The sequence below is a fragment of the Python bivittatus genome, unplaced genomic scaffold (assembly GCF_059951505.1).
Source record: "Python bivittatus isolate LINGU-HERP-01145 unplaced genomic scaffold, Pbiv_v1 ctg000410_np1212, whole genome shotgun sequence".
Classification (NCBI taxonomy): domain Eukaryota; kingdom Metazoa; phylum Chordata; class Lepidosauria; order Squamata; family Pythonidae; genus Python; species Python bivittatus.
Genome location: NW_028277067.1, coordinates 16460758 through 16604936, shown reverse-complemented (window position 1 = coordinate 16604936; position 144179 = coordinate 16460758). Strand labels below are relative to the sequence as shown.

Sequence of the window (144179 nt, the reverse complement as noted above, 5' to 3'; positions counted from 1 at the left end):
GAAAAAAAGTATGTTTTTTTCCAGTTTGTGTGGGCTGCTTTGGAAGATAATATCAGTGCTCCCATGGGGCATGGAAATCCTTCTTCGATAATCTAGAGACCACATTGAAAACAAATAGCAAAATACACCTTCCAGCCTCCCTCTGAAGACACATACAAGAAAGAGTTTTCCTTTGCTTCTGAGTTTGATAAACTCCTGGGAATGAAGCCTCTGAAGGCCTTTATGAATTATGTATCCCTTATGCATAATGTTCTAAAAATGATAGAGAGAGCAGAAAGGCAAAGCTACACAAAGGTGGGAACAGTGAAGGATACAGCCAGACATCTCAATCATGTCCCCTCTCGCTCACCTCCTTTCGAGATGAAAAAGCCCCAAATGTTGCAGCCCTTCCTTATAGGCCAGCTGCTCCAGCCCAATGTTCATGTTAGGTCATAGGACCTGCTTCAAGGCTAGAGTCCATCTTGGAGTGAATCTCAGGTACTTTATCCAACAGATGCCTCGCTTGTTCCTCACAGTGGCCTTCCAAGTGCACCTAATAGCCCTCATCAACGACTGAGGATGTCAGAGAGAAAAATGTCAACCCCTGCTTGAATTAGGAATTAGGATTCATAATGGTTTCAAAGCACTTTGAGGATTGGAAAGGACATTGACACATACACAAAAGCTTTCTTTTAACCAAAATGCCAAACCAAATTGCATTTCTTTCAAAAATCTTTTGAAGCTGGAGCTGATCTACACACTCATAATAGAGAGTTCACTAGGTGTCCATTAAGAAGCCACATGTATGCTTTGGACTTCTCAAAGAGCAGCAAACACCAGTTTGTTATGAATGATGTGGATCTAGGCTCAGTAATACCTAAAATTTGAAACCTATCATATTTGACTTAATCATGGCAAGCTTAAATCTCATTAATTTTGATAGTCCTTTGTGTGTCTGTGTGTCTGTGTGTGTGTGTGTGTGTGTGTGTGTGTGCCTTCAAGTAAGTGTTTGACTCCTGGTGACTGCCTGGACAAGTCCCTGCAGTTTTCTCGGTAATGTTTTTCAGAAGTGGTTTGCCATTGCCTCCTTTAAGGGCTGAGAGAGAGTGACTGGCCCAGGGTTACCCAGCTGGCTTTGTGCCTAAGGTGTGGCTAGAACTCATGGTCTCCTGCTTCCTAGCCCAATGCTTTAACCATTACACCAAACAGGCTCTCTTTGATGCTCCTACACATGGTTTAATCTAAATCCTACCCAGTGTTTTAATCCATACTGTGGAACTAATTCCAAAAATAAACCGAGTTAGAGATTATCACCATCAAACCAATACCTCCTGTTTTCTAATAGTTAGTTACAATCTTAATGAAGATGAGAGGTAGATGACCTCCACTAAACTCCATATTTGTGAAGGTGTCTCTGTATGTTTCTCTGTGTGTTTGATGAACAGCAAGGGGAGGAATTTAACACTTTTTCTTCTCAGGTAATTGCTTTGTTGATTCAACTATTTGAATTTCAGACAAAGACTCCAATGGCGTAGATGTTTTGGTGAAATATAAGGAGTTTCATAGTTATCTTTGAGAACTGGAATCATTCCCTCTTCACAATCTATTTAGTTTGACCCTTGAGTACTACCATAATTTATAATTCCTCCCATAGGTAGTGTTTCACAAAGTGAAGCCTGTAGGTTGTATGTACATGTGGCCTGCTAGTAACTCCTTTGCAGTCCTAGAGATCCTAGAAAGAGATTGGCAAATCTTCAATCCTATTTGTTTTGTTGTTTGGATTTGGGGGGGATTAAGGGACAAAAGGAATCCCTAAGCGTTACAGATGCTCATCAGATACAAGCTGCAAAAGCCTGATGCCCATTAGATAGTAAGGGAGAGATACAGACAGTTAGCTGTTTACTGCCATCCAGACTTTTGCAGTCCAAGAGCATTAGCTCTACGCTTAACACTTGGGCGATTTTCCCTATTTTGCGATTCTAAGGGGCAAAATGCAAACACTGCAGGGATTTCTCGATCAGTAGAGGAAGCCGCAATACCAAAAGGAATTTCACTGTCAGTGCCCTCTGCTGCAGAAGCAAGTAGCCTATTATTATTTTGGGTGGGGGAAGGGTGAATTACAATTACTAAAGCTGTCTAAAAAAGTAGAAAATAAACTTTAAAATAAAAATAATATGTGGAAATAAAAGCATAGTAATGGTAAAAAAACAAATACATACTTTTGCTGTCCTTCAGAAAGCAGCCTTAGGTATGTCATGTGAGGTCCAATTAGCCCCAAGCTAGTAGAGGTAGTGGACTATTGCCCCCAAGGAATTGTCAAAACCAGTTTATGTTGTTGTGATGGCTACCCCTATATATTAGAAATCAGAAGGATACAGAGAAAGCGAGAGAGAAATGTAACTTCAGAAGAAATCAAGTGTAATGAACCAAGCTGGACAAAACATGAAAAACAAATTCTGACACTTTAGGGATGAATATAGGACCTTACTTGTTATGTGTCTATTACTATGAGAAATGAAGATCAGAAACTATGATTTACCAGTTATTTATCGATACTTAGAGCTGGATCTTGTAGGATAATATGGAGTCAACCAAAAACAGTATTAGACCAAACTGAAAAGGCAGAATTTTCTACTGAAATGTTAGGCCTGCCTAGGTTAGCAGAGCAAGTGGCGAAGAAACCCCTGAAAACTGATGATCTAGGGCAAAGTCTTGCAGTTGAAAGAAGTGGTGAGGAAACCTGAAAACTGATGACTTAACAGCTTGCTGTTACACAAGGAAACCTATCTTTATGGGAAGTGCATGTTCTCAAAAAACTAGATCTAATTTGCAAAATACAGACAACCCCAAGGAAAGCAAGTACAGAAAACTCATATTGACCACTATAAGATCTAGTGGTCAACCCAATTTCTGCAGCCCTAATCTGTTTGCCTTAATATCTTCAGAAACACATTTTTCTTTCTTACACAACATTCATTGCTGTGTGGTTAAGGCAGTGAGTCTCATTTTCCCCCCATTCTCACTTCAGCAAAATCCTATGCTATTTTATGTGAGCGTTCATCTGATTTAAACTGAAGCTCAAAATGCATGCGTAGTTGCTATATAATCCATAAAGCACTGGTAATTCCAGTGATGGAGGCAACACTAAATGATCCTTTTTGCACAAAGAACAACTATCATCAGTAAGAAATATATATGAATGGCAGCCAGTGTAGTGTTATGGTTACGGTGCTGGACTAGGAGAGTGGGGACGCAGGTTTTAGTCCTCCCTCCGGCATGGAAACCACTGGGTGACTTTGGCCCAGCCACACTTTTTCAGTGGCTGTTGGTGCAAGTGATTTTCCTGGATTAAATTACATGTTATATATTGTTATACCCTGTTTCCTAAATTAGGAACTTGAAAACCATCTATCTACCAACCTGCAAGATTGATTAGGGATGATGATGGTAGTAATAATAATAAGAGACACACACACACACACACAGAGTGCTGGACTAGGAGCAGAAGATGCAGGTTCTATTCCTTCTTTATGCACACAAGGCAGCTGGATGACTTTGGACCAGGCGAACCAGGCGTCTTCTCTCAGCCCGAGACTGAGGAAAGTTAAAAAACATTTCTCTACCAACCGGTATTGGACCAGCTTGGTAGGTAATGGTACATAAAGATCAATGAAGAAGTTACACAGACACACACAGGCACACACACACACAAATAGATGGATAGATATAGATATAGGTACAGATACACACACACACACACTTATACATCTACATATAGACAGATGTGCATGGCCTAGTGATGATTGTCATTCTATCATTCTACTAGTTACCTGATTCTACCCCAGATTTTCAGATTCAGTTGCAAAAGGTCAAATGTTTGCTCAAATGTATAGCCTTGAAAATTTACATCACAGACCTTTGCTCTGAACCTGACAAAGAACCACTAGGCCACTCACATCATCTTTGGACAAAATGTCAAGGGGCCGAGGGTTATAGGGCAACAAAGAAAATTGTTTACTTGACTTCTTTGAAGTATGCTAAGCCTAAAGTCTATTTATCCATGATCTGAAAAAAAAAGGGCAGACATTTCTTGAGGGAAGAGATCTCTTTAACAAACAAAATGGGCAAATATTTTATCACAGTAATTATTAACAAGAGTCTTTCTTTTCTCCTTCCCATGGGTATAGTGTAAGGTGGGTGGTGATTACCCCAGGATCCAGGGCAACAGAGTATAAAAGTTCCACCTGTCCATTTGCTCTTCCTACTTTGTCCATTCTAGCCCCTAAACAGTTTGGAACCATGAAGTGGGTAATATTCATTTCTTTCCTTTGCTTGGTGAGCTTTGCTGAATTGAAAAACCTGCCCAGAAGATATAGGCATCTTGGTATGATGTTTTCTTTTTCTCACTTTCTTTTCAAAAAGATCACTTTTTCACTTCTTCATGTCATTCCTCAGATTTGTATTGAGTTTGTAGTGTTATTGTGGAAACAAAGAGTAAACGCTCATTCGCCAGGGAATTGTGTGTTCCTGCAACAGAATTTTCCAGGGTATATCCTAATTTCTCTTCCAAATGTATAAATCCATTGCATTTTAACTGGATTTTTATCCAAGAATTTCCCAGTGAAGTGTGTTTGTTTTAGCATTATAGTTGTCTACAAGTCATCTCAACCCAACCAGGGTCTGCTGGTTATGGCTTAGCAATATTTGGAGGGTGAAAAATTCCCTACAATAAATTCAAAATGGTATTTATGTGCCTAATTCTCTTGAATATATAAATATTTTACATGCCCCAAATCATGGCATTCTCTATTGCAGGCCCTGACATTTCCTGCAATCAAGATAATTATTGTAAACATTTACTAGATGTTTAGGAGAAAATACTAAGAAGTTTCTTCTTCTGCAGAATCTTGCTGACTTGGGTGATTTCAAAATTATAAGCAGGGTCATACTGAGTTAGTACTAATATAGTGGACCTTTGAGAAATACCAGAGACAATGGAGGTTACACTGAGGCATCAGACCAACTTCTGAGGAGAAGGAAATGGTAAAACCATTTTGCCTTGTTGCCAAGAAGACCACATGAGACGTTTGCAAGTAGTTCCTGGAAGTTGAGCATGAGGATAAGAAAACATTACATATATTACATTGCATTACATGTATTGTCATCTTTTTTTCTTTTAATTACAAGAGAAATGAATATAGTATCACACCATCATATTTAATTATGTTTTTCAAGGGCACAATATTTAACAATTCTTGCCTGGAACAGTGAGAAAAAAATTGTTTACTCTCTTCTTTACAGATGATCATATTAGGACCATCAAAGTTGCCTCTATAGTTTCATCTGAAGAGTTTGCAGGCGCGTAAGTCTTCCAGAAAATTGTGCTATAAATTGTTCATTAGATTCTTCTTTTTGCCTTCAGAAAGGGGAATTTCTCTCCTGCTATAGTCCCTTTTTTCCAAAGGTTTGACAACCATGACCTTGAAGCTCCCAGGGTCAGAACAAGAGGAAATTAGAATCCAAGCACCTCTCAGTGCTCTTCTATGTCCTCCACATGGTTGTTCAATACGTCCCCAGTAGAAGAGAATATATGTAGCTCAGAATTTGAGCAGTGGAATCCTTGGGGCTGATTCTCTTACTGACCTGGGTAATGCAATGTCTGAAAGCAAACAGCCAAGTTCAGAGTGCACCAAGGACTTCACTGTTGCATGTGTTGCTATTTGCAAAACTATTTTCTTAATCACCTGTGCTTTTTTCCAGTCTCATAGCCTTGTACGCTCAAAGTGTACAGCTTGCCACACTTGAGGAGGTGAAAAAACTGGTAGAAGCTACTATAGCACTTCAACAGAAATGTGCTGCTGATGAACATTCAGACCCAGAATGTACAAAGCCTTTGGTAAGCCTTTGGAAGCTACATTTGGGGTACATATAGGCATATTAATTGAGTACCAGATACCTGTTCAGCTACAGTTTTTTGGCATATATTTAAAGGTAAATGGTCCATTAACTCTACACCCAAGGACCCAATTTCATTCCAATTCAAAAGCCTTAACATTTCTCTCCTTCAAAATCCCAACCAGCCTGAGATATCTGGCCTGTACGTGCTGATCATATCCCCCAACATTGCTTACTTCTGCACTAAGTTACATTTTTATTAACGTGGGTTGTTGAACAAGTTGCAGTTGGCAAGATCATACACTAATCCAAAATCAAACAAGCCTAGCACAGTGTGTGAGCCCAGTTATCAATTCTGTCGCCCACCAGGATCCTCTCTTTGCTGGAAGTCTAAGGCAAACTTACTCAGCAAGGCGTCAGAGCCTCCTACTTCTGAGTAAGTGTTGTCTACCCTTTCACTCACTGTTTTCCCACTTGGCAACTCTGAGACGCATCAACTTCAGCTCCCAGAATTCCCCAGAGTGTTGGTCCCCATATTTGGAAATTGCCAAAGATGGAAAGCACTGCTTTATTGAAAGAAAACAGCTGTAAAAAGATAGACTTTCAGGTCATATGGAACCCATTAATCTGATTTTTAATATAGCTTGGTAGATTCTTTAACATTTTTGAGATACAAAGATACTGAAGAAAAACGTTTTGTGTGATATTGAGCCCAATATACCTTCCTTATTTCCTTCCTGCCTTCCTTCCTTCCTTCCTTCCTTCCTTCCTTCCTTCCTTATTTCCTTCCTGCCTTCCAGCCCCAACTCCCCATATGGAAAAGAGAACTATAATTTATATATTAGCTCATAATCCCGTACTGACAAACAGTCTAGCAAAATTGTTTAAAAGTGAAAGGTATACATGAACAGGAAGTGGTTTAAAATGGCAAATTTTGCCACCTGAAGAACTGTATTATATGTTTGTGTGTGTGTGCATACACACACACACACACACACACATACACCCTGTAAAAACAAAAACACATAAACCTTGGTATCTAAATCCATGAACCCTGGTCGGTGAACCACTGTATCCTATACACCGTGTGGAGCAATAGAAAGATGGGCAGAAACACATGGGTTAGCAACCTTTTTTTCTCATTTCTTGTTTTTCATGATGTCTTTTTGGGGAAAAAAATGTATACAGATAGGCAAGGAGAAAATGTTTGAACTCCCGTATATGGACCTGGATCCCAATCTCATATCATCTAGGGTAAACAAGGGTTAATGGAATATGGATTTATCTTTCCCCCAAAACCCATGTCACTTGAAATGGAAATTATTTATATAAATCACTGCTAAGGAATGCTTATTTAAGAACCACTTTGCTTCTGTTTTCTAGGATACAGTTTTCCTGGATACACTCTGTCATGATGAAGAGTTTTCGAAGAAATATGAATTTCATGAATGTTGTGCTAAGGCTGATCCTGAAAGAAATGAATGTATTTTGTCCCATAAAAATTCAACTAAAGGATTTATTCCTCCCTTGGTTCATCCAACTGTAGAGGAGGGTTGCAATGAATATCACAATAACAGACATGATATTCTGACCAAGTAAGTCAATTGACCGACTTTTGTAGCTTAGAATACTTAAATCTTGTTTAAGTGAATGATGCTAATGTAAAATTGCATATACTGCTACTCAGTTTCACTTTCTCTGATCAAAATCCAGTGAGGTGTGGATAAAAAAATATACGTTGTTTAAATTTGAATACAAAGATTGGTAAATTAAAGTGGAGGAAATTTTGGAAATAATTAATTTTTAAAGTCCTATGTTGAGGAAGTCAACATTAAACATAATTAAGGAAGGCTGTATTAACAATTCTGTAATTTAAGGGGCAGTAGGGATGAAGACGCCATATGCAAGGGGAGATTGGGAATTGAAAATATTACATTTTTGTAATATTTTATCAATTGAAAAAACATATATTACAATAAGCATGGTTCCTCCACATTCACACTACCTAACACTTGAGTTTAGTACTAGACAAAGTGATAGGTTACATCTACAGATACTGGCCAATATATTACATTAAAACCAATGAAACTTTTAAAAAGATACTGTGTGTATTTTTGGTCTCTTATATATGGATTTAATGCTTTTTTCCCCCCTTTCTTGTCCTTTACAGTAATTCTGGCTTGTTTTGCCTTTCCTTTCCATTGAAATAAATTTTAGATTAAGGAAAAAAGGAAACAGTTCTTTTGCTCTGAAAAACTGCACCCCATCTCTCTCTGTGTCTCTCTCATAAGTTTTATATACATATATACATATACATATATATAATTTTTTGTTTGTTTTTAACAGATATATGTATGAGGTGGGGAGAAGATATCCTAAAGCGCTAATTGCCTTAACTCTTCACACAGCTAAAGCCTATGATAAAATATTTCCAGCTTGTTGTGAAGTAGAAAATAAAGATACCTGTTTCCAGGAAAAGGTATTTCACTATGCATCTTGAAACTTTGTAGAAATAAGTTGCAGCACCAACCTCTTCAGGACTCATCAGAATCTGTTTTATATGGAGTGAGACCACTGTAACTCCAATAATTCTTTCTAAATATAAAACCTATTTAAATTAGGTATCAGTACTGTATCAAACATGATATAAGTGTTGTAGAAGTTATAATATTATTGTTGCATAGTCAGCCAGATGTTTAGACTGGATCTTGGATTTTTATCTACTTCTCAAGACCTGGGATAGGCAGATGTTCTTTGAAGGTGTTCAAGGTATCATTGCAGGATATCAGCTGTTCCAAGTAAAGCTGCCTTTTGAAATTGACTGAGGGCGATTGTAATGGTGTTCAAGGGGTGCTCAAGATGTTTTGGGATTGCACCAAAGGTGCCAATAACTATTGGTACTATTTTTGCTTTCTTTTGCAATAGTCATCCTACTTCTATTTGTAGGTCTTGATATTGTTCTTGCTGTTGTTGTTGTTGCTTGAACTGTGCTGATTTCCTGTGACTGCCCCCATGTTTCCTGCAGACAGCACTTTCACTTTTCGGACATCTGGCTAAGAATCTATCTATCTATCTATCTATCTATCTATCTATCTATCTATCTATCTATCGTATTGGACAATGTTTTCTTCATCTTTTCTCTTTTGGTTTTGTAACAGGCAACAGAAGTCACAAGGAAATTTAAGGAAAAAATTCAGAAGCAGAAGGACATTTGTTTCATTCTGAACCACTATGGAAAGGACCCTTTATATGCATTGTATGTCTGGTTGATTTGGGATGGGGTGGTGAATTAACTTCTAGGAATGTCCATCAAATATGGATAAACACTGTATCTGGAATTTGGAGGCTCTCTCGAGGACATGTTCATAGTTTTCATGAGGCAAAATGTGTTTTCTACCAAGCACCCAAAACAGATTGATCAGGGATATTCAGAAGAGACTGTCCTACTGAATGCTGAAAATGAGCAGATAATATGTCTAATAATAGCTATATCAATTCATCCCTTGTCTGTGAAAAATCCCAAAAGGGAAAACAGGATACTAACAAATGAATCAAAATGAAGAAACAGTTTCAAGGATCACCATCTAATAATGCAGGTCATAAGGAGGCTTTTTATAATTCCTCTGGTTTTTATTTCTCCAGAGACTCAAAACATATCAAAGCAGTGTGAATTATGACATAGTTTGGAGGCAACAATTTTGTGTTTTGACCATTTGGGAAAGACCTGTATGGGTTTAGTAAATTAATAGTTTGCTATTGTCAGCCCTTTGAGGGAGCCCAGACCAGAAGCACAAACCTTCAGTACTAATGCTACCTTAATTGTAAGGTTACTGCAACAGAATCTTGCAAATGTGAAAGTGTTTCTCCCCTCCCTTACTTTTAATTTCCAGAAAACTAGGGAGGATCCCTTCTAAACCTTTCCCATGCCCCTTTTGCTTCAGTGGCCTGAGATACCTTTTGCATGACAGTTCTCTAGGCTGCAACTCTCCCTCCTGTCTCCCATGGTCATTCCCACATACCATTACATCTATATATTTTTTGAATGAAATGAACAAAAGACCCGAAATAAGGAATTTAAAATAACGAGGAAGGAAGGAAGGAAGGAAGGAAGGAAGGAAGGAAGGAAGGAAGGAAGGAAGGAAGGAAGGAAGGAAGGAAGGAAGGAAGGAAGGAAGATGGACCATCACTGGGAGTATTTACACATAAATCCATATCTATCATCTTAATGAAATCCATATGCAATAGTTTTACCCCTAGAAAAATATGGATAGCAGGAAGTGATCATTTAGGGAAAAGGTTGTTAATATAGCTATATAGTGGTGGGCAGATCTGGATGCAACCAACTTTACTGTAGGTCTTTCAAAGGTTTGTTATTATTATTATTATTATTATTATTATTATTATTATTATTATTACTATTCTGTCAAATTTTCAGCCAATGAGCTTTTGAATACTATTGATCTCAGTACAGATACTGTTCAATTTTCCAGTTATTTGTAGTAGAACAACTGCCAGTTAACATAGAAAATATTTAATTAATTGAACCAGGTTATAATTGCAGCAACCATTTGCAGTTACGATGGTGATGAAAAAGGAATTTTAATACCATTCCTCACATTTACGGCCTTCACAGGTCTGTAAAGCAAAGGAAAGCTGAATTAAGAGCATAAGCACAGTTCTGGTTTCATTCAGGAAGAGCTTTGTTAACAACCAAGTTGCCAGTCCCAATTGTGGTTGCTAAACAAGGACTACCTGTAGACCAATCTGATCAGTATACAAACAGCAGGATGAACGACCAAAGATTTTGAAGCAGTTTTACCAATTTCTTGAAAATATTGCATCATGATAAAGATATACCTTTCATAAGCAAAATTGGTCTCCCCTGACTCAAGCTAACTCTTGGTGATGAGTACAGGGATATCCCCTTCTTTTGTATTGTAGTCAGCTATTGGTTTTTTCTGAAGATTTAGTTTTCCTTTTACTTCCCATTCTACTTTACAACCCTTATATTTCTTGGTGATCTCCCGCACACATGCTAAGCAAGTTGAACCCTACATAGCTTTCTTGACATCAGGAAGGGTGAGATAGATGCTTGCACTCGCTGTGACATACCAGTGGCAGCCCCTATCTCTCATTTCATTCTGTTTTTTGCTACTTACTGAGAAGATTAGTCAGCTTGAAAGAGGCTAATTTTTGAATATGTGAAATGCCCTTGGGGTAAATTCCAAGCAAGATTGTCTATTCCTGTTAAATACTTATACCTGTGAACATCTGCTCTGTAATCCTCTGTTTTTGTTCTTTAAAAAAACATGCTCATGATGGTTGAGAATGTATTTCAAATTTTCTTTAGTGGTGTCTTTTACCTTACTTTCCTTTTAGTACCGGGGAGGATTCTGCTTAGTTACAGTTACAAGATTCTCTTACAATTCATGCACGTCTTTCCAGATCTCCTTGCTTACTCCTTTTTCCTCATTTGCAACGGTTGCCATGGGCAGAGTTCCCTCAAGACACCTTCACTGAAGGCTGAACTGATGCACAGGGAGCACCTATTGCTATTGAAAGAAAAATAGTTGTATCTGTCCGTGTGTCACACTGCAAGAAAAGAAATGTAAAGCCCCAAATGTGATTGTGAAATAAATTAAAACCGCAACCTTGTGTAATTATAGGGATGATAGGATTTAAAAATGGAGGAGAATGTTGGCTGGTACAAAGTGATGCAGAAATGATATGAAAGAGATATGATTGAATACATGGAATACTGATATTGATCATAGCTATGCTGTCCTTTCTTAATTATATGATATTGCATGTTCTTCTGGAAATAACTTTGAAATAACTCTAATGCTTTTATTTTATTTTCTTTCCAGGAAATTTGTTGAGACGATCGATAAGTTCTCCCATGCTGACCAGGCAACTGTAGCCCATATTGCTAAAGATATTGTACACATCCATGAAGAAACCTGTAAGGGGGATACCCTGGAGTCTTTACTCGACAGAGTAAGCTTTATTTATTTCGTATCTGCTACTTCAAACCATGAAATATATAGATATGAAAGCTCCCAAAAGAGGGCTCCTTTGTCTTTGCCTGTTTGACTGATTTAAGTTGGTGGTGGTGGTAGTGGTGGTGTTTTACTGTTCTTTCAAAGCATTCAACAATGCTTTTGAAAGGATAAGGCATTCACTCAGTTAAATTTTATGGTAGCAGTAGTATAAAATTTACGGCAATAGGAGGAGCAGGAACAGAAGGAGGAGGAGGTAGTTGTGATACCACTTTATACTACTGAAGAGGGCAGCAGCTTCGTTGAGTGGGGTGATGACCTAAAATGGGCAGAGTTTATTTACATTTATATCCTGCCTTTCCTCCAGAGGCTCAAAGTTGTATACATAGCATTGCTTTGTCACATTTTTCCCACAAAAACAACCCTCTCGTTGAGAGTGACCGGATGAAACTCAGCCAATAACCTGAAGATGGACTTGAACATGTGTCTCTCCAGTTTTAATCCTACACCTTAATAAATGCTTGGGGCCAAATTATCTGTTTTTTGGGGTGGGAGAAGAGATTACTATTATCATTATCTTTATTATTATATTCAGATCTAGAAACACTATGTTAACTAGAAGCCACTGGGTGAGGTCATATGTAATCATGGTGTGAGCAGTCATCAGCATATTATATAGCTGTATATCTCTGCCCCTGGTGAAGTAAGCAATGCTGTTGATGTCCTGTTGGGGTTTGGGTGGGGAATCACAGGCTTCTGCTCAATCCTGGCAAAACTGAGTTGACTCAAGACTTCTGGACTCAGGGCTCTGGCTCAATGAACAGGTGGTAGTTGTGGCTAGCAAGGCCTTCAGATTCTAAACCAGTTCTATCCATTCCCCCTCTTCATGGATCACTGCCTTGTCGTGGCAAATGGGCTTGCATAACTCAGTGAAGCCATGAGCTATCCCGTGCAGGGCCACCCAAGACAGACAGGTTATGACAGAGAGTTCTGCCAAATTGTGGTCCCCTGGAGAAGGAAATGGCAACCCTTGTATCCTTGCCAAGAAAACCCCATGGACAATGTTAAATGGCTAAAAGATATGACGCCGGAAGATGAGCCCCTCAGGTTAGAAGGTGTCCAATATGCTACTGGGGAAGAGCAGAGGGCAATTCCAAGTAGCTCCAGAAAGAGTGAAGTGGCTGGGCCAAAGCCGAAAGGACGTTCAGCTGTGGATGTATCTGGAAGTGAAAAGAAGGTCCAATGCTGTAAAGAACAATATTGTATATGTACCTGGAATGTAAGAGATATGAACCAAGGCAAGCTGGATGTGGTCAAACATGAGATGACAAGATTGAACATCAACATCTTGGGAATCAGCAAATTGAAATGGATGGGAATTGGTGAATTTAATTCAGGTGACTATTATATCTACTACTGTGGCCAAGAAACCCTTAGAAGAAATGGAGTTGCACTCATAGTCAATAAGAGAATGGGAAAGGCAGTAATGGGTACAACCTCAAAAACAACAGAATGATCTCAGTGCATATCCAAGGCAAAACATTCAACATCACAGTAATCCAAGTCTATGCCCCAACCACTGATGCCAAAGAAGCTGAAGTTGACCGGTTCTATGAAGACCTACAACACCTTCTAGAACTAGCACCAAAAAAAGATGTCCTTTTCATCATAGGGGATTGGAATGCTAAAGTAGGAAGTCAAGGAGTAATCGGAATAACAGGCAAGTTTGGCTTTGGAGTACAAAATGAAGCAGGGCAAAGGCTAATAGAGTTCTGTCAAGAGAACAAGCTAGTCATAACAAACACTCTTTTCCAACAACACAAGAGATGACTGTACACATGGACATCACCAGATGGTCAATACCGAAAACAGATTGATTACATACTTTGCAGCCAAAGATGGAGAAGCTCTATACAGACAGCAAAAACAAGACCAGGAGCTGACTGTGGCTCAGATCATGAGCTTCTTACTGCAAAATTTAGGCTTAAATTGAAGAATGTAGGGAAAACCACTAGACCACTCAGGTATGACTTAGATCATATTCCTTGTGAGTACACAGTGAAGGTGATGAATAGATTTAGAGGATTAGATTTGGTAGACAGAGTGCCTGAAGAACTGTGGATGGAGGTCTGTAACATTGTACAGGAGGCAGCAACTAAAACCATCCCAAGGAAAAAGAAATGCAAGAAAGCAAAATGGCTGTCTGATGAGGTTTACAAATAGCTGTGGAAAGAAGGAATGTGAAAAGCAAGGGTGAAAGGGAAAGATATAAGCAACTGAATGCAGATTTCCAGAGAATAGCAAGGAGAGATAAGAAGGCCTTCTTAAATGAACAATGCAAAGAAATTGAGGAAAACAATAGAATGGGGAAGACTAGAGATCTCTTCAAGAAAATTGGAGATATCAAAGGAACATTTAGTGCAAAGATGGGCATGATAAAGGACAAAAAAGGCAGGGACCTAACAGAAGCAGAAGAGATTAAGAAGAGGTGGCAAGAATACACAGAAGAACTATACAAGAAAGATCTTAATGTCCCTGATGTCCATGCTGGTGTGGTCACTGACCTTGAGCCAGACATCCTAGAGGGTGAAGTCAAGTGGGCCTTAGGAAGCATTGCTAACAACAAAGCTAGTGGAGATGACAGTATTCCAGCTGAGTTATTTAAAATACTAAAAGATGATGCTCTTAAAGTGCTGCACTGAATATGCCAGCAAGTTTGGAAAACGCAACAGTGGCCACGGGATTGGAAAAGGTCAGTTTACATTCCATTTCCAAAGAAGGGCAATGCCAAAGAATGCTCAAACTATCGCACAATTGCACTCATTTCACATGCTAGCAAGGTTATGATCAAAATCCTACAATCTAGGCTTCAGCAGTACGTGCCTGAGAACTACCGGATATACAAGCTGGGTTTCGAAGAGGCAGAGGAACTAGAGATCAAATCGCCAACATTTGCTGGATCATGGAGAAACCACGAGAGTTCCAGAAAAACATCTACTTCTGCTTCATTGACTATGCAAAAGCCTTTGATTGTGTGGATCACAACAAACTGTGGCAAATTTTTAAAGAGATGGGGGTCCCAGACCATCTTACCTGTCTCCTGAGAAATCTCTATGCAGGCCAAGAAGCAACAGTTAGAACCGATCACGGAACAACCGATTGGTTCAAAATAGGGAAAGGAGTACGACAAGGCTGTACTCTCTGGGTCCTCTCCATGAAGGAATGTCATCTGACAGGACCCAGGAGGAGAACCTTTTTTGCTATAGCACCTCCCTTTGGAATAGCATCCCCCCTGAGGTCAGACTGGCCTACTCTTGCTGGCCTTCTGGAAGAGCCTGAGGCTTTACCTGGGGATCCATGAACGTGGATATGGAGCCTGTAAAGTGGCTATATTACTAGTGTGCTGTCCTGAAGATTATGGTTTTGTTTTTGTTTTAAATGATTTTTCTTGTTATGTTTTTGATGATTTCGTTGGATCGTTTTTCTTTGAACTTTGACTGCCAATCAGAGTCACATATGTGAGATGGACAGCTATGTAAACTTAGCAAACAAACAAACAAATGTAAACTATATTACCACTGACTTCTCCCAACCCTCTACCACTGTCGACCTAATTGTTCTTTCTAGCAACATCTGCACAATACCTCTCTGTTTCAGTCTCCTACAAGGAAGAAAGAGAAAGGGTGTTGATTTTTTGGATTAAGCACTTGCAAAGGAAAATAAATAAATAAAAAAACCCAAACATTGTGCACATATGTAAACCAAAAAAAAAAAAGGCTTCTGTTTTTATGGCATGCTCTGAATATCTGAAATACAGGATATCTGATGTTGTTGTCTGATTACATAGACTTATTACATATTATCAAAGCAAAAACTTTTGAAGGTGCTTGTTCACCATTATTCGTTTTCTTTGGAAAGAAGCCTAGAAAGGGTTTTGTGATACTCCACACTTCCTCCAATTACATCCTGTCTTTAAAGGACCAATCTCTCTCTCTTCTTACAGATAGAACTGACCGAATATGTTTGTAAACACAAAGATACTATATCTTCTAAGCTTGATCATTGCTGTGGGTTGGCTCTGGTGGAAAGACCAACATGCCTTCAAGGTTTAGAAAATGATGAAAAGCCTGCTTCTCCAGACCACCCACCAAAGCAAATCATAAATCAGACAGAAGTATGTCAATCTTATAGGGAACATAAAGATGAACACATGGAAAGGTATGCAAAACAGATTCCACACTCTCCTCCCTCCCATTAACTGGTGGAGCTAGATGGTGCAAAATAATGCAGGTAACATTCTCTGTTGTGCAGAATGAAATGGTCTTACCCTCTCGTCAGATAGAGTGAGATAATGGGTATTCAGAGGACAGCCTTAGAAGTTCCCCCTAAGTGTCACTTCTGAACCTGAAGCAGCTCCTTCCCAAGGAAAATAAAATATTGTGCATCTCATAAACTTTCCCTCACCTCCTCAATTACCTTCTTGGAGGATTCCATTGCATTGCCAGCACTGAAACAAGATTCAGCTGCTAGTCCAATTGGGTTTTGGAGATACAAGGGAGAAGATGTCATTATCCTTTGCTTCAGGTAGCAAAAATGTTCAGGCAGATGTGATTGGGGTTCAAGATGGAGGAAGCATAAGTAGGCTAATCTAGAGATAAACTTCTGGAACTAAACAGCTAAAGAATCTCTCTAATGCAGGAGAGGAATAGGGACAGAAAAAAAAAAAGAAGCAAAATAGTAGTTAAATAGCAAAAAGATCTGGCAAACTAAACCTGGGTAGAGGAGCAACATGGATGGATTCAGAATTGATGTTGGAAAAGATTGACATTTAAGTCATCCAAAGCACTTCAAATGGCTGACCCAGAAGGACTTCTGCAAAGTCTAGAATCTTATAACCATAAGTTTACAAGATTTTTTAAAGATTACTGAAACAAAACATTTCAAGGACATGAAATACATTGTCTCCTTTCTGTTGCTATTAATGTTTGCTGACCCCATTTTTCACTTCTTGTAGCTTTCTCTTTAACTTAACAAAAAGCCACCCTGAGCTTTCTAAACTGCTTGATGTGGAAATTTTCCTAAGATATAAATTCTTGTTGGCTTATTGCTGCAAACGGAATGTTCATGGACAGTGTTTCCATACAAGGGTAAGTTCCTTTGTCTCTCTGCAGGGCATTGTCTGTTCATTCCCTGCCCACCCACACTCCCATTGTGGTACTATTAATAATTATTCAGAAAATAGAAGAGAAATTTTAGATTCAACAAGATGCATTATTAAATGCCATGCCTAGAATGGAAAATGTCACCCTCAGGCTCGGTGTCTGTTGCTCTTTCCCACCACTCTTTGTTAGTTTGTCTTGTCTTGTCTTGTCTTGTCTTGTCTTGTCTTGTCTTGTCTTGTCTTGTCTTGTCTTGTCTTGTCTTGTCTTGTCTTGTCTTGTCTTGTCTTGTCTTGTCTTGTCTTGTGGTGTTTTATTTTGCTTGGAAAGATGGAGGATTTGGGCTCCCAAAGTCAGGGGGGATGGAGTGGAGCTGCCCTTGAAGAGTGTTTGGAAGTGATAACTGGTGCAAAGTGTAGTAGCCAGACACATTTCTGGTATTTGCATTTCTGATAATATTATTCAGGTCTTGTGTGTACCATCTGCACTGCTTTCATTTCCAGGCAAAACTTCAGGTTTTAGTTATTGTAATAACCTAAAAATCACTTCGTCCTCACTAAAAAGACCAGGTCATCTTTATATGCCAGTCATTTGCCTCTAAAATTGGGAGAATCCAAATTTACACATCCAAATTTCATTTAACTTGAAAATCACTTGTCTCCCCCAGGGTAAGAATTGCATATATTTCTCAGAGTTTCTCCCAACATTGTTTCTATTTTTTCTCCCTAGTGTGCTCACTGTTACTGCAGACATTTCACAAAAATCATTTTCTTTCAGGAAGACATACTTGAATCGTTCATTCCTAAGATTGAGGAGGTTGTGAAGAAAAATTGTGAACAGTATAAAAAAATAGGAGGTTACTTCTTCCAAAACGAGTATGTTGTTATTTGAATGATAAATTTGGAAGTAGGGGGAACTGTTCAATAAGCGAAGCCATTTATGGATGCATGCAGTCTACTTGCAGGGGGAGGGGGCAGTGGAGACCCAGAGTGGAAAGGCTGCAATTCCTCAGAAAATAATATTCCACCAAATGCTTAAGATTTCTTCAGGTTCTCCTGAACTTCTGCAGATTTTCAGTCTTTCTGAAGAGTATTCAGGAAAGTCATTTCTAAAGCTTTGCTGCCTGTGAATAGAGTGGAGAATTTAGTTATAAGTTTGAATCGATTTTTGTAGTGTTAAAATATTAAAACAAAATACTTACATTAAAATTTCATAGGTTTAAAAAGATGCTGAGATGCACCAAAGGAATAAAATATCACAATGTCTGTCCCCACATTTTTTGAACAAGTTAAAGAGAATACTTCCTCAGGTCCATCTCTTAAGTCACAAACCGAAGGCAATGGTGGAGGTGTGTTTGTGTAGCCAGGGACGTTCAATTTTGTACAAAGGGAACAAATGTTTGGATTTTACTAAAACCCTGTAATTCAGTCCTCAGCTTTAGGAAAGCAATACTTTTTCCCGAGTGTCCTTTAGTGCTTTTACAAAACTGCCATAATCAAGAGCATCCCACTTTTCTAATGTATACCCTTTGGCCTTGTTTGCAGACTCTTGGTCAAGTATACCAAGACTATGCCCCAGCTGCCATCTTCAAAACTGATTGAGTTCACAAAAGAATTCACACACGCTGCTGAGGAATGCTGCAATTTGGATAATCATCACCAATTGTCCTGTGCTTTAGAGCACGTGAGTATTGCTTCCACCATATATTCTGCTCCTTTGCTTCTCCTCCATTTCTTCCTGTAGCCAGACATTATATTTTTTGTAGAAATCACTCACAATAAAAAGACTATAGATGGTCTCAGTGGAGGGAAGGGCTATATGGGCTTCCAAAGCTACCCCTGGACCAATATCCTCAGCCCCTTACTGCACATGAAGTAGGCCACAAAGCAGAGTCTTCCATGAACATCTCAGCAAGCAAGAAGAGTTCCATTAAGAGCTCTAATGCCAAATAGGGTAGGCTTCAAAGTGTCATGGGAACCATCATGAACTGAGAGTAGAAAATGTATTTAAATCAAATATAAACAACTACGATATTAGTTACACATCTTCTTAGATGCCATGGATGACAGTAATCTAGTCTGTATGTAATCAAAACATATCTGTACCTTTTTCCCTCATTTATACATTTTCTCTACACTTTCCCTTTCTGCACATCGATGTTAATGTTAATCCCTGGAAATCTTATTTGTCAAGTGCACAAGTCTTAAATCTTTTCATTTTCAATGCATATTTCCTTGATGTTATCTCTCTTATAAAATAACACCCCATTGCACACTTGCTTCTGAAGTGTCTTTTTCAGATGTACCTCTTTAAATTAGTTTTTGGAGTAATTCACTGTTGATGTCCGAGACACTGTACAGTCCATTTTCGTGGAACTCAGAAATCCATTCCCAAAATATATTTATATCCTTATTTGAAGCTGTGTATTCTCAGTGGAACAATATTTGAATATTTTTTGAATGTCATAATTCTGATCTTTCCTTGCTAATATTTCATTTTTTAATCAAAACTATAACTTTACAAAATTTAAAGAAATCAGGAATTTGTTACCATGTTGTGCTGAACAACTTTTAAGTATAATGATCCATCTAAGCCACCACCTTCCTGAACATACCACTGGCTTAGGAATTATGCTTTATGAATTTAAGCCTCAAATTATGGCCAGTTTGTAGTAAGGGCCTGATGATCATGAAAAAGTTGAAATACACCCTGAAAATGTTTAACATAGTTCTATAAACAACCATATGCCATCAGGTAGTCCACCACACTACTACCCTTCATTGAGATACAAGTATATATCCCCTATTTATCAACCTTGATTGAAGAATGCATCTTTAGATTTCCTGTTACTAATAGACTTTACTTCATCAGTGTTACCCATGGGCCAATACTGAGGGGTATAGAAAGTATAATCATGTTCACTTATTTTTACCTTAAAATCTCCTGCTACTAAATTTTAATATTTCTGCTGGGCAATTTCCTAAACCAACACAGTAGATCTGATTTTGTTTCTTTTTACTACCAGGGATGGGTGGAGGGAGGGAGGGGATAGATAAGCAGATAGAGAGACAGACAGATAATTGGAAACAGACTGATGTTATCAGCAGTAGTCTACGTTACATCTCAAAGAACTTTGAGTCCTGGGGAGGAAGGTGTGTGATTTTTAATATTCAGAGAAAAAGTTATTAATTTAGTCAGAACTGCTTTTGACTTCCCTTTCATACAATCTTTCAGCATCAGATAAAGGCTAACACTTGACATGTTATGTGTATAGCGTATATCTAATACATATAGTGCTCACATCATGTAACTTAAGAACCTCTCTCTCTCTCTGTCTCTGTCTCTGTCTCTGTCTCTGTCTCTGTCTCTGTCTCTGTCTCTGTCTCTGTCTCTGTCTCTGTCTCTGTCTCTCTCTCTCTCTCTCTCTCTCTCTTCACTCTCAGACAAACGAAGTGATTGGATCTATATGCCAGTATCATAAAGAGCATCACATAAACAACCAGGTTTGCCCATGCTGCCATTACCCCTTCACCGTATATTGGGAATGTTTCAGTAACTTAGAACCAGATCCAAACTATGTCCCTCCTGCTACATTCAAACCTCACGTAATGGACGACCCTGAGGTTTTGTGCTCAACTGATGAACACATTGTGCAGGAAAGTAAGCAAGGGTAAGTAAACAAAGTCCGTTACCCAAATATTTTGGGATAGATGTCACATCAAACCTTTGACATCACATGCATGTCTGCTTCGGTCTACTGTACTTCCACACCTCGTGAGCATCTCCTCCTGTATTTGTACAAACTTTTGTTTAGTCACCTCCCATATCAACCTCCTTTCTTGGGACATTCATGAATCAAGCTCTCTTCTCAAGCCTCTGGCTTGTCCTTCCCTTCTTTATTTCCCCAGGTACCTCCTTCTCCTATCTTTTCTTCTTCCATTCTGTCATTTTCTGTTGAAGGATAAAATCAGATGAGCAACTTAGATCTACAAACTACCCAACACTTCTAAAAATGACTTTGGTAATTTTTCCCCAACCATTTCCACCCAATTTAATGAAAGGTACTTTTTTTTTTTCATGAGAACAATAATTTTGAAATATTCACACAAAATAGACGAGTGTCCAATTTTTAATGTTAGAACCATTCAGTTCTAATGAGTCTTAAGAAAAAAATACAGTTGTGAATAGCCAAGGAGATTGCAGAGTAATAGAAATATGACTTCCAGCATTTGCTTTCATCCTTTTTCCACGTTTTCTTTTGCTAAAATTTCAAGTTTCACAATGGGGAGTTTGTACTAAGAAAGTTTATATTGGGGGGGAAAAAAGAAAGGATTCTGTATATCCCTGAATTTATATATTTTCCTCAGTTCCTGGGATCCCCAAGAGGGTGAAGATGTGGGGGCCCTTTCCTTCAACAGAGGTGTTCACAGCTCTTGTTTGCCTTGCAGCTTGCTTATCGACTTGATCGAATTTTTGCCTCACATCTCAGACAATCAGCTGGCAAATGCAACCATCGGTTTCCATCTCCTCCAGGCAGAGTGCTGTGCAGATGAACACAAAAGGGAATGCTTCGACTCAAAGGTATATCTTTCAAAAGGAGTATGGGTGGGGACAGTTCAGGAAAGAGTTTTGCCTTGCTCTTCCCCCCCAATTTAGATTTGCCTTCATTAAGAAGGCATCAGCTTGGGGTAGTAAGCTTCTACTCCTGCAGTTCCCACTTGGCATGGCCATATGTGAAAGGGATGGGAATAGATACAATGATTCCAACCCTAAACTTCCTCTTTCTACTGTGCAGCACAATATTAGATCTGGTATTCTGCATATGCTCTCTTAGAATTGTATCTCTCATCCATCCATCCATCCATCCATCCATCCATCCATCCATTTTTCATCAAGTACCAAGAGGCATCCATGTCTTGAGAAAGGGAGGCATGTATATTTAAGGGTGATGGGGTTAGGGTTAGGGGGATGAGGCCAACATTAATATTGTTATGGTTATTGTTATTATATAATTTATGGACTGACTCTGCTTTTCCAGGAATCAGGATGGCTTACAGCAGTAAAAAATGTAAAAAAATATAAGATTACTATAGTGAAAACCAGAATTGATAGGTAGAGCTAAAAGCACCAACATTAGGACACATAACTGCAAGTCATACTTGTAATTAGTAAGCCTTTTCTACTGTCATGGCCACTTATATATTAAAGAACCAGAACTGCAATATATTTGTGTCTCTTGAATTAGAGAATTGCAGTGTCCAGTATTTTCCATATTTTTGTTTACAACTGGAATGAAACTGAGAATGGAGGAGTTCAGGTGCACCAACAGGCCAACTGTATTGTTCAGAATAAAGATTGCTAGGAAGAGCACAGTTGAATTATTCAGCAGCTTGGAGATGTGTGTGATCTACTTTGTCCACAAAGTCTCAGAATATATATTTTCAATTTCAGGGTAAGCCACTGATTAAGAGTATCCAGGACGGTCTTAAAGGCATATAACTATCTCAGGTGAGCTAATATGGAGATATCATTTGTCCATCAATGTTTCAGTGATTTTTGTGCTGGTGTTTCCTGAAAAGGAATGGGATAGGAAACCCACTTGCACTGAAGATACCAATGGATGAAATAAATCCAGTCATGGTATTCCTTAGCCTAGTATAAAGTGAATCCTCAGCCTCTTCAAAGAATTCCTCCTTTCTTTTGAAAAATCCAGGGTGGACTATTTTATTTTCTATATTCCTCAAGTCCCTTAATCTAAATTGGTATTTCCATCTGCCTCTGTGTACTGATAGCAGACCATGAGAAATAGGCATGGGGAATTATTCAGCTATCAAGCTGCCACAATTCATGTTGATAATTTCTGCTCTGGAACACAAAGACTCTCATACAGTGTTGCTCTTATTGCCATTGGCATTGTTATTCCCCGCTCCCCACAAAAAAGAGGGATCATATAAAAAGTAGCAATGACACCTTTCTTCCAGAATCTCTCTCTCAAAATTCATAACCTCTCTCCCTCCTCCTGAATTCTTCTCACTCAATTTTTGATAACCGAGGTTTAACTTCTCTGGTTTAAAAAATGAAAAGGGCTAACCTTTATTCCTTTGGTGTTCACAATTCATAACTGTGTGAATTGTTCATTAGATCTTTACCTGCAAAGTATTTTCCTAATACTTTTTGTGGCTGAGCCTATCTAAGTGTACTCTTTGCTGCTGGAAGTAACAGATTGTTCCTACTTTCTTTCAGCTTTCCCAATGGAAGAATGCTGGAGATAAAGTCCAAATATCCCCAGGCACCCTTGGTTGCTGCTTTCTTGTTACGTGTCAACTTTCTAATGCCAAGGACAACTAATTTGATTTCTTGCCTAAAATTTACTTCTCACAATAGTGTTACTGTCGAAAACAAATAAAGTCTTTACAATGAAAGATTGGCTTATTATTTAATGCTATAAAAAGATGGCATCAGCCTGCCTCTGATTGTGTGCCTGTGTGCGTGTGTGTGTGTGTGTGTGTGAGTGTGTGTAACAGACAGCATGAAAAGGAGAAAATAAAATTCTTGGACCATTGGGAAGATTCAATAACCAACATATCAGAATCAGGTAATAGCTGCTGGTCATTGTTTGATATTCTCATTCTGGCCACTTACTATCTCCTTCCTCCTAAAAGAGCCTCACAGCTTGCATATTTTCTTCCTGAATCTCAGAAATTCTTCTTCATGAGGCAGAGACATCAAATAGACTTCTCTCTCATCATTATTTGTCTATGTTTTATATATGAAATCAGGCAAGGGCAGCTTATTCAACAACAGCAGTTGGCAGCAACAGAGATACATGCGTCCCTCGTAAATACAGCATAGAGCAAAAAGTTACTGAAGTGCTTTGCCATAGCCTTTGGCTAATGCAATTATCGGTGGGGTGGAAATCATTTTGAGGGAACAGTTCCAATGCTTGATTTTTACAATGGCAGGTAGCAAATACCTTTTGGGAAAAGTCATCCACTTCCCCAAATAACTCATCTCTCTATCAACTTTAGGCATATCATTCACCGTCAAATGTTGCAGCCCTTCCTTATAGGGCAGGTGCCCCAGCCCCTCGATCATGTTAGGTCCTAGGACCTGCTTCAAGGCCAGAGTCCAACGTGGAGTGAGTCTCAGCTACTTTATCCAACAGATGCCTCGCTGATTGCTCACAGTGACCTTGCAAGTGAACGTAATAGCGCTCATCAACGACTGAAGGGATATCAGAGAGAAGAATGTCAAGACCTCCTTGAATTAGGGGTTAGTAATTAGGAACATGAATAATGGTTTTGAGTTTCAAGGGAAAAAAAGTCAGAATCAATTTAGTGTTTCAGACCGGTCCATCAGAATAACTCATAATGGTTTCAAAGCACGTTGAGGACTGGAAAGGACATTGACAGATACACAAAAGCCTTTCTTTTAACCAAAACGCCAAATCAAATTGAATTTCTTTCCAAAACCTTTTGAAGCTGGAGCTGATGTACACACTCATAATACAGAGTTCACCAGGGGTCCATTAAGAAGCCACATGTATGCTTTGGACTTCTCAAAGAGCAGCAAACACCAGTTTGTTATGAATGATGTGGATCTAGACTCAGTAATACCTATAATTTGAAACCTATCATATTTGACTTAATCCTGGCAAGCTTAAATCTCATCAATTTTGATGGTCCTCTGTGTTTGTCTATGTGTGTATATGTATATATGCCTTCAAGTCAGTGTTTGACTCCTGGTGACTACCTGGACAAGTCCCTGCAATTTTCTTGGCACAGTTTTTCAGAAATGTTTGCCATTGCCTCCTTCGTAGGGCTGAGAGAGAGTGACTGGCCCAAGGTCATCCAGCTGGCTTTACTTTGACAATAGAAATTCTTCCCTCTTCAACATCTATTTAGCTTGACATTTGCATACTACCATATTTTATAATTCCTCCCATAGGTAGTGTTTCACAAAGTGAAGCCAGTAGGTGTATGTACATGTGGCCCGCTAGTAACTCCTTTGCAGTCCTAGAGACCCTAGAAAGAGATGGGCAAATCTTCAAGCCTGTTTGTTTTGTTGTTTGCATTTGGGGGGATTAAGGGACAAAAGGAATCCCTAAGCATTAGAGATGCTCATCAGATACAGGCTGCAAAAGCCTGATGCCCATTAGATAGTAAGGAAGAGAAACAGACAGGTAGCTGTTTACTGCCATCCAGACTTTTGCAGTCCAAGAACATTAGCTGTAGGCTTAAGGCTTGGAGCAATTTTCCCTATTTTGGGATTCTAAGGTGCAAAATGTAAACACTGCAGGGATTTCTCAATCAGTAGAGGAAGCCACAACACCAAAAGGAATTTCACTGTCAGTGCCCTCTGCTGCAGAAGCAAGTAGCCTATTATTATTTTGGGTGGGGGAAGGGTGAATTACAATTACTAAAGCTGTCTAAAATATTAGAAAAATACACTTTAAAATAAAAATAATATGTAGAAATAAAAGCATAGCAATGGTAAAAAAACAAATACATAATTTTGCTGTCCTTCAGAAAGGAGCCCCCAGGTAGCAGAGGTAGTGGACTATTGCCCCCAAGGAATTGTCAAAACCAGTTTATGTTGTCCTGATGGCTACCCCTATATATCAGAAATCAGAAGGACACATAAAAGGCGAGAGAGAAATGTAACTTCAGAAGAAATCAAGTGCAATGAACCAAGCTGGACAAAACATGAGAAACAGAAATGTACAAATTCTTGACACTTTAGGGATGAATATAGGACCTCAGTTGTTTTTTGTCTATTAGTCAAGACTGAAACTATGGTTTAACAGACATTTAACAATAGTTACAGCTGGAACTGGTGAGATAACATGAAATCAACTAAAAACAGTGTTAGACCAAACTGAAAAGGCAGAATTTTCAACTGAAACTTTAGGCCTGCCTAGGTTAGCAGAGTAAGTGGTTAAGGAACCCCTGAAAATTGATGACCTAGGGCAAGGTCTTGCACTTGAAAGAAGTGGTGAGGAAACCTGAAAACTGATAATTTAACAGTGAACTGTTACACAAGGAAACCAATCTTTATGGGAAGTGCATCTTCTCAAGAAACTAGATCTTAATTGCAAAATACAGACAACCACAAGATAAAGCAAATACAGAAAACTGGGCATTCCAGGTGTCGTCTCTCAGCCTGAGACTGAGGAAAGTTAAAAAACATTTCTCTACCAACCGGTATTGGACTAGCTTGTTAGATAATGGTACATAAACATTAATTAAGAGGTTATACAAACACATACTTATACATATACATATAGACACATGTGCATGGTCTAGTGATGATTTTCATTCTATAATTCTAAAGTTACCTATTCTAGCCCATATTTTCAGATTCAGTTGGAAAAGATCAAAGGTTTGCTCAAATGTGTAGCCTTGAAAATTAACATCACGGACATTTGCTCTGAACCTGACAAAGAGCCACTAGGCCACTCACATCGATTCAATTCACCTTTGGACAAAATGTCAAGGGGCCTAGGGTTGTCTATTTATTCATGGTCTGAAAAAAAAAGAGTAGACATTTCTTGAGGGAACAGATCTCTTTAACAAACAAAATGGGCAAATATTTTATCACAGTAATTATTAACAGGAGTCTTTCTTTTGTCCTTCCCATGGGAATAGCGTAAGGTGGGTGGTGATTACCCCACGATTCAGGGCAACATAGTATAAAAGTTCCACCTGTCCATTTGCTCTTCCTACTTTGTCCACTCTAGCCCCTAAACAATCTGGAACCATGAAGTGGGTAACATTCATTTCTTTCCTTTGCTTGGTAAGCTTTGCTGAATTGAAAAACCTGCCCAGAAGATATCGGCATGTTGGTATGGTGTTTTCTTTTTCTCACTTTCTCTTCAAAATGATCGGTTTTTCACTTCTTCATGTCATTGCTAAGATTTGTATTGAGTTTGTAGTGTTATTGTGGAAACAAAGAGTAAACACTTCGTCCACAGGGAATTGTGTGTTCCTTCAATAGAATTTTCCAGAGTATATCCTAATTTCTCTTCCAAATGTATAAATCCATTGCATTTTAACTGGATTTTTATCCAAGAATTTCCCAGTGAAGTGTGTTTGTTTTAGCATTAGAGTTGTCTATAAAAGACATCTCAACCCAGCCAGGCTCTGCTGAATATGGGTTAGCAGTATTTGGAGGGTGAAAAATTCCCTACAATAAATTCAAAATGGTATTTATGTGCCTAATTCTCTTGAATATATATATATTTTACATGCCCCAAATCATGGCATTCTCTATTCCAGACCATGACATTTCTTGCAATTAAGATAATTATTGTAAAGATTTGCTAGCTGTTTAGGAGAAATTACTAAGATGTTTCTTCTGCAGAATCTTGCTGACTTTGTTTATTTCAAAATTATAAGCAGGGTCATAGTTAGCTAGTAGTAATGTAGTAGACCATTAAGAGATACCAGAGACAATGGAGGTTACACTGAGGCATCAGACCAACCTCTGAGGAAAAGGAAATAGTAAAACCATTTTGCCTAGTTGCCAAGAAGACCACATGAGATGTTTTCAAGTAGTTCCTGGAAGTTGAGCATGAGGATAAGGAAACATTATGTATATTACATTGTCTTACATGTATTATAATTTTTTTTAAGTACAAGAGAAATCAATATAGTATCACACCATCATACTTAATTATGTTTTTCAAGGGCACAATATTTAACAATTCTTGCCTGGAATAGTGAGTAAAAACTTGTTTTCTGTCTTCTTTACAGATGATCATATTAGGACCATCAAAGTTGCCTCTATAATTTCATCTGAGGAGTTTGCAGGCGCGTAAGTCTTCCAGAAAATTCTGCTATAAATTATTCGTTAGATTCTTGTTTTTGTCTTCAGAAAGGGGAATTTCTCTCCTGCTATAGTCCCTTTTTTCTAAAGGTTTGACATCTGTGACCTTGAAGTTCTCAAGGTCAGAACAAGAGGAAATTAGAATCCAAGCACCTCTCAGTGCTCTTCTATGTCCTCCGCGTGCTTGTTCAATACGTCCCCAGTAGAAGAGAATATACGTAGCTCAGATTTTGAGCAGTGGAATCCTTTGGGCTGATTCTCTTACTGACCTGGGTAATGTAATGTCTGCAAGCAAACAGCCAAGTTAGGAGTGCACCAAGGACTTCACTGTTGAATGTGTTGCTATTTGCAAAACTATTTTCTTAATCACCTGTGCTTTTTTCCAGTCTCATAGCCTTGTACGCTCAAAGTGTACAGCTTGCCACACTTGAGGAGGTGAAAAAACTGAAAGAAGATACTAAAGCACTTCAGAAGAAATGTGCTGCTGATGAACATTCAGACCCAGAATGTACAAAGCCTTTGGTAAGTCTTTGGAAGCTACATTTGGGGTACATATAGGCATATTGAGTACCTACAGACCTGTTCAGCTACAGTTTTTTGGCATATATTTAAAGGTAAAATGGTGCATTAACTCTACACCCAAGGACCCAATTTCCCTCCAATTCAAAAGCCTTAACATTTCTCTCCTTCAAAATCCCAACCAGCCTGAGATATCTGGCCTGTACACGCTGATGATATCCCCCAACATTGCTTACTTCTGCACTAAGCTACATTTTTAACGTGGGTTCTTGAACAAGTTGCAGTTGGCAAGGTCATACACAAATCCAAAATGAAACAAGCCTAGCAGAATGTGTGAGCTGAGTTATCAATTCTGATGCCCACCAGGATCCTCTCTCTGCTTGAAGTCTAAGGCAAACTTAATCAGCAAGGAGGCAGATCTACCTACTTCTGAGTAAGTGTTGTCTACCCACTTGGCAACTCTGAGACGCATCAACTTCAGCTCCCAGAATTCCCCAGGCAGCATGGCCATGGCTGGCAATTCAGAGTGTTGGTTCCCATATTTGGAAATTGCCAAAGTTGGAAAGCACTGCTTTATTGCAAGGAAACAGCTGTAAAAAGATACAAATATCTTTCAGGTCATATGGAATCCATTAATCTGCTTTTTAATATAGCTTGTTAGATTCTTTAACATTTTTGAGATACAAAGCTACTGAAGGAAAAATTTCTGTGTGATATTGAGCCCAATATTCCTCCCTCCCTCCCTCCCTCCCTCCCTCCCTCCCTCCCTCCCTCCCTTCCTTCCTTCCTTCCTTCCTTCCTTCCTTCCTTCCTTCCTTCCTTCCTTCCTTCCTTCCAGCCCCAACTCCCCATCTGGAAAAGAGAACTATAACTTAGCTCATAATCCTGTACTGACAAACAGTCTAGCAAAATTGTTTATAAGTGAAAGGTATACATGAACAGGAAGTGCTTTTAAATGGCAAATTTTGCCACCTGAAGTACTGTATCATATGTTTGTGTGTGTGTGCATATACACACATACACATACACACACATACACCCTGCAAACACAAAAACACATAAACCTTGGTATCTAAACCCATACACCCTGGTCGGTGAACCACTGTATCCTATACACCGTGTGGAGCAATAGAAAGATAGGCAGAAACACATGGGTTAACAAGCTTTTTTTCTCATTTCTTGTTTTTCATGATGTCTTTTTGGGGAAAAAAATGTATACAGATAGGCAAGGGGAAAATGTTTGAACTCCCGTATATGGACCTGGATCCCAATCTAATATCATCTAGGGTAAACAAGGGTTAATGGAATATGGATTTATATTTTCCCCAAAACCCATGTCACTTGAAATGGAAATTATTTATATAAATCACTGCTAAGGAATGCTTATTTAAGAACCACTTTGCTTCTGTTTTCTAGGGTACAGTTTTCCTGGATACACTCTGTCATGATGAAGAGTTTTCGAAGAAATATGAATTTCATGACTGTTGTGCTAAGGCTGATCCTGAAAGAAATGAATGTATTTTGTCCCATAAAAATTCAACTAAAGGATTTATTCCTCCCTTGGTTCATCCAACTGTAGAGGAGGGTTGCAATGAATACCACAATAACAGACATGATGTTCTGACCAAGTAAGTCAATTGACCGACTTTTGTAGCTTAGAATACTTAAATCTTGTTTAAGTGAATGATGCTAATGTAAAATTACACATACTGTTATTTAATTTCATTTCTATGATCAAAATCCAGTGAGGTATGGATCAAAAAAATATGTGCTGCTGAAATCTGAGTAAAAAGGGCGGTAAATTTAAGAGGAGGAAATTTTGGAAATAATTAATTTTTAAAGTCCTATATTGAGGAAGTCAACATTAAACATAATTAAGGAAAGCTGTATTAACAATTCTGTAATTTAAGGGGCAGTAGGGATGAAGACACCATATGCAAAGGGAGATTGTGAATTGAAAATATTACATTTTTGTAATATTTTATCAATTAAAAAAACATATATTACAATAAGCATGGTTCCTCCACATTCACACTACCTAACACTTGAGTTTAGTACTAGACAAAGTGATAGGTTACATCTACAGATACTGGCCAATATATTACATTAAAACCAATGAAACTTTTTAAAAGATACTGTGTGTATTTTTGGTCTCTTATATATGGATTTAATGCTTTCTTTTCCTTTCCTGTCCTTTACAGTAATTCTGGCTTGCTTTGCCTTGCTTCTCCATTGAAATAAATTTTAGATTAAGGAAAAAAGGAAACAGTTCTTTTACTCTGAAAAACTGCACCCCATCTCTCTCTGTGTCTCTCTCATAAGTTTTATATACATATATACGTATACATATATATAATGTTTTTGTTTGTTTTTAATAGACATCTTTATGAGGTGAGCAGAAGATCTCCTAAAACGTTAATTGCCTCAATTCTTCACACAACTAAAGCCTATGATAAAATATTTCCAGCTTGTTGTGAAGCAGATAATAAAGATGCCTGTTTCCGGGAAAAGGTATTTCACTATGCATCTTGAAACTTTGTAGAAATAAGTTGCAGCACCAACCTCTCCAGGATTCATCAGAATCTGTTTTACATCAACTGAGACCACAGTAACTCTAATAATTCTTTCTAAATATAAACTTATTTAATTTAGGTATCAGTATTGTATCAAATATAATATCAGTGTTGTAGAACTGATATTATTAATGTTGTTCCTTGCATAGTCAGCCAGATGTTAAGACTGGATTTGGGATTTTTATCCACCACTCAGGACCCGGGATAGGCAGATGTTGTTTGAAGGTGTTAAAGGTATCATCACAGGATATAAGCTGTTCCAAGTAAAGCTGCCTTTTGCAATTGATTGAGGGTGATTTTGATGGTGTTGAACTTGTGCTCCAGATGTTTTGCGATTGTACCCAGGGTGCCAATAACTTTTGGTTATTGTTTCCTTCTTTTGCCATAGTCATCCTACTTCTATTTGTAGGTCGTGATATTGTTGTTGTTGCTGTTGTTGCTTGAATCATGCTGATTTACTGTGACTGCCCCCATGATTCCTGCTGACAGCACTTTCACTTTTGGAGCATCTGGCCTAAGAATTTCTCTTCTCTTCTCTTCTCTTCTCTTCTCTTCTCTTCTCTTCTCTTCTCTTCTCTTCTCTTCTCTTCTCTTCTCTTCTCTTCTCTTCTCTTCTCTCTCTTTCCCAATCTATTTATTGTACTGAACAATGTTTTCTTCAGATTTACTCTTTTGGTTTTGTAACAGGCAACAGAAATCAAAAGGAAACTTAAGGAGAACATTCATGAACAGGAGGATACTTGTTTCATTCTGAACAACTATGGAAAGGACACTTTATATCCATGGTAAGTCTGGTTGATTTGGGATGGGGTGGTGAATTAACTTCTAGGAATGTCCATCAAATATGGATAAACTCTGTAACTGGAATTTGGGGGCTCTCTCGAGGACATGTTCATAGTTTTCATGAGGTAAAATGTGTTCTCCACCAAGCACCCAAAACAGATTGATCAGGGATATTCAGAAGAGACTGTGCTACTGAATGCTGAAAATAAGCAGATAATATGTCTGTAATAATAGCTACATCAATTCATCCCTTGTTTATGAAATACCCCAAAAGGGAAAACGGGATACAAACAAATGAATCAAAATGATTCACCAACTGACAAGAGAAAGTTTCAGGGATCACCACTAATAATGCAGGTCATAAGGAGGCTTTTTATAATTCCTCAGGTTTTTATTTCACCAGAGACTCAAAACATATCAAAGCGGTGTGAATTATGATACAGTTTGGAGGCAACAATTTTTTGTTCCCAACATTTGGGAAAGACCTGTATGGGTTTAGTAAATTAATAGTTTGGTATTGTCAGCCCTTTGAGGGAGTCCAGACCAGAAGCACAAACCTTCAGTATTAACACTACCTTTATTGTAAAGTTACTGCAACAGGATCTTGCAAATCTGAAAGTATTTCTCCCCTCCTTTACTTTTACTTTCCAGAAAAGTAGGGAGGATCCCTTCTGAAATCTTTCCCATGCCCCTTTTGCTTCAGTGGGCTGAGATACCTTTTGCATGACAGTTCTCTAGGCTGTAACTCTCCCTCCTGTCTCCCATGGTCATTTCTACATAACATTACATCTATATATTTTTTGAATGAAATGAACAAAAAACCTGAAATAAGGACTTAAAATAATGAGGAAGGAAGGAAGGAAGGAAGGAAGGAAGGAAGGAAGGAAGGAAGGAAGGAAGGAAGGAAGGAAGGAAGGAAGGAAGGGAGGGAGGGAGGGAGGGAGGGAGGAAGGAAGGAAGGAAGGAAGGAAGGAAGGAAGGAAGGAAGGAAGGAAGGAAGGAAGGAAGGAAGGCAGGCAGGCAGGCAGGCCATCATTGGGAGTATTTACACAAAAATTCATATCTATAATCTTAATGAAATCCATATGTAATAGTTTTACCCCCAAGAAAGATATGGATAGAAGGAAGTAATCATTTAGGGGAAAGGTTGTTAATATAACAATCATTTAGGGGAAAGGTTGTTAATATAACTATATAGTGGAGGGCAGATCTGCATGCAACTAACTTTCCTGTAGGTCTTTTAAAGGTTTATTATTATTATTATTATTATTGGGATTCTGTTTACTTTTCAGCCAATGAGCTTTTAAATACTATTGATCTCAGGATAGATACTGTTCAATTTTCCAGTGTTTTCCAATAGAACAACTGCCAATTAACATAGAAAATATTTAATTAATTGAACTAGGTTATAACTGCAGGTAGCTCTCATTTACTGACAGCCTACTTTAGCAACCATTTGCAGTCATGATGGTGATGAAAAAGGAATTTTATGACCAGTCCTCACATTTATGACCTTCACAGGTCTGTAAAGCAAAGGAAAACTGAAGTAAGAGCATAAGCACAGTTGGGCTTTCATTCAGCAACTGCTTTGCTAACAACCAAGTTGCCAGTCCCAATTGTGGTTGCTAAACAAGGCCTACTATAGACCAAACTGCTCAGAATACAAACAGCAGGATGAGTGACCAAAGATTGTGAAGTGGTTTTGCTGATTTCTTGAAAACATTGGATCATAATAAAGATATACCTTTCTTAAGCAAAATGGTAAAGTCTCCTTTGACTCAAGCTAACTCTTGGTGATGAGTAGAGGGATATCCCCTTCTTTTGTACTGTAGTCTGGTATTAGTTTTTTCTGAAGATTTTGTTTTCCTTTTACTTCCCATTCTACTTAACAACCCTTGTATTTCTTGGTGATCTCCCGCACACATGATAGGTAGGTTGAACCCTACATAGCTTTCTTGAGGTCAGGAAGGGTGAGATAGATGCCACCTCTTGCTGTGACATACCAGTAGAAGCCCCTATCTCTCATTTCATTCTGTTTTCTGCTACTTACTGAGAAGATTAGTCAGCTTGAAAGAGACTATTTTCTGAATATGTGAAATGTCCTTGAGCCTGTAAATTCCAGGCAAGATTGCCTATTCCTGTTAAGTACTGATGTTCTGCCAACATCTGCTCTGTAATCCTCTGTTTTTGTTCTTAAAAAACATGCTCATGATGCTTGAGAATTTATTTCAGATTTTCCTTAGTGGTGTTTTTTAGCTTACTTTGCTGTTAGTAGCAGGGGAGGATTCTGCTTCGTTACAGTTACAAGATTCTCTTAGAATTCATGCACATCCTTCTAGACCTCCTTGCTTACTCCTTTTTCCTCATTTGCAAAAGTTCCCATGGGCAGAGTTCCCTCAAGACACCTTCCCTGAAGGCTGAACTGATGCATAGGGAGCTAATGTTGCACACTACAGGAGCAATTGTTGCTATTGAAAGAAAAATAGTTGTATCTGTGTCTGTGTCACATTGCAAGAACAGAAACTTAAAGCCCCAAATGTGATGGTGAAATAAGTTAAAACCACAACCTTGTGTGATTATGGGGTGATAGGATTTAAAAATGGAGGAGAAAGTTGGCTGGTAAAAATTGATACAGAAATGGTATGAAAGAGATATGATTGAATACATGGAATATTGACATTGATCATAGCTATGCTGTCCTTTCTTAATTATATGATATTGCATATTCTTATTAAACACTGTAGATATTTATTTGGTATCTGCTTTGAAATAACTCTAATGCTTTGATTTTATTTTCTTTCCAGGAAATTTGTTGAGACAATTGATAAGTTCTACAATGCTGATCAGGCATCCGTAGCCCATATTGCTAAAGATATTGTACACATTCATGAAGAAACCTGTAAGGGGGATACCCTGGAGTCTTTACTTGACAGGGTAAGTTTTATTTATTTCATACCTGCTACTTCAAACCATGTAATATAGAGATATGAAAGCTCCCAAAAGAGGGCTCCTTTGTGTTTGCCTGTTTGACTTATTTAAGTTGTTGGTGTTGTTTTACTGTTCTTTCAAAGCATTCAACAAGGCTTTTGAAAGGATAAGGCATTCACTCAGTTAAATTTTATGGTAGCAGTAGGATAAAATTTATGGCAATAGGAGGAGCAGGAACAGAAGGAGGAGGAGGTAGTTGTGATACCACTTTATACTACTGAAGAGGGCAGCAGCTTCAGTGGGTGGGGTGATCACCTAAAATGGGCAGAGTTTATTTACATTTATATCCTGCTTTTCATCTGAGGCTCAAAGTCATAATTACAGTATTGCTTTGTCACATATTTTCCCACAAAAACAACCCTATCGTTGAGAATGACCAGATGAAACTCAGCCAATAACCTGAAGATGGACTTGAACATGTGTCTCTCCAGTTTTAATCCTACACCTTAATGAATATACTTGGGACTGAATTAACTGTTTTTTGGGGTGGGAGAAGAAATTATCATTATCATTATCATTATCATTATCATTATCATTATCATTATCATATTCAGATCTGGTAACACTGTGTTAACTAGAAGCCACTGGGTGAGGTCATATGTAATCATGGTGTGAGGTGTCATCAGCATGTTATGTAGCTGTATATCTCTGCCCCTGGTGAAGTAAGCAAAGCTGTTGATGTCCTGTTGGGGTTTGGATGGGGAACCACAGGCTTCAGCTTGACCCTGGCAAAACTGAGTGGACTCAGGACTTCTGGACTCAGGACTCTGGCTCAATGAACAGGTGGTAGTTATGGCTAGCAAGGTCTTCAGATTCTAAACCAGTTGTATCCATTCCTGGACAAGAAGGCCCTACACTTCATCACTCATGTCCTGGTCACCTGCCTCATGAATTGGTGTAATGCACTGTGCATGGCGCTGTCCTTGAACAGCATTTGGAAACTTCAGCTGGCACAAAATGCAGTGCTGTGACCAGTTATGTGTGCACCTAGATCAGCATACATTAAACCTCAGCTGTACGAATTACCTTGGTTACCAGTTTGCTTCTGGGTTCAATTCAAGGTACTGGTAATGACCTATGTAGCCCTACATGGCATGGGGCCAGGATATTTGAGGGATTGCCTCTTCCCAATTGCATCTGTCTGTCCTATCACATCTTACAGGAAGGGCATGTGGTGGGTCCTCTCCATGAACAAATGTCATCTGACAGGACGCAGGAGGAGAGCCTTTTCTGCCATAGCACCCACCCTTTGCAATAGCATTCCCCTGAGGTCAGACTGGCCTACTCTTGCTGGCCTTCTGGAAGAGCCTGAAGCTTTATCTGGGGATCTGTGAATGTGGGTATGGAGCCTCTAAAGTGGCTGTATTACTAGTGTGCTCTGCAGAAGATTATGGTTTTGTTTTTCTTTTAAATGATTTTTGTTGTTATGTTTTTGATGATTTCGTTGGATTGTTTTTCTCTGAACTTTGACTGCCAGTCAGAGTCACATATGTGAGATGGACAGCTATGTAAACTTAGCAGACAAACAAACAAATATAAACTATATTAACACTGACTTCTTCCAACCCTCTAGCTCTGTCGACCTAATCATTCTTTCTAGCAACATCTGCACAATACCTCTCTCTTTGCTTCAGTCTCCTACAAGGAAGAAAGAGAAAGGGTGTTGATTTTTTGGATTAAGCACTTGCAAAGGAAAATAAATAAATAAAAAAACAAACCTTGTGCACATATGTAAAAAGAAAAAGCCTTCTGTTTTTATGAATTCTGTGGCATGTTCTGAATATTTGAAATAGAGGATACTGGATGTTGTTGTGTGATTACACAGACTTACTGACTTATTGTCAAAGCAAGAACTTTGAAGAGGTACTTTTTCACCATTATTAATTTTCTATCGACAGAAGCCTTGAAAGGGTTTTGTGATACTTCACTGTTCCTCCAATTACATTTTGTCTTTAAAGGACCAACCTCCCTCTTTTCTTACAGATAGAACTGTCCCAATATGTCTGTAAAAACAAAGATACTATATCTTCTAAGCTTGATCATTGCTGTGGATTGCCTCTGGTGGAGAGACCAACATGCCTTCATGGTTTGGAAAATGATGAGAAGCCTGCTCCTCCAGACCACCCATCCAAACAAATCATAAATGAGGCAGAAGCATGTCAATCTTATAATGAACATGCAGATGAACACCTGGAAAGGTACGGTGTAGAGATTTCACACTATCCTCAGTCCCATTAACTGGTGGGGCTAGACTGTGCAAAATAATGAAGGGAACATACTCTTTTGTGCTGAATGAATGGAATAGGTCTTTCCCTATCATCAGATAGAAGGAGGCAATGGGTATTGGGAGGACAGCCTTAGAAGTTCCCCCTAAGTGTCAATTCTGAACCCTAAGCAGTTCCTTCCCAAGGAAGATAAAATTTTTTGCATCTCATAAACTTTCTCTCAGCTCCTCAGTTAACTTCTTGGAGGTTCTTCAGTGTATTCCCAGCACTGAAACAAAATTCAGCTGCTAGTCCAATTGGGTTTTGGACATAGAAGGAAGAAGATGTCATTATCCTTTGCTTCAGGTAGCAAAAATGTTCAGGCACATGTGACTTGCATTATAGATGGAGGGAGCATAAGGAGGCTAATCTAGAGATAAACTTCTGGAACTAAATTTCTAAGGAATCTCTCTAATACAGGAGAGGAAAAGGGGCAGAAGAAAAAAGAAGCAAAATATTACTTAAGTAGCCAAAAGTCTGGCAACCTAAACCTAGGCTAGAGGAGAAAGATGGATAGATTCAGAATTGATCTTGGAAAAGATCTACCTTTAAGTCATCCATAGCATTATTTCCAGTTGGTATTGGAAGAAAGAAATGAGTTGTGCTAGAAAACCTGGTGGGAACTGAAGGACACTCAACTCGTCCTTATTTGCTCCACAATTTCAAATGGCTGACCCAGAAGGATTTCTGCAAAGTCTAGAATCTTATAAGTTTAAAAGATTTTTTAAACATTACTGAAACAAAACATTTCAAGAACATGAAATACATTGTCTCCTTTCTGTTGCTGTTAATGTTTGCTGACCCTATTTTTCACTTCTTGTAGCTTTCTCTTTAACTTAACAAGAAGCCACCTTGAGCTTTCTAAACTGTTTGATGTGGAAATTTTCCTAAGATATAAAGACTTGTTGGGCCAATGCTGCAAACTGGAAGATCATGCACAGTGTTTGCATACAGGGGTGAGTTCCTTTGTCTCTCTACAGGCCATTGTCTGTTGATTCCCTGCCCACCCACACTCCCATTGTGGTACTATTAATAATTATTCAGAAAATAGAAGAGAAATTTTAGATTCAGACAAGATGCATTATTAAATGCCATGCCTAGAGTGGAAAATGTCAACCTCAGGCTGTGTGTGTTTTTTGTTTGTTTGTTTGTTTTATTGTTTTGTTTTGTTTTGTTTTGCTGTGTTTTATTTTGCTTGGAAAGATGGAGGATTTGTAGCTTGAAAAGTCAGGTGGAATGGAGTGGAGCTGCCCTTGAAGAGTGTTTGGAAGTGATAGTTGGTGCAACATGTAGTAGCCAGACATGTTTCTGATATTTGCTTTTCAGATAATATTATCCAAGCTTTATGTGTACCATCTGCACTACTTTCATTTCCAGGCCAAATTTCAGGTTTTAGCTATTGTAATTCCCTAAATATCACTTCATCCTGATTAAAATGATCTGGTCATCTTTATATGTCAGTCTGGGTGCTCCTGTAACATGACCCAGCTACAAAATAGATTCAGCTCATAGGAACATGTCACATGGTATGTTCTTTTTGCCTCTATCTTTTAGGGACGACGTTTGTACACTTAATGGGTATAGAATTTTTATTTATTTTTTTATCAAATCATGCTCTTTGCTACTCCTTTCCATTCACATTTGCCTCTAACTTTGGGAGAATCCAAACTTACACATCTAAATTTCATCTAATTTGAAAATCACTTGTCTCCTCCAGGGTAAGAATTGCATATATTTCTCAGACTTTCTCCCAACATTGTTTCTGTTGTTTCTTCCTAGTGTGCTCACTGTCACTGCAGACATTTCACAAAAATCGTTTTCTTTCAGGAAGAACAACTTGAATCGCTCATTACTAAGATTGAGGAAGTTGTGAAGAAAAATTGTGAACACTATAAAAAAATAGGAGGGTACTTCTTCCAAAATGAGTATGTTATTATTTGAATGATATATTTGCAAACAGGGGGAACTGTTCAATTAGCGAAGCCATTTATGGATGGGCGATTGTCTACTTGCGGGGGGGGGGGGGAGTGGAGACCCAGAGTGAAAAGGCTGCAATTCCTCAGAAAAGAATATTCCACCAAATGCTTAAGATGTCTTCAGGTTCTCCTGAATGTCTGCAGATTTTCAGTCTTTCTGAAGAGTATTCAGGAAAGTCATTTTTAAAGTGTTGCTGCCTGTGAAGAGAGTGGAGAATTCAGTTATAAGTATGAATCAATTTTTGTAGTGTTAAAACGCTAAAACAATATACTTATATTAAAATTTCATAAGTTTAAAAAGATGTTGAGATACACCAAAGGAATACAATATCACAATGCTGGTCCCCACATTTTTTGAAAAAGTTAAATCAAGATAAAAGCCAATACTTACTCAGGTCCATCTCTTATGTCACAAACCGAAGGCAATGCCTGAGGTGTGTTTGTGTAGCCAGGGACATTCGATTTTGTAGAAAGGGAACAAATGTTTGGATTTTTCTAAAACCCTGTAATTCAGTCCTCAGCTTTAGGAAAGCAATAATTTTTCCCGAGTGTCCTTTAGTGCTTTTACAAACCTGCCATAATCAAGAGCATCTCACTTTTCTAATGAATACCCTTTGGCTTTTGTTGCAGACTCTTGGTCAAGTATACCAGGATTATGCCCCAGCTGCCATCTTCAAAACTGATTGAGTTCACAAATGAATTGGCACAAGCTGCTGAGGAATGCTGCAAATTGGATAATCATCACCAAGTGTCATGTGCTTTAGAAGATGTGAGTATTTCTTCCACTATATATTCTGCTGCTTTGTTTCTCCTCCATGTCCTCCTTTAGCCACACATTAGGTTTTTTGTGGAAATCACTCACAATAAAAAGACTATAGATGGTCTCAGTGGAAGGGAGGGCTATATGTGATTCCAAACTAAGTACTAGCCCTGGACCAATATCGTCAGCCCCTTTCTGCACATGAAGTAAGGCACAAAGCAGAGTCTTCCATGAACATCTCAGCAAGCAAGAAGAGTTCCATTAAGAGCTCTAATGCTGAATAGGTTAGGGATCAAAGTGTCATGGCAAGTGTCATCATGAACTGAGAATACAACATGAATTTAAATCAAATATAAACAATTGAGATATTAGTTACACAGATCTTCTTAGATGCTATGAATGGCAGTAATCTAATCTGTATGTAATCAAAACATATCTGTACCTGTTTTTGTTCATAACTTTCCCTCATTTACAGATCTTCTCTACACTTTCCCTTTCTGCACATCGATGTTAGTGTTAATCCCTGGAAATCTTATTCCTCAAGTGCATATGTCTTAAATATTTTTATTTTCAATGCATATTTCCTTGATGTTAGCTCTTTTATAAAATGACACTCTATTACACACTAGCTTTCTGAAATGTCTTTTTCAGATGCACCTCTTTAAATTAGTTTTTGGGGCAATTCACTCTTGATGTTCAAGACACTGTACAGTCCATTTTCATGGAACTCAGAAATCAATTCCCAAAATATGTTGATATCCTTATTTGAAGCTGTGTATTCTGAGTGGAACAATATTAGAATATTTTTTCAGTGTCATAATTCTGATCTTTCCTTGCTAATGTTTCATTTTTAAATCAAAATTATAACTCTACAAAATTGAGATAAATCAGGAATTTGTTACCATGTTGTGCTGAAAAACTTTTAAGTATAATGATCCATCTAAGCCACCTCCTTCCTGAACATACCACTGGCCTCAGGAATTATGCTTTATGAATTTAAGCTTGGAAATATGGCCAGTTTGTATTAAGGGCCTGATGATCATGAAAATGTTGAAATACACCCTGAAAATGTTTAACATATTCCTATAAACAACCATATGCCATCAGGTAGTCCACCACACTACTACCCTTCATAGAGATACAAGTATATATCCCCAATTTGTCAACCTTGATTGCACAATGCATCTTTAGATTTCCTGTTACTAATAGACTATACTTCATCAGTGTTTCCTATAGGCCAATATTAAGGGGTATAAAAAGTATAATCATGTTCACTTATTTTTTCCTTAAAATCTCCTGCTACCAAAAAATAATCAGAAGGATGTAAATCTTAATATTTCTGCAAGGCAATTTCCTAAAACAACACAGTAGATCTGATTTTGCTTCTTGTTACTATCTGGGGATGGGTGGAGGGAGGGGTGGAAGGGATGGATAGACAGACAGACAGACAGATAATTTGAATCAGATGCTATCAGCAGTTGTCTATGTTATATCTCAATGAAATTTGAGTCCTGGGGAAGAAGGTGTGTGATTTTTAACCTTCAGAGAAAACAGTATTAATTTCATCAGAACTGCTTTTGACCTCCCTTTCATGAAACCTTTTAGCATCACTTAAAGGCTAACACTTGACATGTTATTTGTATAGTGTATATCTAATAGATATCGTGGTCACATCATGTAAATGTAGAACTTCATTGGAATTTTTCTCTATCTCTCTCTCTTCTCTCTCAGACGGATAAAGCGATAGGATCTATATGCCAGTATCATAAAGAGCATCACATAAACAAACAGGTTTGCCATTGCTGTGATTCCCCCTTCATCAAACGTTGGGAATGTATCACTCACTTAGGACCAGATCCAGACTATGTCCCTCCTGCTACATTCAAACCTCATGTAATGGATCACCCTGAGGTTTTGTGCTCAACTGACGAACACATTGTGCAGGAAAGTAAACAAGGGTAAGTAAGCTAACTCCTTTCACCTGACATTTTGTTACAGATTTCACATCCAACCTATGACATCACACATATATCTCCTTCATTCTGCCTTAATTCCGCAGCTGCTGAGCACATCCTCCTGTATTCTGTACACACTTTTGTTTAGTCACCTCCCATATCAATCTCCTTTCCTTTCTTCCCTTGCCTCTGGCTTGTCCTTCCCTTCTTTATTTCCCCAGGTATCTGCTTTTCTGTTGAAGGATAAAATCAGATGAGCAACTTAGACCTACAAACTACCCAACACTTCTAAAAATGACTTTGGTAATTTTTCCCCAACCATTTCCACCCAATTTAATGAAACATGCTTTTTTTTTTTCATGAGAAGAACAATAATTTTGAAAAATTCACAAAAAATAGGCTAGTGTCCAATTTTTAATTTTAGAACCATTCAGTTACAATTAGTCTTAAGAAAAAAATAGAATTGTAAATAGCCAAGGAGGTGGCAGAGTAACGGAAATATGTGTTCCAGCATTTGCCTTCATCCTCTTTCCACATTTTCTTCTGCTAAAATTTCATGTTTCACAATGGGGAGTTTGTACTAAGAAAGGTTATATTGAGGGGGGAAAAGATTCTGTATATCCCTGAATTTATATATTTTCCTCAGTTCCTGGGATCCCCAAGAGGGTGAAGATGTGGGGGCACTTTCCTTCAACTGAGTTGTTCACAGTTATTGTTTGCCTTACAGCTTGCTTATCGACTTGATCGAATTTTTGCCTCACATCTCAGACAATCAGCTGGCAAATGCAACCATCGGTTTCCATCTCCTCCAGGCAGAGTGCTGTGCAGATGAACACAAAAGGGAATGCTTCGACTCAAAGGTATATCTTTAAAAAGGAGTATGGGTGGGGAAAGTTCAGGAAAGAGTTTTGCCTTGCTCTTCCCCCCAAATTTAGAGTTACCTTCATTAAAAGGCATCAGCTTGGGGTAGTAAGCTTCTACTCCTGCAGTTCCCACTTGGCATGGCCATATGTAAAAGGGATGGGAATAGATAAAATGATTCCAACCCTAAATTTCCTCCATCATATTCTGTGCAGCAGAATATTAGATCTGGTATTCTGCATATGCTCTTTTAGAATTCTGTCTGTCTGTCTGTCTGTCATCCATCCATCCATCCATCCGTCCATTTATCATCAAGGACATAGAGGCGTCTTGAGAAAGGGAGGCATGTATAGTTCAGGGTGATGGGGGTGAGGCCAACATTAATATTGTTATCGTTATCATTATTTAATTTATGAACTGACTCTGCTTTTTCAGTAATCTGGATGGCTTACCGCAGTAAAAAATGTAAAAAATATAAGATTACTATAGTGGAAACCAGAATTGATAAGTACAATTAAAAGCACCAACATGAGGACACATAACTGCAACTCATACTTGCAATGAGTAAGCATTTTCTACTGTCATAATATATGCAAACACGGATCACACTGTGAAAGACAAACCAAATTGGTTTAAATTGTGCACAAGATGCAAGAATTAAAGTTTCAGCATTCCATGTAGATTTCAGAAATCTAGATTACAGTCCGCAGAGACATCTAAAATTTGTAAGTAAATTCTAATTTCCCAACTAGACGATAATTCTGCAGCAACAGTAATTTGAAGTCTTGTCACCTCTGCATTATGCTCTGCAAATAAATACAAGCCATAGACAATTCCCAGCAGCCTCAGAGTAAAAGGACTGAGTGTGTGCATCATTCCAAAGAAGCGTGCAGACCAAAAGCCCACAACATACCTGTTTTATCCTGTTCCATCTCTGTTCTGGTACTACTTTGTACCATGTCACTTATCTCCTATATCTTCCTGTGGAATGAGAAACTGAAAAATCTAAGAAGCATGGCCACTTATATATTAAAGAACCAGAATTGCAATATATTTGTGTCTCTACAATTATAGAATTGCAGTGGCCAAAATTTTCCATGTTTTTGTTCAAAACTGGAATGAAACTGAGGATGGAGAAGTTCAGGTGCACCAACAGCCTTATTGTTCAGAATAAAGATTGCTAGGAAGAGCACAGTTAAGTTATTGAGCTGGTTGGAGATGTGTGTGATCTACTTTATCCAGCAACATCTCAGAATATATGTTTTCAATTTCAGGGTAAGGCACTGATTAAGAGGATCCAAGACGGTCTTAAAGACGTATAACTATCTCAGGTGAGCAAATATGGAGATATGGTTTGTGCGTCAATGTTTCAGTGATTTTGTGCTGGTGTTCCTTGAAAAGGAATGGGATAGGGAGTGTACCTGCACTGAAGATACCAGTGGATGAAATAACCTGTATCCAGTCATGATATTCCTTAGCCTAGTATAAAGTGGATCCTCAGCCTCTTCAAACAATTCCTTCCTTCTTTTGAAAAATCCACGGTGGACTAATTTATTTTCTATATCCTTCAAGTCGTTTAATCTAAACTGGTATTTACAGCTGGCTCTATGTACTGATAGCAGACCATGAGAAATCTTCTTCCTTCCCCCTGAATTCTTCTCCCTCAATTTTTGATAACCGAGTTTTAACTTCTCTGTTTTAAAAAATAAAAAGGGCTAACCTTTATTCCTTTGGTGTTCACAATTCATTACTCTGTGAATTGATCATTAGATCTTTACATGCAAAGTATGTTCCTAATCCAGATTGTGGCTGAGCCTATCTATGTGTACTCTTTGGTGCTGGAAGTAATAGATTGTTCCTATTGTCTTTTAGCTTTCACAATGGAAGAACGCTGGAGATAAAGTCCAAATATCCCCAGGCATCCTTGGTTGCTGCTTTCTTGTTACACGTCAACTTTCTAATGCCAAGGACAACCAGTTTCATTCTTGCCTAACATTTACTTCTCATGATAGTGTTACTGTTGAAAATGAATAAAGTCTTTTCAATGAAAGATTGGCTTATTATTTAATGCTAAAAAAATATGGCATCAGCCTGCCTCTGATTGTGTGCCTTTGTACATCTGCATGTGTGTGTCAGTGTGTGTGTGTGTGTGTGTGTAAGAGATAGCATGAAAAAAGAGAGAATAAAATTCTTGGACCATTGGGAAGGTTCAATAACCAATACATCAGAATCTGGTAATAGCTGCTGGTCATTGTTTGATATTCTCATTCTGGCCACTTACTATCTCCTTCCTCCTAAAAGAGCCTCACAGCTTGCATAATTTCTTCTTGAATATCAGAAACTCTTCTTCATGAGGCAGAGACATCAAATAGCATCTCTTTCATCATTATTTGTATGTTTTATATATGAAATCAGGCAAGGGCAGCTTATTCAACAACAGCAGTTGGCAGCAACAGAGATACATGCATGCCTTGTAAATATCAGAATAGACTAAAACGTCGCTGAATTTCAAACAGCAAGCCTGCTCTTCAGTTAAACCACGCTTAAGCTTTTTGAGTCTGTGAGGGTAATGCTGATGATTTTACACACCTGGCAGTGCAGTTTTCTTGGCCACAATATGGAAGTGCTTTGCCGTAGCCTTTGGCTAATCCAATTATCTTTGCGGTGAAACTTCTTTTCACAGTTCCAATGCTTCATTTTTAAAATGGCAGGTAGCAACCTGGTTTTGCAAAAAGTTATCCACTTCTCCAAATAACACACAAAACATACACACAATAAAAGTCTATTTTAATATGATTCATCCTTTGACACTTATTGTTAATTAGAATTGTCACTTTAATATAGAGCAAAACAAACAAACAAAAATATTATAATCTTCCTTCTAATTTTTAAAGTAAAGATGCATACAGTATGCAACACATACATACCCACCTTCCTATTCAATTTGGGGGTAAACTATGTTATGCAGAGGAGGAGAAATAAATGGTCAGCAAAAGAAACTGGAACCAGAGCTTCAAAAGAGGAATCGCTCAACTAAATTAAATTGATTCCAAAACCACTTACTGTACTTTCCCTTCGCTTTCGATCCTCGCAAACCAGCCTTATTTATATCACACTCACACACCACTTCATGCATTTGCCTTTTGTTCTCTAAATATCTCATCTCTCTCTCTTTTTGCAGTCTCATTAAATTCATCCAACCACCTCTTTTTTCAGATTTCCCTATCCTCACTTTTCCTTTATGCATTTCTTCTGGAATTTGATTCTGATTTGCCCTTTCTATATGTCAGCCCTAAAAGGTAGACCAGACTAAGAAACCAATCTCATATAGGCCAGGACTGTTTGTCCTGGAACAGCTATAGGAACAGAATTTTGAAAGTCTGAACGTGCGTCCTCCTCCCTCCCTTTATCTTAGTGTAAATTAGGGAGGGTCTTGTCTGAAGTATTTTCTTCTGTAGCTCCACTATAATCTTTTTGAGGTCCAGCCACCAGAACTGCACACCATATTCCAGATATGGTTGCAGCTTTGATTTCTGTAAGGGTATTATGATATTGGGATCCCCGTTTTCAAGACCATATCTGATTACCCTTAAATGCTGTTGGCATTTTTTACAGTGGATGCACACTGTGTCAAACCCTTCACTGAACCGTTGACCATTACTCCAACATCTCTTTCCTCACCAGTCACTGCTAGCTCTGATCCCATTAATTTGTATGAGCAGTTAAAGAGTGGCTGCGTAATATATGATATTCTTGCTTAAATTTAAGCAAACGTCTATTGTGAATATACCCTGTTAATTTTGTCCTTGCTGCATATTCTTCAAGTTTAAGTTGTTCTCTTTAAGATTAATCTTAAAGTGAATCTAACATTATGTACCAGCTTTCTTTTGAATTATAACACGGGGTGAATTTTATTGCCTTGTTCCATAATCCTTTCTACTGAATTATGATTGTTTCTTTGAAGTTTTACATCCATTTTGCAATATTGAAAGATTTTACCTGCTCTGCAATGTAGCCATTTAGCAAGCAGATGAGCAGTTTTGGTTTTTTTGCTAAGGATCTTTGTTTTAGAAGAGTTGCTCTCAAATTCTTCCTCAGAACAGCAACTGGCTAGGGTACCAGGGCTCAATTCAGTCTGCTTGATGTTCATGACAGAACACTATGTTGCCTGCGTACAGTAGGCTTGCAGTGCGCCTATTGAGTAATGTCGCAGCTTGGTTTTCTATTTTAATTTCAATTTCCCTCTCCAGAGAGTAAGGTGATTTCCTAGAAATGTTCTTAGTATTTCCACACCCCTCTTTATTTTGACCTTTTTTATCCACAAATCAGTTTTTAGAGGTTTAAGGCTTATGTATTAATCCTCTAATATATTACTGGCTCTTACTTTTAATTTTTTGTAAACCTCCCATTGTCATTATGACTGGGTAATGCATTTACCACACACACATAACATTCTTGGATCCTGAAGGTTTAGACATTTGCTTTGCATCCTTTACAAATAGATCCTTTAGCTTCATTTGAAAAGGGATGTAGTGTTTCATATCTAGACTGTAGGTCTGTGCAAACCCTTCTCAAAAATATTGCAGAACATGGGAAGAACTTTTTTAAAAATGGTAAAGTATGCCTTTTTCCAGTAAGCCTAACTTAGGGAAGCATTCAATTCTTTGTTTAATTATGTCACTTATCACTCCAAAAATTTTACATCAAAAGGGTATAGCTTTATCACATGAACACCACAAATGAAAAAAATGACCATTTTTCTGACAGCCTCTAAAACATTTGGAAGAATAATTTTTATCTATTTGTGTGCCAATCTGACTGGAGTCAAGTGCCAGCAAAATATAATCTTCCACTGCAGTTCTTGCACCCAAGCTGAGGTGAATCCAGCTGTTTTCCACAATTACTGCCAATTTGTCTCCTGTAGGCTTACTGTATTTATTTACAGGATCAAATTTCAAGCGGAAAAATAAGGAATTTGTTATCCATTTAATTTTAGCAGCTGAAATCATAATTGCCTAACATTATCCACAACAATTGACATGTGGATTACCAAGATCTCTTCAACTGCCACATTAGAAAAAAATCACAAAGTTAAAATGATGAGATGTCAACGGCAAGAACCACAATTTTGTGGAGTCCTTGGGGTTCTCTGAGCTTGCTTCTTTTCTTGCAAACGTTTTGTTACTCAGTTAGGTAACATCTTCAGTGCGAGAATGGGATGGGGTTTGCTTCCTGTTTATATACTGTGGCATGGCCGGCCAGTGTTGGTGGGGGTGAGTTTTTTGTTTTGATTCATTTTTTTCTCTTCTGGTAGTTCCTTGATTAGGGTATTGCTTACTGCTAATTAAACTTACTGTTTATCTCTGATTAACACCAAGATTATCACCAGATATGCAATCAAGCAGTAAAGATCAATCATGGTCTCCTGCTTTCTAGTCCAATGCTTTAACCATTACACAAAACAGGCTCTCTTTGATGGTCCTATACATGGTTTACTCTAAATCCTACCCAGTGTTTTAATCCATACTGTGGAACTAATTCCAAATATAAACCAAGTTAGAGATTATCACTTTCAAACCAATACTTCCTGTTTTCTGAAGGTTAATTATAATCTTGATAAAGATGAGAGGCAGATAATCTCCACTAAACTCCATATTTGTGAGGGTGTCTGTATGTTTCTCTGGGTGTTTGATGAAGAGCAAGGGGAGGAATTTAACACTTTTTCTCCACAGGGCTTTCAGAAAGTTTACTTTGCTGAATCAACATTTGCATTTCAGACAAAGATTTTTATGGTGTACATGTTTTGGTGAAATATAAAGAGTTTCATAGTTACCTTTGACAACTGAAATTCTTCCCTCTTCAACATCTATTTAGCTTGACATTTCCATACTACCATACTTTATAATTTCTCCCATAGCTAGTGTTTCACAAAGTGAAGCCTGTAGGTTGTATGTACATGTGGCCCGCTAGTAACTCCTTTGCAGTCCTAGAGACCCTAGAAAGAGATGGGCAAATCTTCAAGCCTGTTTGTTTTGTTGTTTGCATTTGGGGGGATTAAGGGACAAAAGGAATCCCTAAGCATTAGAGATGCTCATCAGATATAGGCTGCAAAAGCCTGATGCCCATTAGATAGTAAGGGAGAGATAGAGACAGTAAGCTGTTTACTGCCATCCAGACTTTTGCAGTCCAAGAGCATTAGCTGTAGGCTTAACGCTTGGGTGATTTTCCTTACTGTGGGATTCTAAGGTGCAAAATGCAAACACTGAAGGGATTTCTCTATCAGTGGAGGAAGCCACAATACCAAAAGGAATTTCACTGTCAGTGGCCTCTGCTGCAGAAACAAATAGCCTATTATTCTTTTTTAGGGGGAGGGGTAAATTACAATTAAAAAAGCTGTCTGAAATAGTAGAAAAATACATTTTAAAATAAAAATAAAATATAGAAATAAAAGTGTAGTAATGGTAAAAAATTAATAAATTTTTATTAATAAAAATTAATAAATAAATACTTTTGCTATCCTTCAGAAAGCACATGATAGGTATATCATGTGAGGTCCAGTTAGTCCCCAAGCTAGTAGAGGTAGTGGACCACTGCCCCCAAGGAATTGTCGAAACCAGTTTACATTGTCCTTAAGGCTCCCCCTAGATATTAGTCTAAAGTTAGTATAAAATGAATAGTTGGCACTTTCTTGCAACTTCTCTACCTTAATGACAGAGGAAGGTCCAATGCCAGACCATCCTGCAAGAACATGGATGACATAGAAATGGAGCAACAACTAACATCACCAATTGGATATATTTCTGAAAATAATGTACACACTGTAATTAAATCAGGGAAAATGACTTGTAAAACCTGTGTACAACAGGCAAAATTTCAAACAACGTCTATATTTGGAGAAATGAGAGGGAGACAAAGAAAGTAAGAGAGAAATGTAACTTCAAAAAAAAAAAAATCAAGTGTAATGAACCAAGCTGGACGAAACATGAAAAACAGAAAACAGAAATGTACAAATTCTGACACTTTAGAGATGAATATAGGACCTCAGTTGTTATGTGTCTATTAGTCAAGACTGAAACTAAGGTTTAACAGATATTTAACAACACTTATGGCTGGATCTGGTGAGATAACATGGAATCAACTAAAACAGTGTTAGACCAAACTGAAAAGGCAGAATTTTCTACTGAAATTTTAGGCCTGCCTAGGTTAGCAGAGCAAATGGTTAAGGAACCCCTGAAAACTGATGACCTAGGGCAAGGTCTTGCACTTGAAAGAAGTAGTGAGGAAACCTGAAAGCTGATGACTTAACAGGTAGCTGTTACATAAGGAAACCTATCTTTTTGGGAAGTGCATGTTCTCGAGCAACTAGATCTTAATTGCAAAAATACACACAACCACAAGATAAAGCAAATACAGAAAACTCATATTGACCACTATAAGATCTAGTGGTCATCCCGATTTTTGCAGCACTAATCTGTTTGCCCTAATATCTTCAGAAACATATACGTTTTTGTACACAACATTCAGCTGTGTAGTTATGGCACTGAGTTTCATCCCCCCCCCCTTCTCACTTCAGCAAAATTCTATGCTATTTTATGTGAGCATTCATCTGATTTAAACTGAAGCTCAAAATACATGCACAGGAGCTATATAATCCATAAAGCACTGGCAATTTCAGTGATGGAGCCAACACTAAATGATCCTTTTTGCACAAAGTAAGAATTATTATCAGTAAGAAATATATATGAATGATAGCCAGTGTAGTGTTGTGGTTAAGGTGATGGACTAGGAGAGGGGAGATGCAGGTTCTCCCTCAGGCATGGAAACCACAGGGTGACTTTGGGCCAGCCACGCTCTTTCAGTGGCTGTTGGTGCAAGTGATTTTCCCTGATTGAATTACATTTTGTACATTATTATACCCTCTTTCCTGAATTAGGAACTTGAAAACCATCTATCTACCAACCTCCAGGATTGATTAGGAATTATGATGGTAGTAATAATAAGAGACACAGACACACACACAGAGTGCTGGACTAGGAGCAGGAGATGCAGGTTCTATTCCTCCTTGATGCACACAAGGCAGCTGGATGACTTTGGACCAGTCATTTTCCCTCAGCCTGAGACTGAGGAGAGTCACAAAACATTCCTCTACCACCGCGTATCGGACCACCATGGTAAGTAATGTCCATAAACTTCAATGGAAAGGTTACACATAGACATATTTATACACATTCTTATACATATACACACCTATGTGTGGTCTGGTGATGATTGTCATTCTGTCATTCTAAAGTTACCTGATTCTAGCCCACATTTTCAGATTCAGTTGGAAAAGATCAAATGTTTGCTCAAACGTGTAGCCTTGAAAATTAACATCACGGACCTTTGCTCTGAACCTGACAAAGATCCACTAGGCCACTCACATCAATTCAATTCATCTTTGGACAAAATGTCAAAGGGCCGAGGGTTGTAGGGCTAGAGAGAAAACTGTTTATTTTGCTTCTTTGTAGTATGATAAGCCTAAAGTCAATTTATACATGGTTTGAAAAAAAGGGTAGGCATTTCTTGAGGGAAGAGATCTCTTTAACAGACAAAGTGGGCAAATATTTTATCACAGTAATTATTAACAGGAGTCTTTCTTTTGTCCTTCCCATGGGTATAGCGTAAGGTGGGTGGTGATTACCCCACGATTCAGGGCAACATAGTATAAAAATTCTGCCTGTCCAGTTGCTCTTCCTACTTTGTCCATTCTACCCCTAAGCAATTTGGAGACATGAAGTGGATAATATTCATTTCTTTCCTTTACCTAGTAAGCTTTGCTGAATTGAAAAACCTGCCTAGAAGATATAGGCATGTGGGTAAGATGTTTTCTTTTTCTCACTCTCTTTTGAAAAGATCAGTTTTTCTCTTCTTCTTTTCATTCCTCAGATTTGTATTGAGTTTGTATTGCTACTTTGGAAACAAAGAGTAAAGGCTTAGTCCCCAGGGAATTGTGTGTTCCTTCAGTAGAATTTTCCAGAATATATCCTAATTTCTCTTCCAAATAAATAAATCTGTTTCATTTTAACTGGATTTTTATCCAAGAATTTCCCAGTGAATTGTCTATGTTTTTTGCATTAGAGTTGTCTACAAAAGACATCTCAGCCCAACCAGGGTCTGCTGGTTATGGTTTAGCAGTATTTGGAGGATGAAAAATTCCCTACAATAAATTCAAAATTGTATTTATGTTTCTACTTCTCTTGAATATCTAAATATTATACATGCCCCAAATCATGGCATTCTGTATTTCAGATCCTGACATTTCCCGCAAACAAGATAATTATTGTCAACATTTACTAGATGTTTAGGAGAAACTACTAAGAAACTTTTTCTTCTGAAGAATCTTGCTGACTTGGTTGATTTCAAAATCATAAGCAGGGTCATACTTAGTTAATAGTAAAATAGTAGACCATTAAGAAATTCCAGACACAATGGAGGTTACACTAAGGCATCAAACCAACTTTTGAGAAGAAGGAAATAGTAAAACTAATTTGCATTGTTGCCAAGAAGACCACATGAGATGTTTTTGAGTAGTTCCTAGAAGCCGAGCATGAGGATAAGGAAACATTATGTATATTACATTTTGTTACATGTATTATCATCTTTTTTTTTTTTAATTACAAGAGAAATCAATATAGTACTATGCCATCATACTCAATTGGTAGTTTTTCAAGGGCACAAAATGTTAAAGTTCTTGTCTGGAATAGTGAGTAAAAATTTGTTTACTGTCTTCTTTACAGATGACCATAATAGGACCATCAAAGTTGCCTCTAAAATTTCACCTGAGGAGTTTGCAGGCGCGTAAGTCTTCCAGAAAATTCTGCTATAAATTATTCATTAGATTCTTCTTTTTGCCTTCAGAAAGGGGAATTTCTCTCCTGCTATAGTCCCTTTTTTCCAAAGGTTTGACAACCATGACCTTGAAGCTCCCAGGGTCAGAACAAGAGGAAATTAGAATCCAAGCACCTCTCAGTGCTCTTCTATGTCCTCCGTGTGCTTGTTGAATACGTCCCCAGTAGAAGAGAATATTCATAGCTCAGATTTTGAGCTGTGGAATCCTTGGGGCTGATTCTCTTACCGACCTGGGTAATGCAATGTCTGCAAGCAAACAGCCAAGTTCAGAGTGCACCAAGGACTTCACTGTTGAATGTGTTGCTATTTGCAAAACTATTTTCTTAATCACCTGTGCTTTTTTCCAGTCTCATAGCCTTGTACGCTCAAAGTGTACAGCTTGCCACACTTGAGGAGGTGAAAAAACTGGTAGAAGCTACAAAAGCACTTCAACAGAAATGTGCTGCTGATGAACATTCAGACCCAGAATGTACAAAGCCTTTGGTAAGTCTTTGGAAGCTAAATTTGGGGTACAGATAGACATATTAATTGAGTACCTACAGACCTGTTCAGCTACAGTTTTTTGGCATATTTTTAAAGGGAAAATGGGTGCATTAACTCCACACCTAAGGAACCAATTTCCCTCCAATTCTATTATCCTATTAACCCTGTGGAGCAATGGAAAGATTGGCAGAAACACACTGCTTAACAAGTTTTTCTCATCTCTTGTTTTTCATGATATCTTTTTTGGGGGGGAAATTGTTTACAGATAGGCAAGCAGAAAATTTTTGATCTCCCATATATGGACCTATATCCCAATCTCATATCACCTAGGGTAAACAAGGGAATAAGGAGAGAGCTGACGTTGCGGCAGCACGACGCAGGTGAGCGGACCTCCGCAAAACCTCGTCGATTTTTAGCTACCTGGAGGCCCCCTGGGGCCCAAAGTTACCCTGTAGAGGTAGTGAATCAAGGAAGGGCTCTCCGTTGATCCCAAGGGGGTGGCAGCCCCCTTGTTGGAACTGGAGAAAGTCTTCCAAACTGGCGGCGAAGAGAACAACCATCTTGGCCGTTCCAAGGCTGTGGCAGCTCAAACGGAGGAGTTTGAAGATTGTGGTGGGAAACAGCGTGAACAGACTGGGTCAAGATATCTAACTTCTACCCGGGAAGAATCCCCCTAGGAAGACCATTCTGAGAAAAAGTGAGACTCTGAAAGAGGAGGGGTGGGACTCTCTCCCCCAAAAGAAAAGCAGCGAGCGGAACGTTGAGCCTTGATAGTCCTCCATGAAAGGAGTAGAGAAAAGAGGGAAGCTGAACTTTATGGAAAGGCAAGGGACCTCCTAAGAACTATTATTTTTTGAAATATAGATAACATTTATTCCTGAATAGATAAAGTGGAAGAAATTTGCTCTACTTAGTTTTTCTCTTCTATATTGTGGAATTAGTTACATTTCCTATTTTATTTTTACTTCCGGACTTAAAAGGATAGAAAACAGATGGAGAGAGACACCTACTGGCCAAAGACGCCAAATAAAGAAAAGAGACCTTGACTTTTTAAAGCAACAGATACTGATAACAGACTTTGTAAGATAAACAATAGCTGTGCTCAGAAAAAGAAGACTCTTTCTTTTAGTTTGTTTCCTTCCTTCTAAGGGACAAATAGAATAAGCCTTTTTATCAAGGACTCATATACTCTCTAAAGGACTGATTGATTGGACTAACGTAATGCACTATAAGTTATACAGACTACGCATTTGGATAACATATGGTGAGAGAGATATGTATTGTTGATCTGGCTTTATTTTTGTCTATAATAGGGGGCAAGAGAAAATTTTGAGGGTCTGGTGGGCAGAATCTTTGGTTGTTAAGATTGGTGGATTGTTATTTACCTGATTTGTATAAAAATAAGGGAATAGCGACTAGGCGCTGAGATAAGTGTCCCAAACTTGACGAAAATAGGAAGGAAGGTGGCATCTAAGCCATCATCTACTGCCTCAAGTCCATCTAATCAAAGATCAATAGAGACTATGCTGCAACAAGGAAAACCAGACCCGGTTCCAAAAGATATGTATTTGTTACTCCAATCAATGCAAGAGATCATGATTCAAAACCATAAAGAGATGAGAAAAGATATGGAGGAAATAAGAAATGATATGAAAAAGGACTTGGGGGAGATGAAAGAAGATACACAGAAAATAAAGATGAAACTAGACGACTTTCAACAAATGATAGAAAAAAATGAGCAAAGAATTCAGAAAATGGAAGAGAAGACTGAACAGACTGACAAGAAAGTTGATGAAACAACATACAGGCTAACCCAAGCAAATAAGGAGCTGGAAAGAACAGTGATAATGTTAGAAACAGAAAAAGCAGCCTTCTATCTAAGATTTCAGAATATAATTGAGGAGAAAGGGGAAGAACTGTCTGAGATTATGATAGAGCTTTTAGCAAACACATTAAAGATTCAGAAGCAAGAGATAGATCTGGAAATCGATGAAATTTTCAGAATTCATACGAGCTATGCAAGGAGGTATAAACTACCTAGAGAAGTTCATGTCAGATTTCTGAAAAAAACAACAAGAGATGAAATCTTGAAGAGGGTTAGAGATGAACCATTGCAATACAACGGGAAAGAATTGGTGGTTTTGAAGCAAGTCCCAAGAAGAGTGAGGGAGATAAGGAAGCAATATCATTTCTTAACTATACTACTGATAAAATACAATGTAAACTTTAGATGGTTGACACCCGAGGGATTACTCGTGGAGTGGAATGAAAAAAGGTATAGATTGGACTCCCTAGACAAAGCAATGGAATTTTAGGAAGCACAATTCACTATAGATGAAAGACAGGAGATACAGGGAGAAATAGAACACAGAAGCCAAGAAAAAATTGCAATGGAAGGAAAGACTATGCAACCGGAAGTAAGAGCGGAGAGGGAGAAAACAACAGAGTGCGTAGAAGCAAGATCTAAAGATTAAAAGGAAGTCAGATCGACTAGAAGGATAAGACCTATTTATAAGTGAAGAAATGGAAGAAGAAATCAAGATGCTATCAATGAATATAAATGGACTAAATTCTCCTATGAAAAGAAAAAAGATTTTTACAAGACTTCACAGACAAAACTTAGACATAATTTGTTTACAAGAGGTGCACATCAAAAAGGACCATGTAAAAGTATTGGAAAACTCTAAACTAGGGAAATTATACTTTTCATTAGCACATCAAAAGAAAAGAGGCGTGTTGCTATATATTAAGGAAACATTGAATACTAAACAAATTTTTGTAGATGAAGAGGGGAGAATTTTGATGGTGGAAGCGATAATCAACCAAAAACAGACATTAATAGTAGCAATTTATGCACCAAATAATAAACAGGAAGAATTCTATAAGAAACTTCATAAAAATATATTAGAGGTTGAATATGAGAATATTTGTCTTCTTGGGGACTTTAACGCAATTGTGGATGTTAAAGTGGACTATAAAAGTGCTAAAGTGAATAAAAAGGCAAGGAAAACACTACCCGGAACTTTTTTTAAGATGATAGAAGAACTAGGTATTCAGGACATATGGTGAGAAATAAATCCAGGGAAAAATCAGTATACTTTTTACTCCAATAGACACCTATCATGGTCCAGAATAGATATGGTATGGCCCTCAACAGAACTAGGGTTAAACATACAAGAAATTGAGGTAGAAACCAGCATCTAGGCTGACCACAATCCAATAAGAATTATCTGGAAGGGACAAAGAAAGAGGGTAAGATGGTCTCTGAACCAATTTATAATGAAGGACAAAGACTTTATACAAATGATGAAAAAAGAAATGGATTTCTTTTTTAAAGAGAATAAGAAAGAGGAGACCTCGTTACAAAATTTTTGGGACACAGCAAAAGCATATATTAGAGGGTTGGCTATAACCTACAGAGCAAAGAAGAATAGGAAACAGAAACAAAATCAAAAATTGCTAGAAGAAGAATATAAAAGATGTGAAGTAGAATTACAAAAACAACCACATAGAACATGTCTAAAAAGACAAATGGAAATAATTAAACATAAGCTAAATTTGATGGCAAAAGAAGAATTGGCTCAACAAATTAAAAGGGCAAAGCAAAACTTCTTTGAGAATGCAAATAAACCGGGAAGATGGCTAGCTTATAAGCTGAAAAAGGAGAGAGAAAAGAAGTTGATAAGTAAACTACAAGATGAGACAGGACGAATGCAACATCAAAAGGAGGCTAAAAAGAAAATAATTCAGGAATATTACAGGAAATTATATGATATAGAGATGGTGTCAGAAGGAAAAATAGTACAATACTTGGAGAAAGCTGCATTGCCTAAAGTACCCCAAATGGTGAAGACTATGTTAAATGAGAGAATAACAATGGCAGAACTTGTAGAGGTGATTAAAAGACAAAAAAATAACAAAACACCAGGACCAGATGGACTTCCAGCAGAACTTTATAAACAATTGCAAGATACTTTATGTGTGTCAATGTTAGAGCTATGCAGTGAGGTAATGTTCAAAGCCAAAATGCCAATTACATGGCAAGAAGCAAATATTATATTGATTCTAAAAGAAGATTCAGATCCAACACAGATAAAGAATTATAGGCTAATATCCTTATTAAATGTGGATTATAAAATATTTGCCTCAATAACAGCTGAAAGACTCAAAAGATTCTTGAATGAATTTATACACCCAAATCAAAATGGATTTTTGCCAAAATGACAAATTAAAAATAATGTAAGAATAATTTTAGATACGCTGGAATTTTATGAAATCCATTCAGAAAAACAATTGGCATTTATTTTTTTAGATGGTCAGAAAGCATTTGATAATGTGAATTGGCAGTTTATGATACAGCAACTAAAGTGTATGGATTTTGGTGATGAATTTATAAATATGATTAAGACTATATATAGTATTCAAGTGGCTAAAGTGATGGTAAATGGAGATGTAACAGAGAACTTTTATATAAAGAAGGGTACAAGCCAAGGATGCCCATTGTCCCCTTTATTATTTATATTAATGTTAGAAGTTCTAAACAGAAATATCAGAGAAAATTCTGGAATAAAAGGGCTAGAAATAAAAAAAAGAAGAGTATAAATTGCAAGCTTTTGCAGATGATCTGGTATTTATCTTAGAGGAGCCGTTAGAGTTCGGCCCCAGGCTACTGGAGAAAATAGAAGAATATGGGGAAATAGTAGGACTAAAAATAAATAAGGAGAAAACTAAGATGTTAGTGAAACAGTTAAGCAGAAAAATAAATTGACAGAAAAGATGGGTCTCCATATAGCCAAGATAGTGAAGTACTTGGGAGTGTATCTCACAGCGAGATGTGCTACAATTAAAGAGGACAACTATACAAAATTACTGCATCAAATCAAAACAGATCTGGAGAAATGGAAAAACCAGCAATTATCACCGCTAGGAAGAATAGCCTCAATCAAAATGAATATATTACCAAAACTGCTTTTTTTGTTTCAAACAGTTCCGATAAAGCTAGATAAAAATTTTTTTGATGAATTAAATAGAATTGTTTTAAAATTCATCTGGCAAGGGAAAAAAGCAAGGATAAGATTGAAGCTATTGCAAGACTCTAAAAACAATGGGGGGCTTGGGCTACCGGACTGGGAGTTGTATTACTAAGCAGCAGTATTAACTTGGGTGAAAGACTGGATAACTTTGAGGCACAAAAGATTATTGGTGCTGGAGGGACATGACTTGCTATTGGGATGGCATGCTTTTCTCTGGTATGGGAAAAACACTGCACATAGATACACATTTCCAAAGACACTACATGAGAAATGCTTTACCTAGGACTTGGGAAAAATAAAGGTAAAAAACTCTAGGAAAATACCAATTTGGCTATCGACCATGGAAGCGTTAACACATCCAAACCTGGTTAATTTGGAAAGAATTGTAACATACAAAGATATTTTGAATGAGATAGGGGGATTGAAAAACAGACAGGAATTACAAAATCAAGGGGTAGATTTAGCATGGTGGCCATATGCACAAATACAATCTAGATATGTGAAAGATGCAAAGGAATGGGGTTTCTATAAGGAGCTAACATCACTTGATCAAACTTTATTGGCTACAGAAGAAAAACTGATTAAGAAGCTATATGGCTATTTGCTAAACATTAAAATGGAAGATGAACAAGTGAAAGAAACAATGATTGTCTGGGCTAAAAACTTTGGCTATAATATTGACTTAGATAGGTGGCAAAACCTTTGGGAGAGAAACCATAAATTAATGATGGCCACAGCATATAAAGAGAACCTATATAAAATGTTTTACAGATGGCACTTGCCACTGGCAAGACTGGCAAACATGTTCAAAGACATGTCCACCAAGTGCTGGAAATGTAAGCAAATACCAGGTACTTATTATCATTTGTGGTGGACATGTACCAAAGCAAAAAAGTTTTGGACATCTATACATATTTGGTTAGAAAAAATGATAGAGCAACATATAGACTTAAAACCAGAGACATTTTTACTGGGCGTAATCCCGAGAAATTATGACAAAACAACTATATATTTAATATTGCATATATTGACAGCAGCAAGAATTGTATTTGCACAATATTGGAAAAATGAAGACACCCCTACAGATGAAAGTGTTATTCAGAAAATATTGGACTGTGTGGAGATGGACAGATTGACTTTAAAAATAAAACATAAAGATGATACAGAATATTATTTGATATGGGATAGATTTTATCAATAGCTTGATAAAAGAGGTGGAAGTTAGAAGTTAGAAGATGACTATTATACATGAGTGATACGTGAACTATCCTGATAACTTAAGTATCACTATTATTGTGGTTAAAAGATTGCAAATGATCTATATTGATAGATGAACTGGTAGGATTATTAATTATAGAAGCATTACTAGACTATATTAATCTTATTATTATTGTTATGAGTTGATCAATACGAAGAACTACTCTGACACTTTAAATACTGTAAGTAAAAGATGAACTGTTATGATGTGAGATAAATCAATGTAAGGAGCAATACTCTGACATATTATTATTATTATTGTTAAAACAGGGTGAATGATCTATGTACCTGAAAAGGGAACCAGTTGACACGATGTTTTTCTGAGGTTTCTTTTTTTTTTTTTTTATCTGTGCTCAGTCGTTACCGACTCTGCAGTGACTGCTTGGACGAGTCCTTGCAGTTTCCCAGGCAATTGTTTCAGAAGTGGTTTGCCAGAGCCTCCTTCCTAGGGCAGAGCCCAGCTGGCGAGCGCAGGAGGCGGGGTTTCCGTTGCTTCGCGCCCTTTTCAGGGGCGCGCAGTTTTTCGCGCTTACCGGCAACTGCTCCCGACTCCTTTTTGCAAGGCGCCGCCAGCATTTTTCCTCCCACCGGAGTGAGAGTCCCCATTTATCTACTCACGTGAGTTTTCGAACTGTTGGGTTGACAGGAACTGGGGAGGAAACAGGAGCTCACCCTGCTAACGGTTTTTTTAATATTTATTTTGTATATATTTATATATATATATATATATATATATATATATATATATATAATTTTATATTATTTTATATTTATTTATATTGACATATAAATAAATAAATAAATAAATAAAAATAACAATGGCCCCCCCCAAAAAAGGTTTAAGGGAATAGGGATTTATAACTCATTTCCCCGAAAACCCATATCGTTTGACATGGATATTAGTTATATAAATCACTCCTAAGAAATGTTTTTTTTTAAAGCGACTTTGCTTCTGTTTTCTAGGGTACCATTTTCCTGGATACACTCTGTCATGATGAAGAGTTTTCAAAGAAATATGAATTTCATGACTGTTGTGCTAAGGCTGATCCAGAAAGAAATGAATGTATTTTGTCCCATAAAAATTCATCTGAAGGATTTATTCCTCCCTTTCTTCATCCAACTGTAGAGGAGGGTTGCAGTGCATATCAAAATAACAGACATGACGTTCTAACCCAGTAAGTCAATTGACCAATGGTTGTAGCTTAGAATAATTAAATCTTCTTTGAGTGAATGATGCTAATATAAAATTGGACATACTGTTACTTAATTTCACTTTCTCTGATCAAAATCCAGTGAGGTATGGATCAAAAAATATATGCTGCTGAAATTTGAGTACAAAGAGTGCTAAATTTCAGAAGAGAAAAGTTTGGAAATCATTAATTTTCAAAGTCCTATATTGAGGAAATCAACATTAAACATAAGGAAGGCTGTATTAACAGTTATGTAATTTAAGGGACATCTCTCTCTCTCTCTCTCTCTCTCTCTCTCTCTCTCTCTCTCTCTCTCTTTCTCTTTCTCTTTCTCTTTCTCTTTCTCTTTCTCTCTCTCAGACATGCACACACACGCTCTGTATCTGTATCTGTATCTGTATCTGTATCTGTATCTGTATCTGTATCTGTATCTGTATCTGTATCTGTATCTGTATCTGTATCTGTATCTGTATCTGTATCTGTATCTGTATCTGTATCTATCTATATCATCTATATCTATATCTATTTGTTTTGTTTTTAATAGATCTATTTATGAGGTGGCCAGAAGATCTCCTAAAGCTCTAATTGCCTTACTCCTTCATGCAACTAAAACCTATAATAAAATGTTTACAACTTGTTGTGAAGCAGATAATAAAGATACCTGTTTCTGGGAAAAGGTATTTCACTATGCATCTTGAAATTTTGTAGAAATAAGTTGCAGCACCAACCTCATCAGGATTCAGCAGAATCTGTTTTATACCAAGTGAGACCACTGTAACTCTAATAAGTCTTTCTAAATATAAAATCTATTTAATTTAGGTATCAGTATTGTATCACACATGATATCAGTGTTGTAGAAGTGATATTATTATTGTTGTTGGTTACATAGTCAGCCAGATGTTTAGACTGGATCTGGCATTTTTATCCACCTCTCAGGACCTGGGATAGGCAGATGTTGTTTGAAGGTTTTCAAGGTATCATCGCAGGATATCAGCTGTTCCAAGTAAAGCTGCCCTTTGCAATTGACTGAGAGTGATTTTAATGGTGTTCAAGTGGTGCTCCAGATGTTTTGGGATTGCACCTAAGGTGCCTATAACTATTGGTACTATTTTTGCTTTCTTTTGCCATAGTCATCCTGCTTCTATTTGTAGGTCTCTTAGTTGTTGTTGTTGTTGTTGTTGTTGTTGTTGCTTGAATCGTGCTGATTTCCTGTGACTGCCCCCATGATTCCTGCTGACAGCACTTTCACTTTTGGGACATCTGGCCTAAGAATTTCTCTTTTCTCTCTCTATCTGTTTCTCTTTCTCTCTCTCTCTTTCCCAATCTATTTATTGTACTGGACAATGTTTTCTTCAGCTTTTCTCTTTCGGTTTTGTAACAGGCAACAGAAGTCACAAGGAAATTTAAGGAAAAAATTCATGAGCAGGAGGACATTTGTTTCATTCTGAACAACTATGGAAAGGACACTTTATATCCATTGTAAGTCTGGCTGATTTGGGATGGGGTAGGGAACTAACTTCTAGGAATGTCCATCAAATATGGATAAACTCTGTATATGGAATTTGGGGGCTCTCTTGAGGACATGTTCATAGTTTTCATGAGGCAAAATGTGTTCTCTAACAAGCATGGAAAAAAAAAAGAATTTGATCAGGGATATTCAGAAGAGACTGTGCTACTAAATGCTGAAAATAAGCAGATAATATGTCTATAATAATAGCTAAATCAATTCATCCCTTGTCTGTGAAAAACCCCAAAAGGGAAAATGGGATACAAGCAAATAAATCTAAATAATTGACCAATTGACAAGAGAAAGTTTCAAGGATCACCACCTAATAATGAGGTTCATAAGGAGGCTTTTTATACTTCCTCAGGTTTCTATTTCTCCAGAGACTCAAAACATATCAAAGCAATGTGAATTATGACATGGTTCGGAGGCAACAATTTTGTGTTTTGACCATTTGGGAAAGACCTGTATGGGTTTAGTAAATTAATAGTTTGCTATTGTCAGCCCTTTCAGTTAGTCCAGACCACAAGCACAAACCTTCAGTACTAACACTACCTTTATTGTAAGGTTACTGCAACAGAATCTTGCAAGTCTGAAAGTATTTCTCCCCTCCTTTACTTTTACTTTCCAGAAAACTAGGGAGGATCCCTTCTGAAACCTTTCCCATTCCCCTTTTTATTCTGTGGGCTGAGATACCTTTTGCATGACAGTTCTCTAGGCTGCAACTCTCCCTCCTGTCTCCCACGGTCATTTCCACATACCATTACATCTATATATATTTTGAATGAAATGAACAAAAAACCTGAAATAAGGAATTTAAAATAACGAGGAAGGAAGGAAGGAAGGAAGGAAGGAAGGAAGGAAGGAAGGAAGGAAGGAAGGAAGGAAGGAAGGAAGGAAGGAAGGAAGGAAGGAAGGAAGGAAGGAAGGAAGATGGACCATCACTGGCAGTATTTACACATAAATCCATATCTATCATCTTAATGAAATCCATATGCAATAGTTTTACCCCCAAGAAAGATATGGATAGAAGGAAATAATCATTTAGGGAAAAGTTTGTTAATATAGCTATAAAGTGGAAGGCAGATCTGGATGCAACTAACTTTACTGTAGGTCTTTTAAAGTTTTTTATTATTATTATTGCTATTCTGTTAACTTTTGAGCTTTTAAATACTATTGATCTCAGTACAGATACTGTTCAATTTTCCAGTGATTTGCAATAGAACAACTGCCAATTAACATAGAAAATTCTTAATAAATTGGACTAAGTTATAACTGCAGGTAGCTCTCATTTAGTGGCTGCCTCCTTTAGCAACCATTTGCAGTCACTATGGTGATGAAGAAGGAAGTTTAGGACCAATCCTCACATTTACAGCCTTCACAGGTCTGTAAAGCAAAGGAAAGCTGAAGAAAGATTATAAGCACAGTTGCAGTTTCATTTAGCAACCACTTTGTTAACAAACAAGTTGCCAGTCCCAATTGTGGTTGCTAAACAAGGACTACGTGTAGACCAGTCTGATCAGTATACAAACAGCAGGATGAATGACTACGATTGCTAAGCAGTTTTGCCGATTTCTTGAAAACTTTGGATCATGATAAAGATATACCTTTCTTAAGCAAAATGGTAAAGTTTCCCCTGACTCAAGCTAACTCTTGGTGATGAGTATGTGGATATGCCCTTGTTTTGCACTATTGATTTTTATCCTGAAGATTTTTTTTTTTAAACTTCCCCTTCTATCTTGCAACTCTTGTATTTCTTGGTGATCTCTTGCACAAATTCTAAGCACGTTGAAACCTACATAGCTTTCTTGACAAAGCATGCTCATGATGCTTGAGAATTTATTTCATATTTTCCTCAATGGTGTTTTTTACCTTACTTTGCTGTCAGTAGCAGGGGAGGATTCTGCTTAGTTGAAGTTACAGTTACAAGATTCTCTTACAATTCATGCACATCTTTCCAGACCTTTTTGCTTGCTCCTTTTTCCTCATTTGGAAAAGTTCCCATGGGAAGTGTTCCCTCAAGACACCTTCACTGAAGGCTGAACTGATGCATAGGGAGCTAAAGTTTCACACTTCAGGAGCAGCTGTTCCTATTGAAAAAAAAATAGTTGTATCTGTGTGTGTGTCACATTGCAAGAAAAGAAACTTAAAGCCCCAAATGTGATTGTGAAATAAATTAAAACCGCAACCTTGTGTTATTATGGGGTGATAGGATTTAAAAATGGAGGAGAATGTTGGGTGGTACAAAGTGATGCAGAAATGGTATGAAAGAGATATGATTGAATACATGGAATATTGATATTGATCAAAGCTATGCTGTCCTTTCTTAATTATATGATATTGTATGTTCTTGTGGAAATACACTGTAGATATTATTTGGTATCTGCTTTGAAATAATTCTAATGCTTTTATTTTCTTTCCAGGAAATTTGTTGAGACGATTGATAAGTTCTACCATGCTGATCAGGCATCTGTAGCCCATATTGCTAAAGATATTGTACACATCCATGAAGAAACCTGTAAAGGGGATACCCTGGAGTCTTTACTCGACAGGGTAAGATTTATTTATTTCATATCTGCTACTTCAAACCATGTAATATATAGATATGAAAGCTCCCAGAATAGGACTCCTTTGTATTTGCCTGTTTGACTCTATTAAGCTGTAATTTAATTTAATTTATTTTATTTTACTGTGCTTTCAAAGAATTCATCAATGCTTTTGGATGGATAAGGGCAGCACTCAGTTAAATTTTATGCTATATACTGTATAAAGTCAAGAGGTGCCTTCTTATATACTCAGTCTCAACTTCATGATTTTTGTTGTTGTTTTTGTCTTGGTCTTCTGTTCTAGAATCACCTTTTGAAATTTTCAAATTTCTCTGTTGCAGTTTCAGATGGGTGATGCTTTTCAGCTTATGTTCCATTTCCAAAATTCTTGAAACTGGAGTTTGGAAAATACATATACACACAGAGATATTTTGTTCTTTCGTTTAGGAAACTAAGAATTGATAATATATGATAGAGGCACTTCAGTGGGAGATCCAGTGCAGGGAGCATTTAAGGTGCTGGTTTAAGAATATGGAGACCTAGGTTTTGGTCCTCCCTTAGGCAGAAAAGCTAAGAAATGGTTGAGAGTGACCAGATGAAACTCAGCCAATAACCTGAAGATTGACTTGAACATGTGTGTCCCCAGTTTTAATCCTGCACCTTCATGAATATGCTTGGGGCTGGATTATCTGGGTGTTTTGGGGGTGGGAGAAATATTATTATTATTATTATTATTATTATTATTATTATTATTATCAGATCTAATAATATTATGTTAACTCAAAGGCACTGGGTGAGGTCATCTGTAGCCATGGCATGAGGTATCATCAGCATACTGTATAGCTGTATATCTCTGCCCCTGGAGAAGTAAGCAATGCTCTTGATGTCCTGTTAGGTTTTGGATGGGGACCACAGGCTTCAGCTCAACCCTGGCAAGACTGAGTGGACTCAGGACTTCTGGACTCATGACTCTTGCTCAATGAGCAGGTGGCAGTTGTGGCCAGAAAGGCCTTCAGATTGTTCACCAGTTGTGCCTATTCCTGGGCGAGAAGGCCCCCCACTTAGTCACTCATGTCCTGGTCACCTGCCTCATGAATCAGTAATGCACTGTACATGGGGCTGCCCTTGAATAGCATTTGGAAGCTGGCACAAAATGCAGTGCTGTGAGCAGTTATGTGTGCACCTAGATCAGCGCACATTAAACCTCTGGCTGTACGAGTTGCATTGGTTACCAGTTTGCTTCTGGGTTCAATTCAAGATACTGGTAAAGACCTATAAAGCCCTACATGGCATGGGGCCAGGTTATTTGAGAGATTGCCTCTTCCCAAATTCGTCTATCTGTCCTATCACATCTGGTAGGACAGGCATTTGTGGGTCTCGTCCATAAGGGAATTTCATCTGACAGGCTCCGGAAGGAGAGCCTTTTCTGCCATACCATCCACTCTTTGGAAAAGCTTTCCCCCTGAGGTCAGATTGGCCTGGCTTTGCTGGCCTTCTGGAAAATCCTGAAGCTCTGCCTGGGGAACCGAGAATGTGGGTATGGAGGCTCTAAAGTGGCTACATTACTAGTGACCTCTCCTGAAGATTATGGTTTTGCTTTTCATTTAAACAATTTTTGTTGTTATGTTTCTGGATATTTTCTTGGATTGTTTTTCTCTGAACTTTGACTGCCAGTCAGAGTCACATATGTGAGACGGAGAGCTATGTAAATTTACCAAACAAACAAATAAAAACTATAGTAACCCTGACTTCTCCCAGCACTCTAGCTCTTTTGACCTAATCGTTCTTTCTAGCAACATCTGCACAATACCCCTCTCTTTGCTTCAGTTTCCTACAAGGAAGAAAGAGAAAGGGTGGTGATCTTGGATTAAACACTTGCAAAGGAAAATAAATAAATTAAAAAAACAAACATTGTGCACGTATGTAAAAAAAAAAGGCTTCTGTTTTTAAGAATTCTGTGGCATGCTCTGAATATTTGAAATCGAGGATATCTGATGTTGTTGTGTGATTACACAGACTTACTGACTTATTGTCAAAGCAAGAACTTTTGAAGAGGTACTTGTTCACCATTATTAATTTTCTTTGGAAAGAAGCCTTGAAAGGGTTTTGTGATACTCCACCGTTCCTCCAATTACATCCAGTCTTTAAAGGACCAATCTCTCTCTTTTCTTACAGATAGAATTGTCTGAATATGTCTGTAAAAACAGAGATACTATATCTTCTAAGCTTGATCATTGCTGTGGATTGCCTCTGGTGGAAAGACCAGCATGCCTTCATGGTTTGGAAAATGATGAGAAGCCTGCTCCTCCAGACCACCCATCCAAACAAATCATAAATGAGGCAGAAGCATGTCAATCTTATAATGAACATGCAGATGAACACCTGGAAAGGTACAGCATAGAGATTCCACACTATCCTCATTCCCATTATCTGGTGGGGCTAGACTGTTCAAAATAATGCAGGGAACATGGCCTTTTGTGCTGAACAAATGGAACAGTTCTCACCCTATCACCAGATAGAGTGAGACAATGGGTATTAGGAGGACAGCCTTGGCAGTTTCCCCTAAGTGTCACTTCTGAACCTTAAGCAGCTCCTTCCCAAGGAAGATAAATTTTGTGCATCTCATAAACTTTCTCTCAGCTCCTCAATTACCTTCTTGGGGGATTCAATTGCATTACCAGCACTGAAACAAGATTCAGCTGCTAGTCCAATTGGGTTTTGGACATAGAAAGGAGAAGATGTCATTATCCTTTGCTTCAGGTAGCAAAATGTTCAGGCAGATGTGATTGGGGTTAGAGATGGAGGGAGCATAAGTAGGCTAATATAGAGATAAACTTCTGGAACTAAACAGCTAAGGAATCTCTCTAATGCAGGAGAGGAAAAAGGAACAATAGGAAAAGAAGCAGAATAGTAGTTAAGTAGCAAAAAGATCTGGCAAACTAAACTTGAGCTAGAAGAGCAACATGGATGGATTCAGAAGTGATCTTGGGAAAGATCGACATTTCAGTCATCCAAAGCATTATTTCCAGTTGATATCAGAAGAAAGGAATGGGCCATGCTAGAAAACATGACAGAAACTGAAGGATACTCAACTCTTCCTTATTTGCTCCATAATTTCAAATGGCTGACCCAGGACTTCTGCAAAGTTTAGAATCTTATAATCATAAGTTTACAAGATTTTTTAAAGATTACTGAAACAAAACATTTCAAGAACATGAAATACATTGTCTCCTTTCTGTTGCTATTAATATTTGCTGACCCCATTTTTCATTTCTTGTAGCTTTCTCTTTAACTTAACAAGAAGCCACCTTGAGCTTTCTAAACTGCTTGATGTGGAAATTTTCCTAAGATATAAAGACTTGTTGGGCCAATGCTGCAAACTGGAAGATCATGCACAGTGTTTGCATACAGGGGTGAGTTCCTTTGTCTCTCTACAGGCCATTGTCTGTTGATTCCCTGCCCACCCGCACTCCCATTGTGGTACTATTAATAATTATTCAGAAAATAGAAGAGAAATTTTAGATTCAACAAGATGCATTATTAAATGCCATGCCTAGAGTGGGAAATTTCACCCTCTATGTGTGTTGGTCTCCCCCCCCCCCCCTTTGTTTTTGTTTTGTCTTGTTTTGTTGTGTTGTGTTTTACTTTGCTTGGAATGATGGAGGATTTGTTGCCTGAAAATTCAGGTGGAATGGAGTGGAGCTGCCCTTGAAGAGTGTTTGGAAGTGATAACTGGTGCAAAGTGCAGTAGCCAGACAGGTTTCTGGTATTTGCTTTTCTGATAATATTATCCAGGCCTTGTGAGTACCACCTGCACTGCTTTCATTTCCAGGCCCAATTTTAGGTTTTAGTTATTGTAAATCTCTAAATATCACTTTGTCCTGATTAAAAGGCCCTGGTCATCTTTTTATGTCACTCTGGGAGCTCCTGTAACATGACCTTCCTACAAAACAGATTCAGCTCACATGGTATTTTCTATGGCCACACTCTAGAGAAACGAGGGGAGCATAGCTAGTGAAATTACCATCCTGTGTGGCTTCTCAAAACATTGCTTTTTTCTATACCATTTGACTTGATCTGGAAGGTATAAGGGGCACTGACTAGATTTCCCAGATACTCTTTTTACCTCTATTTTGTACATTTAATGGGTATCGCAAAATTGTTTTTATCAGATCACGCTCTTAGCTATTCCTTTCTATTCACATTTGCCTCTAACTTTGGGAGAACCCAAACTTACCCATCCCAATTTCAGCTGTCTTGAAAATCACTTGTCTCCTCCAGGGTAAGAATTACATGTGTTTCTCAGGCTTTTTCCCAACATTGTTATATTGCTTCTTCCTAGTTGTGCTCACTGTTACTGCAGACATTTAACAAAAAATCATTTTCTTTCAGGAAGAACAACTTGAGTTGCTCATTAGTAAGACTGAGGAAGTTGTGAAGAAAAATTGTGAACACTATAAAAATACGGGAGGCTGTGCCTTACAAGATGAGTATGTTGTTATTTGAATGATAAATTTGCAATAAGTGGAACTGTTCAGTAAGCGAAGCCATTTATGGATGGGTGATTGTCTACTTGCAGGGGGAGGGGGGCACTGGAGACCCAGACTGAAAAGGCTGCAATTCCTCAGAAAATAATATTCCACCAAATGCTTAAGATGTCTTCATGTTCTCCTGAACTTCTACAGCTTTTCAGTCTTTCTGAAGAGTATTCAGGAAATTCATTTCTAAAGCGTTGCTGCCTGTGAATAGAGTGGAGATTTCAGTTATAAGCATGAATCAATTTTTGTAGTGTTGCAATGCTAAAATAATGTACTTAGATTAAACTTTCTTAGGTTTAAAAAGATGTTGAGATGCACTAAAGGAATACAATATCACAATGCGGGTCCCCACATTTTTTGAAAAAGTTAAATCAACATAAAAGCTAATACTTACTCAGGTCGATCTCTTACTGTATGTTACAAACAGAAGGCAATGACTGAGGAGTGTTTGTGTAGCCAGGGACGTTCGATTTTGTAGAAAGGGAACAAATGTTTGGATTTTACTAAAACCCTGTAATTCAATCCTAAGCTTTAGGAAAGCAGTACTTTTCCTCTAGCGCCCTTTAGTGCTTTTACAAACCTGCCATAATCAAGAGCATCCCACTTTTCTAATGAATTCTCTTTGGCCTTTGTTGCAGACTCTTGGTCAAGTATACCAAGATTATGCCCCAGGTGCCTTGTTTAGAACTGACTGAGTTCACAAAAAAAATGATAAAGGTTGCTGAGCAATGCTGCAATTTGGATAGTCATCACCAATTGTCATGTGCTTTAGAAGATGTGAGTATTGCTTCCACCATATAATATTCTGCTGCTTTGGTTCTCCTCCATTTCCTGCTTTCACCACATGTTATGTTTTTCTGGGAAATCACTCACAATAAAAAGACTATAGATGGTCACAGTGGAAGGGAGGGCTATATGGGCTTCCAAAGCCAAGTACTACCCCTGGACCAATATCGTCAGCCCCTTTCTGCACATGATGTAGGGCACAAAGCAGAGTCTTCCAGGAACATCTCAGCAAGCAAGAAGAGATCCATTAAAGGCTCTAATGCCAAATAGGGTAGGGGTCAAAGTGTCATGGCAACCATCATCAACTGAGAGCAGAAAATGAATTCAAATCAAATATAAACAACTGAGACATTACTTACACATCTTCTTAGCTGCCGTGAATGGCAGTAATCTAATCTGTATGTAATCAAAACATATCTGTACCTGTTTTTGTTCATAACTTTCCCTCATTTACAGACCTTCTCTACACTTTCCCTTTCTGCACATTGATCTTAATGTTAATCCCTGGAAATCTTATTTCTCAAGTGCAAATGTCTTAAATATTTTCATTTTCAATGCATATTTCCTTGATGTTTGCTCTTTTATAAAATAACAATCCATTACACACTTGCTTTCTGAAGTGTCTTTTTCAGACGTACCACTTTAATTTAGTTTTGGGGGTTAGTTCACTGTTGATGTCTGAGACACTGTACAGTCCATTTTCGTTGAACTCAGAAATCCATTTGCAAAATATGTTTATATCCTTATTGGAAGCTGTGTATTCTCAGTGGAACAATATGATATTATTTTTTCAGTGTCATAATTCTGATCTTTCCTTATTAATATTTCATTTTTGAATCAAAATTATAATTTTACCAAATTGAAACAAATCAGGAATTTGTTACCATGTTTTGCTGAACAACTTTTAAGTATAACAATCCATCTAAGCCACCTCCTTCCTGAACATACTACTGGCCTCACGAATTATACTTTATGAATTTAAGCCTGGAAATATGGCCAGTTCTGTATTAAGGGGCTGACAGTCATGAAAATGTTGAAATACAACCTAAAAATCTTTAACATAGTTCTATAAACAACCATATGCCATCTTGTAGTCCACCACACTACTAACTTCCATACAGTTACAAGTATATTGCCCAAATTTATTACTCTTGATTGAACCATGTATGATCATCAATTCCCCTTTAGATTGGATTTTTAGATTTTCTATTACTAATAGGCTATTCTTTATCAGTGTTACACATATGCCAATATTAGGGGTACAAAACGTATAATCATCTTCACATATTTTTACCTTAAAATCTCCTGCTACCAAAAAATAATCAGAGAGTTGTCTATGTTATATCTCAAAGAAATTTGAGTCCTGGGGAGGAAGGTGTGTGATTTTTACTATTCAGAGGAAAAGGTATTAATTTAGTGAGAACCGCTTTTGACCTCCCTTTCATACAACCTTTTAGCATCAGGTAAAGGGCTAACTCTTGAAATGTTACGTGTATAGCATGTATCTAATAGATATAGTGGTCATATCATGTAACTGAAGGACTTCATTGGAATTTCTCTCTCTCTCTCTTCGCTCTCAGACGGATAAAGTGATAGGATCTATATGCCAGTATCATAAAGAGCATCACATAAACAAACAGGTTTGCCGATGCTGTGATTACTCCTTCATCAGACGTTGGGAATGTATCACTCACTTAGGAGCAGATCCAGACTATGTCCCTCCTGCTATATACAAACCTCACATAATGGATAACCCTGAGGTTTTGTGGTCAACTGATGAAAACATTGTGGAAGAAAGTGCACAATGGTAAGTAAACAAAGTCCGTTACCCAAATATTTTGGGACAGATGTCACATCAAATCTTTGACATCACATGTATGTCTGCTTCGGTCTACTGTACTTCCACACCTCGTGAGCATATCCTCCTGTATTTGTACAAACTTTTGTTTAGTCACCTCCCATATCAACCTCCTTTCTTGGGACATTCATGAATCAAGCTCTCTTCTCAAGCCTCTGGCTTGTCCTTCCCTTCTTTATTTCCCCAGGTATCTCCTTCTCCTATCTTTTCTTCTTCCATTCTGTCATTTTCTGTTGAAGGATAAAACCAGATGAGCAACTTAGATCTACAAACTACCCAACACTTCTAAAAATGACTTTGGTAATTTTTCCCCAACCATTTCCACCCAATTTAATGAAAGATAGAGAGATAGAGAGATGATAGATATTTTAATGAATATATATATTAATGAATATACATATCATCAAAAGAGGAATAATTTTGAGAAATTCTCATGAAATAAGCTAGTGTCCCATTTTTAGTTTTACAACCATGTTTCTGGTGTTCTATAGCTCACCCAACATCCCACACTTCAATTAAAACCAGAATAAAGATATTATGGAGATACAATTAGACTTTAAAAAAAAAAAGAATTGTGAATAGCCAAGGCGGTTGCAGAGTAGTGGAAATATGTGTTGCAGCACTTGTTTTTAACCTCTTCCCACCTTTTCTTCTGCTAAAATTTCTAGTTTCACAATGGGGAGTTTGTACTAAGAAAATGCATATTGAAAAAAATGTGGGAGCACTTAGCTTCAATGGAGTTTTTAACAGCTCTTGTTTGCCTTGCAGCTTGCTTGTCGGCTTGATCAGATTTTTGCCTCACATCACAGACAATCAGCTTGCAAATGTAACCAGAGGTTTCCATCTCCTCCAGGAAGAGTGCTGTGCAGATGAACACAAAAGGGAATGCTACGAATTAAAGGTATATCTTTAAAAAGGAGTATGGATGGGGAAAGTTCAATAAAGAGGTTTGCCTTGCTCTTCCCCCCAAATTTAGATTTGCCTTCATTAAGAAGGCATCAGCTTGGTGTAGTAAGCTACTACTCCTGCAGTTCCCACTTGGCATGCCCATATGTAAGAGGGATGGGAATAGATACAATGATTCCAACCCTAAATTTTCTCCATCATATTCTATGCAGCAGAATATTAGATCTGGTATTCTGCATAGGCTCTCTTAGAAGTCTGTCTGTCTGTCTGTCTGTCTGTCTGTCTGTCTGTCTGTCTGTCTGTCTGTCATCCATCCATCCATCCATCCATCCATCCATCCATCCATCCATCCATCCATTTATCATCAAGGACCAAGAGGCATCCATGTCTTGAGAAAGTGAGGCATGTATAGTTAAGGGTGATGGGGGTGAGGCCAACATTATTGTCTTTTTTTCTTTTTTTTCCTTTTTTTAAAATTTATGGATGGCTTTTTCAGTAATCAGGATGGCTTACAGTAGTAAAAAATGTAAAAAAAAGATAAGATTACTATAGGGAAAACCAGAATTGACAGATACATCTAAAAGCACCAACAAGAGGACACATAACTGCAAGTCATACTTGCAATGAGTAAGCTTGTTCTACTGTCATAATATATGCAAACACACATCACACTGTGAAAAAGAAACCAGATTGGTTTAATTTGTGCACAAGATGCAAGAATTAAAGTTTCAGGATGGCATGTAGCTTTCAGAAATCGAGGCTACAGTCATCTAAAACTTGAGACATCAAGAGACATCTCAAACTTGTCTAAAACTCAGAGACATCTAAAATTTGTTAGTAAAGTCAAATTTCCCAACTAGAAGATAATTCTGCAGCAACACTAAATTGAAGTCTTGTCACCTCTGCATTATGCTATGCAAATAAATACAAGCCATAGACAATTCCCAGCAGCCTCAGAGTAAAAGGACTGATTGTGTGCATCATTCCAAAGAAGCGTGCAGACCAAAAGCCCACAACATACCTGTTTTATCCTGTTCCATCTCTATTCTGGTACTACTTTGTACCATGTCACTTATCTCCTATATCTTCCTGTGGAACGAGAAACTGAAAAATCTAAGAAGCATGGCCACTTATATATTAAAGAACCAGAATTGCAATATATTTGTGTCTCTACAATTATAGAATTGCAGTGGCCAATATTTTCCATGTTTTTGTTCAAAACTGGAATGAAACTGAGGATGGAGGAGTTCAGGTGCACCAAAAGCCTTATTGTTCGGAATAAAGATTGCTAGGAAGAGCACAGTTAAGTTATTGAGCTGGTTGGAGATGTGTGTGATCTACTTTATCCAGCAACATCTCAGAATATATATTTTCAATTTCAGGGTAAGGCACTGATTAAGAGGATCCAAGACGGTCTTAAAGACGTATAACTATCTCAGGTGAGCAAATATGGAGATATGGTTTGTGCGTCAATGTTTCAGTGATTTTCTGCTGGTGTTCCTTGAAAAGGAATGGGATAGGGAGTGTGCCTGCACTGAAGATACCAGTGGATGAAATAACCTGTATCCAGTCATGATATTCCTTAGCCTAGTATAAAGTGGATCCTCAGCCTCTTCAAAGAATTCCTTCCTTCTTTTGAAAAATCCACGGTGGACTAATTTATTTTCTATATCCTTCAAGTCGTTTAATCTAAACTGGTATTTACAGCTGGCTCTGTGTATTGATAGCAGACCATGAGAAATTTTCTTCCTTCCCCCTGAATTCTTCTCCCTCAATTTTTGATAACCGAGTTTTAACTTCTCTGTTTTAAAAAATAAAAAGGGCTAACCTTTATTCCTTTGGTGTTCACAATTCATAACTCTGTGAATTGTTAATTAGATCTTTACATGAAAAGTATGTTCCTAATACAGTTTGTGGCTGAGCCTATCTATGTGTACTCTTTGGTGCTGGAAGTAATAGATTGTTCCTATTGTCTTTTAGCTTTCCCAATGGAAGAACGCTGGAGATAAAGTCCAAATATCCCCAGGCACCCTTGGTTGCTGCTTTTGTGTTACATGCCAATTTTCTAATGCCAAGGACAACCAATTTGATTCTTTTCTAAAATTTACTTCTCACAATAGTGTTACTGTTGAAAATGAATAAAGTCTTTACAATGAAAGATTGGCTTATCATTTAATGCTAAAAAGATACGGCATCAACATCCCTCTGATTCTGTCTCTCTCTCTCTCTCTCTCTCTCTCTCTCTGTGTGTGTGTGTGTGTGTGTGTGTGTGTAAGAGATAGCATGAAAAAGGACAGAATAAAATGCTTGGACCATTGGGAAGGTTCAATAACCAACACATCAAAATCAGGTAATAGCTGCTGGTCATTGATATCGTCATTCTGATCACTTAGTATCTCCTTCCTCCTAAAAGAGCCTCACAGCTTGCATAATTTCTTCTTGAATATCAGAAACTCTTCTTCATGAGGCAGAGACATCAAATAGCTTCTCTTTCATCATTATTTGTATGTTTTATATATGAAATCAGCCAAGGACAGCTTATTCAACAACAGCAGTTGGCAGCAACAGAGATACATGCATCTCTCATAAATATCAGCATAAACTAAAATGTTGCTTAATTTCAAACAGCAAGCCTGCTCTTCGGTTAAACCACACTTAACCTTTTTGCTTCTGTGAGGGTAATGCTGTCAGAAGCAGATCCTGATGATTTTACACACCTGGCAGTGCAGTTTTCTTGGCCATAATATGAAAATGCTTTGCCATAGCCTTTGGCTAATTCAGTTTGCATAATGACCAAACTCAGTAGTTGCATATCAATATTAAACCTAGGGGATGAGTTGGAATGAAAGGAGGAGGATATTTTGTGCAAGTGTAACCTATTCATTCCTAGACAGACTAGAGCAATCAGTTCTATGTTTTGATTTCAAAGAAAATTGAATAATACTGGCATAACACCAATCTATGATTATTCTCGTTTTTTCTATTTTTATTGAAAAAAATATAGACAAAAATGTGAGATCGATGGCAAAAAAATAGGTAAAGCATGAGCAAGCTTTCTGATGAACCTTAACTATCTTAAACATTGCTTCTTTTTTCATTACTTCGTTCATCATTTTTTACAGCAATAAATTTGTGAAACTTGCTAAAAGCAGGCATGAAGTAGGATAGAGAAGATGCAAGCTGTTTCATGATTGTCATAGATACTTTCTTTTCTTCATTTTTTTTTTAATCAGGCCCGTAGTTGGCTTTCTTCACCAATTTGCTCATTAACATGTGAATGGGGGATTGACAAAGTGATATTCATATTCTAATTGGCCTTTTTGCAATGTCTTCCACTTATTAAATAATATCAAATACAGAAGCAACTGGGTCACTGTGAGAAATTTCCAAATAAGATTTGGTCAGAAATGAGCTTTTTATACAAGTCATTTCTTTAAATAACTTCTTGTATCTGGCTACAACTAAACAAAATATTCCTTTAGACTGTGTTTTATTAATATATATGTAGTATGAATCTCCCAAATGCTATGGCTGGTGGAGAACCACATGTGGTTTGAATTTAATGGAAATATATAGAATTTGACATCTTTGAATCAATGCATAAATTAAAATGCAGACAATCTTTGAAATCTGTCCTTCTTTGAATGTGATGTTTATACTTATAAAATAAAATACAAAGTTGCTTATCCAAAAGAAGGCTTGTACTATTTTTGTTCCAATGAGTATAACATAGAAGTAAAATGTTTTTATTAAATAACTTGTTTGCAAAGATGCTTTATTTTGAGCAAAATTGTATAAAACCACATATATTAGGAGATGCAAGATAAATCAGAATTTTGTACTGTAGTTCACGTATGAAATTGTCCTAGAATATGTATATTATCTGCCTGTCTATTTATCTATGAAGAAAAGTTATGCTTGAATACATTGTTTTGGGAACAAGCTGCTTTCAGAATGCCTTGGAGGCAGAAATTAAAGCTGGTTTGAGCAGAGCTGGAATCACTGATAAGTACTACTGTTTTGTATCCTATAAGCAATCAGGGGCAGAAACCTCCTCCTTCTCCATCCTGTGAAGTGTCTGCCTCTAGCAAATGCACTTGCTCATGGCTGCTTTCCACATAAGTCCTTCCTTTTATTTTCTGAAAACTTTGCATAATAAGCACCAAAGTCTGATCCACAAATCTTAACTGTTGGAGATTAAAGCTTTCTGTGTGTATGTGTGTTCCTGAGAACAGGAATCAAACCTGAATAATGATTAGTGAATCAAGTCTTACAAGTAAAAGAGTTATTTACAGGAAATACTTTTATTGGACAGGCAAAGCCTAATACCCAGCCAGCTACATCCTTATAGGAGAAGAGTCCAAGACTATGTACTCCATGCTTGAGAACCTGGGAACTAAGGCAGATGGAATGACCAGATTAGCAATGTCTCAGATAAAGAACAAGCAAAGTGACTGGCAAAGAAGAAACACGAGTCAATCCTCAACTCTGTAACTACAACCTACTTGTGCTCAGGAAGTCATGAGGTGCTGAAGAATCAGTGCATTGGATTCATACCAATGACACTAACATTAGGAAAAGTGAGAGACAGAGAGGGGGAGGGAGAGGAAACAAACCAAAATCTAAAAGTAGAGGAGAGACCAAGATGATATAGTGCAAAGGAAGTGAGAACACATACTGTAGGTGAACAACCCAAGATTAATGTTGAAGATGGAGAGCTGATCTTTTCTCTCTTCTTTGGAGGAAGTGGAACAAGGACCTGGTTGGACTAGCTAGATACAACTCTGTCTGATGTAGAATAGGGAATAAATTTAAAGCTCCTTCTCTCTAAAGCCAGATGATTTAATTATATGAAAGGGTCAGCATGAGTTTCAAAAAGGAAATTCCACTTTTGTCGAACTTTGCTGATCTTTCTAAGCCAAAAAAATGGTAAAAAGTAAACAAGGGCAATCCACTTGGGGCAAGCAGGTGTTGAAAATAAGTTACTCAATAAATACCAATGCAACTCCATAAAAGAAAATTGGCTCAAAATGCTGAAAAAACAAAGACATAAAAGGAATAATCTGTCGGTAGTTACACATGTTATGGGATGTTGAGATCCATTTCACAAACAAGCGAACAAACAACCCTGAAAACTGAAATGGAGGGACATAAAAAATGGCCTGCTGTCTGAAGCTCTTCATTTGGGGATTCAAATACATATAGCATTTGCATAGTCTAATATAGATGTAGTATATCTCAACATTTCCAGGCAAACTTTACCTGTCTTTATTTTTAAATCAAAACTAAATGTTTGGCAAAGAGCTTAAAACATAAGCAAGTTTTCCTTCTATCTCCTTAAACAGAAAGGTTTTACATTGTTATTCCCATTAATGAATGCTGAAGCTTGAGGGAAGATGTTTAGAGGGTCCCAAGAGGGGCCAAGTGCACCCAATGATTCCCCCACAGATATTCAATGAGCTGTTTTGATTTCTCCCTCTGGGTCTAGATGTGGATATGGATATGGATGTGGATATCCAGAGAAAGGTTCTGGGAACCCAGGCAGGAAAGAGATGGTTGAGTCTCTTCCTCTTAGTCACACATTTCTCTCATCGTTGCTCAGAACCACAGTGCTGAAAAGAAGTGAAAAGGTGAGTTATTTTTTACCTGTATTGCAGATATTAAACAAAGAAGTGTAATATTCTAAAACTGGGTTTCTCAGATGAGAAGTTACAGAGGTTTCACAATTTCCTTCACAAATTAAAGCTGTAGCACAGCACATCCCTTTATAAATTATGCACAGATTCAGCCTGCATAATTTTGAGGTAAACTGAGGTAAAACATAGTCTCTCAGGTGAAAGAAGAGGCACAGTATTTTATAGCTTTCTTTAATATGGAATCCAGGAGCGGATGCCTATTCATATATTTTATAACAGGGGTGTGGAGAACTACCACTTAGCTTCCCTCCCAAACTGCCCACACCTGCCACTGCACAATCCATTGTACACACAACAGTTGATGAACAAGGCCTGGGTACCTCACAGTTGGATGGTACCTTATTCTACATTCAGATTTTATATGTAAGTGTAGCACACTAAACCTGCTTATAGAAATAATTAAAATGTTTCTAATACAAAGCCCTAAGCATTAAGCTGATAGGGCATTGCGAAGGTTAGCTTGCTAAAAGTAACCCGAAGTATATCATGGAAACAAGGCAGAAACAGACAGAAGGAAGGAACTGTGGTTAGGAAAGCTGTTAGAATGAGAACTTATAGGGTAAATATAGATTCGCTGAGGCATTAAAATGTTTATGCAATCTTTAAAATGCTAGATGCTGCTGACGATTTTAAAAGAATATATGGGAAATAGCTAAAACAGTAGTTAGAGATCCCATATAAGAAAAGGTCAAATATGATCTCAAGGAGCTAGGCCTGTGGTAAATGAACTATAAAGACCACTGAAGAGTGGTTACACAAGCCTTGAGATAGATCTCTTTGTGTCCTTTCTCTGCACAGAATAAAGTTTACTTCAATCTCCACCTTGGTGTGTTTCTTTGGGCATTTAACATACTGGGACCAAACACAGATTTGGACTGGGACAACACAATTGTGGTCATTGAGCATGATGATTCCTATTTATGTTTGTGTGTTTTTCTCCTATTAAATTTGAAATTGTCCAAATACCACAAAGTGCTGCTATTCCTCCTAGGGCATAGATGTTTCCACTTGGAGTCTTCTGAAATGAAGCCAGCATATAAATTGAAGGAATAAGTAAATGAATAAATAAGTAAATAAAATGTTTAGCTTCCAGTTACATAAAGATTGCCCCTAAAGGAGCAGATTTGATATTATTAGATCATAATTTATTACTTATGTGATTAATGTTTGTAGTTAAATTATAATTCAGCAACTTCCCTAGATTACATACTACACAGTTTTTTATCTAAATATGGATGGGAAATTTCTCATCCAACTCATATGCAATCCACTGTTATGTGTATGTGCTGCTATTTTAATAATTCGTTAAATGAATTAAGACATAGCCACAAATTCTTCTCTGAGAAATTTTATATAAATTTTGAGGAGGTCTTGGGAGTAGAAATCTGATCGTCTTTTCAACAGCTTCTCTTTTTAAAACTTTCTAGTTATAATCTTTCCAATAGTTACTGGCTGTCAGAGTGTACTTGCACTCTGACCCTCATAATACCTGTAGGAAGTATACTACCATGATTCCCCGTATATATTTGGAAGGAAGAGTAGGTTTGTTGTAATTCATTCTTTTCTTGAAATGCTTTCTGTGAATAATACTCTATGAATGATATTGACATCTGTCTGGCCACTAACATCCTCTCTCCCTTAACTATTTTATCCCAATCTCTGTAACATTGACAGAATATTATACATTTGAAACCACAGTAGACTGTGTATCAATGAAGAATTTATATTGGCTAAACTTAGTATATAAAGCAAGGACCTTGTCCAAGGGCCTTATTCTATTTCACATTGTAACAATCAAAATGTGAGAAGGTTGGGCAAAATGTGAAAATTGGGCAAGAGCAGATGGGTCTGTATCTCTGCCCAAAGATGTATTATTTAATTTTAACAAAACATTAAGCCATCTTTGAATTATGTTTTGTGGGAAATGGTGACAGCTAGATGGCTACTTGTAAATCTCTGCCTTTGTGTTTGTTTTTTCTAATTCTATGTGAGATTGATACAGTGTTGTGAAATTGGAAGTACTGTATGTACATCAGGGAGGAATTTTTGTATGATAAAGTCCAGCAACTGTCTCTGGACTGAGGGACACGTTGGTTTTGTGTTTCAACATTGAAAACATTAGTAGATTTAGGATGAAACAAACAGATAAATAGGCGAGAACAGAAGTGTCTATACTTCTCACGGTACTTCTATGTAATTTAATATAACATTTAACTATTTATAATTATATGCAAAACTGTGCTAATAATTCCTAGAGTAAACCGATACATTATGCTGGACAAACTATATGCTATGCAGAATTGTTTTGTAGATTCATATTTTAAGAAAGATTTCCTCAAAATTTTGTACACATAGATTTCCTCAGGTGGCTTTTCTTCTCTTTGGAAGTGTGAAATCAATTAAAATCGATGGTTATAATTGGTTTCACCAGCATTGCAAGTATAAGATTGGATCTGATGCCTGAAATTAGCCATTAATATAGTGTAGCTGTGTATAAAATTATAATTCTTGCTTAATAAAATCATTTATTTCTCACAGCAAACACAAAACATAACAAATCAGACCACCATTGCAAGCTTCATTCTCCTTGGATTTGTTGATCATCCAGAACTTCATAATCTTCTCTTCCTGGCCTTTTTAGCTATCTACATGATCACCATGGCTGGTAACCTCCTCCTCATTGTACTAGTCGCATCTGACTTTCACCTTCATACTCCCATGTATTTTTTCCTAGGAAACCTCTCGTGCCTGGAGATCTGCTATACATCTACTCTCCTGCCCAGGATGGTGTTCAGTCTTCTGACTGGGAATAGGGTCATTTCTGTTAATGGCTGCCTTTTACAGTACTATTTCTTTGGCTCCTTAGCGTCTACAGAATGCTATCTCCTGGCTGCAATGTCCTATGATCGATATTTGGCCATATGCAAACCTCTGCGCTACACATCTCTCATGACTGGCAGGCTCTGCATTTGGCTTATTGCTGGCTCATGGATGAGGGGTTTGCTAACAAATACAATAATAACATCCCAAGTTCTGCAGCTGTCATTTTGTGGTCCAAATGAAATTAAACACTTCTTTTGTGATCTGGGCCCAGTGATAAAACTTGCCTGCAGCAACACTCACGTGGTGGAACTTGTCACTTTCATCCTCGCCTCAATGGACACAACACTCCCATTCCTACTTACTGTGATTTCGTATGTATGTATCATCCTTAATATTATCCAAATCCAATCCAAAGCCATGAAACAGAAAGCTTTTTCTACCTGCTCCTCCCATCTCATTGTAGTGATACTGTTTTTTGGATCTCTGATTATCGTCTATGTAGTTCCCAAAAATGACGCCATGAAGGAACTTCATCAGATCTTCTCTCTCTTTTACACTGTCTTAACACCTATGGTCAATCCTCTGATATACAGCCTGAAAAATAGGGAGGTCAAGGAGGCTCTATTTAGAACTGTCAATAAAGCAGTCCATTTGGTGAGATTTCCTTAAAAGAAAAAATAAAAGGACTTACATTATATTACCTGCTGATTCCAGTACTGTTTATGCTACATTTCAGTCAAGTTAAGAATACTGTGTTCCAAATAAAAACAGGCTATGTGGGATAAAAGCCAACAATTTACTCATTAAAAATTTTGAATGTCTATAATGAGATAAGATGAGTCGTGAAATTACAAGTTAATGAATCTGTCCATTTCACTGTCTCCTATACTTGGTCATTAAAAAAAAACAAACTCAAATTCTTTCTATTCTTTCTTGAAGAAATTTGCAAATTCTGGTTATTATTATTTTTAGTTTTTTAAAAAGAAAGAAAAAAATCTATCCATCTACAGCAGGATAATTTGGTGGACGTAGCTATTCTCTCCATGAACAGGATCTCATTATATCTGCTTGCCAGATAGCTGATAAAATCTTTATCACAGACAACCTCAGCTTAGCACCACCAGTGGTGATTGAATTGATAGATAGTTAAATCTAGGATTTTAATAAGTAGGTCTTATTTCTAGGTTAGCAAATCTAGCCAGTTTTATTTTGCCCCACATTTCTTAAAATCTTTAAGCTTTATTCTCTGTAGGCTTATTGGAAAGTTAGTCCTGGTTTGTTTAAAACATTTAATGCAATCCTGAATAAGGCATCAGATCACAAACCAATAGGTTTGATTTCAATCTCACTTTTTCATGGACACACTACTTGATTTAATTAAGCCGTTCTCCCTTGGGCTAGGATCCAAAGGCGTGGGATAAGACTTGGTTATACATATGAAGTGCTTTAAACACTTGACAGATTTCTACATATGTTAACTATCACTATATTATTATGCAACTATTAGGCTGCAAACTGTGTCTTAGTGAAAAATAATAGTGCCAGCAGAGAGACTTGAAATTGTTTTTTTGTGAGTTTTCAGTAGATTTGATGAAAGATAATTATCTTAGAAATTCATTCAGATGAGAAGTATATCATTTAGAGAAGAAAATATAAAACCTGAAATGTAGAGTATAATGTAGCGATAAGGGCAAGGCACTCTTAATTCTATTGTGAACCACTATGTGAATAGAAACACACTTAGACATTCTTATATTTGTACTCTATTCTCCAGCATGAAAAAGTGCAAATATATGAATCATACAAAATAGCGTAACTTCCAGTATCTAAAAATACTGTATACTAGAAATATATACTTGCAAAGATGGATATTGAGAAAAATCTGCACTGAAATGCATATAACAATCAGTTGATACATAAATGGTGTAGACATATTAAATTTATTTTTATTTCTTCCAAATACGTCTAGTTGCCAAAAAAAAAAAAAAAGAATCCTTCCAAAGAGGTTTATGTTGAACCTCAGGACTTTAATAAATCAACAGATGACAAATAATACTTTAGCTTTCCAAACTGCTAAAACCCATTTGAAGTGGGATCTTGTGGTGAACAAGCCTGGCTAAAAGGCTTTTTAGTTTTCTTTTAAACTGCCTTAACTCACTTCAGATGTCTTAGGTTCTAAAGATACACAAACACATACACACATCCTACCATCCCCCAAGAAAACAGCAATGCATAAGGATGGGTCCATTGGGGAAAGCTCTCTCTCTTCCTTTACCTAATCTAGCAACTCAAAGGAATATTAGAAGAAAAATATATCATTTCAGATCTTTGCCTGTAGGCAGGATGACCTGAAAGAAAACATTCATTCATTGGCCAATCTGTTTAAGGCTTTAACAAAGAATGATTAAATTGTATCTAATCAAAAGCTGGGATCCACACGCAAGACAATTTTATGAGGCTCAGGACATAAAATGCTTTCTCTTTCTGACTATCTCTTAATCACGTTCAATCATTTTTCTTCGGTAGACATTGTACTTTTCTTATTTTGTGCTTAGTACAGAGTGTAAAGACAGATAAGAGGATCAATGTCATTGTATACCATGCATCAAAAATATTTTGGAATATGATGAAAACCTTTTAATTGATGCTTTGTTAAAACATCTGCTGGGGAAGATTCCTCAAAAACTTTCTGCATAATCAAGGGGTATAAATATGCATGGATTTGTTTTAAGATTTTATATTTGCCTGACAAAGACTTCACAAGTGAGGTATGAAAATCAAGACCATCATTTGAGCAGGATTATTGTAACCAGGCAGGGTGATTCTCCTTCTTCTGGAATACTCAAGTTAGTGCTGTAGTTATTACTCACAGACTGATTTAAGAAGCAGCCTTAAAGACTATCTGTTCATACTGATTGAGTTCACATGGTATGCTAAATCACAGCATGCTTAACCATAATTCATTGAATATTCCAAATGCTAATCCAAAGTAAAAGAAATATATACTATAGCCTAGTGCACCCTACTATGTCTCTTCATTCTTATCCTAAAATTGTTCCCCCAACTCAAGGTAACGGAGTTTTGTGACCATCAATATCTTTGTTTTATTTCAGGAGGCATGGTTTTCAGTAGTCAAACATTATACTGACTTTAATAAAGAAAGTACCCTATTGTCTACTTCAGGCCTGCTGATTCTACTGCTTCAATATTTTAAGTAACTTTTTTTTGTAATATGATTGTCATTGTATGACTCTTTATTCCAAGGGTATTGGATTCTAGCTCCTATTATAGGGTATGCCAGCAGTAGATGATAACATAGTAATACTAAATTTCTAAAAACTAAAAAAAAAAAAGCCAAAAATCCAGTAAGCTAATAGACACCTAAGGAATTTCCATATTTTGGAGCTTTTATGTAATATTACAAAACATAATTCATTTCACTGCATTTTGCTCCAATTGCTTCTATGGTATCTTCATTATTTCATGTATTCATATTGTAAAGATTAAATTTCATGCTATTTTCACAGGGTTACATTAATATGCCCTTCCTTTCTTTTAAAATAGCCATGCAGTGTATAAATTGGTCTCTTATAAGCTTCTTTTTAAACATCAAAGTGTAGACTTCCAAAATATAAGGGCAAAAGCAAATATGAGTATGCTTGTAAAAAGCAGATGGCACTTTGCCCCTCCATCTGGAGATGGCAAGCCAACAAAAAAGAGAGGTAAACGCCTTGCTACAATGTATATTTTAAAAATCCCCAAATATCACCCCACATCCAACTGTATGGCTGCATCCACGTTACAATTTTTTCTGTGCCGCAATTTTTAATATGGCTGTTGGGCACAAAAAATTGCCCATTGTATGGACAGATGAAGCTATCACCTAGTTAGCTTAATATTCACTTCTTCCTAAGATTGATAGACAAAGAGTTGAATCTAAAATAAAGTGATACTTAGAACTGCCCCATCTTTGACTTTAAGAACTAGTATCAGCCCAGCTCAGCATTTTTGTCATTTCAGTGCTCATTCTATAGAAGCCCTTTTATCTGTAATCTCTCCATAACACATAGAATTGTCCGGTTTTCTGCTGCAGCATATAAAACTTGCAGGAAATTAAGCATCAGTTAGAGCTGCTAGATGGGATAAAAATCATACTCATATATTTGGATTGCTGTTATTTATTTTTAATTAGTTACCCTTTCACTTTTACTCCATTGCTTTTTATATAGTTTATATTATATTATATTGCACTACTTTATATTTAACTATATTACATTATAGTTTAGAAGGTCTTCATCCATTTTAATTTTTACATAGAGATTTTAGTAATATAATGATTTTATAGCACTGTTAGTAATTTTAACTTTTAGTTATTTGTTCATAATTTATTGGCTAACTTGTACATATTATAAAAGAAAACATCAACAAAATCTGGTGTTCTCATAAAAATGACAAAATATGAATCAAGATGTCACACACAAGTTCCACCCTTTCTCTGTGTGTGACATTTGACACACATCAAAAGGGCGCAATTGTTTGCCTACGGCTCCTTAAGATGCCCATAACGTGTAGCAGTTGCAGATTATTTTATCACTAGTTTGTGTTGGTCAAGACTGAAATGAAGATTCGATATGATTAAAACTAGGGCCTTATTTGAAATGACAGCTGTGCCATTTTGTTGACTACCATAGGAAAATGGCAACAAGAGAAAGAGAGACAGAGCTTGTTTAAGTAGCAGGAAGAAGTGTGAAACTAAGATTCTTTGAACTCTACATTTAAAAAAAAAAGAACTTGTTCTGGGGAAAAAAATCATGTGAAATTTGCAAACTTAATTGTTCTTCCTCCTTTGAGGATAAATTCTACCAAATAGAGAGAAGGTAAAAGGGCATGGTGCAAAAGGACATTGTTATTATTATTGTTGTTTGCACAGACTGGATTCGGTTGCACAGACTGGATTTGGCATTTTTATACACCTACTGACTCCTTCCCAAGGACCTGGGATAGGCACATGTTGTTGTTTGATGGTGTTAAAGGTATCGTCGTAGGATGTAAGCTGTTCCAAGTAAAGTTGCCTTTTGCAATTGACTGATGGTGATTTTGTCAATGCCGATGGTCTTCAAGTGGTGCTCCAGATGTTCTGGGATTGCACCTAAGTCACCTATAACTATTAGGGCTATTTTTGCTTTCTTTTGCCACAGTCATTCTATTTCTATTTACAGGTCTTAGTATTTTGTGATTTTCTCCAGTTCTTTCTGTTTTATTCTGCTGACTCCAGGTATTGCAATGTCTACTACCCAGACTTTTTTTGTCTTTCTTATCAACAGTTGCTAAATCTGGGGTGTCATGTGGCTGGTGCTTGTCTTCTAAAGTCTCAGAGCACTTTAGCTTCTTCATTTTCTATTATTTTCTCTGTTTTGTGGTCCCACTGGTTCTTGCTTGCGGGCAAATGGTATTTCTTGCAGATATTCCAATGCACCATTACTGCTACTTGGTTGTGCCCTTGTTTGTAAACAGTTTGTGTGAACTTCTTGCAGCAGCTAATTAGGTGGTCCACTGTTTCTGCAGCTTCTTTGCAGAGATATCATTTTCTGTTTGTTGCTGTGTTCTCAATTCTGATGTTGTGTGCATTTGTTCTTAAGGCTTGGTCTTGTACAGCCAGAATTAGCCCCTCTGTCTCTTTCTTCAACTTTCCTGCTCTTAGCCATTGCCAGGTCTTGTTGTTATCTGCTTTGTCTACTAGTTTTTTGTGCACTGACCATGTAATACTTTGCCTTGCCACGTCTCTTTTCTATTCTTCATTTGGTCTTTTTTGTAGGCCAGTTTGGTCTCTTCGTTAACCCTTCCTGGTATACTAGCTTCAGTGCATCTTCTTCACTGTCCTTCAGATATTCTTCCAATGCCCTTTTTTCTTCTTCAACTCTCTGGTGTACTTGCAACATTCCAGGCCCACCTATGCTTCTTGGTAAGTAGAGTCTGTCAGCGTCACTGAGTGGATGAAGGGCATGATTCATTATCATTATTTTTCTGGTCTTCTATCCAGGGCTTCTAGTTCTGCTTCAGTCCAGTCCACTAAACGAGCTATGTATCTAATGACTGGAATTGCCCAGGTGTTAATTACCATAATAGTACTTCCTCCACCGAGTTTGGACTTTAAGATCTTCTTCACTCTCAGGATGTATTCCCTCTTCCTCCTCCTCCTCCTCCTCCTCCTCCTCCTCCTCCTCCTCCTCCTCCTCCTCCTTCCACCTACTGAAACTGAAGCTGAAACTTTCAATTGCCCCTTTTGTTCCTGTCATAAGTGTTGCAGTTTATCAGGCACTACACAAGACACTCTAATGTCTTCACAAGTTTATTTTTTTTAATGTACTACATTGTACAAAGAAACAATATCTCAGTAATCTTTTGGCTTATTGCCTTAGTTTAATTCAGTGGGACCATGTCTTTGCAGCTATGTGACTAGTGAGTTGCAAAATGCAGAAAGCTGGAACTGAGAAAATGAACTGATACTGGGAAGTTATGGAACATGGGACTGAAACAGATGATAACTTAGACAAAGAATTGTAGGTCAGCAGGACTGAACAACCACAGATTCCTTACTCCTCCTACAAGGGACAGCAAAGTCATGCAGCACAGAACAGAACAGAACTGCAGGTTTCACTTTTGATGCAAAGTTAGTATCTCATTCTTGGAAACATAAGCAAGAACAGGTGCTTCTGATATTCCAGTTACAAATGTTATAGGTCTTTTATATTGTAATGTTGCAAAATGTCCTTAATGAAAATTACAGTATTTCTTGATTTTGGATACCATTTTATGTAAGTACTATACTGTGTCTTCTTTATACTGCAAGAGAGAAGTCAACATGATGAACCTATCTTGGGTAATTTAATATATTAAGTCGTAGAGAATACTAATATACATTCAGGAATTAATCTAACTACTTTAAAAATAAGACCAAATCATGACAGCAGAAATACAGAAACATTCTTGTGAAATAATCCTTTCTTTTATGCTATTTGACAAAACAATTTAATGTCACTTCTGCATGGGCATTTTATGGATTTTTTTTTTTTTTTTTTTGCTTTAGAAGGAATAGTAAAATCCTAAATTTTAATTGTGTATTGTACACTTTGAATAAAAGCTATTGTAAGCTATCAACTGAGTATATCACAAAGCAGTTTCTTGCTTTTAATACCCACTTCTGAAATAAACAAATTGGTGATTTTTTTCACAAAAGCAATCAACTTTTTAAACAGAGAAAAATAATCCTCCTATAATAAAAATGTGAATCTGGCAGTGTTAATGATTTTAGAATTATAATTTGTGTAAGAATGAAAATGAAATAAATGCGAATGAGGAAGTAAGGATTAATATGATGCAACTTACAAGGCTATGCTAACTGATTCCACAAATATGAATGCAGACTGTGCAGAGAGCAATCTTTGAAGACTCTGCGTTTCATAAATATGGCATTAAAATGATTTTGTGTGTGTGCATGTGTGTGCCATGTAACATATGCATTTTATAACTCTGCTCCTTGACTATATGCTACAGATATGCAGTTGCTATAGTCAACCAGAAATGTCTTCTCGGAAATGGTGGGAAACAAGTTAGACCAGGGGTCCCCAAACTCTTCAGCTCATTGACCCCTTCATGAAGTTTCATATTGTTCATTGACCCCCAAACATTATATGAAAATAATGTATTAAATACTACTTTAACTAATAGCACTATGAATAGCAATAACAACAAAAATAATGTGTAGTGCCACTGACCCTTGGGGTCAATGTTGACCACTTTGCAGAACCCTGGTTTAGACCAACAATTAGTTTTCTGAAAAGAAAATATTATAGAAATTCAATTTTAAAGGATGAACCAACTGAACCTTTGAAGTAACTTTACTGAATCAAAAAAGAAAACGGAATCAAATCAACAAATGTGAAACTTGTATCCATTAAACAGAAATTGTGGTAGTGTTCTTCATGTTGCTACAGTTCAGTATTTCAAATTATTATCCAATCAACATTGTGAAATTGGACTGTGAGTATGAAAGCTGGGGAAAACCCATCTCCAGTAAACAAAGGCCAGTGTTTTCTTACAAAAAACACATAAGAAAATAGAGAAGTATGCAGAAAAGTAAGTATTTTAGAAAAGCACACTCGGAGGGCGGAACTGACGTCGCGGCGATACGGCGGACGATCCTGGGCTCCCAGGATCGCAGCCAATATCTCCCCCCCCCAGATGGTCCCGATGGACCTAAGCCGTCCCGTAGAGATGACGATCGCAAAGGGCGCATCCTGTGGATCTCAGGGACACTGCAAGTCCCAGATTGATCCCAGGAGAAGCTCTTGAAGCCGGCGGAGGAGAGGCAGCCATTTAATGACTGCGAAAGCCAGGACAGCTCCAAAGGAAGAAGAAAGAGAGGGGTGTCAACCGGGTGAGATGGACCTTTACTATTCAACTATTCTTAGAGAACACCTTAAGTAACTTAAAGAGATTTTTAAAAGTGAAGAAAAATGGATTAAGCGGCGAGATTGAGCCTTAAAAAAAAAAGGGGAAAAAAATCTTTTTAACTTTCCCTTTTTAGTGGAATTGGCAAGATGTTTTTCTTTTAAAAAAATATATTTTTAACTGGACTGGCTTTTTCTTTTCAATACTCAATAATCTTTTATCTCAAGCTTCTTTTTTGATTAAGATCTTTCTATTGTTGTAAGAAACTTATATTTTTTGATTTGGAAATGGGGAAAGTGGAGTTAAGAGAAAGTAAATGAAAGAAAGTTGCACTGCCATCTAGAGGCTTGATATAGTGTCTTTTTTTTCATTGTGACGTATGCTCAAGGACCCTGGGTTTTCTAAAAAGACAGTGGGATGTGCATGTTTATACAGGTGCCATCCGAATAACTATAAACAAGAAAGCGGAGTTGAAAGCGACTTTGAAAATATTCAAGATGGAAAGTTTGAGTTAGTCACAAGAGCCTTGATTAGTGGCAGTAGCTCTTCTTTTTGCTAGAAGCTCTGCTTTGCTCTCTATTCCCCCCCCCAGTTGGATTTTTAAAGAGACCTAGCCTTTCCCCTCCTCTTCTTCTTTTTTCTTTTTCTTTTTTTTTTTTTCTTTCTCTTGGCAAGAACAAAGATAAAGAATCCTTTGACTTAATGAAGGTTTATACAAGATAATAGACTATAGGAGAAACACAATGCAGAAAAAGATTTTTAAACTATCGAGGATGACTATAAAAAACTGGAAGAAGAGCTGCAGAAATTCCCACAAAAAAAAAAATATATATATTAAAGCTAAAATGGACTTAATTAAACATAAAACGGGATCAATGGAAAAGGAAGAAATAGCACAAGAAATCAGAAACACTAAACAGAATTATTTTGAGGCTTATAAACTGAGAATCAAAAGGGTTAATCAACTGATAAATGAAGAGGGACAGACTTGTTCTTGGTACTGAGGGTGAGAAAAAGATTATACAAGATTATAATGGAAAATCGTACTAAGAGAATGCATAAAAAGAAGAAGTAAAACAATATTGAAAGAAACTACTCCAGATGCCTAAAGAAAAAACGAGGGGAATACAACAATGATGGAACTGACAGAAGCTTCAAAAAGCAGAATGCTTGGAAGGACATTTATTATTGCTTTCTCTTATCCAATAATATAGAAAAAGGAATAAATAGCCAGATATATTGGGATATTGAATGAAAAACGTGAACTTAAAACTATGCAAGCATTTGAATAAGGTATAAAACTGAGATATATAGTAAAGAACTGTATTTGATTGTAAATGTTTTAAGAGATTAGACTAAAATTCATACATGGTTGGATATAGTAACATATAGATTTTAAACTAGAGATATTTTTGTTGAAACATGTAGTGAAGAATTAAATATGTTTTGATAGTGGTTAGAACTGTAACTTTTAAGAATTGGAAGAATGAAAAAGTACCTATGCAGGAGGAAGTTATTGAAAATTATGGAATGTGCAGAGATGAGTTAAACTGATATTTGAAATTAGAGTAAGAAGATAAGCAATTTTATATGACATGGGATTTGTTTTATTAATGATTGGATGAGAAAATATAGTAATGTAATGGATTAGGAAATTTTATAATAGAAATTTGATATTAATTATTATATATATATACACATATAATCGATGGATAAAAATGTATTACTAATCCTATTGAAAGCTAAAATTTCTTGTAATAAATGATTCTATAGACTAGCTATGAATGATTAATAATTGATAATTGATAAGTATACAAGTATATTTTGAATAGATGATATGAGAATTTAAGACTATGAAAGGGGCACCAACGAGTTGGTAACTGGCTGACACACGGTATAAAATGGAAGATGTTTTTTTTATGCCTTTGTATGTTTTTGTTTGTTTATGTATGTTTTGTGTTTGTTGTAAAGAATAAAAAAAATTATTAAAAAAAAAAAGAAAAGCACACTCAAAATATATTAATATTAATATGGATATTAATATGGATTGGAATTCATTCTGGTGGAAGAGGGCACAGAATGTATAGAAAATATTTGCTACACACTTCTTATACTTATTTCACCTGATGCAGCAACTATGGCCAAGGGAGACTTTTCGTTGGTAAAACTGGAGATCTAATGAAAATAGGAATTAAACAAAATGCCCATCCCTACTGCATTCTCTTTGGTTCTACTAAAATATTTGCTGATTAATTATTTGCATGAAATGCCTGGGCAAATGAGACAAATCTGACATTTTATTTCTTATAAGGATAATACAATATATGAAAGAGGGGGGGAAAAACCTTGTTATAAAAAACTAGATAACCATTCTGCAAAGAATGCCTATAGAAGTACTGAAATGATTATCTATCTAAAAGACTTGGCTCTTGTCATTTATTTTTGACTCACAGCCCTTGCCTCTTCTACAATATTGAGCTGATAGAACACTTCATCATCAACAACCTTCCCTAATGAAATATTCTATGGATGTGTTGCATTGGAAACTCCCAAAGACTGTGAAAGGCATTAATGGCAAGGAATTCTGGGAGTTGCAGTTTCAGCATACATGGGGAATGACTGATGTATACTATATTAACATTCTTTCAATTAAAGAATTTAGCCATTCTCTAGATTTCTTTCTCTCTCTCTCTCTCTCTCTCTCTTTCTCTCTCTCTCTCTCTCTCTCTCTCTCTCTCTTTCTTTTCACAGATACATGGAATTATCCAGCATTTATTGAGGAAGGAAGGAAGGAAGGAAGGAAGGAAGGAAGGAAGGAAGGAAGGAAGGAAGGAAGGAAGGAAGGAAGGAAGGAAAATGAATGGAATACACAGAATTATCCCATGCTATGATACTGGATAGAACCTTTTACATTGGTGATAGGTCAGTCCCCTGTTCAAGACTTCCTTTTTATTGTAATTAACAAACCAAACTCTCTAAAGTAACTTTGACTGAGCTTTCTGTTTTTGTTTTCCTTTTTAGACCCTTTTCATACTTTAAAACAAGACAGACATGGGAATAAAAAAGGATCTCTGGTTCCTTTATAAAGGATATTGTGAATTGTCCCTTTGTAAGTGAAATCTTGCCTGCAGCAATTTAATGCTTTGTATCTGCAAGCCCACTTCTACTCAGGATAGGAAACAGATATTCCTTCTCACATAGAAAAATGAGAGGAAGGAAAAAGCATCATTAAAATTCCAGTAGATCCTTCTTCCCTGTCAGAATTGTAGAGTAGCTTAGAATGCCAGAGATCAAAGTGATCTCTTTGCCCCCTTTTCAGATGTGCTACAGCAAAGGCAGTTTTCCTGCTATACATAGCAGAAGAAAGATGGAACTAACATTACCCAAGCAGTGAAGATGCTGGATTAGGAGCAAGGAGACCCAATTCTAGTCCACTCTCGGCCACGGAAGCTCACTTAGCAACTTTGGGCCAATCACTCTCTCTCAACCCAACTTACCTAACAGTGAGGAAAAATAGGAGGAGGGAGTGCTATTCATGCCATCTTGAGCTCTTGAATGAAGGGTGAGATGGAAACTAAGTAAATAAATAATCAAACAAGTAAATGAAGCATGTCATGAGAGGACCGCAATGGAAGTGGCTCCAGCTAACACAAGATGAAACCCACACCCACCAGCTAATATAGAAGGGGTAATACTAAACTGAGTTCTTAAATCAACAGGCACAATATACCACAACACTGATCACTCTATATGCAGAAAACTTTGAGTTAACCATCAAAGCACTGGGAAGGATTATTTCAGGCTATCTTGATCCATCTCTCAAAATGTTAAAAATGGAATGACTCTGTGAGGAAGGATGAATCCCTCACTAAGCAAAACATTTCATTACTGGAATGTGGAACTAAAAAAAAGCACTTTGGTGCTCTGTTTCCATTTTAAATCTGGGATACCTCATTGCCTTAAGTGAGACATTTCTTATTTCCAATGGATTTTTGTAGAAAAATGTCTCAACCAATCTTATTTGGATTTAATGTGATGAATGTACTATAATTGAACAAACAAAAGTCGTCTGCTCATAAGATATGGATGCAGTGGTCAGACACAGCTCCAGTCTTGAGGATATCCTACTTCTCAAAAAATCTCAAATGAGTGCAGAGACTTTTGTTAATTCTAGATCTGTTCCAGATACATTGAATGATAGAACGAAGCTGTAATTCCTGCTTCTCATGTTGCTACTAGATATATATACAATACAATGAACATATCATAAACTCTCCAGATAGAAATTCTGTAATTAAGTATGTGAAATTATTTTTTTAGTTGTGAAGTTTCTCTAAGCGGCAATATTTTTTCCTCCTATAGATCCCAAAGTATGTATTTGTTATGAAATTCAAAAAAATGTAAATTCTTTTTCTTTAAGTTTTTGGCCACCAAACCGAAATATATCAACAACACACCCAACACACCTTACCACAATTGTCAGGCCATTCACAATGACTTCATATTCCAATTACAAACCATTCACTACACAAAATATTTCTGCCATTAAATGTAATATAGTGTCAGTGTTCATTCTATTCCCTTGAAAACTCATTCCATATTTAAGGCACAAGCTCAATACTTATAAATGACAATTATAGATGAACCTCCACTTATTATTTTAAAGTAGGTTGGTGCAAGGATGGTCATTTGCAGCATCCTATTCTCCTGAAGTAGCCCTATATTGAAGTCAATAGCCTTCCTACATTATTTCCTATTGAATTAATATAATGGCTTAAAAGTGCTTAACTGCAGAACCCAAATCACATGAAATGTCCTGCTGATTTAATAGGAAAATAGGAGTTTAATGATATAATGAGAATAACTTGTATCCCTGAAAGTGAAAACAAGAATTCAATGAATTCTTATGCAGGTTGTATGTTTGCTGGCTGCCCTTCCCAGGGCTCCCCTCACCTCTTTGTTCCTCAGGCTGTATATGAGAGGGTTGACCAGAGGTGTTAAAATTGTGTAACAGACCGAGAAGACTTTGTTCAATTCTTTCAGTTCGTTACTGTCTTGCAAAAGATAGACAACTGTGAGACTGCCATAGAAGATGGTCACTACAATGAGGTGAGAAGAGCAGGTAGAAAAGGCCTTTTGCCTCCCAGTGATGGAGGGAATTCCAAGAATGGCAGCAATGATGTAAGCATATGAGACTATAGTTAAAAGGAATGGTGGTAGGGTGGAGACAGAAGTTAGGATAGCTGACACAAGTTTGACCTGACTTGCATCACTGCAAGCCAGGTTCATCATTGGAATGAAATCACAGAAGAAATGTTCTATCAAATTGTGGCCACAGAAGCTTAACTTCAGTATAAATGTTAACAATATTGTATCTATCACAAAACTGCCAATCCAGGATCCAGCCACTAACTGGAGGCATATCTTGAAATTCATCAGTGTGGAATAATGCAGGGGTCTACATATTGCCAAGTAACGATCATAAGACATTGCTGCCAGGAGATAGCATTCTGTAACAGCTAAGAAAACAAAAGCCCATAACTGCAGAATGCAACCATTCACAGATACAGTGTAGTTTTCATTTAGTAGGCTGGCTAATATTCTAGGGAGAATGGTTGAGCTGTAGCAGGTCTCTAAGCAAGACAAATTGCCTAGGAAAAAGTACATTGGGGTGTGGAGGTGCTGGTCTGTCACAATCAGGGCAATAATGAGAAGGTTCCCAGCCATGGTCGTAATATAGATTAGTAGAAACAGCATAAACAGAAGAATGTGTAGCTCTTTCAGGTCTCCAAAGCCATGAAGGATGAATTCCGTAATAACAGTTTCATTTCTCCCTTCTAACTTTTTCATTATCACTTGATATACTTCAAATAGAAAAGATAATATCAATCAACACACATTTTCTCTGTCCCTTGTCCATGCATTTCCCACTTGCAAAGGAATCTGACCAGGAAAAGCCCAATTACTGCTGAAAATCCTAAAACAAAGGTCAAATATTTACTGCTCCTCTAAACATCCCTAAATATTTTGATAAATTATATTAAAATTTTCTCTAAAAATCTCCATCATACACAATTATGCTATGACTGCCCGCTATTATTAAGTTAAATATTATTGTCTCTGATGGCAAGGCTAATGAAGGTTATAGAGTATATCTCATGTTATGTATTTCATTGTATGCATAATGCTGTATGAGGAAATGGATGCATAACTGTAAGCATTGCATCCCCAGATCACTGATCTTTTAGAAGATCCTAGCCTCTAACAAAAGGCTCACTGAATTTTAAAAGCATGCAGACTTATTAAGATAGATTATTTGTCCACTAAAGAGGTAGATTGTGGTGAATAAATGAAAGGCAATTGATGTCAAGGAATCTACTGAAGTCCTCAGAACAGCTCGGTAAGAAATCAACCCTTTCCTTCTTTTAACAACTGTATTGATTGCAGGATGTAAATAAGGAATACAACAATGTTACATAAACAGTTACAGGGCATAGCAGCCTTGGCTTCCTTGGCATGTAGCTACCACAGTGAGTTAACCTTTATGCCCCAAGAGTGGGAATAATAAATAGAATTATGTGAATTGGCTGCAATCGCCTTGATGTAGAACTTCATTTTTCAGAGGCTAGTTATTTTATCTTATGGAGTAAAGGCAAGACTGATTCAACTCAGTCTGTCACTTTAGTTTGACTGCAAGGGCTTGTGAGTACATATTGTCCTTGTGCAGAAGTCTTTGTTATTGTGGAGATCTACGTGGGCCAGCTTTTCCTTTCTGGTGTTTAAAAGCAGGGTACTCATTTTCTTTGAAAGGGCATTGTCATCAAAAGCTCTGAAAAGAAAAATACCTGCAAAAAGCTCTGTACATCTTGAATAATCTTGTATCCAACACAGGCAGGTAATTCTTACCAGAATTACCATTTCCAAAGGAATGGAAAATTGAAAAATACTCACCTCTGATTTGCAGTTTTAATCCAGGAGTATTCTAACATTAAAAACTATAAAGCCTACTTGCAATGCCTCTTCAATTTGTCTTTCAAATCATGTTCCTTAGATATAAAGTTGTTCAGGCTTATCTGTCATTCTTAAGGATCCATAATGTTGATAATGGATAACTCTTTGTTTTAAGCCTGGAGCTTCTTATTTAAGTATAACTACTGGAGAATATTTTAAGAGCATCTACATCTTAATTAACCACAGGGGAAATGTTCAAAATGAGTTTTTTTTAAAATAGTAGTGTAAAGGCCTTCTGATATTCTGTTTCCAGAAAATATTTTTGGACTAAGCCAATATAATATAAACTTGGTTGCACAGACTGATGGGGGATGTGCTCCCTAAGGAAGAAATTCAGCAGGCAGAGCATCTTCCCTCCCAGGTCACACCTAGAGTGGAATCAGTCATGAATAATTCAAGAAGTTCCCATTCCAAGTTTACACATGGTTTCCCACACCATTATTTGATGCTTAGGATGTTTTCAAATATTACTTCAGTTGAGGACTACTAATATAACAGTCCTGCATTATTTCCAGTTTATGGACTGATTTGAAAATACAACACAACACAAGGTATTGGTCAGATAAAGTTATATATGAAGGAAATATATATGTTCCTTGATGCTCTGAAAGGCTTCAGTATGCTTATATAGAACCATTATCATACTTTTTCCGTTACTTTTCACTCTTTATCAGCTATCAGCTTGGCAATTATTACCTCCGTCTTCAAAATGGTCCTTCTTGGTTTCAGCTGTCTGGAGGGAATCTCTCCATGTGGTTACTCAGGGCTGATTTATTTATTTATTTATTTATTAAATTTGTATGCTGCCCATCTCCCCCAGTGGGTGACTCTAGGCGGCTCACAATAAAAGTAAAAGCCACAAACAGTTAAAAAATAAATACCCCCAATCATTAATTTAATTAATTAATTAAAAAGTCAAACTACAGAAACAAGCCCTATACATAAAAACTAAAAAACATTCAAGATGATGGGGAGTAACATCAATTACCCTGCTAGCCACTTCCACTGGTGTAAGCCCCCATGCAGCCCCCAGGCCATCTGGCATAGCCAGGATTTCACACTCTTCCTGAAGGCCTTGAGAGTGGGCGCATGCCACACGTCAGGAGGTAGGTTGTTCCATAAAGTGGGGGCCACAGCAGAAAAGGCCCTCTTCCTAGATCCCACCAGTTGAAATTCCTTGACTGGCTGACACTGATTTGATGGCACTAAATTGATTTTAGTCAAGACAAGTGACAAATTCCTGATACTTCTGAACCACAATCAGAACTCTGCCTCTGAAGAACTGCTTGAGACACGTTTCACTAATGCAGTATGAAAATCCCATGGCCTTAAACGGACAGAGCTATCTAGCGTACCATTAAAATGCAGTGAGCTTGTGTCTTTGATTTTTGGGGGGAGTGTTCTTTGCTGGCAGTGTACAAATTTTAATGAGCTTATTCCAAGAAGTTTAACTTCTCCTGCCTAATCTCTAGAATTCAGCTCACAGAAGTATTCATATTTTAAGTGGAAAAACTCCTGTGTCAGCATAATCATCATGATGCTTTTTTGACATAATATAGATTGATGTCCATGTTGTTCTGGATTTGTAAGCTCCCACTCAGAAAATTGGACAACTCCACTGAGCAGGCTCAACCTATACTCTAAACAGGTTTGTATGTATGTATTTGTGTGTGTGCCCCTTTTCTCCATTTAAAGTGTTCACTAGCACCACTTCTGAGTTTGATGATTGCCATCAGCAAAAGGTGAAAAATATGAAGTGAGCTGACTTATGTGAGAAAAGACGTCCAAGGAGATTTGAAGAAGCAGTGGGGAGAGATTTAAATTATCCTACCAGCATGTGTTGAAATTAGAAGGAAAGGAAATAGAAAGACAACATATTGAGAATAAAGGCTCTATATGGTCCATATGAAAATGTGAAAGAAAATGAGCAGGGGGAAACTATGTTTTTGGCTGGAAAGTAAAAACACTAATTCAACTTTTCCAATTCTGTACATGTGAGTGCATTTGTCCAGGACATATGTCTTCCACCAGCAGCATGTTTGCTCAGCCTATCTTCCATTGCCATAAGTGGACCCAAAGCCCTAATATTGGGGCTTTAAAAACAAAGACCAGCATTTTAATTAGCCTGAGTTCCTCTCATGTCTCCACTGAAAGCAGAGAATCAAGAAATATCCCCCACATTAATGCCTTTTCAAATACCTTTTTGGCAAATGTTTAGCATTGTCTAAAACATCATTTATTTATTGGTTTGTTCATTTGTTTGTTTTAAGCCACCCATCTCATAATAGTGACTCTTGGTGGCTAACAGCAGGTAAAACCCAGTGTAGTCCACATTACACCAATAAAAATATAATGGCAGCTGGGGTAAAACCACAAACACCCATCAATATAGCCATCCCATGGGCTCTGCTAAATGTTCTGATGGCCATACATGGCCCAGTAACATAGCTACATCTTCAAGGACTTACAAAACAGGGTCAAGACCAATCTAATATCCAGAGGATGATGTTCCAAAAAGCAGGTACCATGACAGAACAGGCTTTCTTCCTGGATCACACCAGATGGCACTCCTTAATAGATGGGACCTATAATATGCCTCATCAGTCAAATCTGATGGGATCAATAGACACAATCAGGGAAAGGTGATCCCTCAAATAACCTGGCCCCATGGCTTTATAGTTAACTACCAGCACCTTTGATTGAACCCAGAAACATACTGGCAACCAATGCAGCTCGTAGACCAGAGGTGTAATGTGCGCAGATCAAGGAGTGCTCATAATGGCCCATGCCATTGTGTCCCCATGCTGATGTTGCTTACTTAAAGTAGAAAGACCATTTTGCTCTTGCTGATGCTTCCTGAAGTAGAAAGACTGGCCATTATAATCTCATACTGATCTTGCTTCAAGATGAGATATAGATCATTGTGCCCTTTACCTACCTGATCAATAGACAGTGGCCACTATAATTTCATGTTCTTAAGGTGAAAAACTGCTAATTTTGACTTGAGAGCATGCAACAACAATAACAAGCATCTTGACAACAAGAATGCCATCAAAGTCACAGTGCTTATTCTTAAAAAGAAAAAGAAATAACATATAAAATAAAATAAAATAAAATAAAATAAAAGGTCAAATCTCCATCTGCCTGATCAGGAAAGCATATTTCCTTGATTAAATTTCGTTTCTCAAACAAAACATTTAGCAATGTACAAACGCGTTGCGATACTTATGAAGATTTACACCCATGTTTATTAGTAATTCTTACATTAACCTGACAGATTAAACCAAAGTACAGGGGTCCCCAAAAAGAGAGATTGATTTCCAGTATCAATAGAATTCAGCTCAAAGACATTACTTCCTCATGAGGGAAAAACATGTTTTCCTGTTGTTTAAAAAAAATGAAAGAAAGATTTCAATGAATATTTCTGCTCATTCCATATTTGACAACTGCTTTCTTCAAGACTTCCTTTACCTCTTTATTTCTCAAACTATATATGAGGGGATTGACCAGAGGTGTTAGGATGGTGTAAAAGACAGATAAGACTTTGTTTAGCTCTCGTAGTTCTGAGGTATCTGACAAAAGATAAACAATAGCGATGGTCCCATAGAAAATGGTCACCACAATGAGATGAGAAGAACAGGTGGAAAAAGCCTTTCGCCTTCCTCTGGTGGATGAGATTCTCAAAATGGCATTGATAATGAATGCATACGATACTATGGTTATACTAAATGGTGGCAGGGTACATATCGAGGTCAGGATAAATGAGATAATTTTTATCTGATATGCATTGCTACGGGCAACATTTACAACTGGAATGAAATCACAAAAGAAATGATCAATCACACTGTGGTCACAGAACGTTAACTGCAATATAAATGTTAACATGATCATGCTCATTATAAAACTGCTAAAGAAAGATCCAGCCACTAGCTGGAGGCAAACTTTAGTATTAATAAAAAATGTGTAATGTAGGGGTCGGCAAATTGCCACATAACGATCATAAGACATTACTGTCAGGAGGTAACATTCTGCAACTATGAGGAAACCAAAGATCCATAACTGCAGAATACAGCCATTTACTGAAATGTGATGATTACCAGTTAAAGAACTGACTAACATTCTTGGGATGATGTTGGAGCTATAGCAGATTTCCAAAAAAGATAGATTCCCAAGGAAAAAATACATTGGGGTATGCAATTGCTCATCAGTCACAACTAGGACAACAATGAGAAGATTCCCAGCCATAGTCAAAATGTAAATCATGAGAAAAAACAGAAAGAGAAGAATCTGTATATCATGGAGACTTCCAAAGTCTAAAAGTATAAATTCTGTGGTGTTTATTTGAATTTTCCCCTCCAGTTTCTTCACAGCCTTTTTTCATCTACTGAAAAAGATAATACAATTGTTTATATTACATCAATATTTCTCATTCTGTGATTTCATCTTGAATTGAGTCATGCATCCAGGATGGATGGATGGATGGATGGATGGATGGATAATCCAAAGTTCTCATGCTGTATCTTATTATCATGGTCAAAATACTTGGAGGAAAGTGTTGATGATGATTTAAGATTTCCCATTTTTTTTGTAAATGAAAAAGCAATGGTTCAAATTATACACAGAGAATTTATACATCAAATATACATCAAATACATCAAATAATCACATTGCCTTAACTGTAGCAAGTTTAAATTTCTTACACTAATATTCTGACAGTTTGAAATACAAATGAGATTTGACAGAGTTAAAAATTATCTGAGAGAATGGTGTGTTTCTATTTAAATCTGGATAAGGCTCTAGGTTCATTAGGTTGGGTTGGGTTGCTATTTGGTTCATGATTACCTAAAAAGGAAAAAAGTTTGTTCAGCTTAGGTGGCACTAATACTGACTTTGTAAGAAAGCCACATCTGTCCCCCCAGCAAACAAGTTAAAAAAAAACAACAACCTTGACCCCTGACAAATGCTCACCAAAATAGTATCCCTTTTCTATCACAGTAGAGAAACCATATCATCATTTGGAATTCAAGGAGATAGAAATTTGGAATGCTTACCTCTATAAAGAATATCCAAGGATTAAAAGTATATCTGCAAAAGCCTTTTTACTCCTAATCAGTGTATGCTGTTTAAGATGAAGTTTCCTCAGTCATGCTCCTATATCAGTCATAATAATGACTAATTCTCCTTCATGTCCATGGCTTCTTATGTGTTCTGTAATGGAAGGAAGGAAGGAAGGAAGGAAGGAAGGAAGGAAGGAAGGAAGGAAGGAAGGAAGGAAGGAAGGAAGGAAGGAAGGAAGGAAGGAAGGAAGGAAGGAAGGAAAAGAAAGACACTTAAGTTCTCCTTCTAATTAAACTCTTGGGATATAGTTAACCTGGTAGACAATTAATCTAAGAGGCCATATTATCTTGATTATCCCAAGATAATTACTTCAATTGGTTCCATTCCCAAAATGAAAAATAAAACACAGATGAAAACTAGTGATTTTTTTAAAATGTGTATTTTTAATTAATAGGTCTGCCTCTTGATTGAGAGCTCATTTAACCCATAAAAACCTAGAAAATATGGGACAACTTTATATATATATATATATATATATATATATATATATATATATAGTTGTCCCATACATACACACACACACACACATACATACACACACACACACATACATACATACATACATACACAATTTCCTTTGCCTGGCTATGTACAGTATATGCTCCATCCACCTGAATTACCTACTGACAATTTGTTTGTTTGTTTGTTTCAAGGTACCTCTTTCAGAGCCATGGTTATATTACTATTCCCTAACTATTCTCCCTCTCTGTATATATGTAAATATTCTAACATACACCTAGAAAGTATTGTTATATAATTATAGATAAAATGTTAAATAACTTTGCAGGTCCTCAAAATCTAACACAATGATTGCAGAACCTTTCATGGATCTATCATTAACAAATCATCAGTTAGGAGCGATCCAAACGTTTTGCCACTGGTGAACTTTTTAACATGATAAGAATTTCTGTTTAATCCATAAATTTGGTGCCAAAACTGATGAATTTTAGCTCAACTGCTGCTATGAATCTTTTTTAAAAGATCCAGAACAGTCTAGGAGATCAGTTATTTAGATGAGAAACTTCCTGCTAAATTCTATGGCACAATGCATATAAGCTTGATAGTTTGTATAAGAACCTCGAATGGAAGAAAGAGGCTGCTGCAAAATTTTAAAAAATCCAAAGAAGGAATGGCTTATTTTTTATTTCCTGATGTCTGAATTAAAACTACAGACTCCTTGAAGGACATTCCATCCTCAACAGAAGTCACTCTTATCTTGAACAATGCAAGGTGGTCATTCCACTATGATGTTTAGAAGTAGCCTACCACTTTGTGGCATCTTTTCAAGGGGGTGTTTCAACAGTAGTATGAATACCTCTGAAAACTTGTATGGCTCTATTTTTCATATTTTGGCTGAACTGTGTGGCTTTCTGTCTTTTTATAAGAGAGAAACAGTAACATGAATGAGTTTGATGATAAGAAATAGCAGTATTGTGGGATACAATGGTTGATGTATTTTTAAAGAGAGTAATTATGTGCAATAATTGTATAATATACTGATGGTCTATGTAATATGATTGGTATATCTGAAATACAAAAAGTTATGATAAGAGATTTAATAATGGGAATATGACAAAAAATCAAGTGATAGGTGAACTGAGTAGATATATTTAAAATGTGAATACGTATGTCCCTATAGATCATTTATTAGATTAGAAGAAGAAGAAGAAGAAGAAGAAGAAGAAGAAGAAGAAGAAGAAGAAGAAGAAGAAGAAGAAGAAGAAGAAGAAGAAGAAGAGGAGGAGGAGGAGGAGGAGGAAGAGGAGGAGGAGGAGGAGGAAGAGGAGGAGGAGGAGGAGGAGGAGGAGGAAAGGAAGGAAGGAAGGAAGGAAGGAAGGAAGGAAGGAAGGAAGGAAGGAAGGAAGGAAGGAAGGAAGGAAGGAAGGAATTAGTTTGCAGTCTATGGTTTATTTATGATTTACTCCATGTAGCTAAGAGTGATATACATGAAATTTCCTGTTAGTCCTCCATCCAATTATAACTCTAGGTGTTCATTTATTTGTGCCATTTATCTTGTCTATTATTATATTTATTATTATTTAAAGGATTTATATGGCCATCCAACAAAAAAACATGCAACTGGGCAGCACAGAGCAATAAAAACAGAATTACAGTAAACCAAAAACCAACATTAAATACAGTAACTGAACAAACAGTAGAGGCATATCAACATGTACCAAACCTTGTGGGACAAGCTTATCTAATATCATTGCCTCAACACCTGCACATATGCAGAGTACATCATGAGAAATGCCAGGCTGGAAGAATCACAAGCTGGAATTAAGATTGCAGGGAGAATCATCAATAACCTAAGATATGCAGATGATACCACTCTAATGGCAGAAAGTGAAGAGGCTAAAGAGCCTCTTGATGAGGGTGAAAGAGGAGAGTGCGAAAGCTGGCTTGAAACTCAACATTAAAAAAACTAAGATCATGGCATCTGGACCCATCAATTCCTGGCAAATAGAAGGAGTAGAAATGGAAGCAGTAACAGACTTCATTTATTTGGGCTCCAAGATCACCGCAGATGGAGATTGCAGCCATGAAATTAAAAGACGCTTGCTCCTTGGGAGGAAAGCTATGGCAAACCTAGATAGCATATTAAAAAGCAGAGACGTCACCTTGCCAACAAAGATCCGCATAGTCAAAGCTATGGTTTTTCCAGTAGTAATGTATGGCTGTGAGAGCTGGACCATAAAGAAGGCTGAGTGCCGAAGAATTGATGCCTTTGAACTGTGGTGCTGGAGAAGACTCTTAAGAGTGCCCTGGACTGCTAGGAGGTCCAACCAGTCAATCTTAAAGGAAATCAACCCTGATTGTTCATTGGAAGGACTGATAATGAAGCTCAAGCTCAGATACTTTGGTCACCTAATGCGAAGAGAGGAGTCTTTGGAAAAGACCCTGATGCTGGGAAAGATTGAAGGCAAAAGGAGAAGAGGACGGCAGAGGATGAGATGGTTAGATAGCATCACTGAAGCAATGAGCATGAAACTGAGCAAACTGAGGGAGGCAGTGAAGGACAGGAAGGCCTGGCGCAATATGGTTCATGGGGTCACGAAGAGTCGGACACGACTTAACGACTGAACAACAACAACAACACCTAAAGATGGAAAAATACAGAAATATCCACAATGGAGGAGTGGATTGTGAAGATGGCAGAACTTGCTGAAATGGCCAAATTGTCTTGTCTGATTAGGGAAGGAACAATAACTACTTTTTTAAAAGACTGGACACCCTTTATGCTGAAAATGAACAAAAGTGAACTGATGATCTTGGGATTTACTGATTAAAAAGGGTTGTTTATGGGAAGAAGGGAAACATGATATATAATTTGGGAGGGTGGAAATGGTAATAATTATGTTTGTAACTGCTATAAAGAAGATTGGAAGTTACTTCTTTAGATATTTTTATTTTTCTTTCTTTTTCTGTTTACTTGACTTTTACAGTTTCTCACTTTTATCTTTTCTTATCTTTTATCTTTTTTCCAATTCTTTCTAGTCCTTTCTTTATGTAGTTTTTAATTCTGTAATTTCTCTCTCTCTGTCTCTCTCTCTCTCTTTACACACACACACACACACACACACACACACACACACACAATCATTATCTCAATACCTGAAGGATCAATGAGGTAGAAAATTGGTAGCTAGGCTAGGATAACTAGGGACATAGCTTTGAGGACTGTTTACAGATTTTGAAAAATGTTACAATACAACGTTTCAAGTACAAAAGTAATTGAAACACAACCATTTCCAACAAAGAAATAATAATAATGGTCATGCGTCCCTGAACAGGACTTGGTAGTAAATCACAGCTCTGTTGATACTTTTCAGCTTAGCCTGACTTTCACTTGACTTGGTGGAAGTCTCACAGACATGCCTTGTCTGAATTAGAATCTTTAGTGTAGACAATTAAGCCAAATATAACACGACTGCCCATGGCCTGGGCAAGGATAAAGTAACATATATACTCTCAGAGGCGGCTTCCTTCTTTTTTCCTGAATTAACAAATACTTGGCATGGGACTTGGTCAGCTTGAATTCCAGTGATTGTTGTTAGGATACATAACTGTTATCGCTTAGCTGGGAATGACTGGTTCCCATCTTGTCAGCCTCAACCTCTACTTGACTCCCTTCTCCATTTTCCCTATCTCTGCTTCCACGGAGTCTAAAAGTACCAGATGCTCCCACTTCCTTCTGGTTATAGGCAGTTGTACGGGGTTGGCCTTCTATCTCCTTTTCTTCTTTGAAAGGGAAATCCCTCCATGTTTGAATTGTCCACGTCTCCCCTTTCTTGACTAGGAACAGCAAGAAGAAGTGTATCTCCACGTCTACTTTTTTGTCCCAAACTCCTCCCATTATAGAACACTCCCTCTCATTCTCAGATGGATCAGTCCCTCCCCATCCTCAGCAGAAGCAGAATTCCTGGCAGGTTTTGTGCAATAGTCAGGCAGCCTCACCTTGGGAGGGTACTGCAAATTGTACTATTGAAGGAACTGGTGTGTGTGGACAGCATCTGCCAACACACAAACACACACGCTATAAAGTTGAAAGACTTTATGGGTTTCTGTCATGAATGGTGGACAGCAGGGGTTTCCAATTATTACTGCTATTTATGCCATCTCCAATCTGTTTTGGTTTATGAAAATCTAGATCTTGTTTTCTTTTTAGAATTTGTCATTAATTATTGGTTTTCCTTCTCCATCTTACCCCATGCTAAAATACTGAAGATTAATGCATCACTCTGGCTGACTGGGGTCACCAAACGATTTCATTAATTCATCAGAACATTTACACAAGAGTGGCTCTCTTCTGAGAAGATACGCATAGTTTTATATTGCCAATCTCTCATTCACTAGGAAAGACAATATAGAACATATTCTGCAACATATTGCAGAACATAGTTATCTGTAGTAAAATATATTTGAGTTTTATAAGACTTAAAAAGCTCTTATATTTCTGGTTTAATAACAGTGTTGCATAGAATGAGTATTTGTAATCAAATTGATTTTAGGTGCTTACTCTAAATAAGAGCAGTGGATTTCATGTTTCTTGTTCTATTCATTAATTAGGAAGATGTGAATCTCATTTGAATAAGATTTGAATAATCTCCAAATTGAATGATACATTATTCAAATCATCCAGTTAATGAGGATTATCAGATCAGATTGAATTGATCCAAGGATTAGATTGATTTTGTCTGTGTGCATATGTAATTTGTTTTTCTGAATAAAGCTATTCAATTAGACAATGTGATTCAGAAATGAGATTTGGGGTGATTTGCATAATCCTACTATTAACTGGGTATTATTGCTTTCCTTTTATTCTCTTAAAGCTTTTTAAATTATTTATTTAATTTTGTAATCAGCTCTGAGAATTTGGGTTATTAGGCAGTTTAAAAATATAATAAATAAAATGACATATTGTAATCCCAAAATAATACACTATAATTCTCTAGTTCTTGGACTCCAGCTAATGATTATGAGCTCTGAAGTTAATAATTATATGATATGAAGTAGCTAGGCATTTTATTCATTTATTTGTTTATTTATTTATTTATTTATTAAATTGATATAGCTTTCCATCTCACATATGTGATTATAGTATTATGAGTAGCTCTACTCTAACATGCTGTAATTTTATATTATTAAATATCTGCTTCAGTGGTATATATCTTAAGTAAAATGGGCTGCTGGAAAGATGATCCTCCCACTCTGTAAAATCTGTTTTTTTCTCTGCTTGCCATTACAAACACACAAATACTCCCTCTCTCACTTTCCCTCTCTGATTTCATTATTCACCATACATAAACCTTTATATATGCTTATTTAAATGATGCAATAATGTTTCATGGCACAGTTGTAAACCATTTTTGCTGGATATTATATAATCACTTTTGTCCCAGCCATTTCTTTCAAGTCTTATATAATAAGAAGTACTAGTTATGGCATTTCCCATCCTCCTGTGGTGATCTAAAAGGAATACATGATCAGTGGAATTAATGGTCAGTGAGAGCTCCAGGGAACGAATAGAATTGCATAGAGCCTGATATTTAGCTGCTGATAATTGAAACTGTTTTAATGTGGTACAGTTCTAAGCATTTCTGTTGAATCTCCAATTTATCATTTATCCTTTTGAACTCCCACCTGGCAAGGTCTAAGCTTTTCCTATTGAAAAGTGCTGCTTATGGCTCTGAAGAGCACCCGGTTCTCAAATCCCATCCTGCTCAAAAAATTCAGAAGGATAGTGTTATCAACAGTGTTAGCAACTTCAGGAAAAAGAAAATAATGTATTATGGAAATGCTATACAGTAATTACATTTACATGCATTTCTTTCTTTCATTAGCAAGCTCAAATATGAGTAGATGTGGCTTCCTATCCAATCTAGACTACCTTTGTTGGAAAAAAATAGCACTTTGTAGATGATTTTTCTGGTTCTTAGAAAAGAAATAATACAACTTTAGTATCATCACACTGTCCCCAAGCAGTCCAAAATCCAAACTGTTCATCACATGATTTGAAGTCAAGCATTTCAAAGCACTTTTATGAAACCTGCACATCTGTTAGTTGTTCTCCTCAGAGCTTCCTTCACTTCTTTGTTTCTTAGACTATATATAAGAGGATTCACCAGGGGTGTAAGAATAGTATAAAAGACAGAGAAAACTTTGTCAATTCCTTGCAGTTCATTACTATCTGGCAAAATGTACACAATGATGAGAGTCCCATAGAAGATGGCCACCACAATGAGATGAGAAGAACAGGTAGCAAAGGTTTTTTTTCTCCCACTTTTCGTTGGGATTCTGAGAACAGTTCTAATAATGCAGCTGTAAGATCCTATTATCGAAAGTAATGGGGGCAATGTACAGACAGAGGTCAATCCAACTGATAAAAGTATTACCTGAGCACTATTATTACAAGCTAATTCTATTATTGAAGTGAGTTCACAATAGAAATGTTTGATAATGTTATGGCCACAAAATTTTAACTGTAAAATAAAACATAACAAAGTTACATCTATCACTAAACTACCAAAGAAAGATCCAAATACTAGCTGAAGGCAAACTTTGAAATTCATGATAACTGAATAATGTAGCGGTCTACAAATTGCCAAATAGCGATCATAAGACATTACTGCCAGGAGACAGCATTCTGTTGTTATAAATAATCCAAAAGTACCTAACTGAAAAATGCAGCCGTGAACAGAAACATGTTGCTTTTCCACTAAGAAAATTGAGAGCATCTGAGGGATGATTGTAGAGCTGTTGCAGAGTTCCAGGAATGACAGATTGCATAGGAAGAAATACATCTGGGTGTGCAAATTCTGATCAGTTGCAACTAACAAAATAATTAGGAGATTCCCAGTCATAGTCATGATATAAATAATCAGAAAAACCACAAACAGAAGACTTTGAAACTCTTTGAGGTCTCCAAAGCCAAGAAGAATGAATTCTGTGATGATGGTTTCATTTTTCCATTCCTGTTTCTGTATTGTTTCCATACCTTTAATGAGGGGAAAGAAAAATAACAAGATCCAGCTTTGATGTGTATTCTCTTGAATATCCAGAGCACAATTAATAAAAAACCTAGTGGCTACTAAATCCTTTCTCCTTTATGGTTTTTTGGTAGGAAAGAAATATGCAGAGAGGAAGGAGAAAAATTATGCCATCCCTAATGTACTGACTCAGTGGAATTCATTCCTTCATGCACACAAGCACACACTTTCCCTATTCCTGTTTTATCACAAATGCTGTGGTGTTTTTTACAATGAAACTGGCAAGCCTGCATTATCACTTGGGCTCACCAAACAGCTTTTGATGTTTGAGATGGAGGACAACCTGACACTCTTAATTTCTCCATCCATCCCCATAGAAGACAACAGAACTAGAAGTTTTGAAGTTACCACAAATCAACACATAAATGTTGCTAAGGATATAACACATGCACTTACAATGCCTAAGATGTGTGAAAATCTCACTGGGTGTGTGTGTGTGTTTCAAAAAGAATAAAATGTAGAGGAAAACAAATGTGTGCATCTATGTATTCAGAAAGCGGGTTCTGAGTTATTAGATCTCAAAAATCTTAGTATGAATCCCTAGTTTCAACAAAGTTTGTGGCATTGCTCTTCTTCTTTTGAATGGTTTCTCCTCTTTAAAAGCTACATGGCAGTTACTGCTTTATTAATAGCCACTCACGTTACATAACTATGGCTGTCACCTCTCCTTTCACCACTCCCTCCTTCCTTTGTCCTTACGTATATCTCATGCATCTGCTGAAGTGAACAGAGATTTCTGAAAGCTTATACAATAATAAATGTGTTCATTTTGAGATTCTACAGGGCCTGTTTCACTACAAAATACTAATATGGGTGCTTCTCTGTAATCATGACATTTGTATCCAATCATATGGTAAAGCTGAAGGGCTGAGATAACAAAATCTCCTTTGACATAAGACTCAGCAGTGCAAAAAAAGTGTATCTAAAAACCAAGGCATAAGGTAATACAGAATGCTCACCTGTGGTCCCTAGCCTTTAGTCAGGAACATTCAAAGAATGCTAATCTAGAACATTCTGTGTAGAAAGGATTTTTGGCTCATAATCAGATTACTGTTATGTGAGGGGCAAGATGAAGCTTTCTTAAGTTATATATTTGGATTCATTGCAATGAAAGTGGATTCTCTTCATTTCCAAAGCTTCTTACCAGGGCTGTGAAATTGCTGAAGAAAGCAGGGAGCAACAGACACTAAATCCTTCTAATTAATCTCTTGGGATGTATTTGAGCTAAATCAATGCAGTGTATGTAGTTATAGTTCATTATGCAAGATTGACTAAAACAAAATACAAAACAATAAGTTTGTATAAAATCTTAACCAAGTTAATACAGAATATACAGCATATTGATGGAATCCTCAACTGTCAATCCATTGCCATGGCATTCAGATAATTAACCCATAACAGCAAAAATAATTATTCTTTGAGAAATTCTGGGGATATCCAAATAGCCCAACATGTGTTCATTTACAGTAAAATGTACAGGGACATTCATAATACCCATATTCTACCCCTGCTTCATCAGTACCCTTGAAGAACATACAACTTTTGTATTTTATTTTGTTCAGATTTCAATCTCTTTGTTTTTATTGTTCAGATAGATCTTTGGAGAAAGGACGAATCTGAGCCAGAATGGCTAAATTTAGAAGTACTGATTCATCATTTCTTAATTATCATTGACTAAAATCTGAACCAAAGTGAGACTCACGTCCACTTCACATTTTCCAGATAACATCCCAAGACTGGAAGTCTTGCAATGGTTCTATTCCTTCTTTAGCTGATGGTTCCAATCTGTGTTGATGGAGGAAGAAAGGTCAGCTCAGTGGCCCCTAACTTGTGGGGTGCCATGGGGGTCAGTATTTCTTTCCTGCATTTTATCATCTATATGAAATGACTGGGAGGGGTCATTCATTGATTCAGGGTACAATCTAGACTCTAAAGTTAGGCTACAAATACAAACCTGAGAGTTACTTGGCATTCTTTCTAGTCATAGAAAACAACCGTAACAAATGTTTATGAGAATTAGCTATCAAGAAATGAATAACTATAGAAGTAGAATAATTGGCTTTAAAAATGGTAAAATTAGCAAATATGTTTGATAACCTCCAGAATCTGTTCTTTAAATGTATTTGGTACATTCTTCTTTCCTGCACCAAGCAATTTATCAATTTCTTCACTGGAATAATTTCTCTTGAAAGTAGGAAAAACTGCTGCTGTATTTCTCCATTTTATCTCAAAACAAAGTACATTATTGAGTACATATAGACAATTATCACCTTGACTTTTCACGTATACTATTTGTCTATCAAAAAGATTTGAGCTTATTATGCTGCTGCTGCTGCTGCTGCTGCTGCTGCTGATGATGATGATGATGATGATGATGATGATGATGTGATAACATTATATTTTTACTTCTGGCTGCCAAATCTAAATAAGTTAACAGTGTAAAATTTTAGAAAATTTCACAATAGAAGAATGCCATGGTCTGCAACTATGGGGGGGGGGGGGAAGTCATGGATAGAACCCAAATTTTAAATACATAGAGGATCAAATAATAATTTTACTGAATATGGAATAATTATATAGTAATAAGATACATAAATGTTATGGTATCTGAATATTTAAAAAGTTGCAAATTTGTAACATGGTTGGCATAACAATACTAAATAAATAAATAAAACATGTCTCAAAGTTCAAGAGTAAGCTTAAAGAAGAAAATAAAGAGTAACTTGTTGAGATGGGTGGCTATAGAAAATAAATAAGTAAATAATTAAGTAAGTACATATGTTCACCTGTTGGGAAAAGGGTTCAGAAAAAGAAAAGACAGGAAAAAATGAAGAGACAATAACTATGCTTAATTAAAACTATAGGTAGACATATATTACCCATCCTATGATAATGTGAGGTTGATGCTAATAAAAATGGTGGTGATGATAATGTAAATAATGTTTTTGAAAGAAGCAAGAATATCCCTCAATTCTTCAATCATTTTTATTATCCTGAATGAAAAATTGGAAATGTATCAAATTAACTCCATTGTCTATTTACCTTCACAGTTGATTTTGTTAAGAAGTGGGATATGCATAATGGTTATGCCATCTCCTCTGAAGATGTAACAATTTGATAGATTGTATCTTCTGGGAAGTTCACTTGCATGTATCTCAGGAAAATTTAATTCATGAGTTACTAATAGAAGAGAATATATATAGCTCAGGGTTAAACTGCAGAGTCCATGGGGTTCTCTGAGCTTGGTTGTTTGCTTGTAGACATTTTGCTACCTATCTAGGTAACATCTTCAGTGCTAGAAGGGAGTGAGGTTTGCTCTCTGTTTATATACAGAAGCTTGTCCTGTCAGTGTTAGTGGAGGTTTTTTTTTTTTTTTTCTTGGTAGTTCTTAGATTAGGTTGTTTTTTACTGCTTGTTTGCCTGGTGTTAAACCTGGTGCTAATCCCTGTTTATCTGGGTGTTGATTGCTGGCGAGGAGGTATTCTGGTCTTTTTGTTTCCTTTTTATTGTCTTTTTTGAATGGTGTATAGATGTTGTTTATCTCTGTATGCCTGTTGATAGCTGACTTGTCTGAATACCAAGCTTCCAAGAATTCCCTTGCATTTTTGGATTTAGCTTGGTCTAAGATGCTGACAGTTTTCAGTTGAAACTATGGTTGAGTGTGTCCATGTGTTGTGAGATTAAGGAGTTTTCATCATGTCTTCTGACTGCTAGTTGGTGTTCATGGATGCGCTCTGCTAGTCTTCTGCCTGTCTGTCCTACACAGTGGCTGTTACTGTCCTTACACTGTATGTTGTAGATGACTTCTGTTTTTTCTTCTTGGGCTATTGGGTCTTTTGGTTTACTTAAGATGTTCTGGAGGGCTTTAGTTGGTTTATGTGCTACAGTGATGCCATGTGGTTGTAATAGTCTGTTGATATTGTTTCTCAGATGTTTCTGATGTATGACAGTATTATTCTTTTCATAGCTTGTGTTGGGTGTGCTGTAGTGGGTTGAGTGGTCAGTCACCTTTTGATAAAGTTGCATGGGTTTCCATTTTGTTGGAAGATGTTGGCCTATTTCCTTTTTCTGCTGTTCTGGGTTGCTGCAGTGTGCTCGTGCTTGTCTGAATAATGTTCTTATACAGCTCCTCTTGTGGGAGGTTGGGTTGTTACTTTGGCAACGGAGCACTTGGTTAGTGTGGATTGTTGCTTGATAGACTTATGTGTCTAATTTGCCGTCATTTCCTCTGCATCTAATGTCTTCAATAAATCTTTCCGTCTAATCTTTTTTTCAATTTATTTCCAACTTTCTGTTGAGTTGTAAAGAAAATGAAATCAGGACAAGCCTGGGTGAGGAAGCATTCCTTTAGGTGGAGAACTTTGGTTTCTTGGTCTGGTCTACATTGAAAGGTTGACACCCCTCCCTTCTTGGCCCTCCCCTGTCATCACCACAGTCCAGCTACTAATCAAACAGCAGTGTTGGGCAGGAGTCGAAAAGGAGAGGAGAGAAGGAGTCAATGTTTAGTGAGGGTCTTTGGAGCCCTTTGCCATTTCAAATATACAAAAGTTTTATTTTTAACAGTTGATGTGCATAATGAGGTTTCGGTGAGTCATCAGCTCTACATAGCAAAGCAATTTATACAAAAGACAAACCTTGCTATTGTTCTGTTTGTTAAAGCAGTGTTTTATTTAGACAATAGGGCATTTCCTGATTGTTTGTTAATCTGTTCCATGTGTTATTCTGTATAACTCTTTTTTTCCTTCCTCTCCATTAGAGATTCAGTGATTAATTAACAAATTAAAAAAAAAAAAAACTGCCCTCTTTTCAGTACTGAACTTTCTTTAATAGCTTGAAATTCCACCACTACAAGGGGTCTTTGTCTAAGTCAATTAGATGTTGGGGATATACTGTATGGCAAAGTAATGTATTATGCCATCTTTGGAAATGTTGGCCTCATTTTATGGCTGATGCACCTCTCCTGTTAGCTTCCTTGGAGATTTCTACATTGCACCAGTCCAAGATTGGAATCTTTATGTCCCCAACATTGTTTTTCTTTGGCTACTGAATCAATTAATTTTCAGCTCAGCTACAGAGTGTGTGGAATCATCAATCAGACAGTGTTCTAACAGTCCAGCCAGGTCATCTGGGTGGTCAGTTTCCCATGATGAGAAGTCTTGCTTCTTCCCACTTCCCACAGCCTTATTTCTTTCTGTTCCTATTAAGACACTATGGCACCCTGGTACAATTCCACTAACTGGGGAGTAGGGTGGAGTGGGGCGGGATGGCAGTTTTACAGTTTCCCTTCACAGTGATCAGTTGCCATGAAAACAAATTCTGGATAAGTTAAAGACAAGAAAGTGGAGTGGGGAGCACAGACTGGATGCATCTTTTGGCATTCCTATATTGGTTGGGCTGAGGGAATGTGGATAATTCATCCAGAGATCTGTGTGTTTTGAAAGCAATGAGAGCAAGGACAATTGGAAGTTGATGTTACTTGGTGTCTGAAAGTCTATGGAATGGAAATTGCACCAAGAAGTAGTTCCATTTATTATCTTTCATATGGCCTGAATTAATTGATAGTTGGATCCTGTTTATACTCATGTAGGCTCCGTCTAAAATGTAGAAACTGAGAAATGTGTATCTCATGGGGAGTGTAGCTAGACAGGAAAGGCTCTTTACTACAGATGTTTACCATGAACACACGGAGTGCAATGAGAAAGCTAACAGAGGAGGATGCCCACCCTCTTTCCTTTCATTATGTGCAATATATCAATTATAAACTGGATTCACATATTAAAGCTAAAATGTAGTTTGTTTGCCTTCAGTTTATTTGCCATTTAAATCCACTCCTTGTGGGGTGTGTAATATGGTTTATAGCATAGAATGATAAGTGCATCCAATAAATTTTTATTCAATAAGTTATGGTTAAACAAACTATGATTAGGATAATGTGTGAATCAGTACTCTATAGCGTAGTTTGAAGTTATACATTTGAGAGAAGGGATCAAATATAGGTTTGGCTTTATTTTTCTGCCACTCCTACTCTGCATTCCTTAACAACAGATTACTTGATCACACATACCATATACATTAATATGAACACAATTCTTATCATGAGACATAAGGTGCACACTTCTTTAAACAATATTCATAGCCCATATAAGCTGATGGAAAAACAGTAAATGAGAATTTTATGTATGCAAAGAGAGAAAGAATTATGGTGCTGGGGTGTACTGTAGTTCCATAAGCAAATGACTTCAAATAAATTCTCCATCATGTTCAGGGGCATAGAAACTGGGAAAATAAGTTCTTAAGATCAATGTTTCCTCTAATTTGCTGTATGCAGAAAAATTGTTTTGTTCATTTTTTCCCAAACCAAGGACAAATTTGTGCACCTCAATATGAGTAAATTGAAAATACATGTAATAGCAACATGTTAAAATGGTTACATATATCTTAAAGCATAGAAACTAGAAAGTATAGTAGTATGTCACAAAGATGCATAAAAGTTGTATCTTCAAGACATTTTTTTACTCCTAGCCACCACCCCCTGTTATCTTTTTGGCAGTATTGTTTAGAAGTCACTAGCTAGATTCATACCTAAGGCAAGACTAGAACTTACGGTCTCCTGGTTTCTAGTCTGATGACTTAACTGCTACACCAAACTGGATAGCCCTCTGTCTCTTTAATTTTTCCCATTCTTTCCTTCTTCTCTGGATGTATTCTGAACTCATATTAATTTAAACATTTAAATTTTTATAATGTTAACAGCAATCATGGATCTTGTGCAGCCCAAAACTCAACAGATATTAATTAAACCTTTTTTTTGGAGAAAGATGGGAAATTACATAACCCTTCATTGATACTAATAATTAGTAACAGTGCTTTCTGTTGGAGAACAAAGTTTCTTATGTCAGTCTACTATTATAATGGGAAATATTTGCTCAAGCTCTTTATGAAGGAGAGCCTACAATGTGCTTAATTTCCTCCAGTATCGTTTGCTGAACATTTGCTACATTATTCTTTGCTGCAGTGAGCAACTTTTTAATCTCTTCATCAGAATAGCTCATCTTGAAAGTAGAGAATTCTTCTCTGTATTCAGCAATTTTACCTGAAAATGAGAGAGAGTCTGAATTTTAAAAAATCTGAATTGGGAGGCACAGAAAATACAGAATATCTGGACTCTAGAAGAAAATGACATTTTACTAAGAGGCATTATTATAGACTAGCAAGAATGCAGATCATCACTGGGTTCCAATGACCCTCCATCTTCCTTGGACAAATTAAACATTGTTTGGAAAGTGGAAACTTAAATATAAATAATTAGTGACAACAGTAGCAGTTAGGGCCGTGCTGATCTTCAAAGGGGCACTTTACTTCAGCAGTGGCCTGAACAAAGCTTTAAGATGCTTCCTGAAGCAATATGGTCCCTCATATCTAAAAGTAAAGAGGCATGTTCATTTACTTCACTTCTTTTTGGCCTTCTCCAGAAGTTCTAATAGTCAGAAAAGCCTTCCAATTAGCTACCAGAAAATGCTAAAAGAGATTTCTATACAGGCATGTTCAGAAACCTCTTTGGCTTATTGAATTATTGGTCATAACTTCCAGGTGACCTAACACAGCTTGTCAAAAAAAAAAAAAAGGCATCTCTTTCCCTTAAGGAGAAAAAGCATGTGTCAAGGCATAGCCAAACCTGTTCATGCAGGCCTAGCAAACCTTATGATTGGTCAGATTTAAATTGGAGGAGGCTGGGACTATTTTATAAGACTGTGAGGTTTTCAGAGCTGGGTTCATTCATATTTCAAATAGTCCTTATCCTGATTTTGGCCACCACCAACAAAAACAAAATATTTGACATTATGAAATCTTGTTTTGACCTGCTAGACAGGATTTTCTTGTGTCAAATCTTTTGTTTTACAGAAAAATCGAGAGAGTAAGGAGTAGAAATTATACATACCAGAAGTGAAAATATGCCAAAGAAATAGAAGCAACAATTAGAGAGAGATGGTTTTAGTTTAAGCATTAAGAGGATTATCATCAAGAAATTCACCAAATGTAACATATTCAGTATTGTTTGACCCCAATAATTTTTTGACACTGGCTATTTCTCAAATGATCCTCATTCCCAGGTTACCTGGACAGTTGACTTTGTTGAATAATGGACAATGAATAACAGTTGGGGTGTGTTCTCCTCTGAAGATGTAGCAATCTGACGGAGTATCTACATCTTGTAATTCATTCTCATCTATTTTGGGAAATGGAATCCCATGCGCTTCACAGTATTCAGCAGCTTTTTTAATTGTCTTAAAGAGAAAAGAAAAAAAATAATATAAAGAAATTGCTGATAGCTAATTAAAGAGAATAGTTATAGCTATTTCTTGTGTTGCATTTAGAGTTCAGGCTCCTTCGCAACTCAACCTTGGAAAGAGGAAAGCAATGTATCATGTTTCCCTTCAATATTAATCTAGTAATGCCAGAAACTCAAGGGAACTAAGGAATATCAGAATGTGAAGAAATTGTACTGAAAGTTCTCCCATGGGAATATATGATTCTATAAAAGAAATTATTGTGAGATAGACACAGCACTGCCAAGGAAACTTCAGAGTGAGACTCTATAGAATAGCATTCTAAATCTCTCCTGTTAACATTTCCTTTTCAAATATAGTTTTAAAAACAAACAAGATATGTCTTGCTGAATCATGGAAGTATTATCCTCCAACCAAATTCTAGACATGAACAATGGCCTCTTTATTTCAAATTAATTACCTGAAAAGGATCTCCAGCACTGAAGTCAAAAGAAAGAATCAACTTCACCTGCCTCTCAGGGCGCAGAATTGGTGGATAAGCTGTGTTTATGGCCAGACCAGCATCAATCAAAGATATAATGGGATTGCTTGTCAGTTCAGGAAATTCAACATCAGCTAATCACATGAAATGAAACAGAATGTCAGTGTTGCAATCAGTACAAATTTGCCTACGGCAGGTATTAAGAATGAGTATGGGTACTATTATTGCTAGTGCTAACAGAGTTTCATGCCCACAGTACAATAGATATTAAAAAGATTGCAGAAGTCATATTGTCCTTATACTACTACTGTATACAATTGAGTTTGTGCTGCAGAGCAGTCTCTTGAGATGCAGAGTAATTGTAAATCTGGACTATACAGCTTGTAATATATGAAATGCAGCCTATGAGATACCAGAGAAGGACACAAAGAACAATGAATCATCTGTTTTTGTCCCTCATTTGAAATCAAAGCATACATCAGTGACAGGGATAAAATTGTCTTCAGTATCTTGACACTGTATGTTTGCATCATCTTACTCTACAAAGGAGAACAAGATCTTGTCTATCCATTCAGATGCTTGTAAAGTTTTCTCTACTTTTTAAAATGATACTCAGAACTTAAGAACCAAAATGATATTTCACATTTATTACATATCTCATCCTTTCTCAAAAGAATCCAGTCATTATACACAGGGATAACTCATTATACACACACCAACAAAGTTGCTCAAGTGGCTAGATGGCAAGAAACTTAACATCATTAAATCCATTAATTGAAATCTAACATCACTTGAGCTGTCTGACAGGAGATGGAGAACATATACGTAATTGGGGGTATGTTTATTCCTATAGAAGTACTGCTGTGAGTATGCAATGTCTCGTAGCATTGAGAAGTTAAAGACCATTCTCTTGTAGAAGTAATCAGGTAGGAGCATTTTTCTGTAGAAGAAATCTGTTGGGCAGGCTACATTGCCTACCAAGTGAGAAAGGTGGAACTAACCAGGAGGAGGACCCTAGTCAAAAGGGGAGCAGCCATTCTCTTCCTACTAGTACCACCTTAACCAGTCCTTCCTGCTTGACACCTTTCCTCCCTCCCTCCTTCCCTTCCTCCTTCCCACACAACAGGCTGCTAGGGAATTGCAAGGATTTTTTGAAGTTCGGCTGAGAGTCTTGTGAAATTAACTGAAGACCATCTGACATTTTTGGTCCTGCCCAGGTCTGGACTGTGCTATTCTTGAGGTTGTGTGGGATGAATGCAGTAACCTGTGCTTTCTCTCATATATGGGGTTTTTACAGTGTGCCATAACCAGGCTACTCCAAATCTGCAGCACTGTGATCCCAATCCAAAGAATTCAAGCAAAAGATTTCAGTCATAAGGAGGAGATCAACCGTCTAGAAAATATGTAGCTTCAAAACTCGTACCTAAACAACTCTACATACTTCATACCTAATCAACTCTGGAACTGTGTGTTTCCATAATCTTGGCTGATTCTAAGAACAGAGTTTTTGCTTGTTTTCTGAGTCTGCTGCACTGTTCTTGAAATCAGAATAAAGCTGATGTCTGTGCAACACTGTAGTTCCGCATAGCTTGTGGACAATCTGCTTTTCTATTGGCAGGAATTCTTGACTCACCTAAACCTCAGTACCTGGACTTAAAGCAGCTTTCCCCATTTCCCAGAGCTTCAGTCCCCCTTCCCTCCAGTTCCTGTAATAATAGGCAGACAAGGTTATAGCTACTGGTAAAAGTGCCTGCTTACAAAAATGCCAATATGCTGTCCTTTCATCCTCACAGCTCCTGGGCTATTCAGTGCAACAGAGGAATGGTTGCCAGACAGCTCTGCAGCTCTCTTAGCCCAACCTACCTCATGGGATGTGAGGAGACATGGGAGAAGGGAATGTTATGTACGCCACCTTGAGCTCTTGAATTAAAAGCAAGATATAAAACTAAATAAATAACACTATCAAAGAAATGTTCATGTCCTAGCTTCAGCAAATGGGCAAATGCCTATGCAACTGGCAGGCAAGATGCAGGCACAATGTGGGTGCTTGAGGGTGAGGCTTGCAGAGATGCTGGGGGAGAACATGCACTGTGGAAGGGGCTTGGTAAAAAATGCAGTGAGGAGGGGAAGGAGGGGAGATACAAAGAGACTGCTGATATGGGTGGTTGGAATGGTAGGTTTGCAGCAAGGCTTGCAAAGGCATTAGGAAAGCTTGCCTAGAGAAATATCAGCAGATGGGCAGGAGAGATGACAGAAGAGGAGTTGGGAAGCAGAAGAAAGAATATGCGTGTGCACAACAGCATACTGGAGGCTGAGGCTAAGATAAAAGCCAGATCAGTCAGTCTGTAATCAGAAGCACGCAACATCTTGTAAAGTGCTGAGAGAACAGCCAGAGGCTTGGTCAGGAACACACCAAGGTCAAAAATGTAGCAGGAGTAAGAATATGTGAAGTACAAAGCCAGATGCCAAGGTTGCTTCCAGCAATAGAAAGCAGTCCCTGTGCAGTTTAAATCCTCTCCAAAAGCATACACAGCTGAAGCTTTTCTTGCCTAGCGGTTGCCAATAATGAACCACTGGGCTTGCTTGCAGAGTCAACATCTTGCTCATGAAGTACTTACTTTGATGGGGCACAGGATTCTCAGGCTGGGGGAGTTGCCCTGCTTCTTGGCACCCATGTTGGTTAAAGAGAGATCAATGCTGGCCAAGGAGGGACCTGAGTGTTTGATTCAGTGGCTACTGAATCTGCGGGTGCAGCACCCAGTGGGACTTGATCTGCCCACCTCTTGGAGCCTGGCTCTGAGGCCAGGACATAAATGCTTCATTATACTTTTTTAACACTCCAAAAATGTTGGTTTTTTGCCCCCCTCCCCTCTTTTCTTGAAAATGAGAAGATCATGTTACATACATTGTTAGATGACATCCAAAGTGGAATTTCCTATACAGAGCATTTTCCATATCTTCCGTAAAGATGCAGAAACAGAATGCAAATGGGAAATACAAGATTTTGATGATATCCCCAAGATTCACATATAACGTCTTTTTAATGCAATAGTATGATGATATTCTCAGTTGTGATCTTACAGATATATACAAAATTACTAGTGCAATAATGATGGAAACTTACAACATTGGTACAGGAAATTATTGATGCTTCCCCATGACCAGTTCAAAAGACATAAACAAGTCTTATTCACCACTTTAAGATAAACCTGACTGGAGTCATTAGTAAAACCTAAAACAAATGACAGTGAAAGGTAGGCATGAAAAACATACATTAATAAATAGTTGAAATGTCAGCTACTCCCCACTCATTTTTTTTTTAACCTTGAAACTTAAATATTGCTTTTCTAACATATTGTATAAAATTAAGGAACAAAGTAGTGGAATATGTCTTATATTTATTATTTTGTCAGGGGGTCGCCTCCCACAATAAGCATGTTTAACAGCTGCTGTTTATAACCCCATTGCAATCTGTAGTGTCAACAGTTAAATATTTTCATTTCCCCCAGGGCCCCAGCATAAAGCTATATTGGAATCCTTATGGAAAATTTAAAAAGTAGATCTCTGCAAGACCTGCTTTTTCTCATGGAGTAGGATTGTGTGTAATTCAATTGCTTTGTCAATGAAATCTTAATCTTCTGCAAAACCTTTTTAGCAATGTTTTCATCTATTGTAAAAACCCAGCTTTTTCAGAAGGCCTTTAGTGAATAAGTAGCTAAAAGAAGATCCACACCATTATTGTTTATAATTGCTTACAGTTTTTATAGGGTTTTTTTTTTCTTTCAATGATATTGTTCTTTTTACCATGTTTCACTTTGTTCACTGCCTAGAAACTGTGAGGTGGTTTATACATCTAATAAATAAATTATACAAAAATATTAAAGAAGTCATATAGTATGAACAAACATTAAGATGCCTGTTTCATGCCTAGTCTTTCTCAGATGCTATTCTTTTAGTCACTCTCCTATAGGTGGAACAATTAAGTAGTAACTACAAAATACCACTCCTAGGATAGTGACTGAGCAGTAGCCACAAATTAAATGAACAGATAAAATCTGTTCAGTCTATCTAGTTTCATAGAATGTCTTCATCATAAATATTACCACTTTTTGTTACCCACTGGTGACTTCATAGAAACAAAGTATAATAAAATTCCTTTCTTAAAATGCATGCCATACAATAAGTCCTACTGATATATTGTGTAGCTCAGTGTTTCTCAACTTTGGCAATTTTAAGTTGCATGGACTTTAATTCCCAATATTCCCCAGCCTGGCTGGAGAACACGACTTAAAGTTGCCAAGGTTGAGAAACACTGGTCTGGCTTATTATTTTTCTGTTAAATTCTGATCTCCTTAAGAGACCCAGAGGCTCTGAAGAAGGATGAAGCAACCTGACAACAACTTGCCTCCAAAATCAGCATCCAACGTTTGGAATAATGTCATATACTCTTTCTTTTTTCTCTGTTCATCTGCAGAATACCAGGTCTCCTTCATCCTTCTGATCAATTCATAGCTTTTGCTGGAACTGTAATCTTTACAGCAAGGGAAGAGGAAGTTTTAGTGGATTAAAGCAGCAGGACACAAAAATGATTTTTCTAGGCAGTGTAGCAAACGAGTAGTGGATAAAAGTAAAATTTTGAACCGATTAACAGTACATTTCTGTTCACATCCTCTCAAAAGTACATCCTCCTACATTCAGTTGGAGGCAGAGCTAAGATGACAATAGAACAACAGTTTCCCTGCTGAGTTCTTTATGATGTTTTATTTGCTTTTACAAAGAGCCTACACATCTTAGTTTTTATCTTGTTTTATTTAATCAATACATTCTCTGTGAGAGATACCCTAAATCTACATTCAGTTGTAAGTAGTAAGTATGTTTAAGATTGCAAACTAACTCAGTTCATCTAAGTTAGTAATGCTTTCATTTCCATGGTTTAGCATTCATCAGAATAGACAGAATATAATTATTAATCTTTTAAACCTTTTAAACCTCTTTGTTTAAAAGAAGAATGGTCAACTAAAGTTTGAGTTAGTAAACTGGTGGGGAGTAATTTTAACTGATGGCAGCAAATTTTATTCAGTGGATCTTGGGTTGAAGGTTCACTTATTTATTTTGACACTGAGGGATTTTTAGAATATAGAATGCTTAAAAATGAGCTTTCTTCTAATAATGTTTGATAACTTTGGTTTATTATGCCTGAAGTTAGTTTTAATTTACTGGGTTACACTATCAGAAAATAAAGTAATTAATCATAGGCAAAATGTCATATGAAACATTCATATTGCATGTCCAGTTGCTTTTGAATAGCCCCCCACCCTGTTCATTAAAAACTTCATTAGAGGCCTTAAAATGGTTGCTCCCTTCAGGATTAGGCAGCTGGGATATACAAAACATATTTTCAGTGGTAACTGGGAAATGGTCTTCTTAGAAACCCTTCCTGTGCACCTTCACTGTTAATTTTTGGATACAGATGAAAGATTTATACAACCTGAAGAGAAACTGGATTATATAAATCTTTCACCTTTTACACACACACACACACACAATGGAGAGCATTTAACCTGTCAGGTTGCCTTGCATTTGGAACACTATTCCCTCAGAGATCCATATGACTCCTACCCTGATGATGTCGTGAAATGCACTGAAAACCTGGGCATTCAGGCAAGGTGATTGGTAAGCCCTAGTAAGATTTGGTTTGGTTCTGTATGCCCACCCTACCCTCCACCCCAGAATGTACCTAATCTGTTTCTCCATTTTATTGTTTTTATTGTTCTGGCCTTTTATCATATACAGTGCCCAGAGTCATTACATCCATACATGAACATAGTAAATGCTTCTCATCTTTTAGTAGATACTATGTCAATGCTACTTTTTAGGGATGTGCACAAAGCACCATGTCTGAGACACCTTGAGCCACTTCTGGTTCAGAGGATTTACTTGCAGACACTACTCAATGACCCCCAGAAGGACATGACCTAGTAGGTGGTTTAGCGTAGCCCAGAGGGACAATGAAATATTCTGGAGCTCTCTGAAACTTTCTATTTCCAAATCAGTGAGCTCTGCACATATTTATTGCTTTTGCTGTACTGTAACTATTTCCTTTGTTGACTAGTTGTTGGCTTCCTTTCAAAATATTTATTTTATTAAATAAGATTAATGTAATTCTTATCTGTTTGGGATGTAGCTGGGAAAAACAAACTTTAACATAATACAATTTTATGTTCTGGAATTGGTCTTCCAGATGGCTGAATTCTTTTTTTGATGTCTGCTGTTTTCTTCTGTTTTTAAGCCACCTGGAGTTGTTGTGGAATCAATCTCAAAATTGAATTAAATAAATAAATGGAACTGAGACTACCAAAAACAAACAGATAAAACCTTTATCTGTATATGGGGTGCATGTTAACTTACCTTTCAAGATGTTTTCTAGGTGGTCAAGTTTATCTACTCCTCTTTTATCTGTAGATTCCAACAATTGCAGCTCCAGGAGAGTTTTATAGCATTTGAAGAGCATATTAAACTTCTCACTGTCTGTGTCTTGGCAATTGAAAAGATAAGAAAATACCAGTAAAAATTCTGCCTTGTTCTAGAGTCAGATAAAATTATCTGTCTTGAGTAAACACTTTGCTTAAATAGCCGAGCCTTGTCTTCCACCCCTTGTGGACATAGAAATCTTGGAAGATGAACTCTTTTTCATGTTTTCATTTCAAATTCTTAAACTCCCAACAAGCAAAGAAGACAGGAACAATTAGCTTAATGTGTCTCTATGTTTAAGCTATAAATGCCACTTTTTATTTAGTCAAAAATGACTCCCAATACAAAGGGTTTTTTTTGTTTGTGTTTTTGTTTTTGTTTTTTTTGCTAAAATCCTTAGGAAAAAGAATTCTGAAGGGGTTTCCCCCCTTTTAAAAACAATCCAAAAGGGACTGGGTGTACTCAGTGTGTGTATAGAATGATGTGAGTGATATCCTGAACAAGGGAGTACTTTACAGAGGAATATTTTGTTACAATCTTACTCGTTAAGATGAGGAGAAAATTGGTAATCCTTTAAAAGTATAAATTGGTAGCTTTATGCTTTGAAATCAACAACCCAGAACATGTGCTTTTAGATAATTGATCTCTCTATAGAACTGGCAATTCCTTGCTTTCTCTAATAGCATCCTTGTAATTACTGGAGTACTCTCCATTGTGTTATCACATGCCAGCTCAAAATTAGTGAAGTAGCAAGATTAAGTTGAAGAGCATGTATAGTACTTTTCTACTATAGCAGAATACAGAATCTACTACTATAGATTCACTTAATTTATACACTGGCATAGAACAACAGGACAAAAAGAGATGAATGCTGCTGTAAAATAAGGATTTATAATCCCTCATAGTGAACAGGCGATATACTAAACCAGTACCCTATTAATGAGGAAAGCAGCAAAAGAAGGAATTTGTTATTCCTTCAGTTCTTAAGACATATGTACTGCATTCAGCCTGAAGGATCCCAGATTCAGTTTCTTGAGAACCTTGGGCCCATAAGGAGGAACCCTGGGGTCCCCCAAGATCCTCTCAGCAGTCTGCAACATCAAAATAATTTGCCAGCCTATGTAGAAAAATAATACAATATTAAAATCCCATCAGACAATCTTGAGAAGTGGTAGTGGCAGCTAATGCATCAATTGTTATTTTTTAATATGGCAAATATTGATAAATATAGCCCATACAAACAAAAACTCTTTTGGGGTCCTCCATAATTTTTAAAAGTGGGAAGGGGTCCTGAGAGAGAGAGAAAAGTTTAAGATACACTTTTTGTTGTTGTTGTTCAGTCGTTAAGTCGTGTCCGACTCTTCGTGATCCCATGAACCATATTACGCCAGGCCTTCGTGTCCTTCACTGCCTCCCTGAGTTTGGTCATTGCTTCAGTGATGCTATCTAACCAAGATACACTGGGAGCTTCCAATAATCCATCTAGCCCTCTAGCAATCTCAATTAGCATGCCAGTAGTGAATGTTGCTGGAAGTTGTTGCTCAGTAACATCTAGGAGGTACAGGTTGACAACTCCCGGTTGCTTAATCTGTGGATTTAGAAACTAACCTTTCACACAAACAGACCGGGTATAACAGGTAGAAGGACTACTAGTACGTTGATTTATTTCATCTAGAAACTTAAAGGGCACTTATAGGATCTCCCCTCATTTGATTTTCACAAAAACTTTATAATGGTTTGCCCAGAGTCAATTGCTGAACTCCTTGGTCATTTGGATAGTGCAACTGGACCTCCCTGGTCTCAGCCTAAACAAGTCAGGGAATAAAGATGTGGAAAGAAAGTGAAGGAAAGGGATACCCACACACATTATAAATCTCACCTAATTCTGTTGACGTAAGGTCCTCTGTTCTCTCATATTTTCCAAAATCTTGTAAAGCATCTTGAAAGATAAAGGAATACATTCACAGATGTAAGAGTTTACTTTTGCTAGCACAATGCTGCAACAAAGTTTTCAACATCCCGAAAGATGTATTAGTCAATATGTTGTCAAAATGTTGGATTTTCTCTATAACTCATTCTTTTAACCATGAGACTTCCCTGGCCTTTATAATGCTTAGTGATATATTTGTATAAACCTGGAAACTCTACTACACTATGTACTGTACATTATCCCCAGCACTGAATATTTGCATCAGAAACAAGGAAAGATGAGCCTAGAATCAGCCAAATCAGTCTATTTACTACTAGATAGGCATTCAAGACTATCAAAGCTGACCTTGTTCACCATCTGTAAGTATAAAAAATACTGAGAGAAAGAGGGAGTGAGAGCATATCTGGAGAATGCAACATCATCTTCCATATCTTTGACTCCTTAGGACTCGGGTAAGCAAGTCTATGCTCTCCAGATATTTTGGAATTCAACCCCCATAAACTTTAGCCAGTATAGAGTGTGATTATGGATAATGGAAGCCATAAACTAAAACCTCTGGAAGCTACTGCTGTAGGTTCTACGTTTGGGAAGCAAGGACAGTTGGTTCAATATACATAACTAAGCATTATATGAATCCTTTGTGATGTACCTTGACTCATGGACTATATCTTTCTAGTCCAAACATAAAAAGAGCAATACCTGATATAGTCTTTGAAATGTCTTGCTCACCTGCAAGGGCACTTCCCCATAAGCCTAAAAATAGGGAAAATATGGTTTCATCAGTACATCCCATATTATAATCTAGTGTTTGTAGAAGACCCATTTGTTTTAAAAGGACAAAATTTCACCATGTAACATAGAAAAATGGAGGAAATGTAGCCATAAACCATCTTCTCTTTGTACCTCAGATTATCATTAATGGCTCTTGGTTACAATCTTGCACAACTTCTTCTGCAGAGCCCATGATGAAGTGATTGCTCTTTAGATTTGTTTGAACTATAGATTTTTAATCTGCGGGGACACTTCCAGGCTCTGTGCCCTCTCCACATTTATATTAAGTGGCCAGGCAAACACAGAATGTTTTCCTTTGTTTGAAGTTTTGCATTCCAAGAAAGCTCACAAAGGACAAATATTCAGATAATGTACCTTGCAAATAGCAAATATTTTTCTCTTTTTTCTCTTTGACTAGCTGCCCATTCTGAAATATGCTTCCAAAGTATTTGATGTCTACATATGCCCCTAGTCCAGGAATTCCAGCTTCATGAGGGGTAAATTCAAACCAGGTACCTGAAAAAATTACAGCAAAAAAAAATAAAAAGGGAAAGTTGCCATTCTAATAAGATTAGTAAAATTAGATTTATTTTGTCATTCAAACCTGGACTTTACTCAAGACTATGATTAATATTAAGATAGAAGCCCTAATCACAATTTAAAACCATGGCTTATTATAGATTTCCCTATTCTTACCCAAACTAATAACTCCCCTTTTTTCAGACATAGAATTGACTGTTGAAATAAAGGGGCCGTAGAAGAAATTAGATTTCATTTACAACATGTACAGTGGCTCTGATCCAGTAGTGCCACCACATGTTTGTACTACCTTTTTTTTTTCAGACAAAAATGGAAGAACAGGAAGTAACACTCAGCTAGTCACTTCATTGTGGCTGAGATATTGCCAGTGGAAAGGGGAAACTGCAAAACTGTCCTTGGAGATGTTTGCTGTGCTACGTGAAGCATAAATCACCAGTATATTTCTTACCCGTGGTTAATGCTAAGTTTGGTTAATGTTATTTGCAAATGTCTAACGTTCAGAAGCCTTGCACAATTGCTTTTGTCAGGGTTTTGGTTTTTGTTTTTTGGCCTACTGACAAGATAAAAATAATGTTAGCATGCCTCTAGTGTATTAATTTCAACATTGGAGTAGGTTGAATGAAAAAAAAAAAAAATCTGTACTCTAAAAGGACACTTATTTACTTACAGCAGATGCCCTAACAACTCTCAAAGAAAATTAGACAAATTAGGCAAAATTAGCCATAATGAAAACACAACCACTGTCACAGCAGCTTTGTGTCTGCAAAACATAGACCTTTATTCCTCCAGTAATACAACGAAGCCCACCTTAAATATTATTTTAAACTTGATATTTTATGGTCAGATTCCAATTTTCTATGAACTTAACATTCATGTATTTTCATTTTAGCCTCTCTTTCCTTAATTTGTTGTATGATTAGCATTACCAGGTCTAGCTTGTAAAAATGTGGATGACCAAGATATAGAAAACCCTCTTGGCTGCCATCTAATGGTTATCTGAACTGCTGAAGCCCTAATGTTACACTGATAACCCTAACATTATATTTTGCAAAATAATAGCAACAACGGCAGCATCTCAACAGAGTCATTTACACTTCATTTTGTTAAGAATTATCTAAGGAAACAAGAGACGTCATAGTGATAGCAGAATTCAGAACCTCAGAACCAAATAATATCAAAGGCTGAATGCTCACTAAAGGTAGCCTACCATGAATTAAACTCTCATCTCAAGCAGCAACCATGCTGTGCAGGAAAATGTTCCTACAGTTCTTCCATCAGTTCCCATCAAATTTAACAAAAGAGAATCTACTTTTAAACTTCCTTTCAAAAGACAGGAGACATTTATTTCTATCTGTCATTGTTCCTGCAGCTTCGCTGGTTTCTCACACTTCACTGAATGTCAAGACAATTGCTCCTACATGGCTAACTGCTCCTAATCAGAACAAGGATATTGTACCGAACAGTTACATCTGTAGAGGGCAAATCTTTCTGGACATGATATTTTAACATTAGTGGTAGGCAAAAAAGGAACAACAGCTATTTCTAGGTCAAGTAAGAATTTGTGATTTGAATAGTTTTTGTCTGCTAAACTGTAACATCTGCATATATAGACAGATGTACTTACCTGCATTTTGATTCTGATAAGTTTGCTTGTTCACAGCTGAATAGATAGGATAAGGTGTTTTTCCACTCTCACAAGATCCACCATGTGCAGACAATTTATCTTCGTCAAACTAAAGTGGATATATTTTCATGCAATTACTTCTTTTCTTTTCACTGATCATATCTCTATTTAAAGGAAGTGTTACCCTGACTCTCAACATGCAGGAGGATATGGGCATCCTGTTTCTAGAAGACCATATTATATTATAAAGTATATACGGCATTAATGCAACAATGGTGCATCCTATTTTTGGATCAATCTCAGAGGCCACATGTTCCTTGAGAAATTGTTATAACATAATTTTGGTTGTTGTTAATACAGGGATCACCCTTCCTAAATTAAATTAAAATAATGTTCATATTTTCTTTTTAAATCACCAAGTAATTGAAGGAGTTGAGATTGAGGTCACTGAAACCTCATTAAATTTTTGATTTCATGAACATGACCAATATGAGTATGAATTCCTAGGGCATAGGTGAGATCATCCAGTGGGATCCAGAGTCAGAAAAGGTTGCTCATTCATGTTTTAACTATCAAGGAAATCTGAACATTGTTTTCCACCCACCTTATTTAGTAGTTTATGCACAAGAAAATAGGACCAGAAATCAGTGAGAGAGTAACATTCATCTTCTGCAGCCTCTAGAACAGCTTTGATTGCTTTATTAAAATCCCACTGGCCTTGGACAAGATTTTCAAACTGATGTTTACTCAAATTCTCTATTTCTTCTGTCCAATCTTCATTTTTGTATAGGGCTGGCAAGCACCTTTGAAAAGAACAAGCCAAATGTCTTTGGAGTGAGGGAAGTGTGGAACTCACCCACAATGAGTTTGAAATATACAGTATATATATACTGTATATATATATTTAACAGTTCATGCTGGGCTGGAAAATAAGGAATTTGAAATCTGAGTTTCAGTCTGGTTGCCTGGTCAGCAGGCAGTAGAGGGAAAAAAACTTGATTAAAACATCAGATGAGAACAAAAATTACATTCTTGTAAGAATCAAACTCTCAAAACTCTAACTATAATGAATATTAGAGAAAACACAGGGTTCAATAACAATTTCAGTGGTAACTGCAAATGAAATTCTCTACTCATATAGAAAATTAGAATACAGGTATGGCCTTCAAGAAGCTTTAAAAACGCATATTTTTCAACTGGCTTTTAACAATGTACAACATTGTTAAACATTTAACATTTAATTTTGTTGTGGGATCTGTAGGTTTAATATGCTTGATTTTTGTACACTACAGGGTGACTTTGCTGGTGAGTGGCCTCCACATCTGATAAATAAATAATAATAAATAAAATAAATTGGAAGGAATAAGGAAACTCAAGGATTGCAGAAGTTCAAAAATGTTTGGGGGAAAAATTAAACAATGAGTCTGGTGAATACAGCATGTAGATTATTATGGAAGAAATCCAAACATGATCACCACTGGGGAGGAAGAAGAGATTAAGATCCCTTTTCCTACATAGCAATCTTTATCAATGTAATTATTATTATTAGCCCTTTCTCATTTTTCCCTCCCACTCCACATCCTGTGCACCTTGAACCCACTCAGTCCTTGTTGGGCAGTTTTGGATTAGTTTTTTCCCTCTCCATTTTGCATGGGGCTGAGGGGGATGACAAAATGGGTGACAGGGATAGACTTTTCTCCCTTAGAGATTCTAATCAAAGCCATTATTTGAGGGAAGTTAATGTTGCCCCCAGACAACCATAAAAGAACGTAGCCTATCAGATAGTTAATTCCTAGTAGTCAAATCTTCTGCACGCCATCTCACCAGTGCTACTGTATACACTTATCCTAACTCCAATCTTTTATGCATCTAATGAAGAAGACTGTATCCTTCAGAATGTATGCCATAAAAATGTGTCAATTGCCACAAGACACTTGGCTGTCTAATCTCCTTGCAAACAACATCTCCTTGCAATCTCCCTGCAAGCAGCATATTCTGAGGTCAGAATCACTTGTCTCTTTATCTTAAGCAGCAGACATCAATATAAAAACTAAAGGAAGGCAGAATCAGTATGAAATTCCGCTGGTTCTTCTATTTCACCTGGGCTCTTTTAGCATAAGATCATAGAGGTTCTTCTGTTATTTTACAGGTAACTGCAGTGTGAAATTACAAATGCCCAGTCTCTCTCCCTCTTCTTCAGACAAATTAGCATGAAGTTACAGTGAACCTATGTACAGGAGAATAGTTCTGATTTTTTTAAAAAAAGGAGAGAGAGAACCTAACAAATTTGGGCAAAAGAAACTGGAAACAGATTAATATTGTTTATTGAAGAGACTCAGGAGTGGTTTTTTTTTTAATCTTTTAGTTAAGGTGATTGGCTTCTAAAAGTTCCACTCATTCCAGGTTTACACATCTAAGCTCTAGTATATTTTAGCATGGCTTGTTTATAAAAACACAGTTGGCTGGATTCATACACTGTTCTAAACCATGAACAATGATTGATAAACCATGTTGACTAGGTTCACATAGCAGTCTGAGCCACAACCAACAAGCTATCTATTCTGAGTTAGTGTGAAGGGTTTATTACTGGGCTTCAAATCTCCTTGGGACTTTTTTCTTGCTGCTAATGAAGACAGAATTCTGGCTGAGATTAAAGGTGATCTGATCTAGCAATGTAAGATACTCTATAACAGTAACGATTTGCTTTCATTGCCATTAACGTAGACTTACCAGGTAGAACCTGACACCCCACCCAAGTACATGACACAGTCCAAAAGGTTATATTTCTTCAGCTCTGCTAGAGTCCCATACAGTGCAATCATAGCCCTCACAGCTCCTCCTGCTCCCAAGACAGCAATATTGGGGATGTTCTCCTAATGGAATCAAAAAGGGAAGATAAAGATCATGTCTCCTATGAGTTCAGCACAATTCCTGATTATGATTGCATGGAAGTATCCACTCAGTTTTCTGGGTAACAGAATAGTACAAGTTTGCCCTTACCTTCTACTGAGGTTTTTTTTTTCCTCCCCCCCAATTTCCTGATCTAGTCTATAACCTTCATATTCCTTGGTAGTCTCTTATTCAAGTACTATTCAGCCCAAATCTGTTTAGTTTCCAAAATCAGGCAAGTTCGGCAAGGAGTTACTACTTGCTGATATTCCATTATTTAAGAAGTACTCAGAAGGTATTTAACAGGGCTATACTTAATAGGGCCCTATTTAATAGGGCTGTACTTAAAACTTGTAGTTTTAAGAATGAGTCAGAAGAAATACTTCATAATGAGCATGAGTACAAGGGTAGCACTTTTCTGCTACTTATTCAAGCAACCCATCTTTTTTTCAGGGGACCATAAGAGGGTAAAGAGGAAAAGATGTGGCTGTTTTAAAAGCTAAATCAACTTTGAATTGACTTCTTAAATTTATTTAAGGAATTTCAGGGAAACACATTTGCAAATTTGCATTTTAAGAATGCAGCTGTATTAATTTGCATTGGAATACACCATCTGCTAGCAAAGTTTTCATGATGCTGAAGTTCTTCCACTTGTAAACTGATGTATGTTCCTCCTACCCTCTCCCATCATTTCCCCTCATGAAATAGAGGGCCTCTCCTATACTTCTGCAGCTAATGAAGGCAACTCTGTATCCCATGAAAGGAAATGTTCACCCTGCCAGGTCTTGTTTCATTTGATCATTCCATTGGATTAGCATAGCCAGACAGTTACAATAGCTGCAGGCAAATTTCTGCAGCTTGACGCAAGAGTCAACATTTTTTACAATCCATCTTTTATGACTCCCCCTTGGTCTCTATACAGCAACCTTTTTTTTAATTGTTTATTTCCAAATGAATGGTGGAGGCCATGTTGAAGTGGAGGCACTCTTGAATCCTTTCTTTTTGGTAAGGGGAAATGAAAGGAAAATCAAAACTTGTGGAAGCTTATGGAGAAGTGGACAGAGTCAATCCTGGCTACCATATCCGAACTGCAAAACTTTGGATGACCATGAGATGGGAGCAAAGAGATAGAGAAAGCAGTACCTATCTTCTGCCATCTAGAGTCATGCAGGTTTTTGTAGCCTGTATGCGGCAGGTCTAGGGAGACTGCCCTCGATCAGTTGAGGCAATCAGTGAATGGCAGACATTCTCTGCAACCCCTGGACTTCTAGAAATTGAATTATATCAATGTGAATACTGCTATAAGCCTGAAGAAAGGTAATGTTGGAAATATTCCCTTATTTGTTTGTTTGTTTGTTTGTATAGCCACCCATCTCAATTAAGCATGGTCTTCAAAGACCTGGGAAATGGGAGGGCTAGTGGCACAGAAAACCATTAAATTTAAATGGCAAATGCTTAGATTTTGACTTTATTTGGTGAAGGATCTGCAGAGATTTTGTGGCATTTATCATGGTTTGTTGCTAGTCCCTTTGAGGTAGATATATAAATGAAAACCTACTGAATCACATTGTATCCCAAGCTTGCCAAGAGCTTTTTCCACCTTTTCCTTCCGAGCAGCTATAGCTGTTTCTTCACCATCTGAGAGAGATTTTGAAATTCGGACTTTGATCTTTCCCTACCAAATACACATAGACATAACAGACATGGGAGAAATATATCCGACTTTACTGGCAAGTTTGATAAGAGGAGTTAATATCACATTATGACCCTCAGGCAAACTGACTTCTTGGATCAGTTGCTGTAGAGATGATCTTCCCCCAGTCTATACAGAAAATCCTTTCAAATGGCACTAGAGTAAAATCTCAATTGTCCAGACCATCATTCATGGAGTTTGGATGCCATAGATAGAGCTTTTCTTTGGACTCCCCCCGCCCCTCCCACAACTAACACTTCATTCTTTCCCAAGCAGTTCACACAACTAATTTACATCGTGTGCATCAATTAGCATTATTTGTATAAATGTATGTTTTATATATATTTTAGATCATTTGCATATATTTGTGTCACAAAACATGTAAATGCAAGCAGTGTGATTTACATCAAAGACAAACTTGGATTTAACAGGTGTCCCTTCCCTTTAATGATACATTACACTGAAATTTTACAATATGGGTTATTGAGGAGAAAGGAAATGTCTGCATTCATGGTTCTATCTTACCACATTGTGCAGACAAACCTTAGTGATTTCATCTTCATATGCAATGTTATTTAAAAAGAATGTACAGCTGTGCTTTTAATTTTGCTGATGTGTGAAAATAGAAAGAGGCAGAGTTTACCTTTCCAGCTACATTCGTTTCCATTTTGTATTCCAGGCTTCTTTTGGTCAGTTTAGGGAACACGGAGTCAGTAGTAAGGTTCCTCTGAGTGTTCGGATTTTATAAATTCTGTCAGGCAGTGAAATTCTTCCCTTCACAGAAGGGCCACAAAAAATTGCTGCATGAAATGGTACATTCCAGGTCTCCGTTCCTGGAAGAAGCCAGTGCTGAATGTTGTACCAGAGTAGGGTGGAATCTGCTGACCGGTAATATGATCCCTGCAGCATTTCTCCTCTATGCTCCTCCTGGCTTTCTAACTGTTGATGATTCACTCCATTCCACAAGAGGTCAGCTAATGTGGCATTTACAAGAATACTAAGGCTTGGAGTAGACAGGGGTAGTTTTAATAGACTATTAGGTTGAAGTATTCTCGGGGAATAAAATACATTGTACTACACTCCCCTCCCTCCCTCTTTTTCTCTTGCAGAACTTTTATTCTTCTATGAAGCTTCAGATTTTGGGAAATAAAGAACTAAAGAAATCTTGACTGGATGACTGGCTTATTTTTAAGACATGGTGGCTGAGGATTTTTCTGCCTTAAAAAGAGAAGACCCTGTTCTGCTGTTTGAATGATAGCTTGGCTGCCTCAGTAATCTGGCCATTTTCTCTTTGAAATTCAAGACTGGATGTTTTACAGAAAGAAGTGGCAAAATGATGCCTCAGGTGACATGTACTCCACAAACCCCTGCTACGTGGCCCTTGGAACACATTCAAAGCACAGTTGCTGAAAGACAGCTGCACAATTTGTATAAGCTCTAAAATAGGGTTAACGTGGCTGCTTGAATACTGTCTTTACAGAGCCACATCTCAACAATGCTAATAAGTCACCCCTGTAGGGGTCCAGCTGTGTAGACCAGAAGACTACAAGCTGATGTGAGAAGCATTGCCTATTTTACCAAATATATATGCAAACAATAGAAGTCAGTCGGTCCTATTGTTTATTTATATTTCAAATTTGTCACCACCCATCTCACTGCAGAGTGACTCTAGGTGGTTTACAGTTTGAATTTATCAGCACATGTCACTGTAGATTTCTTATTAATGTAACATGCGAAGATTGTAATTCACAATGTTTGGCATGCTAATATCACATGTCCTTACAAAGGACCAGGGCTTTGATCTCACTGCCATGACCACCATTTTGACTGACACACACAGGCTCTGGTGCTTGCTACCTTAATAACAATCTTTCCTACCCAAACTATACCCCTTTATATCCCATCTGTTGTCCCACACTTGTGTTTTCTATTAAACACCTTTTCCTTTAACAAATGCCTCCAATTAACTAATTGGAGGCATTTGTTAAAGGAAAAGGTATTTAACAGAAAATACCTGACTGTACTATTGTAAAATTGTGGGAACATACCAAAATTGAAATATCACTGTGACACTCACTACAGTAAGCCCTGGAGAAGCATGTATAGAAAATATATTAAAAAGAAATCAAGTTCAAGGTTTTGAGCCGCCAAATGACAAATTACGATATCCAGCTAGCCATAGGGGTCTGGTGGGATCTTTTGTTTATTGTAGAACAGTAGAAGTCTTGCTGTGGCTAACTCTGAAAAGACTCCCAATCCTACTCATACCTCTAACTATGGGGTATGAATAGATTTTGATGGGATATGGTACTTAAGTGGTTTTCGTGCTTATAAAATTTTGCCCATGGATTGAACTGGCGCTTGTACCTTTGGAGTTACCACACTGTCCCTGAAGGTGATTAACTGCACCTTACAAGAAAAACTGATTGCAACAGACCCTGTTCCAGTTGGTTCACATTATAGTTTTGTTACCAAGTATAGGAGTAGGGTTGAATCATAGAGGCTTATTAGCTTTAGGAAATTGGACTGAGTGGATGCTTAGTGCTACCATAAAAGCCTTGAAAAATCTTAACAAGGAACAGGGAGGAATTAGAGAAGTTGTCTTGCAAAAGAGGCATAGTCTGTCCATATTGTGGGCATCGCAAGGGGAAATGTGTGCTATGATACATGCCCATTGCTGTGTGTATATTTCTGACTATCCAGCAGATATAAATAGAACCATATATGACATGACTCAGATTTTAACAGAAAACCACACTAAGGAAAAAAACCAATTTGACTTATGGCTCATGGTTGCCTAACCTTTCTTGGTTATGGGCAGTATTTGGATTTATACTAGGCCTTATAGGGATTGCACTAATGTTGTTGTTTCCAGTGTGGTAGGCCTCTGTGTGCAATGGAATGTGCCAACATAAAGAAGCATACACAAAATTTTATGATATTCCACCACAACCCTGTTTCACAGGAAGCTAACTACTTTCTAGAACTGAAAAATAGGCAAAAATAGGAAGAAGAAGGAGTATTAGGTATGTTCACCACCTTGAGTTATTTATAAAAATAATAAAAGCGGGATAAAAAAACTTTAAAAATCTAATCTAAAATTGTGATGAGACTTATGTGAACATTGATAATGCCACCTAGTCTCAAAGGGGGGAAATTGATGTATAAGACACCCCGCAAATTGCTAAAACTCCTCATAAGATTGCTTACAGAAATAATAAACATGATTTTAATAGAATTTAGAAGCATAGAGTAAAGACGCTGGCAGAGTGTTGCAAAACTAAGCTTGCTAAACGTAACCCCAAATATATCCTGGGGCAAGGCAAACAGCAGGAAACAAGAAACAGGAACTGTGGTTAGAGATGCTGTTGAAAGAGAACAGATATTGCTGTGGTATGGTAAATACAGATTAGCTTGGGCACTAGAAGTGTTTATGTAATCTTAAATGTCTTAAATGTTGCTGATCATTACAAAATATTGTATAAGAAATAGTAAAAACAGCAGTTGAAGATTTCTTTCTAAGGAAAGGTCAAGCAGCGACCTTGAGTAATTAGGTTTGTGGTAAAAATACTATAAAGACCACTGAATAACAAGGGTAAGGTTGCACAAACTTTGAGAGAGATCTCCTTGTGTCCTTTTCTCTGTAGAATAAAGCTTACTTCAAACTCCACTTGGTGTGTTCATTTGGGTGTTCAGCACACTAGGATCGAATCCGGTTTTAGATTGGGACAACAAAATGAACATGCTTTATTCATATTCTTAAGTTTATGACCTGCATCTCAGCTACGTTTGTTTGAACTACTGAACAGATTCCTGATCCTGTTTAATTTAAGACTGAGCAATCCATAGAATTCCCTAGCCTTCTTTTGAACAGGAGCCTGCATAGCTAAGTATTTGTAAAATAAGTACTTCAGAAAAGATTTGGGATGCAGGTAAGAACCGTGTGTATGTCTGCACAGCCAACTGTCCTCTGCAGAAGGACAGTAAAAGCTAGTCGTTTTCCTTCCCTTTCTTGTCTGCCCATAACCTATCTGTCTGCTATAAAACATTTCAAGCTCTTTGAAATCAAAATAACTATAGTGGGAGGAATGGAGAGAGTATGCAGTCCCTGGAGTCTTGTTTGGTGTTTTAAATTGATTTTTTAAACAGCGGTGGCAGCAAGGAGACTGATTTAATGTTTTATCATTATATTGGCTTGGCAAATGTATCTCTATGAAGTAGTAGTACCAATGACCTGGAAAGCTGAGAAGAATGTTGGAAGGTCAGGCAATGATTAATTTAGTGGATCTCATCTAACAGCAGGACTCTTATTGATTTTAATAAACCCTATTTTTTTTAGAGTAAAGCTCAATATACAGGAAAGGCAGCAGCAATATACAGTCTGCTTAATATCATATTTGTATTTTAAGGATTGTACAAAAAGGGTTGTAGCTATGCTTTATCCTATTCTTACAGCTGAGCTAAGTGTGAATTGATTTCTGAAATCAGCATATTTGCAATGCTATGTTGCAAAGAAAAACCGTAGCAAGTCTTCTGTAGTTTTGGGTAAAAATGCTAACAAGATGACTTACTTGCCAGTTTAATTTCTCTGTCTTGCCAACAGTTCATGCAAAGTAAATTTCAGTATACCTTAATCAAGTTGTTAAACCTGTTCTAGGTAAGAAAAGAGGAGAGGAGAGGAGAGGAGAGGAGAGGAGAGGAGAGGAGAGGAGAGGAGAGAAAAAAGCCTCCTTCAATTCAAATTCGATGCCTAATGACTCCATTGACATCTTCATGTAGTTTCATTTTGTTTTGTTCTTTTCTTGCCAGCCTCATGGAAATGATTGGCATTGTTGTTTTCAGGGATTCTTTATTTTTACCTTCCTGTCTCCCATTAGGACTTGGGATTCTCTGAAGGTTCCCATCCAAATACTAACAAGGATGACCCCATTTAGGTTTTGTGCCAAGCAAGGTCTCATAATCCCATTTTCTCCCATTTTAGATAGGTCCAATAGAAGTTGAAGTTTTAAAAAGTTGTACTTTAATAGCTCTCTTCTTTACCTCAATGAGTTGTATTTGTTGATTTTCGGCATTTCTTCTATAATCCCACACAGGCTGCTTATATTCCATTCCATTTCCTACACTAAAATGTATACTACCTATAGGCAGTAGCATTCACATTGCAAAATGAAATATAATATTTGAGAGGTAGCTTGATATTTATTTAAATTCTTTACAGCCTGGATTGTGAGGTCCATTGCACAATATCTACAAGAAGAATTTCTTAAAACTTTTTGGGGGGGGGCACAATCGGGAGCACCTTGGGTAGAATATATCTTCAATTCTGGTTTAACAGATACTGAAAGGGAAAAAAAATGAAACAAAATCATGAATGCTGGGGGAGAGGCCACAAGTCTGTATGGCTAGAAAGGAACCATGTGGTAGAGAAACAGGAGTAGTAGAAAACACTATGCGTCCAGTCTGTTTGCACATGTTTGTTAACCCTTTCCCATCAAAAGAAAACTCAATGTTATCGATTGTAGCCATTGCAGCACTAAATCGTGCCTGACTATTGACCATGCTGTTTGCAATTGGAATTGTAATCCAAGGCACGTTGAGGAAGTCTAACATGTCAGAGTCGCCGCATTCAATGCTGAGTAAAGACTCCATGAGACGCAGGCTTGTACGAAAGCAATTTACTCAGGTGTAATGCATGTGGTTACAAACAAAGCCAAGGTTGGCTTGGCACAGGTTATATAGCATTTTATAGTCTCCCCATTTCCTGCGCTTTGCAAGTCCTCCTGTTGACTGCTCCTGACTGCCCCTGCCCGCCTTCACCCATCCTTCGCTCGCCCCTTGACCTCGGCTCTCCCCGCCCCAGGTCAGTGGCAGGTTCAACCAGGGTCCTTTTTTTTCTGCTGCTTTGCTTGCGTGGCAGGTCCCGTGAGGCTGGCTCACGATTGCTCTTGATGGGTGGTTGAGCGTGGCTTGAGCTGCAGAGTTTCTTGTCTTCACTGTTGGCTGCTTGCCTGCGGCGGTTGGGGGAAGTCCCGTCTGTTGCAAAGTAATTGATTCCTGCCGCAGGTTGATTGCTGCCCCCTGTCAGCAGTTTACTTGCGGTTTTGCACTTCCTCTTTTGGTTGCCTGTGCCTGAGGCAAGGAAACTGACTAGGCGCGTTTGAAATTAGCTAGGCCGAATGGCGGCTAGCTTGAATGGCATGTGCCATGCCAGGCTGAACCTGACATAACAGATGCTTGTATTTTTCATTTCTTCAGAAGATATCTGGTTCTGAGAAAGTATTTACCTCAATTCTTTGAGGATGAGAACACTCAGGTAACCTTGGAAGAACTTTACAGAGGAAATCAAACTTTACTGAGGCTTTGCATAGAAATGTTCCATATCTTTTTTCAATTTGAATATAAATGTGCACCAGATCACCAACTAAATGTTCACTTTCTTTACAGATGATTTTAAAGCCATGCAAAGAACTTTGGCACCCCCTATAGTTCTTTGCTATGTGAGACTTCACAAGTATCTATCATGTGTTGTGTCTCTTGTAGCTTCAAATGAAAGTGAATTATTTGTCCAGTTTAGGTAACCTGTAAATTAAAAATGGAATGAATCTTTTAAAAGGCACACATATGGGATCATTGAGACTTTATTTAGGAGTTTCACAATATATTTCATTTGTTTCCCAGGTTAGAAAGCCGATATACAAGTTGAGTGTTCCTCATTTGAAACCAAAATTGTTATCACCCACATGCGGTTGATGAGCTCTCATGTGGTTCAAAGCATGATTTTTGTATAGCCAAAGCAGCATCAGAGAGAGAGGGAGGGAGGGAGAAAGAGAGAGAGAAATGCAGAAACCTTCAAGGTTTCTACAAGCCCCACAAAAATTTAGGAAAAAAAACTTGGCAAAAACCCTAAAATTAATCTGTTGAAGATTAATCTGTGGAAAGAGATGAGTTGGACCTAATTAGAAATGTTCAGCTGACTCAAATCCCAAATAGGAATAACTTGTTCCTTAAATTCAGCAAAAATGAATAAACAAAATAAAAAGAAAGATAAGAGGCCTAAGATAAGAAATCAAAGAAAAGAGACTACATTTTATAGGATGCCCTTAACAACTAATTTATTTTTGGGGGAGAGGGAAGTATCATGTTCATCACACTTCAGAGAATTCCTCATTATGAATAATTTCATAACGCAGATTTGATGCACCTTGAAAACTTCTTGAAACTTCTTAGTTAACCTAAGTTTGGAGGGGGGGGGGTTAGGCTTGTGTTTTATGTTACTAATTCTTTAACATGGAGTAAAGCATTCTGATCTGATACTACATGACAATTTAAAAAAATAAAATCAGTCAGTCAATCAAGTTTTTTTCTGACTCTCCCTCATACTAAAATGATTTGGCAATACATAGAGGACAAGCTGAGATTTCTGCATCTACAAGGCATTAGGCAGTGTGCAGGAATATATTAGTTTGTGAAAAACAGGTAAAGGAGATAGAAAACAGAGTAGAAGACCATGCATATTCCATTACCCTACTCCTTGACAATGTGAAATCTTGACAGCTATTGAGAGTAATTTCAGAAAAAACAATGGGTATGTAATAAAATAATGGAGTCATAGAGTTGGAAGGGGGCATTTAGTCTACTGTGCACTCAGTGCAGGGATCCAAAATGAAGCATCTCAGGCAGATTTTTGAGGATTTGAAATGGACAGGATCCCAGCCTAAAGAAATGTTGTTAATCATTTGTCCTGGCAAATGAGGAAAAATTGCATTCCTGGTTCGTATCACTTTGCAGACTCGTATCCATAATGCTGCTTCATTTCTAGAATAAAATGAAACATATAAAGTAGGGTTTCCCAACCTGGGGTGCCCACACCCCCAGGGGGTACGAGATGGAATTTCAGGGGGTGCAACCATTTTATGCACTGAGTTAAAAGCTTTTTTTTTATTATTTCAATTTGTTCATCCACATTAGAAATTAGACTTCTTCATCTTCAAATGTGATATTACTTTTGGTGGGGGGTACAAACATTAATCAAACATTTCATAGGGGTGTGGGGCATAGAAAAGCTTGGGAGCCACTGACATAAAGGAAGAAAACACTCTTCAGTGTTCTAGAAAATTGTCTCCATGACTTAAATATGCTTTCATGATAACTTTATTAAATTTTAAAAACAGAAAGATAAAAACTAACAAGGACTAATAATAATTTAAAAAAAAGAATAGAAAAAAAGAAGGAATAAAGAGAAAGATGGAGAACAGAAGTGCAGGAAGATAAAGAAAACAAAAGAAACAGAAATACCAGAAAGAAAGAAAAAGACTTCTGAATTCTTTCACAGCAGATATAAGTAAAACATACATTAAACTCTTACTCTAGGATTATAATTTAACATCCATTTTTTCCTATAATCTTTCCTATAGTTTATAGATTTCCTATAATCTATAAACTTCTAATTAGTAATTTTACTAATCAAATCCATATATCATAATTTCATTATTTTTGATTCCCCACAATTCCAACAGGGGTCCCCAATTAGCATTAAAATTAATTAATGTCTTTTCTCTAATCAAAGCTGTCAATTTTGCCATCTCAGCTAGCTCCATCAACTTCACTATGCATTCTTCCCTTGTAGGTAATATTTACTTTTTCCACCTTTCAACATATAAGTCTTATCCATGATTTAAATATACATTTTCCAAATATATAGATACGTACATGCATTTAACATGCTGAAAATTGTATTCTGTCTATCACTGGATGAGAGAAGTGGATCAGATTCTTTCATGTAGAAATTTTAGCAAAAATTGAATTTCTGAACATGCTGATCAACAATGAAAACATTCTCTGTAACATTCTGAGATTATAAAACTTTGCTGCTGTCTTTCCTGAAGGTTTTGAAGAGGGCTTCCTTCACCTCCCTGTTTCTCAAACTGTAGATAAGAGGGTTGAGCATAGGGGTCAGGACAGTGTAGAATACAGAGAAGATCTTGTGTAGTTCTTTTAATGTTTCAATCTCAGGAACTATATAGACAAGGAATACTGACCCATAGAAAAGTGTCACCACAATGAGATGAGATGAACATGTGGAAAAGGCCTTCTTCTGGGCAATTTTGGATTTAATGTTCAAGACAGTATGAAGAATGCAGACATATGAGGCCAGTGTTAAAAGAAAAGGGGGGCCTGTTCCCATAAGGCCTAGAATAAATGAAGCAAGTTTTACTAAGCGTGTATTGCTGCAAGAAATATTTGCCACTGGATAGATATCACAAAAGAAATGATCAATTTCATTGGGTCCACAGAAAGTAAGTTCCAACAAAAAAGAGGTTATGATAATATTGGTCAACAGGCCATTCATCCAAGATGTGAGGGCCAGCTGGAGGCAGAGTCTACCATTCATGAGAATGGTGTAATGTAATGGTTTGCATATTGCTAAATACCGATCATAAGACATCATCGCTAGAAGATAGCATTCAGTGGCTGCAAAAACTCCAAAAAAGAAATATTGTACAATGCATCCATAGACAGATATAGATTGATCTCCAGTTACAAAACTAGCCAGCATCCTGGGCAGGATGGTTGAAATGTAACAGGTCTCCAAGCAAGACAAATTAACAAGGAAGAAATACATGGGGGTATGAAGATGCTGGTCAGCTACAACCAGTGAAACAATTAGGAGATTTCCAGCAATGGACAAAGTATAGACAGGAAGAAACAATATGAGGAGGACTATTCGCAGCTCAAGGAAATTGCCAAATCCCAGAAGGATAAATTCTGTAGTAGTTGATTGATTTCCTCCCTGCTGGTGGAAAGTAAAGTGATTCTGAAATAGAAATGAAAGAATATTATTCATCTTGGTGACTACAGCCCCATCCTTTCTCTTTCCTTGAGACTTGAGTCTAATGTTTCATTATTAAACACTAAATAATAATCAGTATATGGCTCTTGATTCGTTTCCCATTTAACAATACAGATTGGGTGTCATACATTTGAATGGCTTGTCAAGCTTTCATAATTATACAAAGAGACATTATGAACCTTGACCAGAATATACGTGTCTTCTCCTCAAGCCCTGTCAGCCAGAATGAGCCATGGAATTCAGGCAGTTGATTAGGAAGGAAGGCAGATTGTGTATCCTTGACCAATGACTACAGACAATGAATTTTCCCAGCTAGAGCTGATATTGTTGCTTCTGCTCATTCAGCAGACAAATTGTATAGCACCTTTATCACTTCTGCTATTGCAGGAGAGGATTTGTTTCTGCAGGAAAGTAATTAGCACAATTTCTTGAAAATTCTGTATTTGAGAAAGACAGCCTGGCTCAG

At 37.2% G+C, this 144179-nt stretch overlaps 7 protein-coding genes across 10 annotated transcripts in view; 3 read left to right on the top strand and 4 right to left on the bottom strand.

Moving 5' to 3' along the window:
- LOC103063227 (serum albumin-like) overlaps nt 1-23454 on the top strand; it is a 44822-nt gene extending 21368 nt beyond the window's left edge. Inside the window, exons 1-15 of one of the 2 annotated variants that reach the window (XM_088143607.1) lie at nt 4237-4363; nt 5281-5341; nt 5740-5875; nt 7258-7469; nt 8221-8353; nt 9033-9130; nt 11742-11871; nt 15877-16091; nt 16888-17020; nt 17810-17907; nt 18577-18715; nt 20476-20702; nt 21481-21613; nt 22484-22540; nt 23276-23454. In XM_088143607.1, coding sequence (XP_087999733.1) covers nt 4279-4363; nt 5281-5341; nt 5740-5875; nt 7258-7469; nt 8221-8353; nt 9033-9130; nt 11742-11871; nt 15877-16091; nt 16888-17020; nt 17810-17907; nt 18577-18715; nt 20476-20702; nt 21481-21613; nt 22484-22531 — 1848 coding nt within the window. In that variant the 5' untranslated portion in view covers nt 4237-4278 and the 3' untranslated portion in view covers nt 22532-22540; nt 23276-23454. Of the gene's footprint in view, nt 1-4236; nt 4364-5280; nt 5342-5739; nt 5876-7257; nt 7470-8220; nt 8354-9032; nt 9131-11741; nt 11872-15876; nt 16092-16887; nt 17021-17809; nt 17908-18576; nt 18716-20475; nt 20703-21480; nt 21614-22483; nt 22541-23275 lie in introns of those variants that run through there. The other variant, XM_088143606.1, reaches the window with a different exon arrangement.
- A 3283-nt stretch (nt 23455-26737) lies between these two features.
- Nucleotides 26738-74685, top strand: LOC112542815 (alpha-fetoprotein-like). 3 transcript variants are annotated; one of them, XM_088143604.1, is made up of 15 exons: nt 26738-26876; nt 52315-52375; nt 52774-52909; nt 60163-60374; nt 60934-61066; nt 61771-61868; nt 64317-64446; nt 66615-66829; nt 67720-67852; nt 68832-68929; nt 69616-69754; nt 71344-71570; nt 72390-72522; nt 73910-73966; nt 74508-74685. In XM_088143604.1, exons 1-14 carry the CDS (start codon nt 26792-26794, stop codon nt 73955-73957), a joined length of 1848 nt encoding a protein of 615 aa, XP_087999730.1. In that variant the 5' UTR covers nt 26738-26791; the 3' UTR covers nt 73958-73966; nt 74508-74685. The 3 variants fall into 3 exon arrangements, with proteins under 3 accessions (XP_087999730.1, XP_087999728.1, XP_087999729.1); XM_088143602.1 differs by lacking the exons at nt 52315-52375; nt 52774-52909; nt 60163-60374; ... (9 more) ...; nt 73910-73966; nt 74508-74685 and adding exons at nt 27787-27847; nt 28246-28381; nt 29795-30006; ... (9 more) ...; nt 43813-43869; nt 44411-44588 and having other exon boundaries at nt 26739-26876; XM_088143603.1 differs by lacking the exon at nt 26738-26876 and adding an exon at nt 51259-51393.
- A 6187-nt stretch (nt 74686-80872) lies between these two features.
- On the top strand, nt 80873-81715 carry LOC107326663 (olfactory receptor 5B21-like). Its single transcript, XM_015891139.2, has one exon. It carries the CDS (start codon nt 80873-80875, stop codon nt 81713-81715), a length of 843 nt encoding a protein of 280 aa, XP_015746625.2.
- A 12675-nt stretch (nt 81716-94390) lies between these two features.
- Nucleotides 94391-95347, bottom strand: LOC107326662 (olfactory receptor 6B1-like). The gene has a single exon (XM_015891138.3). It carries the CDS (start codon nt 95345-95347, stop codon nt 94391-94393), a length of 957 nt encoding a protein of 318 aa, XP_015746624.1.
- A 4572-nt stretch (nt 95348-99919) lies between these two features.
- LOC112542935 (olfactory receptor 8U3-like) lies at nt 99920-100753 on the bottom strand. The gene has a single exon (XM_025176957.2). It carries the CDS (start codon nt 100751-100753, stop codon nt 99920-99922), a length of 834 nt encoding a protein of 277 aa, XP_025032725.2.
- Nucleotides 100754-113942: 13189 nt separating this feature from the next.
- On the bottom strand, nt 113943-134753 carry LOC103052333 (cytosolic phospholipase A2 gamma-like). The gene is made up of 14 exons (XM_025175795.2): nt 134507-134753; nt 133729-133845; nt 132012-132154; nt 129886-130084; nt 129282-129390; nt 127493-127633; nt 127046-127099; nt 126296-126355; nt 124354-124479; nt 122351-122476; nt 121070-121177; nt 117925-118079; nt 117293-117461; nt 113943-116269 (listed from the first exon to the last, which is right to left on the bottom strand). Exons 1-14 carry the CDS (start codon nt 134528-134530, stop codon nt 116112-116114), a joined length of 1689 nt encoding a protein of 562 aa, XP_025031563.1. The 5' UTR covers nt 134531-134753; the 3' UTR covers nt 113943-116111.
- Nucleotides 134754-134992: 239 nt separating this feature from the next.
- LOC112542564 (olfactory receptor 6B1-like) lies at nt 134993-143707 on the bottom strand. The gene is made up of 2 exons (XM_088143310.1): nt 142756-143707; nt 134993-136065 (listed from the first exon to the last, which is right to left on the bottom strand). The coding sequence occupies exons 1-2, from the start codon at nt 143705-143707 to the stop codon at nt 135995-135997; spliced, it is 1023 nt and encodes a 340-aa protein (XP_087999436.1). The 3' UTR covers nt 134993-135994.
- Nucleotides 143708-144179: the final 472 nt, after the last annotated feature.

Bases quoted from the DNA above. Each gene is read 5' to 3' on its own strand.
- LOC112542815 (XM_088143604.1), top strand. From the start codon at position 26,792: ATGAAGTGGGTAACATTCATTTCTTTCCTTTGCTTGGTAAGCTTTGCT. The intron at 61,067-61,770 runs GTATTTCACTAT...GTTTTGTAACAG, and splicing joins ATACCTGTTTCTGGGAAAAG to GCAACAGAAGTCACAAGGAA. The intron at 61,869-64,316 runs GTAAGTCTGGCT...TTTTCTTTCCAG, and splicing joins AAGGACACTTTATATCCATT to GAAATTTGTTGAGACGATTG.
- LOC107326663 (XM_015891139.2), top strand. From the start codon at position 80,873: ATGATCACCATGGCTGGTAACCTCCTCCTCATTGTACTAGTCGCATCT.
- LOC112542935 (XM_025176957.2), bottom strand. From the start codon at position 100,753: ATGGCTGGGAATCTTCTCATTGTTGTCCTAGTTGTGACTGATGAGCAA.
- LOC103052333 (XM_025175795.2), bottom strand. From the start codon at position 134,530: ATGGAAACGAATGTAGCTGGAAAG. The intron at 121,178-122,350 runs GCAAGTTGTTGT...CATTTGTTTTAG, and splicing joins GTTGGATGCTGATTTTGGAG to GTTTTACTAATGACTCCAGT. The intron at 118,080-121,069 runs GTAAGTTTCCAT...TCATGTGATTAG, and splicing joins TAATTTCCTGTACCAATGTT to CTGATGTTGAATTTCCTGAA.
- LOC107326662 (XM_015891138.3), bottom strand. From the start codon at position 95,347: ATGAAAAAGTTAGAAGGGAGAAATGAAACTGTTATTACGGAATTCATC.
- LOC112542564 (XM_088143310.1), bottom strand. From the start codon at position 143,707: ATGAATAATATTCTTTCATTTCTATTTCAGAATCACTTTACTTTCCAC. The intron at 136,066-142,755 runs TCAAAACCTTCA...TTCTACAATAAA, and splicing joins GGAGGTGAAGGAAGCCCTCT to CAAAAGATCCCACCAGACCC.